This window comes from Ambystoma mexicanum, chromosome 5q, assembly GCF_040938575.1.
Source record: "Ambystoma mexicanum isolate Mex_15411 chromosome 5q, UKY_AmexF1_1, whole genome shotgun sequence".
In the NCBI taxonomy this organism is placed as follows: domain Eukaryota; kingdom Metazoa; phylum Chordata; class Amphibia; order Caudata; family Ambystomatidae; genus Ambystoma; species Ambystoma mexicanum.
The window spans coordinates 368,342,315-368,486,493 of NC_090933.1; positions in this window are offsets into that span (position 1 = coordinate 368,342,315).

Sequence of the window (144,179 nt, forward strand, 5' to 3'; positions counted from 1 at the left end):
TGCAGCCAACGAGGACCTCCCCGCGGTTGTCCAAAGTTACACCCGTAACTCCCCCTCCAGCCGAGGCTGAGAGGGAGGTACAACCCTGTGTGGTAGAATTAGACTCTGAAGAAGAGCTAATGGAAGGCCAGGAAATCTGGATCCTGTTGACCATCCTGAGCTGCAGTCTTTACTGGCAGAAGGTGGACCCAGCAGGGCAGACTTCAGTAAGGGACAGAGAGAATGTCCAACTCTGGAAGGTCTTCACCACCAGGCAGAAGCTCAGGCTGAAGGGCAAGAGCCTGGGAAATACAGGTTGCACTGGGAAGATGGCCTCTTCTACTGTGAACCGACCGAGTCTGCACCTGGAGACTACAAACGACTTGTAGTACCCCAAGAGAACAGACCACAGTTCTTGCAGTTAGCCCACGAGATTCCTTTGGCTGGTCACTTGAGTTTCAAGAAGACTAAGGAAAGGCTCTCTCTCTACTTCTATTGGCCAAAGATGGGGGCCGAAGTGGAAAAACACTGCAGGAGCTGCCACACCTGCCAGACCTCTGGTAAGGTGGGCTCCAAGAATGTGGCACCTTTAGTGTCTCTCCCAGTTGTGGGAGTCCCATTTGAGAGAGTAGGGATTGACATTGTTGGTCCCCTTGATCCTCCAACCTCCTCAGGCAACAGGTTTATACTTGTTGTAGTAGACCATGCTACTAGGTATCCTGAGGCAATTCCTATGAGGACTGTTACAGCTCCGGCTGTGGCTAAGGCCCTCCTTGGTATTTTTACTAGGGTCGGGTTTCCTAAGGAAGTAATCTCTGACAGGGGGTCAAACTTTAGGTCCCACTACATGAAAGCCATGTGGAAAACCTGAGGAGTAACTTACAAGTTCTCAACAGCTTACCAAACACAAACCAATGGGTTGGTAGAACGGTTCAACCGAACCATGAAGAGCTTGATAGGTGCTTTAGAGGAACCCCTTAAGCGTAAGTGGGACCTTCTACTGCCATGCCTTCTCTTTGCTTATAGGGATGTCCCTCAGGAGGGAGTAGGTTATTCTCCCTTCGAGCTTCTCTATGGTCATCCCGTCAGAGGTCCATTGGCCCTGATTAAAGAGGGGTTGGAGAGTGCTCCTTCCCCCAAGCCAGTCAGAGTGACTGACTACATGATAGGTCTCCGGAGGAGAATGTCGCACATGATGACGGAAGCAAGCGATAACTTGAAAGCTGGACAAGCATTGGTCAAGCACTGGCACGATCAAAAGGCTAACATGGTTGAGTTCGCTCAAGACCAGCTCGTTCTCGTTATGATCCCAACAAGGCAGAGGGCCTTGCAAGACAAATGGATGGGACCCTTCAGAGTTGTGGGTAAACTCGGGGAGGTCAACTATCTGGTGGACTTGGGCAATCCCAAGGAGGCTCCAACAGTCTTCCACACCAACCGACTCAAAGCGTATATCTCACAACCTGATGTAGGAGCGTTGCTTCTAGCATCATCCGAGTAAGAAGAAGAGAGTTAAGCTCTTCCGGATCTCCTCAGAGGCTTACCTTTGGACGAAAAAGTTGAAGGAGTAAATCTCTCTTCAAATCTGACACCCGAGCAACAAGAAGAGTGCAAGTCTATGTTAAATCAGTTTGCCTATCTGTTCTCGCGTTCACCAGGGTTGACCCCTTGGGGCCAGCATGACATACTCACTGGTGACTGTCTGCCAGTCAAAAGCAGAGGATACCGAATGTCAGAAAACGTACGGACCCACATCAAAGGTGAGGTCAGCAAGATGCTCGATCTTGGGGTAATAGAGCCCTCTACTAGTCCATGTTCTAGCCCAGTTGTGTTAGTACCAAAGGCCGGATCTAAAGAGCTTAGATTCTGCGTGGATTATAGAGCTCTTAATGCAGTCACCAAGACTGATGCCCACCCTTTGCCAAGAACAGATGAGTTGGTGGATAAACTTGGCGCCGCCAAGTTCCTCAGCACATTTGACTTGACGTCAGGCTATTGGCAAATAGCCCTGACAGACCATGCCAAGGAGAAAACTGCCTTTTCTACCCCCGTTGGCTTATGCCAGTTTAAGGTAATGCCTTTCGGATTGAAGAATGCACCTGCTACGTTTCAACGGATGGTAAACCAGGTTCTGAATGGGATGGAGGATTTCTGCATGGCATACTTGGATGACATCGCAGTGTTCAGCAATTCCTGGGAAGAACATGCAACCCACCTGAGAGATGTTTTGCATGCTCTTGGACGAGCCAATCTGACCATAAAGGCAAGTAAATGCCAAATTGGACAGAGTAAGGTAGTCTATCTTAGACATGAGGTTGGAGGTGGATAAATAAGGCCTTTGCTCAGTAAGATTGAAGCTGTGCAAAATTGGACAACACCTACTACTCAAACCCAAGTGAGAGCCTTCCTAGGCCTCACTGGGTACTACAGGAATTTCATAGAGAACAATGGGACCATAGCTTCTCCACTGAATGTCATCTCCTTGCCCAAATTTCCTAAAAAGGTTAGATGGAACGGGGAGTGCAATCATTCTTTTGAAAACGTGAAACAGGCTCTTTGCCAAGACCCAGTACTCAGAGCTCCTGATTACTGCCAACATTTCATTGTGCAGACAGAAGCTTCAAATGTAGGAATAGGTGCCGTACTCAGTCAACTGGATGGGAAAGGTAGGGAGCACCCCATTTGCTTCATCAGCTGCAAGCTGAAGGATCCTGAAACGAGGTGGGCAACAATCGAAAGAGAGTGCTTTGCTATCGTGTGGGCTCTGAAGAAGTTTAGGCCACACTTGTATGGTTCTACTTTTGTCATTCAGACGGACCACCAACCCTTGAGATGGTTAATACAAATGAAAGGGGAAAATCCGAAACTATTGAGATGGTCGATCTGCCTGCAAGGGTTTGATTTCACCATTGAGCACAGGTCAGGGTGTCACCACCAAAATGCTGATGGACTCTCTAGGATGTATTTCATCGACTAGAGGTATGAGATTCATCCAGGAGTGGATTAAATTGTCCTGTCCCTTAGTCTGGGGGGGGCGAGTGTTAGGGAGAATTCTCTGTTTAGGCTGAATTTCCTAACCTAGTGAGTCCCCCAGCAGCTTTGCTGGACTTCTGGAGTTTGTTTTTTCCATCCTGCCAAGAGTGAGACTCTTGGACATGAATGTGTGTAATTCCTTTGAATGTCAATGTGTTCTATGGGCTATGGGGTCTTTTACTCCATATGGTCTCATATGTTTTGCTATGTGTGTTACACCGCACCCTCCGTGCCGTAACACTGGGGCGTCCCAGCGGACCTCTATCATAGACTCCATACCCGGGGACTGACTACTGTCTTCCCGGGCATGTAAAGTCACCATTGGCTTTACTAGACCTAAATTTACTAACCGAACTAGTACAAACCATCCTATTGTGGATGTACTAGTAGGGGTAATTCGATTACTCCTAGGTCTGTTATTGAAGGGGGCACTGTCCCGTCCCCCCTTGTCGAGTTTGGGCTGGTGGCAGTGGAAACTACTTGTTATATTCGACCCCGAATATAACCCTATGGGATTCTTCCCATTGTTGGAGATTGATACTGTTTATCGTTGATCTCTAACATACCACCGGTTTACTTATCTTAAATAAGTCTATCGGATGGTATTTTCTGCCAGAACTCGGTTTTTTAAATGGCGTCTGTGTTCGTCTCTGTGACTCCTAAACCAAAGGCTGAGCCCTTTGTTCCACTTTTGGCGGGCTTCTGCACAGAGACCCTCCAAAGTGGTGCCATTCTGTCTGGGTTACCACAGGGGTGTGGGAGGGGGTTTAGGCACCCTGGACCGAGTTGCCTTGCCAACTCCGGTCGCACTCTGGTGTGATTGGCCCAAGTGGTGAGCCTCCCCGCTCACCACTTAGCGTGTTTTGATTGACAGCTAGGCTGAATGAATGGGGGTTTTCTGCATAAAAGCAGGGCTTTTGGGACTGGATCTTCAGAAGTCGTCACAGGACCTAAGAATCCGACGAGGGTAAAGCTGAGCCGATCTGCAATGACGACACCTCCGGTGGAGCCCTGCTGAACTGACTCACCTCTTCCCGACGACAGAGGAGATCTCCCTCCCGGAGAGTCTCTTCCCCTGACTGGTGGGAACAACCAGTCCCCTTTGCTTTTTCTTCGCCTCAGGACGCAGTGGTCGAATTGCCCGTGCAGAGCACCTCGGCAACCGGATAGCCACTACCCCTGTACCGGGACCAAAAGGTGGTGCCTTGTGACGGAGCACTCCGCGGCTGGTCTCTTCCCTGGTGGTGCAACGATCTTCAACTTTCCTTCGACGACGAAATCATCTCTTCTCTTGGCAAAGACCGGACGTGCATCCACCACCAGGAACAACTGCCCCCGCCGGAGCTGTCTCTCCACAATCAAGGTACTGTGTCCGCCTGGCTTCACTTGTTGCCGGATAGAGTGAGGTGTCTTAATCCTCGCCTCTCCATAGGGTCGCCTCCAAGCTTTCTCTAGTGTGTTGTTCTGAACTGGTCCGATCTTCCGATAACAATTTGCTACAAAGACTCGAACGCATTTCCACTAAGATACTTTTTTGGGACATATCGCCTTGCCTCTCTCCGAGTCGGCCTGGCCTCTGAACTTTATGATCTACAGTGGTTCTTGTCTTCTTGCCTTGCATTTGTCCGTAAAGTATTGGAACCGTATTGATTTCATAACCTGCCTATTTTTCTCTCCCGACCTAACGAATACTAGAGTGCCATCTAGATTAAAGCATACACCTCTGTCTGCAAATAAGTGATGCTGACAAACCTAGACTTGTCGAACTATTGTTAGGGGGATTGATCTTTTTCTACGTAGAGTAATTGCAATTGAAGTGTTTGCCGTATTAGTGCCAGAGTGTTTTCTATAGATGTGTCGTTATAAATAAATACCTTTATATCTTTACACCGAAGCCTTGTTCCGTGTTTGCTTGTTCTACTGTGTAGATTGGCCTATTTTGTATACTCCACATACTGCCTAACTCTTCTTGGGGGAAGTCTGACTGCTCAGCCACAGCTACCAAGTGAATCTGTGTGGTACAGACTGCTACCAAGTGGGTTTACCGCCAAACACCTGAAGTCCTAAATCTTTTGCAGTGGTCCCAGAAGGAACTGCACAGGTTTCCGCCTAACAGCTGGGAGAGTCAGAGCTGGGGTGGATGGAGCTGCAGCTGCCCCTGCAGCCTCCCCACCCTGCCTACTCGGGTCAGCAGATGACATAGCTGCCCCTGATCCACGTGGCCTGGTGACACCAACTTGCACCGCCACATGTGGCCTAGACTTTGCGACCTGGAAGTCAGCCTTGGAGTCACCCTCTGCCAGGTCAGGTGCCACAATGGGCCGGTCCAACAAGGGCTGAGCAGAGATGGTGTCAGCCACGTTTCCCTCAACTATGGGGGGGGTATGGGTGTCCCTGACTGGTCCTCCACACATGGGGGGCTAGGGGTTCCCTGCAAATCCTGGCCACGTCCCCTACCGCGCCCACGACGGCCACCTCTTGAGGCTCAGCCACCTTTGCCACCCTTACCGCTTGGTCTCCTCCCAACCATGGCACTGATGTTGTTGTGCATATGGGAGTTGCAGTAAACTATTGTCCTGGGCAATTGGGGGTCAAAGGGGTAGGGTACTAGATGGAATGCATACCCTAGTGCTCTAGCAAGGCTGTATGTGACCCCTGGGGAAAGATGATGGGTCACGCAACCCACAGGCACCCCAAAAACAGAAAATAACGTGCACGCAACCCCTCTTAGACCACGTGCATGGAAAAATGAACCAGCACTAAGCTGTGGCACCCAGAAACACAAAAATGAACGTACGCGTGTTACACGCAGCCTACAATGACCTCTGAAGGGGTACGCGACACACGGGGCAAGCACAGGTGGTAAATACGTGCGCGACTCACCATCTGCCTGGAAAATGAGCGTGAAAAATACACGCGTGTGGGCGTTGGCAACACCCCCACCAAAAGAAGAATTGTACACTGTCTGAGGAGACAGGACAAAAGAAGAAGTGAAAGCTGTTTGAGGAAACAGGCCCAACAGAAAATCAGAAAAAAGATGTCAGAGGTAACAGGGAGTACGAACTAGAAACGCTGTGAAGCAAATCGCGTGTGAACCGACAAGAAGTACAGAATTCACCCACTCGCTCGCCACGAAAAGCATGTACAAGGAAATGACGTCCTACACGCACCTTTTGAACCGGCCCACACGTCCAACGTCACTTCCGCGTATACGCGCTAAGGCCCTAACCTCCAATTGCACGAGCTGACAGTCGGACGTGAAGTTCTTGGAAGTGTAACATGCACCCGGGTTCAGGGAAATGCCGGACCGCGCACGTCACAGCCGCGCTTACGCGCTAAGGGCCTTTCATCCAATGAAATCGCATACGCGTGCTGATGCGCTTACGCGCTAAGGGCCTTTCCTCAAATTACATGCTGACGTGCTAGATTTTCACGTGCCAAATCACTCCGTATCAAGCTGGCCATGCGTACGCACACAGAAGACCACGCTCCTGCCCAGAAGGCCGAATTACTGCCCCCCAGACCCTCGAGCACGCTTCCACCTGCCATCTGCTGCTGCCTGATTGCCTGCTGCCCACGTGCCCTGCCATTTGCTGCCTGCACGTCAGCCCGGGGTGCTGTTGCTGTGACCACCCCTGCTGGAACCCAAGACTCCCGACTGCTATTCCATCACTCCACAGCCCAGCCCAAAGACCCAGTTGCCCACCCACACCTGCCTCTGGGGTTGCCATGTCGGGCAATACACCATCTGGCACCACTGGCAACCCCCAGCCAGAGAGGCAGAGGGCCACCAGCTTCACTGCCACAGAAGTTGGTGTCCTGGTGGAGCAAGTCCTGGGGCAGTATGATGCCCTCTTTGGAAGGTCGGCTGCCGACAAGGAAGGACGGACTCAGATCTGGACGGACATCGTGACTCCCATCAACGCGGAGGGGGTGGCAGTCCGCAACTTCCAACATGTCAAGAAGCGCTGGGAGGACTTGAGTTCCAGGACCCTCAACAGGGCCCGGCGCCTCTTGAAGGCAGCGGATGCTAAGGGGCGCCTTGGCCACCTGTCGGAACATCAGATGAGGGTCCTGGAACGCATACCCCCAGCGCTCCACGTCCAGGTCCTTCAGAGGCAGACCCATCTGGAGTCGAGCGGTAAGTGTACATGCATACTGATTGGAAGCTGTGCGTGTGGTGGTGTGCCAGTAGTGTGCAGGTTGTACATGTGATTTTGTAGGGCCATGTATGGATGTGTATGTACAGGGCTGTGAGGCTGACATATGCAAGTCCTTTCATGTGTGAGACACATGGATGGTATATGTGTGGGTAAGCATGCAGGCCAAATGCAGATGTGTGAGCACACATGTTTTGATTACTGTGTATGTAAGTTGGCATGGTTGTGGTGTCACACATGGATGTTGGTTCCAGCTGCATGTATCTGCACCATGTACATGTGCATGTGTGTGTATTTGTCATGGGTGCAACAGTGATGCAACATGGATGCATGTGAGACTGATATGTAGAAAACTGATTGCCAGATGTGACATGGATGCCAATCTCATCACTGCGACAGTTGGCAGAGGTGTACACATGCATGTAATTGTGGTGGCGTGTGTGCATGTCTAGTGCACTGCCTGTGTTTCATGTGATGTCTGGCTTACCTTTGGCTGCTCATGCTGTATGTATGTGTATGGATGGTGCTGGCGGTTGCAATATGGCTGTGGAATAGCTCATGTGTGTGAGTTGCAATGACATGTGTGTTGGGGATTGTGATGCCATGTCTGAAGTTTGACAATGCCACTCATGTACAACTGTCAGGTGTGTATGAGTCCATTGTACAGTGCCCTGAGGCCTGTCTCCTATCTCTCCCTGTCTGCAGCATCAACTGATGAAGAGGGAGGAGAAGGTGCTCTGGAGCACAGCGGCAGGGATCGCACCGCCAGCCGGAGACGCAAGGCCCGGCTCCCCTCTGAGGTTGTCATCTCGTCGGGGAGTGAGGAGTTCGGTGCCGCGTCCCAGGTCGCAGCTGCCGAGGGGAGGTCCAAGAGGCGGAGGTTGGAGTTGGACTCCTCGGCAGCCGAAGGGGCAGCTGAGACCCCACAGGGCCCAACGGAGGAAGATGGCACGGAGTCATCCAAGTTGGTGGGGGGATTGGTGGAGGAGGAGGCCGTGCAAGGGACAGAGACGGGGTCTGGAGGTGGGGATTCCACTGGTGCTAGTGGTGCAGTGCAGGGGCAGGGACAGGAGGCAGCACAGGCCGCCACAGAGGTGCCTGTGTGTAATCCTGTCCCCGATCCTGTGACTGCATCATCTTGCACCAGCAGGGATACCTACGTCCAGACCCGTTCTCAGGGAGGGGATTGGCTTACACCAACTGGCCTTCCTCTCCCTGCGGATGTGGCTATCCGGCACTGGGTTGAGGCTGTCCTGGGTGGGGTGGCGTTGCGTCAACAGGCCATGGGAGCTGACCTGCAGTCTTTTCATGAGGAGACTGCACATTTTCTCGCATGACTCGTTGACCGTGTTGACCCACTGGGACAGCTCACCATAGCCGGATTCCTCCGTTTTGTGGACCTTGTTCCGACCCCCTCCTCAACTGAACCCCCTATGTACCAGTTGTCCTCTGTGCCATCTTCCCACCCATGTGTCACCTGGGTGCCCTGTGGAGCTGCCTCTGACCCTGCGGCCAGGCTGGTGGAGGACACATCCCTGCCACAGTCGGGAGTCGGACGTCCAGCAGGGGTGGGCACCTTAACAACTGCACCCCAGCTGGAGGAGGATGTGCAGGCAGCAGGAGCCAGGGCACAGGCAGCGGCACAGCAGCAGCAGCAACAAGGTGGGAGTCATGATGGCTCGGGGCCTTCATCATCGGAGGGGCAGGCATCGGCCGGAGGGCAGGAGGACCCTGGACGGGAAGTGTCTTCCGTGTGGCAGCGGTTGGGCCATGCAATAGATGCGGAACAGCAGCGGGCGCAAGAGGCACGGCTCACGATGGTCAAGGCGGAGAACTCCATGCGTTGGGCCCTGAGATGGGCCGAGTGCCTCGAGGCCATTCGCAGGGACCTGGAGTTCCATATGTCATCGTCCCTGCGAACCCTCAGGGCCATGGAAGAGGACAGCCTCCGGGAGATTGAGCAGGAGTTCGATGATAGCCTGGACCAGAACATCAACATGTGAGTCGTTGGACTTGCCCACTGCCCTTGTAAATAGTTAGATAGTGTTACGTTTCCTTTGCTTTTTTCTTTATTTTGGTTGCGCTTGGACAATGCACCACCTTTCTGTATATAGTTTTTCATTAGGTAGTATTTTTGATAGGTTTCATTTCTTCAGTTGGGATCATGGACCCTGGATTGTTCTTCTGTATATAGTTCACTATTGGATTAATCTTTTTTATTATTTTATTTACCCATGGAGCAATGGTTTTCACTTTTGTTTTTCCCTTGGATTTGATTTTTTGAACTGTGACTTTGGACACCTTCCCTTTGGATTATGATTTGTTGTTTTTCATTATTTTACGGACATGCAGCTTTTCGTTTTTAATTGCCATTGTCGTTTGTTTGTTTTTAATTCCATTCATGTTGCTTTTAATACATTTATTTCTTAATACATCGATGTGTGGTATTATCTCATTGGTTTCATGCATGTCATGATATGGGTTTTCACATTCACTTGCACCCATTGTGTGTGTGTGACAGACATGTGTTCATTTACATACTTGCCATTGGGGTTGTATCATGAAATTGTCATTTCTATGTGGGTGGATGCAATACTTGGGTGGGTCTTTGGCATGTGGAGGCTGGCCATAAGGGCCAAGGATCTAGATTGTGATGACGTGTTGGCTGGGGGACATGTGTCGGGGCCTGCTGGCAGGTGCCCTGCACTGCTGGGGGGTGGGGGTGCTGGGGGACATGAGTGGGACATGAGTGGGGGCCTGCTGGCAGGTGCCCCACACTGCTGGGGGGTGGGGGTGCAAGGGGACATGAGTGGGGGCCTGCTGGCAGGTGCCCCACACTGCTGGGGGGTGGGGGTGCAAGGGGACATGAGTGGGGGCCTGCTGGCAGGTGCCCCACACTGCTGGGGGTGCAAGGGGACATTAGTGGGACATGAGTGGGGGCCTGCTGGCAGGTTGCCCACACTACTGGGGGGTGGGGGTGCAAGGGGACATGAGTGGGACATGAGTGGGGGCCTGCTGGCAGGTGCCCCACACTGCTGGGGGGTGGGGGTGCAAGGGGACATGAGTGGGGGCCTGCTGGCAGGTGCCCCACACTGCTGGGGGTGCAAGGGGACATTAGTGGGACATGAGTGGGGGCCTGCTGGCAGGTTGCCCACACTACTGGGGGGTGGGGGTGCAAGGGGACATGAGTGGGACATGAGTGGGGGCCTGCTGGCAGGTGCCCCACACTGCTGGGGGGTGGGGGTGCAAGGGGACATGAGTGGGGGCCTGCTGGCAGGTGACCTGCACTGCTGGGGGGTGGGGGTGCAAGGAGACATGAGTGGGACATGAGTGGGGGCTGGCTGGCAGGTGCCACACACTGCTGGGGGGTGGGGGTGCAGGGGACATGAGTGGGACATGAGTGGGGGCCTGCTGGCAGGTGCCCTGAACTGCTGGGGGGCGGGGGTGCTGGGGGACATGAGTGGGGGCCTGCTGGCAGGTGCCCCACACTGCTGGGGGGTGGGAGTGCAAGGGGACATGAGTGGTGGCCTGCTGGCAGGTGCCCCGCACTGCTGGGGGGTGGGGGTACAAGGGGACATGAGTGGGACATGAGTGGGGGCCTGCTGGCAGGTGCCCCAAACTGCTGGGGGGTGGGGGTGCAAGGGGACATGAGTGGGGGCCTGCTGGCAGGTGCCCCACACTGCTGGGGGGTGGGGGTGCAAGGGGACATGAGTGGGTCCTGCTGGCAGGTGCCCCGCACTGCTGGGGGCTGGGGGTGCAAGGGGACATGAGTGGGACATGAGTGGGGGCCTGCTGGCAGGTGCCCCACACTGCTGGGGGGTGGGGGTGCAAGGGGACATGAGTGGGACATGAGTGTGGGCCTGCTGGCAGGTGCCCCACACTGCTGGGGGGTGGGGGTGCAAAGGGACATGAGTGGGACAAGAGTGGGGGCCTGCTGGCAGGTGCCCCACACTGCTGGGGGGTGGGGGTGCAAGGGGACATGAGTGGGGGCCTGCTGGAAGGTGCCCTGCACTGCTGGGGGGTGGGGGTGCAAGGGGACATGAGTGGAACATGAGTGGGGGCCTGCTGGCAGGTGCCCCACACTGCTGGGGGGTGGGGGTGCAAGGGGACATGAGTAGGACATGAGTGGGGGCCTGCTGGCAGGTGCCCCACACTGCTGGGGGGTGGGGGTGTAAACGGACATGAGTGGGACTTGAATGGGTGCCTGCTGGCAGGTGCCCCACACTGCTGGGGGGTGGGGGTGCAAGGGGACATGAGTGGAGGCCTGCTGGCAGGTGCCGCGCACTGCTGGGGGGTGGGGGTGCAAGGGGACATGAGTGGGACATGAATGGGGGCCTGCTGGCAGGTGCCCCACACTGCTGGGGGGTGGAGGTGCAAGGGGACATGAGTGGGACATGAGTGGGGGCCTGCTGGCAGGTGCCCCACACTGCTGGGGGGGTGGGGGTTGTTAGGCGGAAACCTGTGCAGTTCCCTCTGGGACCACTGCAAAAGATTTAGGACTACAGGTGTTTGGCAGTAAACCCACTTGGTAGCAATCTGTACCACACAGATTCACTTGGTAGCTGTGGCTGAGCAGTCAGACCTCCCTCAAGAAGAGTTAGACAGTATGTGGAGTATACAAAATAGGGCAATTCTACACAGTAAGACAAGCAAACACGCAACAAGGCTTCGGTGTAAAGATATAAAGGTATTTATTTATAACGACACATTTATGTAAAACACTCTGGCACTAATGTGGCAAAACAACTTCAATCGCAATTACTATCAGAAAAAGATCAAACCCCCTAACAATAGTTCGACAAGTCTAGGTTCAACGGCATCACTTATTTGCAGACAGAGGTGTATGCTTTAACCTAGATGGCACTCTAGTATTCGTTAGGACGGGAGAGAAAAGGCGGGTTAAGAAATCAACTCGATACCAATACTTGTAAGAACAAAGGTGCAAGGCAAGAAGACGAGAACCACAGTAGATTCCAAAAGTTCAGAGGCCAGGCCCACTCGGAGAGAGGCAAGGCGATATGTCCCAAAAAGTATGTTCGTAGAAATGCGTTCGATTCTTTGTAGCAAATTGTTATGGCAGATTGGACCAGTTCAGAACAACACGTTAAAGAAAGCTTGGAGGCGACCCTATGGAGAGGCGAGGATTAAGACACCCCACTCTATCCGGCAACAAGGGAAGCCAGGCGGACACAGTACCTTGTATGTGGAGAGACAGTTCCGGCGGGGGCAGTTGTTCCTGGTGGTGGATGCACGTCCGGTCTTTGCCAAGAGAAGAGATGATCTCGTCGTCGAAGGAAAGTTGAAGATGGTTGCACCACCAGGGAAGAGACCAGCCGCGGAGTGCTCTGTCACAAGGCACCACCTTTTTTGGTCGCGGTACAGGGGTAGTGGCTATCCGGTTGCCGAGGTGCTCTGCACGGGCAATTCGACCACTGCGTCCTGGAGCGAAGAAAAAGCAAAATGGGTCTGGTTGTTCCCACCAGTCAGGGGAAGAGACTCTCCGGCAGGGAGATCTCCTCAGTCGTCGGGAAGTGGTGAGTCGGTTCAGCAGGGCTCCACCGGAGGTGTCGTCGTTGCAGGTCGTCTCAGCTTTACCCTCGTCGGATTCTTAGGTCCTGTGACGACTTCTGAAGATCCAATCCCAAAAGCCCCGCTTTTATGCAGAAAACACCCATTCATTCAGCCTAGCTGTCACTCAAAACATGCTAAGTGGTGAGCGGGGAGGCTCACCACTTGGGCCAATCACACCAGAGTGCGACCGGAGTTGGCAAGGCAACTCGGTCCAGGGTGCCTAAACCCCCTCCCACACCCCTGTGGTAACCCATACAGAATGGCACCACTTTGGAGGGCCTCTGTACAGAAGCCCGCCAAAAGTGGAACAAAGGGCTCAACCTTTGGTTTAGGAGTCACAGAGACGAACACAGTTGCCATTTTAAAAACCGAGTTCTGGCAGAAAATACCATCCGATAGACTTATTTAAGATAAGTAAACGGGTTATATGTTAGAGATTAATGAGGAAAAAGGTATCAATCTCCAACAATGGGAAGAATCCAATAGGGTTATATTCGGGGTCGAATATAACAAGTAGTTTCCACTGCCACCAGCCAAAACTCGACGAGGGGGGACGGGACAGTGCCCCCTCGAATAACAGACCCAGGAGTAATTGAATTACCCCTACTAGTACGTCCACAATAGGATGGTTTGTACTAGTTCTGTTAGTAACTTTAGGTCTAGTAAAGCCAATGGTGACTTTACATGCCTGGGGAGACAGTAGTCAGTCCCCGGGTATGGAGTCTATGATGGAGGTCCGCTAGGACGCCCCAGTGTTACGGCACGTAGGGTGCGTTGTAACACACATAGCAAAACATATGAGACCCTATGGAGTAAAAGACCCCATAGCCCATAGAACAGATTGACCTTCAAAGGAATTACACACATTCATGTCCAAGAGTGGGAGAAAAAGAGTCTCACTGTTGGCAGGATGGAAAAAAACAAACTCCAGAAATCCAGCAAAGCTGCTGGGGGACTCACTAGGTTAGGAAATTCAGCCTAAACAGAGAATTCTCCCTAACAGGGGTGCAAGGGGACATGAGTGGGACATGAGTGAGGGCCTGCTGGCAGGTGCCCCACACTGCTGGGGGGTGGGGGTGCAAGGGGACATGAGTGGGACATGAGTGGGGGCCTGCTGGCAGGTGCCCCACACTGCTGGGGGGCAGGGGTGCAAGGGGACATGAGTGGGGGCCTGCTGGCAGGTGCCCCACACTGCTGGGGGGTGGGGGTGCAAGGGGACATGAGTGGGGCCTGCTGGCAGGTGCACCACACTGCTGGCAGGTGGGGGTTCAAGGGGACATGAGTGGGACATGAGAGAGGGCCTGCTGGCAGGTGCCCCACACTGCTGGGGGGTGGGGGTGCAAGGGGACATGCGTGGGACATGAGTGGGGGCCTGCTGGCAGGTGCCCCACACTGCTGGGGGTGGGGGTGCAAGGGGACATGAGTGGGGGCCTGCTGGCAGGTGCCCCACACTGCTGGGGTGTGGGGGTCCAAGGGGACATGAGTGGGGGCCTGCTGGCAGGTGCCCCACACTGCTGGGGGATGGAGGTGCAAGGGGACATGAGTGGGACATGAGTGGGGGCCTGCTGGCAGGTGCCCCACACTGCTGGGGGGTGGGGGTGCAAGGGGACATGAGTGGGACATGAGTGGGGGCCTGCTGGCAGGTGCCCCACACTGCTGGGGGGTCGGGGTGCAGGTGGACATGAGTTGTTGATCAGTGGTGCAAGCGGACAAGTGGCTTGTCTGGGGTGCATGGCCATGGTGAATGGGCTGCCTGTGGGACATGACCAGTGGTGTGTGGTAGTCCCCTGTGGTGTGGTCTGCCTGCAGGGGCCGTGGAGGGTGTGGAGGGAACACCTGGGAGGATCCACACTGCCAATTCCCGTGTAGGACTCCCCGTGCACCCCCGAAATTCACGTACCCCGCTCTGACAGCTACATCGCGGGTGAAACTTCCCGCGAATACCAGTAATGCATGTACCCCACTCGCACATGGCCTATCGCGTGTGAAACTTCATGCGAATGCCTGAAATACACGTACCCCACTCGCACAGGGCCTATCGCGGGTGAAACTTCCCGCGAACACCAGTAATGCACGTACCCCACTCGCACATGGCCTATTGCGTGTTAAACTTCATGCGAACCCCTGAAATACACTTACCTCACTCGCACAGGGCCTATCGCGGTTTAAACTTCCTGCGAACACCAGTAATGCATGTACCCCACTCGCACATGGCCTATCGCGTGTGAAACTTCACGCGAACCCCTGAAATACACATACCCCACTCGCACAGGGCCTATCGCGGGTGGAACTTCCCGCGAACACCAGTAATGCATGTACCCCACTCGCACATGGCCTATCACGTGTGAAACTTCACGCGAACCCTTGAAATACACGTACCCCACTCGCACAGGGCCTATCGCGGGTGAAACTTCCCGCAAACACCAGTAATGCATGTACCACACTCGCACATGGCCTATCGCGTTTGAAACTTCACACGAACCCCTGAAATACACGTACCCCACTCGCACAGGGCCCATCGCGTGTGAAACTTCACGCGAAACCCAGGAATATTGCCCTGTGCGAGCGAGCGGGGTACAGGTATTCCTGGGGTTCGTGTGAAGTGTCACCCGCGATTTCAGCAGGGTACGTGTATTCCTGGGGTTTTTGTGAAGTTTCATGCACGATTTCAGCAGGGTGAGTGTATTACGGGGTTCGCGTGAAGTTTCACAGGCGAAAGGGCCCTGGTCGAGGGAGTATGTGAATTTCAGGGGTGCGCGGCAAGTTTTACATGCGAAAGGGCAACCCCCGTGCACAATACATCACAGACGCACCTACGCGCTAAGGGCCTCTGGTCCAATGATATCGCGTACGTGTTCTGACGCGCTTACGCGCTAAAGGCCTTTGGTCCAATGATATCGCGTACGTGTGCTGACGCGCTTACGCGCTAAGGGCCTTTCCTCGAATTACACGCTGACGTGCAAGATTTTCACGTGCCAAATCACTCCGCATCAGGCTGGCCACGCGTACACACACGGAAGACCACACTCCTGCCAAGAAGGCCATTTTCCTGCCCCCCAGAACCCCGAGCACGCTCCCACCAGCCACCTGCTGCTGCCTGTCTGCCTGCTGCCCACGTGCCCTGCTATTTGGTGCCTGCACGTCAGCCATCTGCAGGGGTCCAGTTGCTGTGTCCACCCCTGCTGGAACAGAAGACTCCCGACTGGGATTCCATCGCTCCACAGCCCAGCCACAGGACCCAGTTGCCCACCCACTCCTGCCTCTGGGGTTGCCATGTCGGGCACTAGACCATCTGGCACCACTGGCAACCAACCTATACAGGGAGGAAGCCCGGTATACAATTGATTAAGAAAGGTTAGCAATGTATACTTTGTCTATGTCCGGGAGGACAAAATTCCATATATATAAAGGGAGACAAGGCTATAGTGTAGATGCCAGAAATACAGAACAACAAAACTAAAGTGCTTCGAAAAAGGGAACCAGTCACAGTTAAAAGATAAGTATCAGGTTTTAATAGTAAATCATAGAGGTTAAAACAACCAATTAAAAGAAGTGGTCCAGAGTACAAAACTTAAGATATCCAATGAAAGACAAACAAGAACAGGAGTTACGTGACAAGCTTGGATAGCTAGTTAAAAACAATGTATCAAAAGAACACAAATCGGTACATATAAAATATATAATGTAGGACCCTACTTCAGTTAGGATCAATGTGTCATAAATTTAAATCTCTGGTTACAATACAGAGAGATATCTCGACATGTTTCTGTTCCTCAAGGCAAGTATGGAACATTCATCAGGAGGGAAACATTTTTTTTACAACATAACCAAGTTACAATTGGAGTGATACTGCTAACAGTGAAAATTTCATAGCATCTGTGAAATAAAAACAGAAAGACAAATAGTCAGCTCATGAGTAGCTAAATGCATTGATGAGTTCAAAATACATGAACAGAGGCATACAGAATGAGGGGACAAGTACCTCAAATGATGCCCGTTGGTGCTCTCTACTAAGAGTAGTAGGGGGTAGAAGACCACTAGGTCAGTCCTAGAAAAGATTAAAGTACCTATTAAGCGCCATTAGTAGCTTAAAAAGAAGCAGAGTTTGTGCTTACAACACAGCAGGTGGAGAGACCAAAGTGCAAACGTAATGCTATGCGCAGCAGAAGTCAAAAAGATTCTCTGGAAATACGAAAACACTGGGAGGTAAGTGTCAAATAGACAGCAGACATGCTAGTCAACCAGAACATAACTGAGGGTGTAGTGCAGTAAAGTCAAGATCAGGGAATTATTAAGCCCAAAGTGAAGGTGCAAGGGAATGCTAGGGATTACTGTGAGGAAACAGCACTGCATCGAACAGAAGGGGGAGAGTGTAACGGTCACTTAATATCCCCAACCAGATATTCACACCCACGGATGTGCCGCCGCAGTGACCGCTGTACACAGGCATACCTTGGGAATGCCAGGCCTGGAAAGGTTGTTGATCGAAGAGGCAAAAATCAAAGGAAATACTTCGTTCGGCACTAAATGAAAAAAATGAAAAAAATGTACAGAGCTATCATAATAGGTAGCTCTTTACCCTGCGAGCGCTTAAAAATGCGGCTTACCTAGTGCTGAACGTCCGCAGGAGGAAAAGTGCTCAGTGCTTCTCGGGAACGGCTCTGCGAGTGAATCTGCAAGCTCGCTGACGCCGATGCTAGCAGGTAGTCATAGTTACCCGGCAGTCCTACTACTATGTTTAGTGGAGATACAGCGAGTGCATGGCAAAACAAGGCGGCCATCTTAGAATGTAGAGTCTGTGCCTGGGGAACAGTGGCCCAAGGATGAACTGTGACAGGGGGGAGGAAGGGAGACTAATAAAAAGGGCCAGCCGGTCCACAATTAGACACATGGGTCCAGAGTAGTTCAAAGAAAGACCAGAGATCTAAAAAAGATCTAAAAAAAGAGTGTAAAGAGAGAGGTTCTCGACACCCCTAAAACTAGGTGGAGGGAGGCACCGGTAAAAAGCGTGGAGGTGGTCACTAGGGTAAAATAGAACAGACGCATGTGGGTGATTAGATGTTGTGCCACTCAATAGATTCATTGAGACCAATCACATCACTGTGCAGAGTATATATCATTTTTTGCTCCATCTTCAACAGTTTCTTTTCGCGTGCTGAAAAGTTAGTTCCTTTAAGGGCTAATAGTACAGTCCATTTAAAATCTTCATGGTTGTGCTTTTGAAGTTTGAAATGTTTCACCATGGGAGCATTTTCAGTTCTATTCTTCAGGCAGCTCCGATGTTCCATAATTCGGATTTTCACTTTGCGAGTGGTCTTGCCCACATAATGCAGTCCACATATGCAAGTGATCAGATACACCACAAACTCAGTGTTACAATTTGTCAAATTCTGTTGGGTCCAGAGCTTTGAAAGGCCAACATCAATAACTTTCGTTTTAGAAGTCAATTTGCAGCTACCACAAGAGCCACAGCGGTAATGCCCGGTGGCTTCAGGAAGGCCCCATAGTGTGGTTAGTCTAGGCTCAGGGATATTGAGACATTTAAGTTTACTGTTGCTAACTCTGTTGCCTATAGTGGTGCTCCTTTTATATGCAAAGATAGGCAATGGCATCGCTTGGGTTGTAGTTTTAAAGATTTTCCAATTTTTCTTGATGATGTTGGTAATTTCAAAACTCTGGTCAGTAAAGGTGTTAACACAGACAATGCGATCATCTTTAGGTTTAACCGGTTTAGGTTCAAGTAATGCTTCACGATTATTGTTAAAAGCCCTTTTCGCAGATTTTTTCACCAGTTTTTTAGGGTAGCCTCTCTGTCTAAGTTTTTTACTGAAAGTAATAGCCTCAGTCTTGTATGTTTCTTTATCTGAGCTATTCCTCTTGAGGCGTAAAAATTGTCCAAAAGGAAGGTTATCACGTAAATGTTTAATGTGGTGACTAGAGTAGTCCAAAAGGGAATTTTTGTCAGTCGATTTATGGTACGGTTTGATTTTGAGGACCCCATTGACACAATAAATGGTGAGGTCTAGAAAATTAGTAGATACGTTACTGGAAGTCATGGTGAACTGAAGGTGTGGGTTAAGACTATTTAGCCATGTGAAAAAATTGTTGGCCTCATCTACAGTGCCTGTCCACAGTACCAAAATGTCGTCAATGTAGCGACTCCAAAAAGTCTTAACATAAAGATTGGCTACACTCGGAGCCATGGTCACCCCCATGGCTGTTCCCTCGATTTGCTGGTAGAATTTGGCATTGAATTCGAAGTAGTTGCGTTTAAGTGCTAGTTCAACGCACCATAGAATGAACGAGGTGGGTACCGGATCGCTATCTTCGCGGGATAAAAGTATTTCTTCAATGGCGTCCAAAGAGGCTTGTTGAGGAATATTAGTGTAGAGTGAGACAATGTCTAAGCCCAATAACAGCTTTGCAGTGGGGTCAAAATCAAGGTTTTCATGGCTGTTGATGACATCTCTAGAATCTTTCAAATAGGATTGCATAGCTTGAACATATGCTTTCAAATAATGGTCAGCGAAAGTAGAAAGAGGTTCAAGGACAGAGTTGATCCCTGCCACAATAGGCCGTCCCGGAGGGTTGATGAGGGTTTTATGCACCTTCTGTAAGGTGTAGAACGTTGGGACACTCAGTTTTTTGTTGATAAGGAAGTCTGCTTCCTGTTTCGAAATCCATTCACGATCTTTAGCCTTGGAGACTTTGTCAGAGACGAGTAGTTGTAATTCAGGAGTGGGATCCTGTGTGAGATGGCGATAATAGTGAGTGTTGCATAGTTGTCTTTCGCATTCTTTGATATAATCGCTGCGATTGAGAATCATGATCCCCCACCTTTATCAGCCTTCTTGATGACAATAAGAGGATTTTTAGATAGAGAGTCAAGGGCTTTGAGTTCCACATTGGAAAGATTGTGGAAGGGTCTCTGATGTTTCTTTTCAAGGGCGGTAACTTCCGCAATCACTTTCTTTTCGAAAACTAGTGATTCTGGAGAAAAACTCTGAGGCGGAGGGTAAAAAGTAGAGGGATTGCGAAGTCCCGTACAGTTAGAAGGTCCTTCATAAGTACTCTCTGTTTCGAGAGAGAAAAATTCTTTCAGATGGTTTTTTCTCATCAATTTTTTTAATTCTGTTTGGAATTCAAAAGGATCATGTTGTTTGGTCATAACATATCCAAGTCCCTTATTAAGGACTTGTTGTTCCGTATCAGTGAGCGTGTAGTTAGATAAGTTGATCAAAAGCGATTCCCGCTTCGGGTTTGTTTTGATCCGTCTTCCCAAGTGTTTCTGTTCTGGGCCTGGTATAAAAAACGGCCCTGATTGATTCTACCTCCGTTACTTTGCCATCTTGTGGATTGAGTCTACCCCTTTTGTTAGTCACCTTGTTCCCCGAGGAAGTGCCTTCTCCTGCATCATCAGGGTCACTACTATCGTGATTTGTACTGTATGAGGTGTTGCAGAACCTGACTCATCTGTTGTATCTGGTAGGACCACTGGTTTGCAGGGTTTTGTTGACATAGTCGTCTTTAAAATACGGGAAAGCTTTCTCATGCGAAAAGCGTGCTAGATCTTTTTTCATATGTTGGATGCGTTCACTGGTATTAATAGTTTTGAATTCCTTCAGTTCTTTTTCAATCTCTTCTAGTCGTTTTTTATAGTTATCAAGTGGTAGCAATTTTTTTATATGTTCTTCGATTTTGAGTGATTCGATTTCGATTTTGGTGGATGTTTCTTTGGCGGTATCAATAATCAAAATTAGCCAATCACGGCCACAGTGATTCGCTATATAGCTCCATTGCACTCAAAACTTTTCATTATCAAGGAACAATCTGGGTTCGTTCCGGACGGTCAGTCCTTGGGGTAATGCTTTGTTCTTGAGATATTCGAGCATGATTGCTCCGTGGAGTTCAGTCCGCGTGAGTCTTTTTCTTAATAGTATAAGTTCATTCCATTCGTCTTTGTCTTGTGTGATATCCACAATATCGTCATGATTAAGGATTGAGATAGCTTTCATAAGGGCTGCTGCATAGTCATCGCTATAAGCTAAGGTTCTGTCTTCGGCCATTATAAAGATAATGATAGGAAAATAAGAAAATAAGAGTCTCAAAGGCTGCTGTGTTTAGGCGCAAAATACAACCCACTTGAAAAAGTTTCCTGTGACCAACAGCCACTGTGAACAACTTTTACAGGGAGGAAGCCCGGTATACAATTGACTAAGAAAGGTTAGCAATGTATTCTTTGTCTATGTCCGGGAGGACACATTTCCTTATATATAAAGGGAGACAAAACTATAGTGTAGATGCCAGAAATACAGAACAACAAAACTAAAGTGCTTCGAAAAAGGGAACCAGTCACAGTTAAAAGATAAGTATCAGGTTTTAATAGTACATCATAGAGGTTAAAACAACCAATTAAATGAAGTGGTCCAGAGTACAAAACTTAAGATATCCAATGAAAGACAAACAAGAACAGGAGTTACGTGACAAGCTTGGATAGCTAGTTAAAAACAATGTATCAAAAGAACACAAATCGGTACATATAAACATATAATGTAGCACCCTACTTCAGTTAGGATCAATGTGTCATACATTTAAATCTCTGGTTACAATACAGAGAGATATCTCGACATAATTTTGTTCCTCAAGGCAAGTATGGAACATTCATCAGGAGGGAAAACATTTTTTTACAACGTAACCAAGTTACAATTGGAGTGATACTACTAACGGTGAAAATTTCATAGCATCTGTGAAATAAAAACAGAAAGACAAATAGTCAGCTCATGAGTAGCTAAATGCATTGATGAGTTCAAAATACATGAACAGAGGCATACAGAATGACGGGACAAGTACCTCAAATGATGCTCGTGGGTGCTCTCTACTAAGAGTAGTAGGGGGTAGAAGACCACTAGGTCAGTCCTACAAAAGATAAAAGTACCTATTAAGCGCCATTAGTAGCTCAAAAAGAAGCAGAGTTTGTGCTTACAACACAGCAGGTGGAGAGACCAAAGTGCAAACGTAATGCTATGCGCAGCAGAAGTCAAAAAGATTCTCTGGAAATACGAAAACACTGGGAGGTAAGTGTCAAATAGACAGCAGACATGCTAGTCAACCAGAACCTAACTGAGGGTGTAGTGCAGTAAAGTCAAGATCAGGGAATTATTAAGCCCAAAGTGATGGTGCAAGGGAATGCTAGGGATCACTGTGAGGAAACAGCACCACATCGAACAGAAGGGGGAGAGTGTAACGGTCACTTAATATCCCCAACCAGATAGTCACACCCACAGATGTGCCGCCGCGGTGACCGCTGTACACTGGCAACCCCCAGCCAGAGAGGCAGAGGGCCACCAGCTTCACTGCCATCGAAGTTGGTGTCCTGGTGGAGCATGTCCTGGGGCATTATGATGCCCTCTTCGGAACATCACGCGCCAACAAGGAAGGACGGGAGAGGATCTGGTACGACGTAGTGGTTGCCATCAACGCGGAGGGGGTGGCCACCCAAAGCACGTCAAGAAGCGCTGGGAGGACTTCAGGTCCAGGACCCTCCACAAGGCCCGGCGCCTCGCGGAGGGGGGCCGGGCACGCCTGAGTGCCATCCAGATGAGGGTCCTGGAACGCGTAGGCCCAGCGCTCCATGCCCAGATCCTTGGGAGGCAGACCCGTCTGGAGTTGAGCAGTAAGTGGTCAAGCATTGCTGTGTGAGACAGTGCATGTTGCAGTGTGCTGGTAGTCTGATGCTTGCCTGTATGTGTGACATAGGCCGTGTATGGATATGTGTGTGTGCAGGGACATCATGGTCATGCATGTGAGACCAGTTATGTGTGAGCCACATGGTTGGTGCATGTGTTTTAAAGCAACATGGGTAGCTCTATGTGGAATGCACACATGCATGCATGGCTGTCTCTGTTCCTGGACATGGAGGGGGGTGAGGAATGGGTGCTGATGTCATGTACATGTATGGTGCACATGTGTGTGTGTGTGCCTGAGAAGTGTGTGTGTGACTTTGAAACGCCATGGATGCATGCGACTTTGAAGGCAACATCTTGGTTTACAGGGGCCCTTCTACATGGATGTTGATGTTGATTGCAGGCGCCCGGACTGTTTCTGCATGTGTGTTGTGTGCATTCACCCATGTGTTGTGGAATGACAGGATGGAAGTGACATTTGACAGTGCCACTCATGTGTTATTGCTTCCTGTCTAGGGTATTTTGTACTGTACCCTGATGCTTGTGTTCTATGTCTCCCTCTACGCAGTGTCAAGTGAAGAAGAGGGTGGAGACGGCGCTGTGGAGCCAAGCGGCGGGGATGCCTCCACTGGGCGGCGACGCAAGGCCCAGCCACCCTCCCAGGAATTACCATCATCCGGGAGGGAGGGGGCTGATGCTGCGTCTGCCACAACGGCTGTGGCGGAAGGGCCGGGTGAGCCCCCACAGGGGCTTCCAATGGCGGAAGACGGTGTGGAGACATCCAGGTTGGTGGTCTCCACAGAGGAGGAGGAGCCCGCTACTGAGCCGCACATGGGGCCTAGTGGGGGTAGTACCACTGGTGCAAGTGGTGCAGTCCAGGGTCAGGAGGCAGCACAGGTCACCGCGGAGGGGCCTGTGCATGTCGCTGTCCTTGACCCTGTGACTGCACCATCATGCACCAGCAGGGAGGACCCATCCCAGGCCTGTCCGCAGGTAGAGGAGAGTGCCATATCACCTGCCTCTCCACTACCTGCGGGCGAGGGGTCCCGCAACCATATGGGATCCGTCCTGGTGGGTGTCGCGTTGCGCACGCGTGTCATTCGTGATGACGTGCGTCCTTCCTGGGTGGAGAACGCACGCCATCACGAAGAGCAGCGTCGTTACGTGGCACTGCTGGGAGGGGCCCTGGTCGGAGGGTTCCTACATGTGATGCGCACTCTGGCGGACCTCTCCTCCTCTGTGGAGGCTGTGAGCCGGTCGTTCACCACATCGTCTTCCGGCCCAGATTCCACCATGGCCCCCTGCGCACCTGTCCTGACCAACACAGAGAGTTTGGTGGAGATCCCATCCCTGCCACAGTCGGGAGTTGGCGGTCCAGCAGGGGTGGACACCACAACTGGGGACCAGCAGATGGAGGATGTGCAGGCACCATTGGACAGGGCACATGGACAGCAGCAGCAGCAGCAGCAGGAGCAGGCTGTAGGTGTGAGCAATGATGGCTCGGGGCCATCAACATCGGAGGGGCAGGCATCGGCCGGAGGGCAGGAGGACCCTGGACGGGAAGTGTCTTCCGTATGGCAGCGGTTGGGCCATGTGATAGATGCGGAGCGGCAGCGGGCCGAAGAGGCACGGCTCACGATGGTCAGGGCGGAGAACTCCATGCGTAGGGCCCTGAGGCGGGCCGAGTGCCTCGAGGCCATTCGCAGGGACCTGGAGTTCCAGATGTCATCGTCTCTGCAAACCCTTGGGGCCATGGAAGAGGAACGCCTCCGGGACATCGAGCAGGAGTTCGATGATGACCTTGCCCAGAACATCAACGTGTGAGCCGTTGGACTTGCCCACTGCCCTTGTAAATAGTTATTTAATTAGTATTAGGTTTCCTTTGTTTTTTCCTTTATTTTGGAACTTTTGGACAATGGACCACATTTTTGTATATAGTTTTTTTATTAGGTAGGAGTTTTTGATAGGTTTCATTTCTTCAGTTGGGATCATGGACCCTGGATTGTTCATCTGTATATAGTTGACTGTTGGATTCTACTTTTTTGTTTGGATTTCCCCATGGAGCAATGGTTTTCACTTTTGTTTTTCCCTTGGATTTCATTTTTGGAACTGTGACTTTGGACACCTTTCCTTTGGATTATGATTTGTTGTTTATCATTATTTTACAGACATGCAGCTTTTCTTTTTTTAATTTCCATCGTCGTTTGTTTGATTTTAATTCCATTCATGTTGCTTTTAATACATTTTTTTCTTCAAACTTCTATGTGTGGTATTATCTCATTGGTTTCATGCATGTCATGATATGGGTTTTGAGATTCACTTGCACCCATTGTGTGTGTGTGAGGGACATGTGTTCATTTACATACTTTCCATTGAGGTTGTGTCATGTAATTGGCATTTCTATGTGGGTGGATGCAATACTTGGGTGGGTCTTTGGCATGTGGAGGCTGGCCATAAGGGCCAGGGATCTAGATTGTGATGACGTGCCGGCTGGGGGACATGTGTCAGGGCCTGCTGGCACTTGCCCCGCACTGCTGGGGGGTGGGGGTGCAGGAGACATGTGTCGGGGCCTGTTGGCAGGTGCCCTGCACTGTTGCGGGGTGGGGGTGCAAGGGGACATTAGTGGGACATGAGTGGGTGCCTGCTGGCAGGTGCCCCTCAGTGCTGGGGGGTGGGTGTCCAAGGGGACATGAGTGGGACATGAGTGGGGGCCTGCTGGCAGGTGTCCCACACTTCTGGGGGTGCAAGGGGACATGAGTGGGGGCCTGCTGGCAGGTGCTCTGCACTGCTGGGGGTGGGGGCGCAAGGGGACATTAGTGGGACATGAGTGGGGGCCTGCAGGCAGGTGCCCCTCAGTGCTGGGGGGTGGGGATGCAATGGGACATGAGTGGGGGCCTGCTGGCAGGTGCCCTGCACTGCTGGGGAGTGGGGGTGCAAGGGGACATGTGTGGGACATGAGTGGGGGCCTGCTGGCAGGTGCCCCACACTGCTGGGGGGTGGGGGTGCAAGGGGACATGAGTCTGGGCCTGCTGGCAGGTGCCCCTCAGTGCTGGGGGTGCAAGGGGACATGAGTGGGGGCCTGTTGGCAGGTGCCCCACACTCCTGGGGGGTGTGCAAGGGAACATTAGTGGGGGCCTGCTGGTAGGTGCCCCGCACTGCTGGGGGGTGGGGGTTCAGGGGGACATGAGTGGGACATGAGTGGTGGCCTGCTGGCACGTGCCCTGCACTGCTGGGGGGTGGTGCTGCAAGGGCACATGAGTGGTGGCCTGCTGCCAGGTGCCCCTGACTGCTGGGGGGTGTGTGTGCAAGGGGACATGAGTGGGGGCCTCCTGGCAGGTGACCCTCAGTGCTGGTGGGTGGGGGTGCAAGGGGACATGAGTGGTACATGAGTGGGGGCCTGCTGGCAGGTACCCTGCACTGCTGGGGGGTGTGTGTGCAAGGGGACATGAGTGGGGGCCTGCTGGCAGGTGACCCTCAGTGCTGGTGGGTGGGGGTGCAAGGGGACATGAGTGGGGGCCTGCTGGCAGGTGCCCTGCACTGCTGGGCGGTGGGGGTGCTGGGGGAGATGAGTGTGTGACTGCTGGCAGGTGCCCTGGACTGCTATGTGGTGGGGGTGCAAGGGGGTAATGCGTTGGTGATCACTAGTGCAAGGTGACATGTGGCTTGGCTGGGGCGGCATGTCCATGGTGGATGGGCTGCCTGCGGGACATGACCAGGGGTGCAGGGTAGTCCCCTGTGGTGTGGTCTGCCTGCAGGGGCCGTGGAGGGTGTAGACGGAACACCTGGGAGGACCCACACTGTCAATTCACGTGTAGGACTCCCCTGCACCCCGAAATACACGTACCCCACTCGCACAGGGCCCATCGCTTGTGAAACTTCCTGCGCACCCCAGTAATACACGCACCCTGCTGAAATCGACATGTTCAACTTCCCAGGCACCCCAGAAATACACGTACCCTGCTGTAATCGCATGTGGAACTTCCCACGCACCGCAGTAATACAGGTACCCTGCTGAAATCGCGTGTGAAACTTCCCTCCGCCCCAGAAATACACGTACCCTGCTGGAATCGCGTGTGGGACTTCCCACGCACCCCAGTAATACAGGTACCCTGCTGTGATCGCGTGTTACACTTCCCCACACCCCAGAAATACACATACCCTGCTGAATTTGCGTGTGGAACTTCCCGTGCACCCCAGTAATACACGTTCCCCGCTCGCCGTTTGCTGTTTGGCAGCCCTGTATACTGGTCCAGGGTTAGCGCAGCCCTTTGCGATGAATTGGGAATTTTGATGGCTTTTCCTTGCGCGAGGGCGTTCTTGGGGGCGTAACTGGCGCAGCTGCAGGGTCGCTGCGCCACTCTGCGCCACGGCTGGTTTTGGAGGCTGAAATCCATGAATACGCTGTGCGTGGATAATGATTTTAGCGCACGCGGCTGGCGCAGACATTCGCACGCGCACACTGTGCGCCAGCCGCGTGCGCCACTTTTGTGCGAAATTCTATGAATTACTATGTCTTTTTTTACCTGTATCCACTGGATTTGAAAATGACTTTCCCCCATAGACAGATCTGTTATATTCTGTGCAATATTACCCTCAAAGTGTTTCACCTCTTGTTATCTTGTAGGGCCCAGGCCAACCATGAGCAGTCGTAATCATTTTGTATAGGCCATTCCTTTCCTTAACAAATTGAACCAAGCAATTATTTATTTTGCTGAGTCGAAATTAACAGCTCCTGCACTTTTATGCCCCAATGCATCCAGCCTAATTTTCATTTCACTTTCCATGAGATTAAATCCTAATGGCTAATGGAGCCATACCTCTCACAGGTTTGTATCAGCTACTGCATTGGAACTAATATGCAGAATAACGCTATCTATAGAGTCAGTGTCTGGAAACTCGACCCTATCAATGTCCTTATTTGAGATAAGACGCAGATTAGGAGGTTTTGCAAATAGCTCTAAAACTTTGATCTGTTCAGCAAAAGGCAGATTTAATTTTTTAAAAGACACTCCACAAATATGTTATAACTGCAAAGCCAAAGTCATATTGTGATTGTCACTCCTCTTCCAGACATATTTTTTATTATCGTATTGATTACCATCACCATAAAATAAAAAAGTATATTTCCCAGTGCCTTTCAAGGTACTATAAGTAATGGATTCGCCATTCCTAGATTGTATAAAAACCCTGGGGTTCCGATTACCTTTCGGATAGGAACTCAACTTTTTGATGAGGTCCCACCTAACTAAAGGGCTATAGTTCTGCTCACAACACATATCTTCCAGGCCAGGTAATTTGGAACATGATGGTTTGAAATTTCCATTAGGGTTTTTCACTAGATTAATCACAGAGTCTGTTTGCACTGCCACAACCACTGCTATTTTGGTATTGAAATGACTGGGTGCCTCAAAACCTTTCCCAAGGGTGCCCAGCCCCATTGGTACCGACGAGACCCCAATTTAGTCAGAGGGCATAACTGCTCGGTTTGCATCGCCGTATGAACATACTATATACGAGTGCTAACTAAATCAAAAGTCCCGGAACCATTCCTAGAGTTATCTATTCCCCTCAACACAGATAGGGCTCCGGTTTTCACTAAGAGACTCGACTAATTAGTTGTTATCACCGAAGAAACCATTTCTCTAGAGTCTCATTGCCCAACAGCGTTGCAGCCATTATTCACTACCTCCGGGCCAGAACCATTCCTGGGCTATCTGTTCCTCTTAATACAGATGATACTTCAAGTTCCACTGGAAGGTTCAGCTGATCAGTTTGTACCGCCAAAGTGACCATTTTTTTAGAAACCTGTTGCCCGATGGCGACACCGTCCTTATCCATTGCCTCTGACTGCTGGGGCATTGGTTTAGCGAATGTCTGTTTTTCCAGAACATAAATGTTAAATCAATGGCTCAAAGACTGGGCCCTATTAGGTACATATTCCCGTTCAGAAGGCAAGTCATCTTCAGAAATGTTTTCTGTAGGTCCATTTAAGGTCACTTTTGGAGGATTTGAAGCCTTTTTGCTGGCATGCCTGAAAGCTTTGTGAATTGTAAGATTCCGCAGAGGGTCTTTTTTGGCACTTTTCGCTCTAACATTTTTTGGTTTCTTACCCAGCGAAGTAGAATGTAGTAGTATATGCTTTATTTTCCACAGGCTTTCCGGCCAACTCTTGTCCATTCTTTTCCCTGTGTTTCCTGGGGCATTATATTAGATGTAGGAGGTGCTACATTATTGTCTGCATTGCCTGTAATAATTTCAATTTCTTCTTGAATATTCAGTGGAGATGAATTATTGCTAATTCCAGACCCCCTTTGTACTTGACTAGCAGCATTTTGCAAAAAAGGACAACTTGTGAAAGCTCGGATTTGGAGGAGTTTTGGCCTCGGTGCAGCATAGCTCTTAAATCCACCTCCTTGGAGGCATTTTCCAATTTACGCAAAATAGAGTTTAGTAGCAAAGTGTGCGCCCTAGTTTCCACTTTAATTATGTTTTATAGCGAGATAAAAGTGGACAGTACATAATTCAAAGCGACCAAAGCAGCCTGCGCATTATTATTGCTTTCTGCACTAAGGATTTCGTCATGAGGCAGCGGTAGTTTGAGCTGCCCAAGCAGAGGCGTAGAGGTATATGATGCAAAAGAGTAGCTATCATTTCCAGCACTGTCTCTTAGAAAACATTGTAGGTGAATGCTCTGTTGTTTCAGGAACCAGAGAGACAAATGGGGTTTGATGATCCAACATTTTATTTAAGATCACAACATGGAAACGACCCCCAGCTGGGTAGTCACAATTTGCACATCCTACTTCCCAGCACAGTTCAAGAAATAACATTCTTACCAGAACCTTATGAAGTTGATGCTGTTCCAGGTTCCATGGAACTGGTACATTCCTTATAACTATGTACAATATGATGCAGTGTGCTATATACAATTACCAATGATGTCATGGTGGTATATCACTGATAAAACCTTATCCTAACACCTCCTCTCCTTATAATACTTAAACATAAAATGAAAAATTCATTGTGTGATATCACTACCTGATTTCTCTCTCATCAACATTCCTAAGTACAGCCACTCTCTCTTTATTCCAGATGCTACCACCTTTGACTAATACAGAGGAACCTAAATCCTTCGCAACCTGCTTAGGCTCTGAAAATACTAATGCTCCTTTACGTACTTTGGTGGGGATTTTGATTTTGATCCAATCACCTTCCTTAACTTTAAACTCCCTACAGCAATTCCTTAAATAATACCTCATCTTGGCTTTGGTACCAGATTCAGTGATTCTCTCTCTCACCTTTTCCAAATCCAGGGTCACACACCTAGAATTTCCCAAGCACCCCGGGTACATGAGAGCATTAGGTTTTCTCTCACGCAACACTTCAAAGGGAGACATTCCCATTACACTGTGAGGAGTTCATCTTTACTGGAAGGTTCTCTCCATCACTGTTCTTACCCAATAGCCACCCGTGGCAACTGCAATCCTAATAGCTTCCATGATGGTTCTGTTAAAGCATTCTACACATTCATTACTCTGTGGGTGGTATAACGAAGTGGTTGACTGTTCTATCCCATACCTTTTCAAGAAATCTCTAAATTCTCTAGACACAAGTTGTGACCCATTGTCAGACAGGCAATTCTTGGGAAATCTGGCCCTCCAAAATAAATGCTCAAGAATTTTGATTATGCTGTTGCTAGATATATCCTTTAAGACACACAATTCAGGCCATTTTGACAACAAGTCCATTACTACAAGTAAATAGTTGTCTCTACCGCCTCCAATGTTGAATGAACCCAATACGTCTAAGGCAATTTCGTCTCATGGGACTTTTGGACATTCTCTCACAACCATGGGCACTTTCTGGATTCTTAGCCCTTCATCACCTTCTACACATTCTATACAACTCATGACTTGTTCTTCAGTATCTTTGTCAACTCTCAGCCACCAAAATTCTGCCCTTATTAAACCTTTGGTTCTGGCAACACCCAAATGTCCAATATGTGCTACATCTATCACCGTGTCCTCATCTTTTGTGGAACTATCATCTGATGACCCCTGGACAAGTAATCCCCTTGAACCCACAGTTCATCCTTCACTTTGGCATAACCACACATGTCTCCATTGTATCCTTTTAATTTGTTAGCAATTACTAACAACATAATCTTTTGATATATCACATCTTCTGCACAAGCAGCATCCCACTCTTCCTTTTTCAATGCCTCATGAACTTGAAAAATGTCAGCTATATCCTCTGAACACTGATTGTAAGAACTAGTTTGGGCTTCCTTCTCCACTGACCTAGATAACGCATCTGCAGCCACATTCATATCTCCACTTACATGGAGCATCATAAATTGTAATCCTTGTAATGCTGTTACCCACTTCATGATGCGCCTTGAAACTCCCTCTAAACCACCTTTAGTAAAGATCCCAACTAGGGGTTTGTGATCAGTGCAAATTGTGAACTCTCTGCCTCATAAAAATCTCTTAAATTTCTGCACACCCCAAACACAAGCAAGTGCTTCCTTCTCAACAAGAGAGTGCCTACAATATGGTCCTTTCAATGATCTAGATGCAAATGCTACCGTGTGTAGTCCTATGTGATCCTCCTGCATGAGAACCACACCAATACCATAATCACTGGCATCCACACAAACATAAGTCTGTTTCCCTTCCTCAAAAATTGTCAGAATAGGTTCATTCACTATTGAAGACTTTATCTCTTCAAACTCCCTTCTACACTTCTCATTCCACTTAAATGCACACCCTTCCTGGTAAGTATCCTCATGTTACGTGACAGTATGGATAAACATTTAATGAATTTTCCATAAAATGATAGTACATCCCTTTTTGATTTGGGAGCCTCCATCCTCTTAATAGCTTCAATGGCTTTCTCTTTAGGCTTAACACCTTCTCCTGAAATTTAATGACCTAAGTATACTACTTTATTAGCCTTGAATGTGCATTTCTCCATCGCAACAGTGAGACCTGCTTCCTTCAAAATACTCAAAACTCTCTTGAGGCACTCATCATGTTTGGCATCATCACTTCCACACACCAACACATCGTCCTGATAACACATTACTCCATTCTCACCTCCCAGCAGTCTATACATGATGCTTTGAAAAACACTTGCGGCAGAGACTAGCCCAAATGGCATGCGTATACACCTAAACAAACCAATGGGGGTGATGAAAGCTGTACGATCTTTAGACTATGGGTGTACATCAACTTGGTGATATGCTGATTTAAGATCTATAATTGAAAAAACTTTGGATCCAGCCATCCCCACCAAAAAATCATCTATTCTAGGTAGAGGAAATGTGTCTGCCACCACCATGCTGTTTAAGTGTCTAAGGTCAATGCATAACCTCAAAGACCCATTGTATTTTTTGACTATTGCTATGGGACAAACCCATACTGAGGCATCTATCTTCTCAATCACTCCTTCCAACTCCATTTTCTTCAACTCTTTCTCTACATCTTCCTTAAGCGCCAAAGGAATGGTGCGGAGTTTTGCAATCTTAGGCACCGCACCCTTCCTCAGACTAATTTTATGCACCAATCCTTTTAGTCGCCCCAATTTTCTTTTCACCTGCATATTATCATTCTCTACACTCTTCACTGAAAGAACTTGTTCTGGATGAGCTGCCTCGAGTCTTATCTTTAATTCTGCTTGATCGCTCCATGAAAGTAACTCTCCACCTCTTTTTGCAAAATGCATAATTCCAATGGATTGTCTATCCTTGAACAGTTATTCATCTTCAAAACTCCCTATGATCCCTATAGGTATTTCTCCATATGCATTTGCTCTAACAGAATTTTCCCAAAGTGTGCAGCAATCAAATTTCTATTTCCACACATGTATACTAATCAAGGTATAATCTGCTCCACTGTCAATTAACATTGAGACAGGAACACTACAAATGAATACAATAGCGTAGGCTTTCTTCCTTTTCACTTTCCCATCAACAGCATTTACTGTGTACACCACTTCTCTTCCTGCCTCATTCATAAAATCATTATCATAGTCTGCAGTTGCCTTATGTCAGACCCATACCAGAATTAAAATATTTGCAACAACGTGCAAGATGTCCTCTCCTGCCACAATCATTACATATTATGTGTATTGCAAAACAATCTTTGTCCAATGCTAGATGTGAAAAACTCCCACATCTGTAGCATCTTCTTCCAGAAACCCCTTTTGACTCCCTGGAAAAACTAGTATCCTCGAAGGAGTTAAACTCCTTAGTCACACCCTTATGATCATTTGAGGGTACCCATTGATGCCCCCAACTTCTCCCAGTTGGCGGCACCTTGTTCTCATGTCGATCGTTAGACTTTGTTCCACCATAGTCTGATAGCCTTGCTGAACCATTTGTTCCTTGTTTTTGGTTAACCTTTGATATCTTTTGCACCACTCCCTCACTTTCACCATGTTTGGGTCTTTCACCAGGCACATCTGCCTGAAGCGTCTTGATACACTTATCAGTATGTTCAACAGTCTTTACTATCTCAATAGCCCTGTCTAAAGAAGGATTCCTTTCCTTCCATAATTCCTTCCTAATATTGTCGTTGGCACATTTGATCATCAACTGATCTCTGATGTGTTAATCCTGGCAATGACTGAATCTACACTACACTACCAGCCCCCTCAAAGCTGTGATAAAGTCTTCAATACTTTCACTATTTTTCTGGCCTCTCGTAGCAAATTTACATCTTTCTAGAATAATATTCTCCTCAATTTGATAGTGTTTATTTAGTTTTGCCAATGTCTTTTCGTATGGGCCTGCATCGGATATATCAGATGGTTCCGGAAGTTTCTTCAAGGCTTCCTGACCAGCAGGGCCTAAGCCGTGAAACAATAGGGCTTCCTTGCGTTCGTTAGAAAAATTGGCACCAAACACAGCAAGTGCATATTTACTAAACCCCTCCTTCCAATCTGCCCATCGAATTCATGGCTCACCCGGGGCTGTAAGAAAGAATATAGGAGCCGGCACATTTGCCATCTTGTTGAGTGTTCCTGACTTCCTTCACTTATTAAACACTATCTTGTTGATTTCCCTGTGCTTGTCAGTTAGTAACAAACGTATTACTCTTTTATTTCATTGTATTGCATTGGCTCACCAATGAAGAACTTTCCATGACAAACTTCAGGATTTACAGTGCAGTAAACTGATTCTCATAAAGATTCATGTGAGAAAAATGTGCTTATTTGTACACAGAGTTACTTCATCTGCATCCGATTCCTAGAGTTCAGCTACAGTGTTTTCTGAATACTGGCAATGTTTAAACTGATCGGAAAGATGCAGCCGATGCATACAATATGGCCGCCACGTTGCTGAGTCCTTTTTGTTTTTTTAAAGCGTGATGACGTGGAGTGCCACACTGGGTTTCCTCAAACATCCAATGTGGCCGCCACGTCGTTAGCTCCTTTTCTTTAAGGCGTGATTATGTGGCGTGCTAGACAAAGAGTTTCTTCACAATGATGCGTCGTGCAGCTTTGCATGCGCGTGAGGATGCGTTTCCTTGGAGACTGCTTTTCATGAGTAAACACCGCCCAAACTGTAATCTAAGCTATGCGCACAATGTCCCAATTGTAATTCAAATAAAAGATGCTGCTAACACTCACTGTAGAAACCAGAATGTTACATGAGTAGTAGCCGTGTCTTAACTCGCCAGTGTCTCCAAAAGCTCCAGGTCCGCTCATATGTCCTCCAACACTTCTAAAGCAGTCCCATCTGCTAATTGTTTTACATCTTGTGGTATTTCTTCCACAGGCGTCTCTCGCTCCTTGCTCTTTGAGCACACGCAGGCTCTGGTCGGCAGGTCTAGCATGATTACCTACCGAAGCCTGATGTTTGCTGGAGGTCATTTCCTCCAGATTCTTCCTTGTATCCTCGTCACCAATTGTTGTGTCAGGAACCAGAGAGACAAATGGGGTTTGATGATCCAATAGTTTATTTAAGATCACAACATGGAAACGACCCCCACCTGGGGAGTCACAAGTTACACATCCTACTTCTCAGCACAGTTCAAGATATAACATTCTTACCAGAACCTTATGAAGTTGATGTTGTTCCAGGTTCCATGGAACTGGTACATTCCGTATAACTATGTACTAGGCTGCATAGAAACCACCTTATTATTTTAGACTTCTGTGAACAAGCTAAATTTTGTCTCCCACACATAGATCCTGAAATATTCTACCACCAATTAACACAACATCACCTCCTTTTCAATTGTTGAGTCGTTTTTTTCACCCACTGATAATGCCTTGGACTCAAAGTCCAATGAGATTGGAGTCATTACTACCAAAGCTAATGCACCAGGATCAATCTGAGTTTATGAAGGGATGGAAAACTTAGAGTAATATTAGAAAATGATTGCACACCATCTCGAAAGCTGCAGAAGGTAAGGAGGACTCGGAGGTCCTATCACTGGACGCCGAGATAGCCTTCAACCGGGTTAATTGGCAATTTCTATTTAAAATCTTAGAAAAAATGGGCTGCAGTGTCAGAAAAAGTGGATTTTCAGAAGCGCTGTGGTGGGGAAAAAAACAATTCTGAGAGGATGGAAGACAGCAGAATCAGTGGATATAGCTTAATGGCTTGCGGAGATGCATAATTTGGCAGAGATTGAAAGAGTACTTTACCGCAGAGAGAAGAAAGCCCCATTGTTTGAAAAGATTTGGGGAACATTTCTTGCATTATACTGAACAATCTAATACAAATATCAATCTTGACCTTTGATGGGGGGGAATTTGATTTGATAGTATTACCTTTAAAAGATGTATTTAATATGTATTTAATATGTGTTTGTTTACTATGTGTTGCTTTGTATATAGTTAAAATAAAAATAAAATTTTCCACAAAAAAAAAAGCCCAATATGTGTTCTGTGTCTCCCGACTTCTGAGTTAATGTGGCCCTACTCCGTAATGGCATCAATTCTGATGTATGTTTTCACTTTCGATTAAATGGCTTTCGTCACGCCACTTCAACTATGATCCTTTTAACACCTTCAAACTCCACTTTTTGGATAGACAGGCAACACTCTGAAAGACCAAAGCTCGTATTTGTTCTTAGGTGCAGGTGCCTCTACAATTCCTTGAAGCAGATTCTTCTTTTATTTTATTTTATTTTGGGACATTGGGCCTCATTACGGGTCCGGCGGTAACCTTGCCGATAAAACCGGCAGGTAGCCGCCTGACCTGTAATGAATTACCGGCACCTGACTTCCCAGTGCCACCGGGCTATTCAGAGTCCAGTGGCCGGGAAGTCAGGTGCTGGCAATTTTGTTAGTCCAATAGGACTCCATGGGAATGGGGACACGGGAGTGCCAGCATTATTTGCAATGGTGCCAGTGCTCCCGTGAGAACTCTGCGAGTGGGGGTGGTGCCATCCGGCAGTTCTGACCCTGGCAGGCAGGACGGCACCCGCCCGCAGAGCTGTACTGTGCCGGTCCAGAAACAACAGTGCCGGTAGGCTTACCGGCACCGTTGTTTCCAGGCCGGCAAAGTTGTAATGAGGCCCATTGTATACCAGAGATACTACACTTTATTGGTTTTTATTTTGCAGTTATCCTGCTTAAGTTTGATTCCTGGTCTTTGCAACTTTTCCAGAACTTCTCTTAACACGTTGTCACATGTCTTCTCACCCTCCGCATATACGAAAATGTTGTCTGAAACACTGAGGCTGCACAAGACAATTCAAGCAGCATGCTGGTAAATTGATATGTTCCAAACAGAGTGTAAAATGCCATATGTTCCCATTGGTTGTTTATGTAACTGTACCTAGTGTTAGGTGTCTCCCATGTTCAATTTTGAGAAGATTCTCACCTCCTTTATCATTAGGATGAGTTCATTGATGTTGGGTAGTTGGTAACTATTTGTAACCACTGACTGGTCTAAGCTGCTCAGACCAATGCAAATTGTCAATGCTTTTGATTCAGGTTTTTTAATTAGGAATAGTGTGCTCAGCCATTCTGATGATTCCACTGGTTCCATGGTGCCTTCTCTTGTAATGTTCTTTAGTTGGTCTTACAATGCTCCTTTGGAGTAGCCAGGACTGGGTGAACTTTGAGTTTGACTGAGTTCAGCTCCAGGCCTCAATTGTATTTTTTGTGCATAGTCGCTGATGCAACCTAATGACTCCATTTTGCGTAATCATCCCAACCGAGCCTGGCCAGCCCATCTCAGAAGAGTGCACCTTTGTTCGGACTCTTCCCACTTTGAACTCTATCCAGCACATTGTATGCCCTACTAACTGGTTGTTGCACCTCCAAACACTTTCAGTTGTTCACATTGATGTTCAGCTTCCCTACCATCTCTTTATGTGTATCCACCAGCAGAACAGTCAGGTCAGATCCAAAATCAGCCTTTAATCTTGTTTATTTCTGATCTATTTTTATTACTTAATATGGTTTCTCTTTACTGCACCTTCCTTTGCTCAATGTCAATAATCAAGTTTGATCTTCCACTGAGGACCCGTCATGTGCCTTGTTGTTTCTTGCTTCTACCACTGATATCTTGATGTGTCTAGTTCTGCACACTTTGGTAAAATGTCCATTTGTTCTGCAGTTTCCTCATACCTTGCCTCCGGTGGGGCATTGCCTATAGTACAAACAAGAAGTGGAACTGCTACACCTGGTTGACTGCAAAAAGGTTGTATTATTTAGAACCTAGTTGGTTCAATCACTGATTTGTAAGAAGCTCAAAGTCGAATTATTCACTATTTTCTATGCCAGAAGAACACACATAGATCAGAAAAAGTTGTCTTATTTTACTTTTTTATTGTGTTGAAAAATAAACATAAATGATAAATGCAACATACTAGAACGTGAAACACATAACAGTTCATCAAATTGTAATAATTGGCATATCTTATATGCAAGAAATAAAATTAGTACTCAAAAAGAAGTCGGATGCATATTTTCACATCAACAACATCAGAAAACGTAACGAAAGATGAAAGCTTAATTGAGGTTGTGAGATAAAGTTAAAAAAAAGAAAAGGGAAATATAGTTAAAAGAAACCCCAAGAAATAGTCCATGTAGACCGAACGGTCTCAGGAAAAAAGAATGCATAAATACACAGGAGTTTTAAAGATTAATATTTCATCGAAAAAAGTCACTCAAATATTGGCTTGTTGATTTATGTAGGTAATCCAGAAATCAATCAATTATTGATGTTAGATTCGTATTGGTAGAAATATAAACCAGTTACCAATGAAATCAAGAAACAAATACGATGATTACATACACACTATAAATTCTGGTATTTCAACTGTTTTTCATTTCATGCCAAAATTGGTCACCAACAAAAGAGGAGATTGATGCTTGTGCATAAGGGTAAGGGCATTAATTTGATTTCATCATTAATGCAAGTGGATGAGTGGATTTCGTTATTGAGTCCTTTGCAGAAAAGTCTTTTTGCTCAAAATGGGGTCTGCCAACGCGATGGGGGACACAGACGTTGTTGCGGATAGCAGAGACTACGTCCAATAGATCGACGTATAGCCTGGTGTAGAAGCCACGTCTGTGCCCTCATAAAAATCGTGTTTCAGCGATGATGTGGATCAAAATCCTCATGGCCGCCTTCATCAGGGCATTATGTGAAAGACCCTGTAGGTGTGAAAGCAAATATTGGTCTATGCGGGTTTTCTGGCATTGATAGAACATAGAAAAAAGGTGAATAAATTGGCAGAAGCAACTTGAAAACTCATTTGTGGTAAGAAGGGGAAGCAGACTTACCACGAAAAAGTGTGATCCCCTTCTTCCTCACTGCTGGACCACACCAGACACCAGAATCATCGGCACCGTCCGGGTCATATGTTTGTTACTGGCAGCGATTTGACCAAGTCGCATAGGAAAAAGGGGGACTAGAACATGTCCTGTAAAGGGAGATGAACATATGTAAATAAGTATTGTCTGTTTTCAAGTGAAGTGGTGTAGTGCAACTCCGTTGGTAGGATCCGGGGCCTATTAGCAGTCACTGTTGTGAGACAGGACATATAGTACAAAATGAAGGAGTCATCTGCTCACCTGAATAGTTTGCCTTGCGTGTTCACTTGGTGGAAATCCGAAACAAGGTATCTGAAGCTTGTGGGAGCGGGAGTGAACGTTTTTTTGGGTACGCAGGAAAACTTGGTGGTTCACTGGGTTAGACTGTTCCCGTGTAATATGCACAGCTCAGTGTGCATTATATTTCTCAGCCACTATGTCATTCAGAGTCAGAGTGCCTACAGAGAATAATCAGGGGGAACAGAGAACCGATCAGACAGAGTAGGTAGAGAAAAAATATGACAAGTGTCATGTTTGTGAATGCGTAAAAATAAGGCACAAAGCTAGAAAGATTAAAACGGAAATCTTAGAATTGAAAAGGGTAAAGGTGTTTAAGTGCCTGTTTACGAGTAAGTCGAAGTGTGTGGTCAACCAGAAATCATCCGTTCCGAGTCGTACTCCAGACATCCACGGTCGACTAGGTGCGCGAAATGATCTGCGCTTTACCATGACTGATTCAGTGAATGAATCATGCGGTTGTCCCGTAGTTATGGTTACTGCGATGTTGGACGTGGGTGTTATCGTCAAATGGGCCAATCCCAGACATGTTTGGAAGTGGCTGAGGTGTGTCATGAAGTGAGCCAATCCTGGGTGTGTTTAAAAGTGGCCGATGGAGGTGTGTGAGAATGAACCAATAGAAAACCAGATAGGCAAAGAAATGGGAAACGATACAGAATGGCGTGGTGTTGTAGGCCGTGTATGGTCGTATACGAGTAAACAGGGGAGAGGGAGCAGAAAAATCACCCTGTGTAAGTTGGAACGCTGAGAGTGCAACAACTATGCATGCCCATGCAGCATAGTTGAGAGAGCCAATGCGAGCGCATACTGCAATGAGTGGATGAAGGTTTAACATGAGCAGGTGATGTGCACACTCCTACATTGCATCTGTGCAGACCCATTGTGTCAAAAGGGTGTCAAAATGTCACAAATCCATTTGGTTTTGTTCGGCGCACTAGTGCTGTTAATTCATGCAAGATGCTATCTATCATGTACCCTGTGAATCAGTGTTGAAATCCAATGTCCAAAAAAAGGAACTTAGTCAAAAGTAAAAAGACAGATCAGGGTTGCATTTGAGGAATAAACTGCTCATTCAACCCATGATCAAAGATGTCCATCCTGTGGATCCACCCACTTTCGAGGACCAAAAGTGGCCTTGTATGTTGGGGCCCACCCGGACTCTTTCCAAAACCCACCAACTTTGGGAGATGTCAAGTTCTTACACCTAATTCTCGAGCATTGTTCCGAAATGCAGATAACGCTCCGCATTGTTTGGTCAACATAGCATAGTCCACAGGGACACTTAATACAATAAACCGCTTGACTGGTTTTACAGTTAGAGTGGTGTTTCAGGGTCCAATTCTTTTGGCCAATTGGAAACGTCTGGATCTTTTTTGGTTAAATGGCACACTGAACAGGAGCCACACGGGTAGTGGCCAATAACACTACGTAAGTTCCAATGTCCTGTCCGTGGGGCATCTTTAACAAACAAGGAGTGAACTAGGTGTTCCTTTAAGTTGCGTTGTCTTTTAAACACAAAACTACTGGTTCATCTGTCATAAGTAGCCTGTCTTTTTAATGTGAAAGGTGTTGGGGCCATGTGTAATTACACATGTGACTCTCTCTGTTTCCTCTTGTTGTTGTGGATCATGTAGAGAGAGCAGAGTGTCACGGTTTGTAAATCTAGCTCTCTTTCTGGAGGTCTATATCAGTTTCTTTGGGTTTCCTTGTTGGCGTAATCTGTCGGCAAGATCAGTGGCATTGCTGTAGAAGTCGTCAAGAGGTGAGCAGTTTCTCTGTATTCTTAAAAAACTGTCCATAGGGTAAGTTTTCCTTGATGTGATTAGGGTGGTTGCTGGTAAAATGCAGCAGGGTGTTGCGATCTGTCGGTTTTCAGAAAAGGTTACACATAAATCTTCCCTCTTGGCAACTAATCTGGAGGTCCAGAAAGTGTATGGTTGAGTTGCTGCAGTCCATCGTGAATTGTATATCATTGCTGCAGGTGTTAAGCCAGGTAAAGAAAGAATTAAGCAAATCCTCATCTCCTACCTATATAAATATGACATTGTTGATGTAACAACGCCATTGTTTCACATTAGATAGCCAGGGATTGAGTTGACTGGAGATATATTTCTTTTCAAAGGAAGCCATGACCAAAATCGCTACACTCGGGGCAAATGTAGCCCCAAAGGCGGTTCCTTTAACTTGCAAATAGAATTGGTTGTTAAATGCAAAGACATTTTTACAGAGGCCCAAAGTCATTAGTTCTATAATAAATGATGGTGGGACCCTGGACTATAGATTAGTCTCGATCAGGTGTTCATAGACACAATCAATTGCCGCTGCTTGAGTAATAGACGGGTACAAGGATTTTATATCCATAGTAACCAAAAATTAAGAGGTGAGGTCAAAGGCAAGTTCCTCAAAAGTCTGAACAGGGTGTGTGGTATCCCTGAGATATGATTCTGTCTTGATGCTGATTGGCTTAAGAAAAAAGTAAACACATTTGCATATAGGTTCCAATAGGGAGCCGCAGCCGGAGACTATAGGCCTGCCTGGTGGAATTAGGGCATCCTTATGGATTTTAGGCAGGGAAAATAGGCATGGGGTTTGATCCTGAGACTTGGTTAGAAAAGAGGCTTCCTTGTCAGTGATCCAGTTTCTTTCCAATGCAAAGGCTACCATTTCTGAAATTTCCAATTTAATTTCTTTAGTAGGGTCTTTCTTAAGTGGTTGGTAACTGTCTCTATCATCTTGGAGGCTCATGACAATGTAAGTATACTGGTCATTTGTCATGATAACAATCCCGCCGCCTTTATCGGTAGGCTTTGTTGTCAAGTCCCGGTTTTCCGAAAGTTGTTTCACCGCATTTCAGAAGTAAGGTTCTGGTGCACTCTTGATTTCTTCTTGCTCATCTGCTTTATGTCATTCAGAACACACTGCTCAAAAGTGAGTAGATCATTTGGAATTTGACTATCCATAGGGTTGAATGAAGACTTCGGATGGACCCCCGGCGGAGCATTGCCTGTCAGTGGTCAGGTCTCTTGACCTGCCACACCTGCAGGTCTCTTGATCTGCCACATCTGCAGGTTTCTATCCTTTCTTCCTCACTTTCTTTGCTGTTGTTGTTGCTGTTGTTGTGCAAAGTCGTACCTTCTCTACTTATCGTGATTTAGAGTGCATGTATTACACTGCCAAGCGTGTTTGCCTCATTTGTTTGCGCCTTGTTGTCGCCTCTTCTCCCACTTTGTTAATCTGGGTGACCTTGTCCAGTATGAGTTCTTCCTCTAGATGAATTTATCCTGTACATTTTATTGTTTGAATATACTGTCAACATGTCTCTCATTATATACTTAGTTTTTTTACTTAATTCGCACAAAGCTGCCATTTCACGCATTGTAGTGGGGTGATCTTCCAACGCACCTTATATGGAGACCTGTGTAGGCGGGCACCCAATATACAACTTAACCCTTCACTTATAACTTGACCCACCTCTTACCTGTCTCCATATCCTGCTCTCCTGGGTTTGAGATCACTCTGGTGTACTTCGATAGGAAAAATCTAAGGGTTGGAAAGATCAAGAGGTTAGGGCAGGTAGGTTCCCCAAATACCCTAAGGAGAAAACACAAGGTTAGAGTAACTGGAGCATGAAAGGAGAGGCAGACAAAAGGATTGCTGGTGTATGGTTCTTTTTCGTTGTTAAACACTTTCTTATACACTTTCCTGTACACTAGCAGGGTTTTGTGAGGGTTTTTCTACAAAAGGGGCAGAGCCCAAGACATTATATACAGATTAAACTAAAACAAGAAGCTCAGTTACTAAAAAAACAAATAATATAAACAAAGTTTATACAGTGCACAGAATTAAAAACAATATTTAAAAAGAGCTTAGTTGTACCTGGCCAGGGCTGTCTCAACGTCCTTGCTGCTCTCTTGCTCTTCCTTCTTCCTGTGCTCGTTGATGGTGGCTCTTCTGGTAGTGGGCAGCAGGCAGCAGCAGCAGTGTGTGGGGGGTCCCAACGTCTTTATATGGGGTGGGCTGCTTATGTAGATGCAGCCCAGCACTCTGCGGCAGCATGGGGAGCCTTGCAACACTTCTCAACCTGGGCTACATCTGCCAGGTGTGGCCCAGGGAGTCCAGGTGGGCCACCTGACAGGGGATGGCTCCTTCACTTATATCAAGCCCAGAAGAGCTAAATGCACACTGGGCACGCCACTGCTATGGGGAGTGCCAGTTATTGACTGGGCCTGGGAATGTGAATACCTGGGGGGCAGCAGCAGCGATTAGGGACCCAGGAAGTGGTGGCTACAGGCACTGAGCGGAGTGCCAACCATGTCAACGGTTGTCTCAGGTGCTCTGCTCGGCCCAGCAATGGTATTTTTGTTCTTTTCTGAGTAAAGAGACCCTTGCGTGCACATGCATGAGGTTCCCTTATTCTAACATTCTCTTTAACTTCCTGATCCCTAGTGCGACTTTCGCGCTGGGAATCAGTTTTTCTTTTTCCATTTTTGGGAACCACGGCATGGCTTGCCGTGGTTCCCAAAAAAAACACAATTTTCCTTTTTTCACATTTTGGGATCCTTTCTTTTATCCCTGGACTGGGGGTTACACAATCTGTTCACTTAGTCATCTCGTCCTTCTGTGCTGTCTTGCTTTCTTACATAGAACCTTAGCCTGTGCAATACAACTTTTTTTTTTATTTGGAGACCCTTTTCACTATTCTCCTGATTGCTTCCGTTTGTACATTGTCATTGTCATCTGCACCTCCTGAGGTTTCTGGGTTCAATCCTGCAAATACACATTGCCCTTGTACACCCATGGCACTGAACAACATCGCTTTCTTCCTCCATGGAGAGTATTCCTCTCCACCTATGCCTTCTACATATGTAGTAAAGAGTGGCTCAGCTTGTGGCAGAGGTATTGCTGGCCTAACTGGCATTAGTAGAAAGGGTCGTAGAGGTGTTACTTCTTGCATTTTGTTTGGTAGTACTTCTGTTTTTGTGATGTAGAGGGTCCCACCTCATCATGAATTATGTTAAAGTGAGGTGCTCCAAATGAGGAACTCGATACAGGTACTATGCTGCATTGATGTGTATTTACATCCAACTCATGTATTAAATGATTAAGAGGTAATTACAATGTAGTAAATATATGATTGTTCTGCAGCCTGTTATAATCATGAGCCCCCTGCAAGTCAGCCAGGGACGTCATTTAGGGGTTGCCAGAGGTCGTAATTGCGACCTCTGAGGCCTCCCTTGCGACCTCTGTGGTTCCGCTTGCGACCTCTTAAACCATCCCCCCTTGTTTTTTTGTATTGCAAGTTCCTGGGTTGTGGCTAGCACCATGTGGCTCTTTACTTCTTGAGTGGCTGGCTTTCTTGTTCAGGCACCTTAAAAAATGAAGAAAAATAAGAACAGTATCTTTCAGGAATTCTATACAATAATTGCTAGACTCATTAAAGGTTTATTTCAGGCACACTTCAAGGGGTGAGTCACTGATTTAGTCTGTTATTAAACGCCTCAACTCAGCCTTTCATCCATCTGAGGTCGATAAATGATTGGGTGTATATTTTTTCTATATAATGCGCTTAAGCGTAAATGCTATATAATAACATATCATTATCATTTGGTCATGGACGCCTGCTTGCATTCACAGTAATTTCGTAATATGGGCCTATACATACTGATCTTAACGATACATATGGCGATCCATTCTTGTATGAAATGTACATCACATTATAGTGATATCGTAACCATATTTATCGTAGTGTACTATGTGACACCACTTCCTGTTTTGTCAACGGGTGAAAGATCGTGTTACATCGCTTCCCGCAATATCACTTCGGTGCAGGGTCAAATGTCATCACTTCCTGTGATGTCATCAGGGGGTCAAGGGTCGTGTGATGTCACTTCCACTACCCCTGGCATTTTGTTGAAATGACGTCCCTGAAGTCAGCTCTTGAGCGATGCCCTTGTATATCGATTTTCTTGTGAGAGCAGGCGGCCTGTCACGAAGAATACACACTCCATGGTGATGCAAGAGCTGGGGAGCCTGGAACACAATGCCAACACATTACCTACAACTACCTCCTAAACTATGATAAAACAAAAGCATACTGTTTTAAGGTCAAAGCCATGTCACAGACGGAATCAGAAATGCAGAGACAAGGATAATAGTTTTAAGAGGCTTTATTAATATTTTCAACTAAAATGGTTTGAGAAGCCTTGGACATTTGAAACTATGGTGATCCTTTGGCTTGCTCGATCTCTCCCTGGGCTCCCTCCAGCCTAACCCATATATCTCTAATCACTATAATGTGCCTGACATATTTTGATATATTCTACTGCAAGGTAACAGCTACTGTTTAAGGCTTGACTATTCTGGCAGGGAAAACTAAATGCTTTTTCCTCTATTTCCCTCTGGGGTCTTTCTAAGGGATACATCTGGTCTGTTTTTACTGTCTATTGACACCAGTCTCTCCCCTTTCTGTCTCTATTCCTCCCTCTGCAGCTATCTCCGCTCTGCCCCCTCTGGGATCTTCCTACCCTCCCCACTTCAGTCTCTGGTCTCTGTCTTCATTAATTTCCTCTTTTCTAGCTGCCTTTTCTCCTCTCCTGAATCTCTCTTCTCCTCTCTCTCTCTCTATCTCTCTATGCATCCAACACTCTCCTGCTCTTCTATGCCTCTGTGCCCTGATCTTATCACACTCTCTCTTCCTGTGTCTCCTAGCTAGCTTCACTCCACCCTCACCACTATTCCCAGCATTGCATTGCAATTTCTCACCATTTCTTACCATACACTCTCTCTGTCATTTCCACTCACTGGGGGTCATTACGAGTTAGAAGGTTACAAGCTATTAGCGGCATGGCTACCCCCTTACCAGGTACCGGGTCCGGGTTCCTTGAATGAGTAATTTCCAGGCCATTCCGACCTTGGAGGGCCCGGTAATTCCTCATTCAAAGAACCCATGCCCATTCGAGCCCCCATAGGGCTCAATGGGAATGGGGTGGGTGCTACCAACGGGCCCGTTAATAATGGGCCCATTGTTAGCACCCTGGTCTGCCTGCAGGACCCGCTAAGGATGCCTGGTTTTACCAGGCGGCCTTAGAGGGTCCCGTGAGAAGAACTCGTAATGAGGCAGTAAGGGGTTGACGGCTCTGGCACCTTTACCGGCGCTGTAAACCCCTTACTGCCTAGGTCGTAATGACCTCCACTCTCTCTCTAAATCCTTCTACAATGTTCTCCCCGTCACTGCATATCTATCACCTTCTGCACCCCCTCATCATACTATACTGAACAGGAACCACTCCCTTTCCTAATCACTGTACCTGCACACTATCAGAACACTTCCAGAGTCTGCTCAGTACTTAACTCCACTGTACACCCCAGGCCTGGCAGATGGATGAAAAAATACTGCATTAATCAGAGGATAAATGAGATGCCAATCAAGAAAGTATTGAAACATCCTTCACTTAATGGTAATAGATTGGATAAGCCAAAGACTTTAACAGCAATAGATGAACACATTGGGAGCACCTCGCTGCCCATTGATATACATTCACAAAGTGAAAAGGAGGCAAAGTTGTCAAATAACACGATTGAAGTGGTGAACCTTGTGGATCCAGAGGATGAGGTTAACAATGACACAAATGTAGCCAGGATTATAAGAGAGAACTTGGTGCCAAAAATGCCACAACTATCAAATGATTGTCCACAATTAAGAACATGTACCATCAAAGAAACCTGAATTGACCAAACCAAACCAAGTGGCAAACCTAGAGAAAAAGGATTCCTTAAGACGTGTGTCATATTTGAGGACAAAGCAAAGCCACTTGCACATGTACCCCAAACTAAAGCGATCCAGCCACAACAGCAAAAACAACTAAGAGGCCTCCACCTAGTCCTAGCTCTAAATCCAATAGCTCAAGGACCTTTGGTAGAAATGTAAGAACTCCACCTAAGGACAGATTAAGAGTGTCCCAATCAAGAGGAGCTTACAGAAAGGATCATGAGAAAGAGCCCGAATCACCATCAAGAACAGAGAATAAAGTGAAAGTCTCCCGTCATCAAGATGAAATAAGTAGCAGAACTTCTGGCGAGATCTCCCTACCTGAGGACACTTTGGCAGAGTAGGAAATCACTGCTCTGCTCAATGAAATCATGAGGAGGCCGTCTAGGTTGGGGAGGGAAACACTAAGATGATACATATTTTGTGATTTCCCACACCAAATGTTAATGAATCTCCAGTAAGTGTGCCTCAAGAGAAGTCTCACAATATCTACAGAGAAAAGGTCAAATACACCTTTTTAAAACTTGAAGAAAAAAGATGCACTACTGAGCAGAAATATAATCAAATTTTGAAAACGACAACGAAAGGCACATCCAAAATCCCCCCAAACCCTGATAAAGAACGAAATAAACTGCATCAGAATAGTGATCCAAACATTCTAATCTCGGTGGAGAGAATATTATGAACAAAGGATAACTTCCTTCTAAATCATAGAAATACCTCGCAGGCCCAAGATGTGGTTCATTACAGCAAATTACATCAACATCATTTAGTTTATGAACGAAGATCGAACGGACTGGATAATACTGCACTTAAATTCAGTTCTAATAAGAAGTGCCTTAATGGAAGCAGCTAATTTCTTTCTACCTCTGAGATTTGAAATAGTAGATTATGAGCCCAAGGGTAAGAGAGACTTGTGCACAAGAACCATGCAAATTGAGATTGGTTAGAATGCAAGAGATTCAACATTCGATAGTGATACGAAAGCTTACATTCAAGACCTGCGATCTTTGAACATGTAAGTGAATAGTCTCTCACCCCACCCAAGCGGGAATCCATATAGCAAAACAGGACAATGTAAGCCTAACAAAGATGACTGGGCATGGCTACCTGGATCACTGGTTAGACCATATAAACTTTAAAGCCGGAATGGAAGAGAGGTTCGGCTACTGAAAATTTGATGTTGCAATTTGTTAGGGAGAATTCTCATAAATGGCTAATTTACCTTACCTAATGAGTCCCTCAGCAGCTTTGCTGGATTTCTAGGATTTTTTTTTTTACCTGGTAAAAGTGCGAGCCTTTTTCTCACTCTTAGATGTGTTTTGCTGTGTGTGTTTTTACCATTTGTGTGATCTTGGGCTCTGGAGCCTCACCTACTCCATGATCATCATTTTTATGTGTGTTACACAGCACTTTCAGTGCAGTGACACAGGTTTGTCTTTTAGACTTCCCACTGACGCCATTTTTCTGGGACTTACTACTGTCTCCCAGAAACATGTAAAGTTGCCATTAACTTTATGTAGTCTCTTTAAATCACAGACTCAGTACAACCCATCTTACATGGAGTATTTGAACAGGTTAATTCCTATCCCTTTTTGTCTGTTCTTCTTGGAGCACTGTTTCGCTCCCTTTGCATCAAGACTAGGCTGGTGGCAGTAGTAACTACCCTAATTTTTCTACTGCTGTTATCTTATATAGCCATGGTGTGTTTTAAGCTATTATATTAGCCTTGAACATAAACCCGCTTGACCAAATACAATTTATTTTGGCTCCAGCTGGGTCTATTCGCCATTTCGTTTTTTGTTAAAGCCTTGCTTGTTTTTTTCGTGCTGTCTTTTTTCGGGCTTCTGCACAGAAGCCCTCCTTAAGGAGCCTGAAAGTCTGGGTAGGCAGGATGTGAGGGAGGGGTCTTACGGCCCCTGCCATGGGTTCCCTTGGTAACCCAAGTCGCACTCCTGTTTAATTGGCTGGGTGACTGTCCTTGTCAGGACAGCCACCCTGTTGTGTGATTGACAGCCAGGCTGTATGAATGGGGGAAAAGCAGGTCTCTGGGACTGGAAAGGCAGAGACGCCACTGGAATGAAAGCACCAATGAGGAGCTGATGGAAGGGGACCCCATACAATGACTGAACCGCCCGGTGAAGCCCTGCTGCAGATCTGAACCTTCAGAATCCAACGACAGAGAAGATCCTCCAGGAATCTTCTTCCCTTGAACTGGTAGGACCAACCAGTTTGCCCAAACTGCAAGCCAGGACCCCTTCTCTGGTCAAATTCGTTGTACAGAGCTACAGTGGGCTGGATAGCCAGGAAGGTCGGACCCTGCTTGGGTTTTAAGGAACGCACCTTTTATTTGTTGCTTTGCTCTGCTGCTGGATTCTTCCCTGGGTAGCGCAGGACCCTCCAGTCTTCCTACTTCTTGTCAGTCCAACAGTCGCTTCAGGAACCGTGATCCTGCAGGAACTACCAGGAACGTCTGCCTCAGCTACAGCTTCCTCTCCATTTTAAGGTACTGTGCAAATCCGGTTGTTCGTTTAGTTCAGACGCGGTGAAAGTGTTTGAAATCTTTCTCCAATCTGAGGGCTTGTCCTTCTCTTCTCTTTGAACTAACTTTTCTACCAACCAACCTTGTCTGGAATCCGTGGCACAAACTTTACCGTGAACTACCCTGAACCGTGTGATCTTGAGCAAAAGACTTTTGACCCATTGACTTCGGCCCTAAGCCTTTTCTACCTGATTCTATCACTGTTGTTCCTCTTGCTCAACTGCCCCGAGTACTTACCTGTTGGTGTGGTTCAATTTCTATTAACTTTGTCTTTACCTCCCTTTTAAATTGCTGGAGTGCCATTTTGCTGCCACTTCATTTTGTGAGCTTAACTTGTCTGGAATTTAAGGGAAGTGGTGTGGTGTATTAAGAGTGTGATTTTTAAACTGCTTATAATAGGGTAATGTTATACAACTGAAGAGTAAAATAAATGTATATTCTTTTACTTGAAAACCTTGAGTCAGTGTTTGCCTGAATCATAGTAATTGCTGTCCTTTGTGTAACTATTTGATACTGCTCACTTACTCTTGAAATAAGTCTGGCTGCTCAGCCATCGCTACCACTTTACTGTGTAGTGCAGGCTTGTACCAAAGGTGAATTTGTACTGTCACTTGTAGTCTTAATTGTGTATGGTGTTTCCAAAGGGTACTGCATATAATTCTGCCTAATACAATTCACGTGGCTTTATGCACCTTTTTAATGATAGTGCCCAAAATATATGGGAATACATGGCTCAGATCTAGCCCATACTGTGTAGGATATGATTGCTATCTAATTCCTGGAAAGGAAGGATAATCTGGCAGACCTTACTCTGGACTATTAACAATGGCAAAGAGAGGAGTGGGGTTCCATGTGAAACAAATTACAAACCCAAATCTCTTTGTACAGATTCAGAAAATCGAACAAAAGGTCAACAAGGACATGGAGGAAACAACATTTGCATTGTGTAACCTATACCACAATGCGATGATGTGTGAACAATACTTCATTGAGTCAGTTATGACCACTTTAGATGAGATACAGATGGAAAATAAAAACACCCTTCTTTTGGGGTCCTAAATATGAGATTTATAGATGCACAAGGCTACCCCATAAGTGTAAGGAACCTACATAAAAGAGCACAAGAATGACGAGAAGAAATGCAAGCTTGCAATCTATAGATGTTAAATACTCAAACTCAGGGAGACATCCCAGATTTTGCCTTTGTCTCTTTTAATCTAGCGTATTTAATCAAATCATATCCATGACTTTAGAGTCATTGATATGCCTACAAGCGATCATAACTTACTTGATATTGTATGTGGAAACATCATTAAGATCTGTACCAAAAAGTCAGATTCAGCCCTACAAATATCTAAGGGAAGAAACTAAAACCAGCTGTGGTAACAATAACGGAGGCCTTCGGAGAGTCCATCTTGGATAGTAGCAGGCGGTCAGAATATACATGGCTACTAGAAGATTACAAAGAAACATCCAGGACTCATGAGAAGCCAAACTTTTTCCCTAACCACATATACAATATAGCAGTAGTAGATGCCAAGAAAGATTTGAGGAATTTAAGCCAGAATAATTATCAACTAAAATACATGCTGATAAAAAAAAGAAAGCAGAAATAGAGAAACTTGCTGCTTGGAACTAGAGCCTGGAGAGAACAGCAGGACACAGAACATATGCTGACTATCGGTTTATAGTCATTTGGTCGAAAACAAAAATGTCGAAAGTCATAATGTCGAAAAAAAATGTAGAAAAAAAGTTAAATTTTTTTTTCAATAAGTTTTTTTTCGAAATGGGGGGGTTCCCCCCTCAACGCCCTTTTTTAAAATATATTTTACCCATTTTTTATACTTACCGAACCTAAAAAATACATATAAATAAAAAAATAATATATTCAACATTTTTTTTTCCACATTTTTGTCATTCAACTTTTTTATTCAACATTATGACTGCTCACCCTGACTAGCGTATGTAAAAAGACCACTCGCCAATTGTGGGAGCTCATCAATAATGATGGTAGATTGCATACTACCCTGCAAACGTCCAAGGTTCCAGAAACCGTTTGGATATCTCATTTCATGGCATTATTCACAGCGTCCCCTGAGCCAGAAGATGTACAAACGTTGAGTCCAATACCTACATGGTCATTTGAGTCTGAGATAGAGGAGATTCACAGATTTCTTAGTAAATTAAACTCTTGTGTGCACCAGGCCAAGATGGACTAATTAACAGCATTCTGAAAGAAGCAAACGGCCCATGGTCGGAGTTTATCATTCTCCTTTTCAAGTATATTATGAGAACTAAACGTATACCACAGTCCTGGAAGAGTGTGATTATAGTGCCTATATTTATAAAGGGTTATAGAGGAAATCTGCGAAACTATAGGCCTATTGCCCTCCATGACACAATAGCCAAAATAGTCACCTCCATTCTATCACAAGACTTAAACAAATGGGCAATCAAAGCTTGACCCTAGACAGACTGGCTATGTAAAGGGTGTAGGTACAATTTTGAATCTCCTCCTTGTGAATCTACTGAAACTCGAGGCAATTAAAAACCAGACAAGCTATTTCCTAGCTTTCATTGACTTCGAGCAAGCTTTCGACAGTATGAATAGAAAAAAAGCTATGGAAGAAACTGCATATATTGGGGTTGCCCGGATGAGTTACTAGAATCCATCATGGAACTCTACTGAGGAACATCAATGAAAGTGGGAAAGACTAAGGAAGATGATTTAACAGAGAACATCTGGATTTATGTAGGATTAAAAAAAGGCTGTCCCCCTAGACACCCTATTGTTTAATCTCTACTCTTCTGACTTATTTGAGTCCCAAGAGCACATAAATGATTTTCCTCCTAAAATCCAGAAGCAACCTATTCCCTGGATTCTGTATGCAGATGATCTGATCATAATCAATCTAACACCGATTGACCTACAACATAGATTGAATGAGCACAAAGCATTTATACACAAGCCAAATACAAGGGGAAATGTTAAGAAAATGTGTATTATGGAGCTAGACAGCCCACACAAACAAAGCTACTGGAAAAAAGGGTAGACTTCACGTGGAAATTGGGAACAGAGAAACTTGATCAGGTGACCTCGATTGTCTACCTAGGAGTCCTGATTAACCACAGCATAAATGAGAAATAGTGGTATGATACCCCGAGAGTCAAAACCAAAAGATTTACAAGTCACTGTGAAGCCTTACTGCATCGATATGGGAAATTCACTCTTAATCCGATGCTGACATTTTACAAACAAAAGGTGATGCCATGTGTAACCTACAGAGCCGAAGCACTCTTGAATCTATTGTGTCAAAAATGGAAAAGCCTAGAGGGACTATTCTGGAAACAGCTATTGAGATTTTCCAAAGGACTCCCCATTGCTTTGATTGGATACGAGCTAGAGTTACAATCGATGGAGTCTAGAGTCCTCTGCCAGACGCTAGCTCTCTTCCAAAAATGTATAACAGAGGATTATTTACCACCATTCGATATCCTGAGAACTACAAATGAAATTGAAGGAAACTAGCTATTCGAAGAGTGGAAAAGGAGATGCAAGACTACTCTATGGACCTTAAATGCCATGAATGAGATGCTGATATTAAACCCAGACCGAGTGAAAAAGAAGCTAAAAGAACAGGACTGGAAAAACATGCAGGAGACCACAGAGAAACACAGGTTAGCATTAAACAACACAGGTGAAAATAGAGCGCTTAAGTCATTAATTACTGCTCTACCTGACAGAAGTCCCCTCTAGGCACTCTAGGCACTACCGCAACCTCTTTCTGGGATTCTGCCTAAACATCCGCACGACAGGAGAAATATTACCAGTAACTGGGGCAAGTTGTAGATTCTGCAAAGACTATATGGAATCTACCTACCATCTAGTAGCTGCCTATAAAAAAGATGTATCGGGTTGCATCTAATGTTCAGGTGGAATACATCACAGCCTGTGAATGGTGGAATAGACTGGTGATTGGAGAGCACACATGAGATGCTAGCCTCAATGACGTTTTTAGAGGAAGCTCTAAGCAACTAATTGACAAAATGAACATATAATACAATTAATTAATATTCCAATCTAAAGAAAAGAGATGAAGGAAACCACACACTAAAGATAAGAATCGAATAAACCTACTCAAACCTGGTCCTGGAAAATAAGGCTGAAATCGAAGACATTGTGACTTGTGTTAACCGGAATGTGATTGAAGTATATTTAAAAGGTTGTGTAATAAACCATATAAATTAAAAAAAACAAATAAAAAAATAAAATAAAAGCCAAGGCACTTGAGGCGCTTCCCATGCTGTCTGGAGTGCATGTAACATGATCTGTTTGTAGTGTTCCGTAGAAAAGATAATATTGCTGCACATCCCAGACTTCCAAATGCTCTGTTCTTATTGTGAGTTCTTTTACATCACCTGCACACATTTCAAATGCATTGCAAAACAATGCTCGCCTTTTGCCTTTAAGCCCATACAGCTTGGAATATCGCTCAGACATCATGCCCCAAGCATGGCTAAATCCAAAAATGCACATCATCCCACGACCTCCTTGAGCTACAGAACAAGCCATGAAGGCATCTTAGTGTTCGTGGAAATGAGAGTGAAGAGCATATAAAACATAATGTAATACCTATTCGCTAAAATGTATTCACCCAGGATCTTCACTGGTTACTAGATACTAAACCATAAACATATATCTTCTTGAGAAGAGCTGGCTGCAGCAGGAGGTGGTCAGTAGACAACTTCCAGTCGATGATTCATAGATGGGTAGATGTTCTTCCTACGAAAAGTTCCCAAAAGTTCACATTTATCATTTCAGCTTTGATGCATTGAGCAAGTTCTATCTTATTTGTCATGATGAAATAGGAAGATAATCAAGATTAGGATTATCCAGATGTGAGGAAGTAGAACACAGGTGTAATCCCCTAGCCTATGTTTCCAAAGAAGTCCAATGTGCTTTTCAAAGGATTGAAGAAGAAAACTGTATTCATCAGCCAGTTTGTAAAGGATCCCAGGATGGAGCAGCTAATTGTTGGAGTGGAGTTTTCCAATAGGACTCGAATCTCTTTTGGCCAGTCTGGTATTCTTTCCAAGTTCAGTTAGCACTGGGGAATGACGGATGACGTTGCAGCATTTCATCACCTTTGAGGCAGTTATCAAGCTGGCAATCCCCACAGTCACACCACAGCATGACGCATTAAACAACATGATGTAGGATCCATTAGGTAATATAAAGCTCTGTTCGTAAAAAATGCCATTATAATCGCACTCAGCGTACATTTGGTGGAGATCGGATTCTGCTCACATGGACTGATCTTAGCAATGTGCTTGCATCGTTCATGAGATGTTCCTACACAAAGGGAGTACAGGTGAATTGTAGAGTCCTCATGCTTCTCACAGGCAGGTTCATAGGGCACTTTATAAATGGTTTGTATCCATTACTTGCCTATTCGGTGCAAAGTGCCCCAGGACTGCAGTTTCTCAAAGAACAGTTTTGCTTTTGCTGGCACGGTAAAGTTCAGGATCCCATGAAGTGTCCAGGATATAAGGTATTGGTCCCATGCCAATATTCCATAGACTATCTTTCTGAGAACACTATCTAGAGAGTAGGTGGACTTTGAAATGGCCTTTCTCTGCACCTGTTCTGTCAGTTGCTCTGGCCATGTGTTGGTAGTCCAGTCTGCAACACCTGTTAACAGTGTGTCCAGGATGCCTATGATCTTCAGAGGTTCAACAATTACTTGTTGTTAATCTTGTAATGTTTCCAAGTCCTCTTGGATGATATGCACCAAATCTACAACCACATCTCACAGCTTGTAGATTCCCTGTTGCAATGTCCTGAAGTTGTCCTCAGCAGCAAGAAGGGTCCTCTCCATGGACCACCCTGCCACTCTTTAGATCTCCTTGACATCTTCCGGTGTAGGAGATTTCCACTTTTTTCGCCTCTCTTTTGGCCAAAGCCTTGCCTAGCTTGCCTATCCTACCTAGGGTTGCTGACCAATCACCTGACTTTCCCCATGTGTCTATCTCGCCAATGACCTTGGGTAAAGGTTTGTGTCTTGCAATTAATTTACATGCTTTGCCTATGGACATGGCATAGGTTTGTGACATGTTAAATGAAACATAAACTGCATATTGACCTACCTCTGTGTCTCTTATTGCCATCAAGGGTCAAGCCTACTGGATTTACTGAGGCATTTGTAATATGTTCATATCTGTTTTCTCACATCACTTTGTTAAGCTGCTGTGATGACCTCCTCTTTGGCTTTCCAGTCTGGATACTTGAAGATTTGGTATGCAAAATGAGTGGAATTGAGGAATTACATTAAATGTGGATTTCCACATGCTAGATCTAGAGTTTCTGCTCCATATTATTGACAATGTTCACCCCCCACCATGTGGGATGTCTTAACCCACTTATGCTCTGCCCTGCGGCATCACTGTGTCCTTGTGGTGCGAGAATAATCAAAATGGCTGCAAAAGCCCTATGCACGCCAAAACCTATGAAAATTGCGCTTTAGAAAGCACAAAAAGATGGCTGCCAAATCTACAATGCATGTTGTCAGTGGTGGAATGGAGACCTCACTCCTGAAACATGTCATTGGGCTGCACAACCAGTAAAAAGGAGCCTGCATGAAAAGCAGTGCTTACTGAAAGGAATCCAGAATCTTGTTTTTAAATCTTTTCTTGGTTGCTGAAAATACAGAATGCTGGTCCAAAACACCCACAAACATCCAATCTTCTTGCTGAGTGTCACATTTTATTGAATTCAAGAAATCATTGTGAAATTGCAATATCCCCCAAAGCTTAATTGGTCATCAAATCACCCACAGCACAAGTTTTCCTGCCTGTGGGATCTGTCAAAATTTGGGTGCAGTACCAGCGGCCGTCTGAATGACCGTTGTCAAAAGCCTGCATTAAAACTGTAAACTTATACCATTAAATCTAATGTCTGTAATCTAAGTGACCTGTTATCAAGAGTAACCTAGGTTGTAACTATTTAAACTTCATGGTTTAGAGTCTAGAATATATTTGAAGTGCCTGAACTCTCTATCTCATCCCTACTATATTCCTTCTGTACTTGTAATGTTAAAACTATCTTTGCACTGATATATTTCAACTGAAGAAGGCAAGCTCCTTGGCAGGCAAAAACTTGATCCAGAGGCGTCCTGGTCAAGTGGCTGTGCTGCCGTGCAGTATTTGCTTCTTCATAGTCTGACCCTAGTGTAAAGAAATACTGTTTGTCTTTTAAAAGCGCATCCCTGTTTTCTCATTATTACACCTATCTCAGAAAAACGACCTCCACGAACACGTCCATAACTTCTTCAAATGTTATGCTAGAAACACAATTTAAACGTCTGCTTGTAGCTAACATCCTAAGCTTCCCATAGAACTAAAAATCCATATAGTTTTTCCGCAATCGCGATTACCACGCACAGAAAAGTTTGCCACAAATTTTCATTTTGGCAAAATATTACACGTGGAAAATAGCTTTTCATTGCACCTGACCTCAAATTTCAGTTTGCACATTGCTTATTTGTGTCAAATCATTGCTAGTGTTTGTCTGCAACTGTATAAAGCGGCTCCCATTAGAATGTAAACAATTTCAGTCATTTAGCCCATATGTAGTGTTTTACCCAATCCATTCTCAGGCAACTTTAAAAACCATTTTGACAGTTTGCCAATCAATTCGGTTTCTCTCTTGTGTTTGCTGGGGGGAAATTGGGATTGACCTTGTATTTGAATTCTGCATTCCTTAAACCTGTTCTCTCTCCTCCTATCTCTCTATATTGCATATTGGGGGGTTAAGGGGCATGCAGGGGGAAAAAGTAAGCACATTGCTATTTGATTTGAACCCACACCCACAAAAGTATTATTGCTGTGCTGCATTGTTTTTGCTCATTATTACTCCTTGTGATTAAAGGGACTGCTTAGTGTGACATCACCCCATTGTTGATTATTGTATCCACATTTAAAATAGTGTGATTATATTGTGAATATATAAATAAATATTTTAACTTTGCAAACCAGCCTGATTCCTGGTTCCGTGTGACCGGTGGGGGTTCCAAGAGAGGGGTGTGATATAAGTGGTACATCGTTCGGAATAAAATAACTTTTAGACACAAATAAATAAATAAGGATTTCAGTTGTGCATTACATGCTAGGCGCTGTCTTAGGTGAAGTGCCGGATTGAAATCACTTACAGATTGGGGGCTCATCACAAGATTTCTGAATTAGACATACCACTTGTGACAGTCTAATACAGGGTGCTAACTGACGGGGTACATAAACCCTGTTGGGCTACCACACTGTGCTACACTGTGAAAGCACCCTTCAATAGAAACGCTCTAAGCAGTTTGCCTGTTTTACAAAAATAAAATAACTCCTATAAGTCAGAAAGGAAATTCATATTTCCGGAATGACGACCACAATAGAAATTAATCTGGCAAAAGAACACCTACTACACAAATTATTTGTCAGGGGTGAATGGACAGAGCAGGATCAGAATGTTTGGTTGCAGGAAATTAAAGAACAAGCCACTCCCACCGGGTTAGATATATGGCAGGATCAGGCTCCATTACACATAGCACTTAGTGAATTGTACATGGCCCCTAAGGTAAAAGAAGAGCAAAGTAGAAATGCCAAAATAGCGGCATATCTATACCTCCATATTGGATCAATACAAAAAATATGCCGAAAACCTAGATCTGGCAAACAGGCAACTACAATCATTAGAAAAAACCCAAACTGATTTGGACTCTGCAGAGCAAAGGCTACAAAAGAGCCGGGAATCAGAAAATGAAACCAGACAGTATCTGATGAAAGTAAAAGGAGATCTGGATATCCCGCAGTAGGAGAAGGTAGAGCAGGATACCAAAGTACTGGCGCTGCAAAAAGAGTGTTAGGAAAGATTGGACTCTCTATTACAGAGCCAACAAAAGCTGGAGCAGCAAGTGAACTATAACAGAGCCTGAGCATGGCAGATGGTCACCCTGGAAAATCAGATTGACCAAGTAAAAGAAGAAAATAACAAATTAATTCTCAAAGACTTTGACTCCCAAACTGAATTTGATGAAGAGCGCCAGAAAGCTGGTGCACTCAAAAAACAAAGGGACGACCTGGCTGCACAGAGGGGTACTCTAATTCAGGAAAGGGACACCTTAAACCAGGAGATCAGTTACTTAAAAACCAAGATGGAAGAAAATCACCTGGCCCTTCAAGGACTCGGTGAGCTCCAAAAAGATTACGAAAAACTGTTATAGCACGCCAGGAGGATGGAAGATGCTCTGGCAAAGAATGACCAGGCCAGTAAGGGAACGACTCAGGAGGTAACCCTCCTGCAGCAGAAATTGGCCCAATACTCCAAAATTACACAGGAAGCACAGAGAGACAGCGAGGCTATGTGTGAGAAAAATGACAGGCTCCAGAGACAGGTAGCTATGCAGGAACAACTAATAGAGGCTAGTAAGGCCTTGATAGAAGAACAAAAGAGTCAGGTTCTTGCATATCAACAGGGAGTAGGGGCTGAGAGAGATGAGGTCCACTGGGAGAGGGAAACATCTGAGCATAACCCCAGGAACCCTGGTTCCAGAGACTTTCATCTCTTCAACTCCAGGGACTCTGCCACCCCCATGTCCACTGGCGCAATTGAGCCAAGGCCACGGGGATGGCAGACTTCAACCCAATGGGGAATATGGGGCTCATAGATCAGTGCCTCCCAGGAATGAATGGGCGGGCATCTGTGTATGGGTTCCCAAGTGCTAGGGCCATCTTTTCTGATCAGGGAGACTCCAATGAGGGGAGGATCAGAGAAATGGATCCTCAAAAATATAAATTACCCAGAGATCCGATGGTAAAATTTGGTGGGGAACTCCCTGAGAGTAGGCCCACTAAGGGCATCCTGAAAACCTCTTCCCAGCTAGGACAGTGGGGGGGGGGGGGTACTCAGCCAATCCTGGGAGCAAGGAAGAATCAGAAGACTCTTCTCAGCACCACAGGACTCAAGAAACTAGGCCCCCACATTCTGCCAGCCATTCCCAAGCTCTCCTAATCCGGGAGAGCCTAGAAGACCAGACAGGCACCTCTGGTAGCAGTGTCCCTGAGTCAGAGGATGAGTGGAACAGGGTCCCCCAAACTAAAAAAGCCATCAAGGCCAAGAGGGCCTTGCTCAAGGATCTCCTGAAACAAATAAAATCCATTAGGAGCACCATCACGCCCTATCATAAGAATGCAAAATATTCGGTTTGGGAGCACCGTGAGCTATTTGAACAAATGATGGAAACTTTCCATTTGAAGGACAGCCAAAGATGTATTCAATATGTAAAGTGGACATTTTCTCCCGAGTACTCCAGCCTCTTTGCGGGGCTGGAGGATCAGAATCATTCCAGATAGTCCACCTATAGGGCGGCCATCCTAAAACATGTTTCTATTCACAGGAACCCTCAGGAGGCTCGCAAGGCGGCCTATAACTTACAATGTGGGGAAGATCAAGCCCCACAAGAATTTGTTCCAGAGTTAAAACGTGCCTTTGCGCAGACCACTAGAAGAGTGCGCACTGACAGCAAAGAATGTGTAAACACTTTCTTTCATGCTCTCCCTAAGTATATCATGACCCAGCTAGTGAGGGACTTTCACGAGAAAAGATCACTAGACAGGGTCATTGAACAAGCTACGCACATTTATGAGGTGCAAAAGCCAGTGGAAAATAAATAAAAATAGTCCCAAAAACCCTATAACAACGAACACCCCTGCTGCTGCTTAAGTGGTGGAGGTGAAGGTTGCCCCCATTTTAGATTTGGAGATGGGGGCCTAAAAACCTGCCCGCACAGAATCAAAACAACCCCAAACCCAGAATGCCCTTGGGCCAATCACAAACAGGGAGCCAGGGAGGTAACCCCACCAATGGGACCCCTAACTCCCCTGACTACATCAGCCCACGCTACAAGGGTAATAGACCCATCCTGGGTTATGTGTGGACTCCTCCAGCCCAAGGCGAGGGCTCCATCCAGACAGCAGGAAACCCGGGGAACTTCCCTCCTCACTTCCCCCAGGAGGGCTGTAATCCCCCAAATACTGGACAAAATGTCCTTCCTAGGTACCCGCCAAACTATAACCCCCAAAACAATCCATCCTTCTTTCCTCACTTTCCTAAACCCAGACAGCCCAATCCGGGAGAGGGGAAGCCCAGGGTGGAGGGGTACCCAAACTTTCCTAACCTGGGGTATTTTGGGAGAAGGGATAGCTACCCTTCCCCGGATCAGCCCAGGGGAGACATGAGGACCCCGTACCAGCCAGAACGGGTGTCCCAACTAGAGCGCCAGGTCCAGAACATGGCACAGGATCTGGGTCGCATGCTGAGGCCTCAACAGAACCCTCAGATGAGCATGGCAGTGCAGAATGCCTCAAATCCAGGACCTGGTGCTCCAGCACAATGACGGGGGAAGAACCCCGACAACCCAACGGTTCACAGGGAGGAGGCACAAGGGGGTGTAAAGCCTTGGAGGAAGCCTCCTTCCCCAATTGTAAAAAGCCCCTGGAAACCCAGGAACTGGACCCAAAATCTCCTGCCCCTAAAAGTCTGCAACCCAAGGAGCAGAGACGGGGTAGGAGAAATAAAGATCCCAAAAAGACCCATTTTGAGGAGGAGGTACAAGTCTTCCAGTTTGAAGGAGAGGGATCCTCAGAGGATCCTGGGAAAAGGATCTTCTTCAGGGATAGGGGAACTCCTCCCAAAGAAAAATGGCTGCCAAAGGATCCAAATCCAGACTGGGTATATCTGGGGACTGAGTTAGCACCACCCATCATCAAACCCCAGAATCACCAGCATGAAAATCCCCTGGTTCAAACCCATCCTGGAGACTGCCTCCAAAAAGGGAGGGCAGCCCAGAATCAGAACCAGCGGAACCCAAAACCTCCCCCATATCTAGCTGTCACCTTTTTCTTTCAGATTCCCAAGACACCAAACAGAATCCTTCCAAAATCACCTTCCTGTCATTGTCCAAAAACAAGAAACTAACCCACCAGTTGTCCAAAAATGTACATATCTTTGCCCTCTTGAGGAGAAGGAGGGAAGATTCTATGCCCCGGTCCAAATACAGGGGCAATGTACAATTTTGGCACAGGTGGACACTGGACCACAAGCTACCCTTCTGTCAAAAAGGAACTTTGATCAACTGAATTCGGGAAGGGGCGAGAAATACCAAATTCCTCTCACCCCTCTTCCTGGACAACTTCAGAACTTCAACGGGAAGGAAATTCCCATCGAGGGGACTGCGGATTTGGACATTAAAATTGGGCGACACAAGGTGAAGCACCCGGTCATAGTTGTGACTCCAGAGGGCACCCCTTGTTTACTAGGGAATGACACCCTGTATAGGTTCTCTCCCCTCATAGATTGTGTAAACAACGTACTCTGGACCCAGACTAACCAACAAATAAAATTGAAACATACTGGGTAATTCATAGATTTCAGTGCAGAGGCGGCGCACGCGAGCAGCGCAGAGAGGTAGCGTGCGCCAGCCGTGTGCGCTAAACAGCATTCTGGCGCACTGCGTATTCATGGAATTTCAAAGCCATTTTGAGCGCTGGCGCAGAGAACATCCCGCAGCGACAGTTGCACCCCCAAGAACGCCCCTTGCGCAAGGATAAGGCATTGAAATGCCCAATGCAGTGCAAGGGGCCGCTCTAACCCTACACCAGTTCACAGGGCCGGTACAGTGTATTTGGGGGGTGCGTGGGAATTTTTACGCCAGATAGGCCTTGTGTGAGCGGGGTACGTGTATTCTGGGGTGCGCAGGAAGTTTTACACGCGATAGGCCTTGGCCAAGTGGGGTACGTGTATTTCGGGGTTGCGTGGGAAGTTGAACACGCGATAGGCCTTGTGTGAGCGGGGTACGTGTATTCTGGGGTGCGCAGGGAGTTTCACACACGATAGGCTGTGTACGAGTGGGGCATGTGTATTCTGGGGGTGCGCGGAAAGTCTTACACGCGATAGGCCTTGTGCGAGTGCGGTACATGTATTCTGGGGGTGCACAGGAAGTCTTACACGCGATAGGCCTTGTGTGAGCGGGGTACATGTATTCTGGGGGTGCGCAGGAAGTTTTACACGCGATAGGCCTTGTGCGAGTGAGGTCCGTGTATTCTGGGGGTGCACAGGAAGTTGTAACCGCAATAGGCCTTGGGCGAGCGGGGTACGTGTATTTTGGGGGTGTGTGGGGTGTTGCACACGCGATAGGCATTGTGCGAGTGGGATACTTGTATTTTGGGGGTGCTCGGGAAGTTGTACACGCGATAGGCCTTGGGCGAGCAGGGTACATGTATTTTGGGGGTGCGCGGGGTGTTGCACACGCGATAGGCCTTGTGTGAGCGGGGTAAGTGTATTCTGGGGGTGCACGGGAAGTCTTACACGCGATAGGCCTTGTGTGAGCGGGGTACGTGTATTCTGGGGGTGCGCAGGAAGTCTTACACGTGATAGGCCTTGTGCGAGTGGGGTACATGTATTTTGGGGGTGCACAGGAAGTTGTAACCGCAATAGGCCTTGGGCGAGCGGGGTACGTGTATTTTGGGGGTGTGCGGGGTGTTGCACACGCGATAGGCCTTGTGCGAGTGGGATACTTGTATTTTGGGGGTGCTCCGGAAGTTGTACACGCGATAGGCCTTGGGCGAGCAGGGTACATGTATTTTGGGGGTGCGTGGGGTGTTGCACACGCGATAGGCCTTGTGTGAGCGGGGTACGTGTATTTTGGGGGTACACGGGAAGTTGTACACACGATAGGCCTTGGGCGAACGGGGTACATGTCTTCTGAGGGGTGTGCGGGGAGTTTCACACGCGATTTCGCTGGGCAAGCAGGGTACGTGTATTCCTGGGGTGCCCCAACGCGAATTGGCAGGCAGCCCACAAAACAGGGGACTACCCTGCATCCCTGGCCATGCCCCGCAGGCAGCCCATCCACCCTGGCCATGCCCCCCAGCCAGCCCACATGTCACCATGCACAAGTGAGCACCGACACATGTCCCCCTGCACCTCCACCCACCCAGCACTGACAGGCACCTGCCAGCAGGCCCCGACTCATGTCCCCTTGCACCCTCATCCACCCAGCAGTGACAGGCACCTGCCAGCAGGCCCGACTCATGTCCCCCTGTACCCCCACCCACCCAGCAGTGACAGGCACCTGCCAGCAGGCTCCGACTCATGTCCCCCTGCACCTCCACCCACCCAGCAGTGACAGGCACCTGCCAGCAGGCCCCGACTCATGTACCCCCCAACACATCATCACGATCCAAAATCATGGTCCTTATGGCCACCCAAATCACACACCACGCCATCCCAGTCCAAACACACAAGTATTACATCCACCCCACATTGAAATCCCCATCACATGATACATCCCAAATGGCAAGTATGCACATCAACACATGTCCTTCACACACACACAATGGTGCAAGTGATTGAGAAAACACACATTGTGACATGCATAAAACCAAAGAGAGAATACCACACATTGAAGTATGAAATAAAAATGTATTAAACACAAAAGCAAGGGAATGAAATGAAACACACAATCATGGAAATAATAAAGAAAAAGCTGCATGTCTGAAATATAAAATGAAATGTGTGAAAGCAGAATCCAAATCAATCCAAAAGTACGTGGGTCCAAAGTGAAAAACTAAGACAAAACCATTGATCCGTGGAAAAAATAATAATAAAAAGAAGTGAAATCCAGTGTTGAACTATATACAAACTATATACAAAGTACAAATCCAGGGTCCATGAGCCCAACCATTGAAAGGAAACCTACAAAAAACCCTACCTAATGAACAACTATATACAAAAAGGTGGGGCATTGTCCAAGCACCCCAAAATAAATAAAAACAGAAAGGAAACCTAACTCTAATTAACTATATACAATGGTGGCGGGCAAGTCCTACGGCTCACTTGTTGATTTCCTGGGCCAGGGCATCATCATTCCACGTCCTGGAGGCGGGCTTGCTCCATGGCCCTGAGGTTTCGCAGGGATGTAGCCATGTCCACCTCCAACTCCCTGCGAATTGCCTCGAGGCACTCAGCCCGCCTCAGTGCCCTACACAGGGAGTTCTCCGCCCTGACCATAGTCAGCCGTGCCTCTTCCGCCTGCCGTCGCTCCGCATCTATTTGCTGGCCCAAATGCTGCTACACGGAAGACACTCCCAATCCAGGGTCCTCCTGCCCTCTGGCCGATGCCTGCCCCTCTGATGTTGATGGCCCCGAGCCATCATCGCTCCCACCTTGAGCCTGCTGCTGATGTGCCTGTGCCCTGCCTCTTTATGACTGCACATCCTCCTCCTGCTGGGGTGCAGTTGTTGGTGTGGCCACACCAGCTGGACTTCCGACTCCCGACTGTGGCAGGGATGTGTCCTCCACCAGCCTGGCTGCTGGGTCAGAGGCAACTCCACAGGATACCCAGGTGATACATGGGCCGGAAGATGGCACAGAGGATGACTGGCGCATAGGGGGTTCAGGTGAGGAGGGGGTCGGTAGAAGGTCTAGCACACGGAGGAATCCAGCACTGGTGACCCATCCTAGTAGGTCGACACGGTCAAAGAGGCATCCGAGATGACGTGCAGAGTCTTCGAGAAAACACTGCAGGTCATCTCGCATGCCCCGTTGACGCAACGCCATCCCAGCCAGGACAAGCTCAACACGATCCTGGATTGCCACGTCCGGAGGGAGAGGAAGGCCAGTTGTTGTGCGCTCATCCCCTCCCTGAGAACGGGTCTGGACGTAGGCATCCTTGCTGGTGCGGGATGATGCAGTCACAGGATCGGGGACAGGATTACAGACAGGCACCTCTGCGGCAGCCTCTGCTGCCTCCTGTCTCTGCCCCTGGACTGCACCACTAGCACAAGTGGAATCCCCCCTCCAGACACTGTGTGTGTCCCTTCCACAGCCTCCTCCTCAACCAAACCCCCCACCAACCTGGATGACTCCTTGCCATCTTCCTCTATTGGACCCTGTGGGGTCTCAGCTGCCCCTTCTGCTGCCAAGGAGTCCACCTCCGACCTCCGCCTCTTGGACCTACCCTCGGCAGCTGCGGCCACGGACGCGGCACCAGACTCCTCACTCCCTGACGGGATTACAACATGGGAGGGGAGCCGGGCCTTGCGTCTCCTGCTGGCGGTGCAATCCCTGCCAATTTGCTCCACAGCACCGTCCCCGCCCTCTTCATCAGTTGACGCTGCAGACAGGGAGAGATAGAACACAGGCATCAGGGCACTGTACAATGGTCTGATACACACATGACAGTTGTACATGAGTGGCAGTGTCAAACTTCAGTCATGGCATCACACTCCTCAACACACATGTCATTTCAACTCACACACATGAGCAAATCAACAGGAATGTTGCACCAGGCAGCACCATCCATACACAAACAACACCATGAGCAGCTGAAGGTGAGCCTGACGTCACATGCAACATGGGGAGTGCAGAACACATGCACACACGCCACCAGACATACATGCATCTGTACATCTCCACCACCTGCCGCAGTGATAACATCGCCATCCATGTCACATCTGGCAATCAGCCTCCTACATGTCAGTGTCACATGCATCCATGGTGTATCACAGTTGCACACTTGTCAAATACACACACATGCAAATGTACATAGTGCAGATACATTCAGGTGGAAGCAGCATCCATGTGTGACACCACAACCATGCCACAGTACATACACAGAAATTTAAAAATGTGTGCACCCACACCTGCATTTGGCCAGCATGCTTACCAAAACATACACCGTCGATGTGTCTCACACATGAGAGGACTCACATGCGGCAGGCTCATGTTCCTGTACATACACATCCATGCATGGCTCTACAAAGACATATGTGCACATTTACACTTACCGCTCCACTCCAGACGGGTCTGTCTATCAAGGACCTGGAGGTGGAGCGCTGGGCGTATACGTTCCAGGACCCTCATCTGGTTGTTGTTTAGGCGGAACCGGCACCCCTCAGCATCCGCTGCCTTCAAGAAGCACCGGGCCTTGTTGAGGGTCCTGGACCTGAAGTCCTCCTAGCACTTCCGGACATGTTGAATGTCGCAGATTGCCACCCCCTCCACATTGATGGCAGCCACGATGTCCATCCAGAACCTCTTCTGTCCTTCATTGTCAGCGTGCAAACTTCCAAAGAGGGCATCATACTGCCCCAGGGCTTGCTCCACCAGGATCCTAACTTCATTGGCACTGAAGCTGGTTGCCCTCTGCCTCTCTGGCTGGGGGTTGCCAGTGGTGCCAGATGGTGATGTGTCCAACATGGCAACCCCAGAGGCAGGTGTGGGTGGGCAACTAGGTCCTGGGGCTGGGCTGTGGAGCAATGGAATACCAGTCGGGAGTCTTCTGTTCCAGCAGGGGTGGTCACAGCAACTGGACCCCTACAGATGGCTGACGTGCAGGCACCAAACAGCAGGGCACATGGGCAGCAGGAAGGCAGGAAGCAGCAGATGGCAGGTGGGAGAATGCTCGGGGCTCTGGGGAGCAGGAAAATGGCCTTCTGGGCAGGAGCGTGGTCTTCCGTGTGTTGTTGCGTGGCCAGCTTGATACGGAGTGATTTGGTTCATGAAAAAACTGCACGTCTGTGTGTAATTCGAGGAAAGGCCCATAGCACGTAAGCGCGTCTGTGACGTGACGCGCAAGCGTGTTTCCCTCAACACGGGTGCATGTTAATTGTACACGTGCAAAAACTGCACGTCCGGGTGTCACTGCGTGTAATTGGAGGAAAGGCCCTTAGCGCGTATGCACGTAAGTGATGTTGCACGTGTGGGCTGGGTAAAAAGGTACGCGTAGGATGCCATTTTCTTGTACATGCTTGTTGTGGAGAGCGAGCGGGTGATTCTTGTACTCCTTGTTGGTTCACACGCGATTACTTCACAACAGTTCCAGTTCGTACTCCCTGTATACTCAGACAGCGTTCAATTCTTCTTTTTGCGGGGGTGTTGCCAACGTGTCTTTTTCACGTTCTTTTTCCAGGCAGACGGTGAGTAACGCACATATTTTTCATCTGTGGTTGCCCCCGTGTGTCGCGTACCCATTCAGAGGTCATTGTAGGCTGCGTGTACCATGCATATGCTTATTTTTGTGTTTCTGGGTGCCACATCATAGTGTGGGTTCTTTATTCCATGCACTTGGTCTACCAAGGGTCGCGTACATGTTAAATTTTGTTTTCGGGGTGCCTGTGCATTGTGTGACCCGTCATCATCCCCCAGGGATCACAGACAGCCTTGCTAGAGCACTAAGGTACGTCCTCCCAGGGCCACTGAGCATATCTATCGAAAACCCTACCCCTTTCACCTAAATTGCCCAGAACAATTGTTTACTGCAACTCTCATTCTCACAACAACATCAGTGCCATGGTTGGGAGGCAACCAAGCAGTAAGGGAGACAAAGGTGGCCGACCTCAAAGAGGTGGGCATGGTAGGGGACGTGGCCAGGATGTGCAGGGTGGCCCAAGAGGCCAGTGTGTGGAGGACTAATCAGGGACACCATGCCCCCCCCTCCAATGGGTCGGGGAGATGTAGCTGACACCATCCCAGCTCAGGCCTTGTTAACCCGGCCCATATTGTCAACCGAACTGGCACAGGATGACTCCCAGGCTGACTTCTGTGTAACCAAGTCGAAGCTATGTGTGGTGGTGAAAGTTGCTGTCACCAGGCCACGTGGATCAGGGACAGCAATGTCATCTGCTGCCCCAAGTAGCAAGGGTGAGGAGGCTGCAGGGGCAGCTGCAGCTCAATCCACCCCAGCTCCGAGTCTCCCAGCCGGGACCATGTTGGTCCAAGTCCATCACACCGAGGTTGGTCCTGCCAACATCACCGGGCAGCCAATGCCTGCAGTGAGACCTTTGGTCATTGTGCCTTTGGCTACTTCCAGTGCCCAGTCCATCTGCGCTTCTGCCCTACCAACCAGAGTGGTGTAAGCCACTCAGGGTCCGCACCACCTTCCAAGAGGAAGAAGGGTGCTGTTGCGGTACAGGCTGGGACCCCAGACACGGCTACCCACTCCAGCACGTCAAGGAAGCCTTGTTTCAATAATGCAGAACTAGATGCACTTGTGGGCTACGTGTCGGCCCATGGCCGCAAAATGGTGGTGACTGCACGGTGCAGGACTACGACTGCTCAATGTAGGGCCCACTGGCAGACCATCGCAGACCACATTAGTTCCATTGGATTTGTGAAGCGCACAGCTGATGATTGCTCTAAGCGGTGGAATGACCTGGAATGCAGAGCAAAGAACAAGCTGGCTTCCAATCATGCCTCTACTCTGGCGACTTGCAGTGGGTCTCCACCAGAGGAGGAACAACTCACTGAACATGAGTCTATCGCTAGAAAATTCATCACAGAGGATCAGATCCAAGGCGTGGGAGACCTACCAGATCTTGAAGCAATGTCTGGTGAGTGACCATGCACGTGTGTGCAATCCATGTGTATGTTGCTTGGGTGATGTGTTCTGATTGAGTGCCAGGTGAGGCTGTGTAGTCATGACTGCTATGGGTCACCCATGTGGTCCCTCCAACCATTCCACGGCCTTGGGTTTCCGTTTCACAGTTTCCCTTCTGACCGCAGTTGACAATTTGCACATGATTACTGCACTTGCCCTTCAACTGTCCTCTTGCCACAACATTGTTCATACTGTTTTCTTGTTCATTCTGCCTAATTGATGAAATAATTAGCATGTTTACCACACATTTTTGTGGCCTACCGCCTCAAATTTGACATACTTCAGTCATAGATTAGACCCCACAATGGCCCACATTTCTCAACTTATTATCGGAATGATTTGAACCATCAGGCTGATTGAGTAATGTGCACCTACATATGGCCTGCACACAATCATTTTGGGGCCCTGTTTGAATGTTGAACATGACAATTGTATTCTGTCATGTTGAAGTGAGCAACCATTGATGTATCGATGTGCCTGCCATCACTGCATCAGTGAACACTGGCTTTGTTGCAGCGTGTGGCACATGCGTGTTTTGTCACACTTTTATCCATGTTTAATTTCATGATGTCCATCTCACATGGATAGACGACAGTAGTGATTTGCTACCATCTGGGTGTCCATGTCAAATCTGCCATGGCTATGCTACGTGCCATCTGTGTGCTGGCATGTGTCATGTATGTGGATTGTCCATGCCACTCACAGGCGTATGTTTGATGTCAGTGCTATCCAGCATGCAGCACATGTGTTGGTTTTCCATCTTGGAGTCATCAGTGTCTGCTTTTTGCCTCCCCTTCCAACTCATTGACAGTGCATGCATGCCAGAGTTATTGTCATGTGTGACATATGTCATTTATGTACTGGATGTCTGCCTCGTAATGCCTATGTGTGTGTGCTATGGTGCTCATGCCTGTTTTCATTAGTTATCTTTCATGTATTTGCAGGTGATGAGGCACTTGATGCTGTTGAGGAGGAGGAGATGGCGCAGAGCCAGGAGTACTCACAGCCACAACCGGGCACCAGTGGAGGACGTGGGGTGGTGGTGGGTGAAAACCCAATCCTCCTACAGACCATACTGTCCACGGGTGTCTCTGGGTACACCTCCGAAGACCTCTATGAATCAGGTGCTGAATCGGACATTGAGACATATGTCCCGTCGCAGGTGAGTGTTTCTGGCAGGGATGCTGTTCTGTCCAACACACCTACACCGGGGGTAGACCCCTCTACGGGGATTTCAGTGTTGGAAAGTCTGCCTGTGGCGGTTACGGATGCAGGGTCACACTCCACAATATTTGCTCCTGTTCCTGGGCCAGCAGATCAAAGGAGGAATGCAGTCCTGTAGCCTCAGGCAGTGCCAGCACAGTAAGGTGCACATCACCTTGCCCCAAACAGGTGTGGTGCCCACCAACACGGTGGCCGTGCGCCACCAGGCAATACTGTGTGGGAGAACTCCATCTACACTATAGCAGCACAACAGGGGGCATCGTGTGAAATGATGGCTCAGGCAATGAATAGGGTGGCCACTTCCATTCTCCCCCCTGAAAGGCACATGGAGCTCCAGCAGCAGGCAACATAGTCCATTTGCCACTCACACAGGGAGGACATGTTGGCCTCCGACAGAGAGCGACGGGCTGGACTGGAGTCTCTGCGCACAGCCATATCTGTAGAGTCACAGGCCCACAGGGAAGCCCCAAGGTTGGAACAGAGCTCCCTCAGAGATACTCTGTGTGAACTTGAGGTGTCCCGGAGTACAAGGGCAGAACAGCAGCTGGAGCAGCTGACACGCACACTCTCAGCTGAGCTCCAGGCAACCGGTCAGGAGATCCGGGCATCATGGGAGGCCATGCAGGCAGAAATGCGTGCTACCCATGAGGTGCTGCATGGGGATCTCTGTACCATCATCCTGCAGAACCAAACCTTTCAGACCTGCATGCTTGCTGCCATGGAGGAGCATGCCAGGGCTTTGCGTGGTCTGCCTCCCATATCATGCCTACCTTCTAATGTACCAACAGAGGGTGATGACAGCAAGGGCAGTTCTCTCACTGCAGTGTAGCCGTACAGGACATGAGCCCATGGAGGGTTTTATTTTTTCTCAACATCCACACATGTGGGTGTTGGAGTGCACCCTGTAACTCATCCCTCCTGGTTGGCCTCTCCCCCCGGTCCACACATGGCCATTTTTGATTTTTCTTTTTTTAATATATTTTCTTTTACAGTGTGTTGCTTTGTGTGGCTCCCATAGGCATCCACTGTGTATTCCAGCTGGGCACTTGCAGGCTTGTCCAGTCTTTGGGTTAGAAACTTGGGTCCTGACACACACACCCCTTCTGCTTCCCCTTTCCATGGGCCCGCAAAGGGTTTGACCAAGTGATAGTAACTTACACAGTGACATTGGGCTCCCATAAATTGTGTGGACAGGCTGTAGTCAAAACTCTATATACATCCCTAGTGGCTATTGTTGTTGCAATCTCCACTGGATGGTGGATTTATGTATGGTTCTACATCCATGACTTTTTCCTTATATACATGTACCTTCTTCATGTCTTAACAAGCCTGTCTACTTTGCAGATGCAGTTCATGTTGTATGCACTACACTGAAACATTTTCCTACCATCAACACTCTGCAGTTGAAAGGGGTCGATGTGCTGCCTTAGTCAGGTTGTGACACTTGCACTTCTTTATTTTTTTATTCTCATATATTGCCACTGTTTCATCATGTACTGATGTTTTCTCTTGCTGGTAAGTATTTGTTCATGTGTGTTGTTTTTGTATTCATTATTGAGAGCAACTTGTCTGTGGCCTATTTCCATTTGGGACAGTGCACTTTGTGACACTTGTGTCATGTGTTGTGCATTCATTTGGTTGCTTTCACATTGCATGCCATGCCATGGTGTGTTGGGTAGGTGAGATGGGGAGGGGTTGGGTGACATGCCACTATTTTGATGTGGTATTTTTTGAAGGGGGTAGTCCTTCATGCTGCATGAATGTGTGCCTTTTTCTGACACAGCATTGGGCGTCTTTGAGTAGCTAGGGATGCACACAATGTAGCACTTCCAGGTGAACAATCTCAGGCTGGTATGGTTGCGACAGTTGACTGTCCCTTTTGTCATCATCATTGATTGTGAGCTGGTATGTGCCAGGCCTGTGTGCACTCCACAAGGGTGGGATTTTAAGTGAAGTAATTTGCCACAAGCTGGGTACGTGCTGCCTCACAATGTGCCCTTTCACCTCCCATGTGCAGTGGCCGTGCATGTGGTTGGGGATGTGGGGACACTACCATGTCCACCACCATGCCATGCCGGGTTGCAACGTTGTGCAGGACACATGCTGCCACTATGATCCTGCACACTACTGGGGGCGCATATAGCAGCTGCCCAGCAGACCAGTCAAGGGAGCGAAAGCGTGACTTGAGCACTCCGAATGTGCGCTCCACTATGCCCCGGGTTGCAATATGGGCTGTGTTGTATCTTACCTCGGGTGGTGTGGTGGGGTTCCGAATTGGCGTCATCATGTAGCTGCTCAGAGGGTAGGCACTGTCCCCTGGGGAGGTGATAATGGTTGTCATTAGTAGGGTTTTCACATTTCTCAGTCTCTGACATGCATGCATGTGCAGAGGCATTTATACTCACCAATTATCCATGTGTCACCATGCCGCCCAGCTTCCAGGTCCCGGTTTAGGGGTGACATTCTGAATATGAAACTATCATGGCTGGACCCTGGAGAGTTGGCATATACTGAGGTGATAATTCCCTTCGCATCACATACAACCTGCACGTTGATGGAATGCCAGTGCTTGTGTTTTCGATAGATATGCTCAGTGGCCCTGGGAGGACACAGAGCCGCATGGGTGCAATCAATGGCACCTAGCACTTTGGGGAAGTGTGCCACCCCGTAAAAGTCCTGGACAATAGCCTGCCTTTCTGCAGGTGTTCTGGGCATGTACATGTGCTGCGGACTGAGGGGCGTGCAGTCATGATGGCCAACACCTGGTGTAGGCAGCGTTACTTCGTGGCCTGTGACACCCCCTCCCACTATGGCACTTGTCCGCTGAAATGACCCAGTAGTCAAAAAGTGCAGTACATTGTGCACTTTTTCCAAGGGGCTCAATGCTTGGGAGCAAAGGGTGGGTGATGTGAGGTCATCCTCCCACTCCCGGACCAGTTCTAGGATTATGTGTGGCGGAAATCTTTACCTCCCATACACCTGGTCATCAGGCATCCCAAAAAGGCTGGTCCTGGGTAAATAAATGCGGGCCTGGCTATCTTACTCCTCCTGCGGTGTCCCACGACCACTGCTGCAAGGAATTGTATATTCATGGTAGCGTCTGAGCTTGTTTGTTGTTTGCACGCATTTTTATGCTATGCCTGCTTCCTGCTGGCGTACGTGTTTCCGGATTAGCATGTCTTTTTTGGCACATAGCTTTCCCCTGTTCGATTCCATGAATACGAGTTGTTAGCGTGGGTGCGGGCGTTGCGAGCATTTACCTCCTGTACTTCCCCCGTAACAACATTTATATGCGTTTGTTCCCCATTCCACGTGTTACGCCCCGTGTTACGCCCACTTTTGCTGTGTGCGCTACACAATGTGTGCTTTCCCTGTGTGCTTAGCGCACGCCGTTTAGTGGCGTGTGTGTCCGCGTGCGCCAACCACGGATTTGGCGCACATCCCAGGTTTTACTAGCGCAGCGCATTCCATGAATCGATGAACGGCTGCGTGCGCTGCGATTTTCACGCTAGCGCTCCCCTTTTCGGCACACATTTATTCCATGAATTACCCTGATAGTGTCAACCATGTTAGTTTAAATGGCACATGCCACATGGTTGAACAGAAATCTGACCAAATAGAATTTCACTTCCAGAATAATCAAATCCCAGACGTGACAGTAATTGCAGTAGGACAACAGACTGGTGATGGGGAGTCCTCTCTATTTCTGAAAATTAACCTTCCTACCAGTCTAAGGTGGGATTCCACACTGGAAGGAAACACTCTGAAATTCTTTACAAATTCACAATCAGAAAATCCCACTCTTATAGTCCAGAAAGATGAGAAATCGGCTCAAAGCTTGGCTGATATTCGGACAATTGGAGAGCAGTTGTTCATCCATATTCAGTTAAATGAGGGGAAGGGCTCTGTTCTCGCCCGAGTGTGCATGAACAACGGTGAGAGCTTCATCAGCGAGGCCATGTTCCGCAAACTCCCAAAAGATCCAGCCATTCCCAAATTTAAACTGATAGACAAATGGGAAATGGAACTGGAAACACCCAATTCCAAACATCTCCTGCCTAGCAGGTGTATGCTCAAAATTTCCATAGGGAACAAGAGCATAGTCCATAATAGTTGGGTCGTGCGAGATGTCCCTACTGCATTTTATTTAGGCAGTGACATTCTCAATCGTTTTGCCATTAGTGTGGACCTAATAAATTTCAAAGCCTGGTCCTGATTAGCGGGTAATCCCATTGAATTTGATGACCCAGAGAAAGCATTTAGGTCAGCTCAATTGCTGCCTTATGCAGTTGAAATTCAGATTGGAGAGGAAGTCACCATCCCAGAACGGACTCGACAATTCTAACTGGAAGTTAAAGTTAAAAGAGGACAGAAACTGAAAAACCCTGAAAAGCTATATTCATCTTAATGCTCATTTCCAACAGCAAGGGTTGGGGGTAAACCCAACACCACTAGTCAACATAGAACATGGCACCATTCCAATAGAGATGGATAACAGTGACTTAAAGAGTATCATTCTGGCTGCAGGCACCATTATTGGAATGGTGGTTGATGACCAACATTTTTCCATAGATTTAGGCAATGAACTGTTAGGACCCATCCCCAAGGAATATTTTGACAGTGATAGCGACGATGCCGCAACACCAGACAGGATCTTCACCCGACATGGGAGGAATTTCAGGGTGTACACTTCCTGCCCTTATGGTAAGGAAGATGTGACCTGTGACTTCAGGAGGGATGAGGTGATATTTCAAGTCCACGAGGACTGCCTTCCCCACCTGAAGCCACCAGTCCAAATCAGCACTTTGACCAGGGACTTCTCCACCCAGCTGGAGGAGGACGCTCAGAGAGCAAAACCAGAAGTCTTACCAGGCTTCAGGCAGATGGTTGAAGAGAGAGTCAACATAGCTGATGCCTGTGAGACTCTGGAGCAAAAGCAAACATTGAAACAGGTTTTCCTAGATTTTCAAGATCTCTTTGCAGTGGACTCATATGACTGTGGTCGCACCAACATCCACACAACAACAATTCCCACGGACCCTGGCATGACTCCAGCGTTTGTGAAGCAATATCGCTTGCCTCTCGCATCAATGGAGTCCCTTACTGAAAAAATTAAGAACCTTGAGTCTCGGGCGATAATTCGTCCAGTCCACACTACCTTCAATAATCCGGTGCTGGGGATTCTGAAACCAAACGGCCAGTGGTGACTCTGTGCTGACCTTAGGGAGCTCAACAAATGGGTCCATACTTCCCGATGGCCTCTTCCCTACATTGACCAAGGGTGGGCCCAGATCCAAGGGTCACAGGTATTCACTGCAATAGACCTGTCCAATGGGTACTGGACTGTACCTGTCAGTAGGGAGGACCAATACAAGCTGGCCTTTACCTTCAGGGGGCAGCAGTACACATGGACCCGGACTCCCTTCGGATACATCAAGTCCGGCAATGCATTTAACATTTTTATACACAAGGCCATGCCCGACCTCGGTGAGAGGGGTTACCTGGCCTATGTAGATGATGTTTTAGTCAAAAGTTCAACTGTGGAGAAACACATAGCGGAGATCCATTATGTTCTGAAACAGTTGAGGGCTGCAGGAGCAAAACTCTCCTTTCAAAAGGAACAGTGGTGCAAAACCCGTGTCAATTTCTTGGGGCATGATATTACTCCTCAGGGTCTCTGTCCCCAGGAAAAGAAAGTGGAAGCACTCCAGAAATTAAAAGACCCCACAACTCTGCAGGAACTAAGGAGCCTCCTTGGACTAACTAACTACAGCAGAAAGTTCATTGAGGATTACGCAGACATCACAAGATCCCTGATCCATCTTTTGAAGGGGGGGTCAAGTGGGAGTGGGGTACAGAACAAGCCGAAGCAGTAAGACAACTCAAAGGAAGCCTCTCACAAGCGCCTTGCCTAGCTTACCGTGTCAAAAACAAGGAGTTCTTCTTGGAGACAGGGTTCTCAAATACATGCTTGACTGCAGTATTATATCAAAACAATGACAAGGTCAATAAAGTAATCTCCTATGCGAGTAAAACTTTATCCTCTGTGGAGGAAAAATTCAATGATTGTGAGAAGACACTCCTGGCAACGGTGTGGGCATTGAAGAATTACCACCCGTTTATCCAGGGGAAACACATCAAAGTGGACTCCACACCAGCCTCTGCAATATCTCCAAAGTGACAGAATCCTGGCCGGAAATGTGATCACTGATTCGGATTATGTACGGAACGGATTCGTGGAGCACCTGGTTAACTGGACAACCAGAGGCATGCTATGTGCTAATAACAAACCATTGAAACATGGGAAATTAATTCAAAATATTGATGATCTGGTCACCTTGGATGGGATGACCATCTACTGGAAAAAGATCAAGGGTCATTCTAAAGTAGAGGGACCAGACAAAACTGGAAATGACCTAGCTGATCAGCGTGCCAAAACTGGAGCCATCCAAGGGGATCCACTTTAGATCGAGTCCCTGTTGGGGGAAATCCAGGTCACTGCTATCACTAGGTCCCAGACAAATGCTCACAATGAACTCTCAACTGCACAATGGAGTAAGGAGACCCCAGATGCTGATTTGATTACGGCTCAAAAAGGGGATCCAATAATTGGTCAGTTTTATCAACACATTGTGGACCCTGAGAACTTTCCCCTGACGGATACCGATTACATAGGGAAAGAGGACCTCGGAGTGTTGATGAAATGTCCAAAGATTTTCAGAATCCAAGACCGTTTGTTGGTAAGGAGATCCCTAGCTGGCCATGACCAGTGGGTGGTCTCCACCTCATTCCGAAGCCTGATGCTAAGTCACGCCCATGATGCGGCAACAGCCAGTCATCGGGGGTTTCATACGACACTTGAAATCTTGAGAGAGGTCGCATGCTGGCCACACATGGGGCAGGACCTCGACCAATACTTGAAGTGGTGTCCTGTGTGTGCACAATTTCAGCCAACATCCCTCACACACTGTGCACCTCTCCAAAAGAGGGGGATGACACTGCCTTGGTCAGATTTACAAGTCGATTTTATCGGGCCCGTGATTCGCTCCTCTAGTGGGAACAAGTACATGTTGGCTGTGACATGCTTGTTCACTAAATGTGTGGAATGTCTCCCGGCCCCAAATTGCAAGCCAGAAACAGCAACTGCCCTGATGATCAACCAAATTTTCTCGCGTTTTGGACTACCCCAAAGTATTGAGTCAGACCGAGGTAGCCACTTCACTAGCAAAGTGATTACAAAGATGTGGGAGATACTTGGGGTCAAAAGGAAACTACACATTGCCTACCGGAAAGCCTCTAGTGGTGGAGTTGAGAGATACAACAAGACAATTGTGAGCATATATTAAAAGTTTGTGGCAGATTCTGGGCCAAGTTGGGACATTCGATTACCTCTTGTCCTGATGGCCATCAGATCTACCCCTTCTTTGCAACAAAAATGTCAGCGTTTGAGTTGATTACTCAAAGAAATATGGTGCTTCCCCAGCGTCTGCTCTAAAGAACCGAAGAGCAGACCTTGATAAATGCCTCCACAACTCATGAGTATGTTGAGAATCTGAGAAAACACCTTCAGCATGCTTTTGCCTATGCTCAGCAGAATCTAGAAAGGTCTGCAGACAGTATGAAGACCCACTATGACCTGAAGACAACTAGAAAAGAATACCAAGTAGGATACCGTGTCTACTTGTACAATTTTCAAAGGAACCAGGCCAAACAGCGCAAATTTCTTCCTAGCTGGCGGGGTCCTTTTGAAATTGTAGACAGAATCTAACCAGTCGCCTACAAAATCTGTATCCCCAAAGGCAGTTTGGCAGAAGGGGAAGATAAGTGGGTCCACATCAACCAGCTGACGCGTTGCCATCCTAGGCATACTCTGCAGCAACTAGAGGATTCATCTGGAAACCCAGAGGGGGACATTCCCGCTCCCTAGAAAATTCTGACTGTAAAAATCTATTCCATCTGTTATAATTACATTTATATATCAAATGTATGTGGCTGCCCCACTACATGCATAGTGGTGTTAAATGTCCACAAATATGCTCTGTTTTGTCATCATAGGACTGAAACCATGGATCCTAAGCACCAAGGAGGACCACTCGGGGACCGGAAGGGAAGACCCAAGGAGCCCGGGGTATCGCTCCATACTCTAATTCGGAACCGGCGAGGAGAACCTGTCGATCCAGCACTGATGGGAGAGCCAGACAAATTTTCCACTTGGACCAAAAAGAAAAAAACATCCCAATCTCCCGATTTCCCCTTGATGGGCAGTCAAAAGTCAAGACGCGAGGGGGGCTTTGTCGGATGTCTTAACCCACTCACGCTCTGCACTGCGGCATCACTGTGTCCTGGTGGTGCCAGAATGATCAAAATGGCCGCAAAAGCCCTATGCGCGTCAAAACCTATGAAAATTGCACTCTACAAAGCACAAAGGATGGCTGCCAAATCTACAATGCATTTTGTCAGTGGTGGAACGGAGACCTCACTCCTGAAACATGTCATTGGGCTGCACAACTAGTAAAAAGGAGCCTGCATGAAAAGCAGTGCTTACTGAAAGGAATCCGGAATCTTGTTTTTAAAACTTTTCTTGGTTGCTGAAAATACAGAATGCTAGTCCGAAACAACCACAAACATCCAATCATCTTGCGGAGTGTCACATTTTACTGAATTCAAGAAATCATTGTGAAATTGCAATATCCTGGAAAGCTACACCCACAGCCCAAGTTTGCCTGCCTTTGGGATCTGTCAAAATCTGGGTGCAGTACAAGCGGCCGCCTGAATGACCGTTTTCGTAAGCCTGCATTTAAACTCTAAACTTGTACCATTAGGATCTAATGTCTGACATCTAAGTGACCTGTTATCAAGAGTAACCTAGGTTGTAACGATTTAAACTTCTTGGTTTAGAGTCTGGAATCAGTGTTCTAGCTGCTTGTTTGAAAATTGCAAGTTTATTTTAAACAAAGAAAAATGTAACAAAATGACATTTAGATTAAGCCTGATTCCAAGCCAAAACCATAGAACCAGGGCCAGGCTCCTCCCTTATGATCTCTAGACCAGGAATTCACACCCTTGTTTTGATTAACAGGGGAGGGGAACTTGGGCTGCTGTGGAAAGAGCACAATGGACTTCCCCCGAGGCAAGGAGAGGCTAATCAGGAAGGATCGTAAATGGCCTTTGCCAGAAGGAAGGGGCGGAGATTGCTCCTGAGCTGCAAGAAGGAGAAGGAGGCGGGGACAGACAGCCTTTTGTTGATTCACAATGGACAAAAGGCATATTGCTAAAAAGACTGATCATTTACTGTGTACAATTGTAAAAAATATGGAAACCCCGGACTTCTGAACCTAATTTTTGGCTGCACATTTTAAGAGGAGCCAGAACTCTGTGCTATAATCTGGGAAGTAACTATGAAAATGATGGTTTTACAGCAAATGTATTTATGTCAAAAGCATGAAACTTCACACGCTGATGCCCAGATACAATGCGCACAGTCGTACACATTTTTGGATAAACTAGATATTGTGTTCCGGCCAAAAGGGCAGAATTCTGTCAAAAGCCGACACAAGATCCTACAATGACGGGGCTTGGAAGAGCATTTGCTCCACAAAATATGTGATCTGGATATGTTATTGTGATAAAGTTTGTAAAATGGTAAATATGTATTATACTAAAAGTAGATTTCATGTTCAAAAGCCAAGGGGAGGAGTCTCTGACTCATAAACTCACACCATCATGGTGACACCCTGTTTTCTCCTCCAATCAAGGGAGAGGGGAGATTCTAACCTATAGTCAGCCTAGGGGGCACGCTTAGGATAATCCGGCATACACACCCCTTTATCAAATGCATAAATAGAGAAAGCTGAGGACTTAGAAACACACACAGGGTCACCCAATACCCCGATCCTGACGAAGCACCCTGAAGGAGATCCATCAATATTCCTTGCTCCAGACTCCAGAAACTTTGCAAGCAGAAAGGCCCATTCCATTAGTTGAACCATTTTCAACTAGGCCTTGAATTTCCAGAACAAGAATCCCACCACCAAAGGGGAACATCAAAGAAAACAGCCGGGCTGTGCTGTAACTGCTTGCCTGTCAAATCATTATCTGCAGAACCAGGGCAGATTAAACGCAATCCTGTGTCCTGCTGTGCCAATCCTGTCCATTCCTGTCGTGCGGTGACCAGAGCGCCTTGCTGATTGCAGACCCAGTCCTGTCGTGCGGTGTGCCCAGCAGCCTGTCCCAGTCCGGTGTGCCCAGCAGTCTGATCCCTGACCAGAATTCCTGACGGTTCTGTTCAAATACATATAGTGAGTATCCAGAGTATAGAACTGTGTCACTAGCCTATGTACTGTGCATAGCAATCCCTATCCAAATCCATTCTATTTTGTCTTCAGAACTGCATGGTTAGAAATATATTTGAATTGCCTGAACTCTCTATCTCATCCCTACTATCTTCCTTCTGTACTAGTAGTGTTAAACCTATCTTTGCGCTGATATATTTCATCTGAAGAAGGCAAGCTCCTTGGCAGGCAAAAACTTGATCCAGAGGCGTCCTGGTCAAGTGGCTGTTATCCCATGTAGTATTTGCTTCTTTATAGTCTGACCCTATTGTAAAGAAATACTGTTTGTCTTTTAAAAGCACATCCCAGTTTTCTCATTGTTGCACCTATCTCAGAAAATCGACCTCCACGAAAACGTCCATAACTTCTTCAAATTTTATGCTAGAAACAAAATTTAAATGTCTGCATGTAGCTAACATCCTAAGCTTTCCAAGGAACCAGACCCAAATTGGCCGTGAAGTTTCATTCCGGCAAAATATTACATGTGTAAAATAGCTTTTCATTGCACCTGACCTAAAATTTCCGTTTGCACATTTATTATTGGTGTCAAATCATTGCTAGTATTTGTCTGCAACCATATAAAGCGGCTCCCATTAGAATTTAAACAATTTCAGTTATTTAGCCCATATTTAGTGTTTTACCCAATCCATTCTCAGACAACTTCAAAAACCATTTTGACAGTTTGCCAATCAATTCTGTTTCTCTCTTGTGTTTGCTGGGGGGAAATTGGGATTAACCTTGTATTTGAATTCTGCATTCCTGAAACCTGTTCTCTCTCCTCCTATCTCTCTACATTGCATATTGGGGGATTGAGGGGCGTGCAGGGGGAAAGAGTAACCACATTTCTATTTGATTTGAATCTGTTAGGAAAGATTCCATATCTGAATATAATCTTCCCTCCTGTGTCAACCCCCAAACATTTTGCTGCTGTTTTACACCCTGATCTAACCTTTGCCAGAGAAGCGCAGGCCTCAGCCGCACTCCTCTGGGCTTTCGCTCACTTCTTAAGGGGAAACTGACATGCCCTTAAGACAGTCAGTACTGGGAGACTGCGTTTCCCTTAGTCCTTTCCTCATGTTGCAGCTTTTGTGCAACATGTAACAAGAGTGCAATGTAATTTACTTTACCGCACCCTTGGGTCTCTATTCATTCCAAAGGCCCTAGAAACACTTGCTGGACTTATTATGAACTGTGCAGGTGTGTCACGGACAGGACTGGTGGCAGCTATCGTTTATCTTATGTTTTGAACCCTTTTTTGCCATGTTATCCACGCTTACCGCGTTTGGCATGAATAGGTGGCCTGGCTCCAAAATGGCCATGCCAAAAGGTTCTTTGTCCTGTCCTTTGGCCATCTTGCCCCTTAACCTTCCCCAGGTCGAGCCGACCCGGGTCAGTCCTTATTTGGTCATGCACTTTCCTGCGAAACCCAAAGCTTTTGCGGGCTTCTGCATGCCTTGTGTGTGTGCCTCCAGGATGTGGGCTGGGATGTCTGTTCCCAATACACATCCTGGGTGCCAAAGAGTCTGGAGTGTCCTGAATGACTGGGACCACCGTGGTCCGTGATTGGTCCACGTATGGAGTGAGTGTTTGTGAGCAGATCTCCCATTGGGTCCACTCCGTTTTTGCGCGAAGGAAACTTTGGATAAGAGGAGGCCAAAAACACCAGTACCATGTCGATCTCCTGAGTTCACACGAACAAAGGATAAGGAGCCAAGCATCCTGCAACAAGAAGCCGAGTCGAGGAACCGCTGGTGACCCGCTGGAAGGTTTGGCACCCTGAGCCCGCTGTCGTCCTGCGAGACCCCTCTGCATATGATCATCCTAGAAGATCTGCGAAGGCGCTTCGGCCCATTGGAATTATTCATCAAACCCTGCAAGTAAGCCTCTTCGGAAGTGCCCCTGGGCCAACCAGTGGGCTGACCAGCTTACGCAGGACGTTTGCTCTGTCATCGCCATGGTTTTGAGGAAGCCCTCGAAACTTGGTATACTGCTTGCTCTGTGTCCACGGCACCCTCACACCAAATTTCATACACTTGGCATTCCCAGGTCTGAAGTGAGACGAGTGCGCCCGGACCGGAGTAAACGCGGTTACCGTGTTGCACTGCTGTGACAACGACCTGTGCAAGTTCGCTGCACTTGTGACCCTCTTGACCCTGAAGCCTGCTACCGCGGAAACTACATGGTGTTGAGACGTCCTGATTGTCGCATGCGAACCTGCCAGTGAAGTGGACTGAACTGGCGAAGTCTGGGTCTGCCTGCGTCCGGAACCGGTGAGTAGTCCATACCCCAATCAGTGGCCCCTAGTGCAGGAGCCCATTTCTTTCCTACCGCTGTTGTGAAATAGCGACTCTATCCCGCACTCTCAACCTGCCTCGGCCCGCAAGTGGAGGTCCGGCTTGAATAGTGGGGACTTGTTCTTCATCGACCGCATCCACCTTCCTGAGCTGCTGGTGACCCTTGAAGAGACCCTATTTTGTCCAGTGGCACAAGCGTGTGCATGTACTATTGAGCATAAGGCTCCTCTCTTCGTAGGGCTTGGACTGCCTCTTAGTTAGGTGTATTCTTGATGTGGAACTGGGTCTAAAGATTACTTGCACTGCCTGTTTTCCTCCCCATCTAGGTGGTCTACATATTTCATGATTCTTAATCCATTAGACCCCCCTGGTCTTGTATATATATCGTGTTGATTGTGATATGTTGGTTTACTTCAGTATTATTGTGACTCTTTGCTATGGTCTATGTTACAAAGGCCTTGTAACAAATGTGTCTATATTTTTAATATAACACCTGTCTGGAGTAAATTGTAAGTGTCCTTGCTTTGTGTGCTCATTGAGATCTTTCAGTCACCCTCACCCCTCTTGAGACTTAGTCTTGACCACCTGCCATAGCTACCCTGATTGGTCTGGCTTGTCCAGAGGTTACCCTGTTCCAAGAAACTAGGTTGGCCTTCTGAACCTCTGCTCCTCTAGGTCAGAGTTCAGAAATCCATCTTAACAGTACCCACACCCACAAAAGTATTATTGCTGTGCTGCATTGTTTTTGCTCATTGTTACTCCCTGTGGTTAAAGAGACTGCTCAGTGTGACATCACCCATTGGTGATTATTGTATCCCCATTAAAAATATTGTGATTATAGTGTGAATATATAAATAAATAGTTTAACTTTGCAAACCAGTCTGATTCCTGGTTCCGTGTGACCGGGTGGGGGTGTTCCAAGAGAGGGGCGTGATATAAGTGGTACATCGTTCAGAATAAAATAACTTTCAGACACAAATAAATAAGGATTTCAGTTGTGCATTACACGCTAGGCATTGACTTAGGTGAAGTGCCGGATTGAAATCACTTACAGTCACCATGGCATGTTAAAATTGACCAACCTTTGCCATGTTTTCTCTGCCATAGTGGCATAGAAATAATGATCACATACTTCAAAATGTGCAGACCACCCATACTGGCCAATTGCAGGTGGTGGGGGAAATATATAGTGGTTCAGCTCTACAAAGTCTCCCTTTATCGAGAGGCGTAGCACTTAAGGGAATTGTTCCTTAAATTCTGGTGGTGAGTTCAGAAGTGGAACAGGACAGTGCTCCCAACTGGTATGCCCTGGCCAACATGCTGACCTTTGATTGTAAAAAAGAAATATGTTAAATTATTTCACAAAACCTACTGGTCGGCCATGCAATCTGAGTTTTCTAGGCCATCTTCAGGATCTAACAGTGCTCCTTGAGCAAAGGCCTCTATCTTGGCCCTCAACATTTTCTTAATGTATGTCTGTGACATGCATTTTAGGAGACACTATCCTAGTTTCTTCTTTCACTGATAGTGTATGTACCTGAAGATGCGTACTTGCACCACTGTAGGTTTTATACTAGCCTGTCTAGAATTGCCCTAACTCTAGTGAGAATATGCTTGTTTGTGTGGAGAATCTTCACACATTAGCGGCCCACACCTTCTTCTTGTGCATTGGGTGTAGGGCATGTGCTACATCTAAAGTTGAAATGTTCAACTGTCTTCTGATCCTTGGGATCTCCATTGGGATTAAAAAATGTCCCATGGTGAATAGGATAAAAAAGGTTAGAAGAATTATCCACAGCGAAGTATAGAACATGACTACTGCTCCAACACAAAGTTTACAGTTCTTAGTGCACTTTGGACCGTCAAAAATCCTTCGGATAGACTTTGTGCTTGGCTCTACATCCAGCCTTGTTTCTGGCTCTTATGTTCCGGGAAGAATAGACATATTCTCATTGATTTCTGAGGTTTCTGGGGTTATTTTTAATGTCATACACTCTTCTATTCTTGCCTGCTCATCAGGTTGTTCAAGATAGAGATTCTCCTCCCTTGGGAACAGGGCATAACCATCAGGAGCTGGCTTAAAGTGGTCAAAAGACACTTGACGTGTACCTTTCTTAGGAGACAGTCCTGGGGGGTGGCTGTCTTTTAGCCAATGAGTTCCAGTATCTTCACCGGAGATCTGCAGCATGGTCCAGTGCTTCTTTGTCATGGATCTTCTCCAGGACATAGTCGCCAGACTTCAAGGTGCTCTGCAATTTGACTTGATGCTGCGGTGCTTCATCACCATGGATGAGGTCCCTCAGGAGATTTATGAGAAGCAGCTGGTCTGGTCTGGTGAGGGACCTACGGGGATTATATAAATCAGGCATATACATGGGAGCGCCAAACAGCAACTCATAAGGAGTTTTACCATCACATCGAGAAAGGCGAGGTAAGTTATTTATGCTACACTGTATAATAGGTACATGATTCACCCAATTACCTTCAGAAGAGAGGATGAATTTAGTCAAGGCTTGCTTTACTATGCAATTGGCTCTCTCTACAACTCCATTTGCTTGTGGGCAAAACAAATTAGAGAAGTGCAGTGTACAAACCCAGCTTGACAGGGCTACTCGTAATGCTTTACCTGAAAAGTCTGGCCCGGTATCCAGTTATAATGTCGAATAAAAATGGTTGAATACAAAAATGTAAAAAGAAATAATACCGTAAAAAAAAATTCAATTTGTTTTTTTTTATTTGTATGTTTTTTTTGCTTTAGCTAGTAAAAATAAACAGGAGGTTGGGGGGGGAACCCCCGATTACATTTTTTTTTAAAAACATTCAAACATTTTTTTTTCTGCATTCTTTTTTTCGACATTTTTGCATTCGACATATTCACTATAAACCGTCTGGCCCATTTTCAGCTTGTAGCAATCTCGGTTCTGTCATAGCTACTAAGGACAGCAAAAGGTTTATGACCACCTTACAATCGGATTTCTTCAGGGGAATTAGGAGGGCCTCCCTTTGACCTAGGTATAGTGACTATTACTGTATTTTCTTTTACAGTGTAGGCATATGTGGTGGGGACCCTCGACAGGACTATACATGCTTTAATGTCTTCATCTATGTATGTGTTAATGATGCTGCCATTTTTTATACAACCCACTGTCTTGCAAACTCATAGGCAAGCACATTGCCAGCACTTTGTACATCATCTTTTCTGTGTGCTTTTGTATGCATAACCCAGATGAGAGGACTATCCTTTTTGATGTCCCATACTTTTTGCCAAAGTAGTTTTGACAATATTGGTTTGTCTTTATAATCTCTGAATGAGTTGGCTTCCCACCATTGAAGGTCAAAATTATAATCTTGTACCACATTGGGGGGCCATAACAAGTTGGACAGAGCGGTAAAAATGCAGCAGCAATGCTATTACTGCCACATTACAGCTCTGCCAAACTATGAGTTGGGCGGAAAGTTTGAGATTTGCCTCCAGCTTCAAGCTGGAGGTAAATCTGCACAGTTTCCGCCCATTTTCTGAGCTGTTACTGCTGTGGTAATAGCAGTGAAAATTCCCCATTGGGTCCAATGGACCCAATATGAAAGGGGACTTACTGCCTCACTGCAACTTAGGATCCAGGACTAATAGTGCTGTCCCGAGTTGCACTAACGCTATTTGTGTTGGGAGGTCCCACCCACTTGTGATGAGGCCCATAGTCTGAATCAGAAAAAAATTATATGGGCTTATGTGGTTCCATTTTTTGCAGTGCAAGGAAGCCTTGTAACTCACCAACCTGAGCTGATATACCCCTACATGTTTTGTTAGGGTATCCCGGAATTCCCATTTGTTTTTTATTTATGTATTGTTTATTTTTGCATTTGTATAGCATGCTAATCCCTTTGGCATCAAGGTGTTCTCACATAACCAGTTACTTGCAGAGAAAGAACACTAATAAAAGGAAGTTACAAGATCGTGCAAAGAAAGAACATGCAAAAGGAGGCATTCATTAAGCCAGTGTTCTGGCAAATAGCAGTCTTTTTAGGGATTTCCTGAAGGACCAGTAGGACTGTTCTGAGTGCAGGTTTGTGGGGAGAAGGTTCCATTCATTGGCTGCAATGGTTAGGAAGCTTGAGCCTCCTGCTTTAGCCCGTTTAAATTTAGTCTGGTATAGACGGTGGGCCCAGGCCAATCTCGCAAATCTGGAGGAGTTTGCTTTAGTTATCTTCTGGGCTACGCAGGGGGTTGCCTCTTGTGAAGACACTGGTGAGTGATTGAGAGTACCTTGAATAGGAATGGCTCTTGAATAGGCAGCCAATGGGCCCTTTTACAGCAGTACAGACAGCAGAATACTTAGAACAAGTCCCTCTTTATGGAACAGCACTTCAATCACAGTATATGACATTTGCAAACATCCAAAGTGGCATGTCTGGTACTGCTGCATCTGCTTCTGGCTTTAAAGACCATTTCCGTTCATACATTTGTAGTAGTTCTGGTTTATAATGATATATATATATGATTTATATCTTGTGCTATCTGCATTGCATTTATTGTGGTTGTCCTATAAATAGCAACTTTTACCATTATTAAAGTCTCAATGTGATGGTGGTGGGAATGCCCTCGGAGACTGAAGTCCAGAGAGTTGGTGGTCATGGAGTGGGATTAGAATCTGTTTGTGCATTTGTCCAAATAAGACTCAGCTGGGCTGGCCAGGCTCTGGTAGAAAGCATGTTTATAGGTGCTGAGAAGAGTACGGAGATAGTATGAGTGCTAGAGACTCAGTATATGTCCAGTGTTCCCGAATTTGCTGTAAGTCTTTGCTGCATATTGATTTCAGAAGTGTTGAGGTGTAGTTTGGTGTATGTTAGTAGAACAATTATGTGACCAGCAACACTGAATTTGTCATAGTTGTTGCTGTATTTTGATGTGTGCGGGCGGCCATACATTTGACCAGTGTCCACTGGAGTTCTGCGTTATACGTACCTAGCAGTTCGGGTGGAGATTTATTGTATGTGAACCCGAACAGGTAGCAACAGTATATGCTTCACAAATTCCAACTACAGGAAAACAGGCTATACTTCCAGGCTCTTCCATGTGGAGAGTATGGTGAATCTTCCCTACATATAGTGTGTATACTAAATCTTCACAATTATTACCTTTACAATGGGAGGCAACCCTATAGTACATCCAAGTCTGATACCCGACTATCTCTCAAGTACTTCCAGTGTGATTCTGGACTAGTTCTTGAGTGCCTTCATGGATTAGTGCACAAGAAACCCCCACCTGGCCTTTTGGCATGAGACATGGCCATGGCACAAAATACCTCCCATGACACTGCCCTGCTATGCATCCCAATATATCTGAGTGCCATGGTGCTTTTGTTCTATATCAACCACTTTGTTTTGTGCCAATTTGCTTGATTTACCGTACATGCCAGGTGCAGTGACTAATCAATCCTGTGACATTGCAGAGTGTGAAAAAGGAGATTAATGCCTGTGTTTCCAGCTGGTGGTGGTTGTGGGAACCAAGGTTATGAAAGGGTGTGAGGTCGGGGCCACCGCAATAACGTCCAACGCCGTCATGCGCTGCGAGGGTCGGGCTGCCGCAAAATGACCTGATCTGCCTGGTGGTGAATGTTTGGGACGGATTTTGCAAATAGCCAGGTTTTGAGGACTTTTTTTAAGGAAAGGTGGTCCTTGGTGCAGTGGCTTTGCAGCAGAAGAGTGTTGCAGATAGTGGGAGCTAGGATAGAGAAGACCAACCCGCCACCTCTAGTGGAGTGGTAAGGGGGAATATCGAAGAGGAGGGATGAGAATGATCAGAAGTTTCTGGGGGGTTGGCAGTGGATGATTACTTTCTGAAGGAACTCTGGTCCTGTATTATGGAGGGCTTGGTGTGTGATGCACAAGGTGTTGAAGGTTGCTTTTAGGCTCATAGGGAGCTAGTGTAGTACTCTGGGTGCGGGGTGATATGTTCCCTCGGGACGAGTGCAAGGAGTAGTCTGACTGCTTAGTTTTCAATTCGTTGGCATTTCCTGAGCTGGCATGCTGGGATGCAGAGATGAAGGGAATTTGGGTTGTCTGGGCATGAGGTTGCAAAAGAGGGCAATCTAATAATGAGTTGGTGGGACATGGGAATGCTTATGTTCTAACCACAATTATGGAACGGCCCAATTTTAGTTTAACAGTGGTTTAAGGGACATAATATTAAACAATGTGAACACAAAAGCAGGGATTAGGTAGCATACAAGGCTATCCAAACACAAGCATGAACCTCCACCATGAAAGACACCAGGTGCTACAGAAAATATTCAAGGCACCAAAAGGTATTTCTAGTAAACTTAACACTATGATGAACTATATATACTGTGCTTAGTAAGGAGGAAATAATAAGACCCATGACAGAATTTAATTTAAACTTACAGTAAAGATGCAATACAACGAGCGTGGCATATACAAGATTTATGACCATGGTTATGAATGCAGTTTAGAAAGAAGAACTAGATCTCCTGCACTGGAAGGCAGCATCAAAGCATATATGCAAATTTGTTCCATGAAGGTAATATTCCTCATTTTGGAACCTCTAAATCTCATACATCAGTTGGATCAGATATTAGAGAATATACTTTGCCAGTAAAAGGAATTGAAATTAATAAATGTTCTCTCTTCAGGATCATTTGTGGAAAATAAACCGCACTGACGGATGAGATCTGTGCTTTTATGTATTTCTTATGAGACCAGTTGTATTACTGAAAAGCAACCGTTTTCAATTCCATCACAAATTTGAGATTCATTTTGGTATTTCTCTTCTTGGACATGGATTGAAGCCATTTATTCAAGCACCTGTGTGCTTTTATGGCACATAAATTGAACAAAATCACCAGATAAAAGTTCCAGACACAGAAGAGAAGACAGGGTGACAGTCAAGCATTGTAACAGTTAAGCCTCAACCTGCTGTGAATTTGAAGAACATGCTGCATAGCATACAGTAAAGAAAAAACAGGTGTACAATTGCAACACAATGAAAAGTTATTACAAATGAGGAAAGGAATGACAGAAGAAAAAGACACCCAAAAGGTATATCTACAAAAAAGGACAAGTTGCCAAGTGTTGGGTTACATTTTCATTTTTACGCCATGAGGCCCCCACCACTTTTTGCTGGACCCATGGATTGTTTTTCTGTTCCTGACTGAGTGGGAATCATTTTCCCCACTCACCCTTTCTTTTACTCTTTTTTTGGTTCTGCTTTTTATGAGGTTCCATACTTTACTTTTTGAATTCTACTTTCCTATAATTTTTTGGGCATCTGCATTTCCTATTGCACAACACATCAATCTCTGTGCAGTATTGCTGGGGTGCCCCTTGGGCTCCCCTTTTTATTCAGGCTCCATTGTACCCATCTGTAGTGTGGGGCCTTTGCATTTACAATAGTAGAATGTATAGCTGCTTCTAATTGCTCTAATAGTTTGTTTATGCACATCGTCTTGTTTGCAGCTAATGTGCATTCCTTCTGCACTATTATCTGAACAGCAGACAGAATCTTCTCCTCTGAAGCAAAATTCTGCTTTGGAATTGCATAAATATGTGAGTGGCAGGCTATGGGTTTCATTTCTCCATGTTTACACACTACATATGTAAAAGCTTTTGGACCAGGAAACAGTGTCACTTCTAAGTCCGTATCTATGATCCTGTCCTGAAGAGGAGTACTTTGAGTCAGCTGTTTGTAGACGTGGTGCAAAATGCATGCATGCTCTCCCTTTTTGTCTGCTGGACGTATAATGCCCGAATTAAAAAGGCCAAGTATAGCCTGTAACTACTTATGCATTTGTGGGCTTTGCATGTGTGCACATTTCCCTATGAATTGTGGTGCAAGTCCCACTCCCTTATCAGATAATGAAAACCCCAGAAATATGATGTCTCTATGGGCTATTTTAGATTTCTTAAAATTGAAAATGTAGCCTGCAGCTGCTAGTGTCCTTATGATTAAGCCCACCTTCTCTAAGTGTTCATTTAAGTCATTATCAGTGCAGTATATCTCTACATATGTCCAGCATGTCTGTATCCCTTCTAAGAGGGATTGAATTGTACTAGAGAATAGCCAAGGACTGTTGTTGTACCCATGTGGAAGCCTCGTGAAGCAAAACAATTTTCCCCTAAATGTTATTGCTGTGTATGTATAGCTCTCTGGATCCAAAGGCTGTACAAAAAATCTATTTACCAAATCCAATACAGTTTTATATTTGCATCTACATATGTTACTCAGAAGACCGAAACTATGCATGTTCTGAATGACCTTTGTGCGTGTAGTTGCTTTTAAAACCCAAAAGTCAATTACCAGTCGGTATGAACCATCATGTTTGGACAGTGGAAGTAGTGCTGTGTTGTATGGTCTGGCACATATTAGAATTCTTTGGTCTAATAACCCCTTTTGTCTAATACCTGATCCACTAATACCTTCAAATGTGGCATAGCCTGAGCTTTGATGGGATAATATCTCTGGGGTTTGGTGTTGCAAACACTGGCATTTTATGTGGCAGGCAATCTAACTTATGTCCCACATGATTCTTGAATAACTGTTCTACACCTAAAACAGTCCATGTGGTGGCATAGGTATTCATTAGCTGTTCGTTAACTTGGTCTGAAAAAGCTGGTTTAATCACTTTTTCCCCCTCGGGGCTTTCCCTAACATACAGCCTGGGTCATTCGTGTTCTGCTAAAAGGCCATTTTTGTTATATGCAATGTTCCCCTTCAAGATGTTTGGTAACTATGTAGACTTTATTTGTATCAATCACTTATCCTGTGGGAGTAATAATGTCTACCTTTTGATCAGTAGGAATATGTTGTAAAAGCTTCTTGTGTCTTTCTTTAAATATGGACACTGGTGTACCAGAATCCAATTGCATTATTAGCCAATCACTGGATCTTTAGTCAATGGTATTATCCTGTGCATATGTTTTAGATTTGGAGTGTTTGCTATTTTCCACTCTTAAGCTGCAGTTTGCTTTATTTCTCCTTTCCTCTCCTCCCTCCTAGTGGGCTTCTGCTAACCCTTGGGTGCCAAGCCCTGTTTCTTCTCTTTCTGTGACGGAGAAGTAGGATAGTCTTCATCTCTATATCTTTGTGGTTGCCTAAGATGTGCCATATTTCTTAAATGAAAGGTACTTTTCTCACCACGTCTGCCCTTGTAGGATCTTCTACCCCAAGCAGCTTCGTGCCTGTGGCCTGTACTGTCTCTTTCTACAGATACTGTTCTGCTATGAAAGGTCTCTTTATTCTTTGACAGGGGTCATACTGGAAGCCTGTGTTCTTCCTTTTCTGCCCCTAGCTTAGAAGGTGTTTCTGCTTGAATCCGGTCTTATACCAGTGGTGCTAATAGGTGGTGCCCTTTTAGAGTGCTTACTCTCACCCAATTCCTTCGATGTCTTTTCCCTGGGGCTTCTACCCAGGTGATCTTTAGCTTGGCACCTGCAGGTAGCTGTCACAATTTGACCAAACAAGAGTTTCCTTTCCTGCACCCCATCTACCATGAGATAAGTGCCCCCAGATATTGCCAGACCTAAACTCAATGCTGCTTCTGCTCCTTGGGAGTTCAGTATTTCTCCTAGAATTGATTAATGCTGTCCCTATTAACCAACTATGCAATTTTAAAACAGATGTCACAGTGTTCTTTAGGTGGACTAAAACCAGTTGGCCTTATGATTGATAAAGCCCTCTGCCTTTGCCGAGGAGCGACTTGAGGTAGGCTGCCTCTAGCTGACTAAACTTAGAGGAATACTATCTAAGGATCTCCTCCTGTCTTCTGGGGCAGGTGCCCAATAAGGCTTTGAGGATCTGGAGGGCAAGTGTTCCTTCCTCCCTTGCTATTACTGGTCTGGTGCTACTGGGGCAGCTCCTTAAGCTCTATGCGCCAGAGCTTGAGAGTGGACATTGTAAAAATGTCTAATCAAGAGTTCATAGTCTTCCGTAATATAGGGTCATTTACCTTCTTATCTGCGTGGAACCTACTGATGTGTTCTAAGATTAACGTCTCTGATGCAAATGGGCCATGTCTAGCCTGGTAGTTGGATATGTCAATCCCCTTTTAAATGAGTTCTGATGGTCTACCTGCTGCGAAGCTAACTCAGGATACCTAAAGGGTGTGTAGTGCATGTGGTATAGATCACTTATGATGTGTACGGTTTCAAACATATCCCCTGGCTTGATGCCCAGTGTCTTCATATATGTAAACAGGTTTTCCCCTGGCAATCTTCTAGTCAAAGCCGCTACCCCTGTAAAGTTGATGTTGACATCTCTAATACCCCTTTTCTGTAACCACCTAGTTACTGCATGGCGACAATTTACAGGAATAGGGACATCAACATGTGGGTTAGCCATTCTAGTATTTCTTAGCTAGAAAACTGTTAAGAGTACTTGCTTAAAAAGACACCATGCTCTTCACTAGAGTGTGCTTTAAGATCTAGCCCCTCTTCAGTAGCTAAGTAGGAAGAATATTTTAGGGTGTAAGATTGTATAAGCATTGGAGCAAAGGGAGGAAAAAGCATATACATATCACTGTGCTTCAATAAAGAGGGTAGGCAACAGCCCCCTGCAGTGAACAGCTAATCTGTTTCATCCACATAGTATTGGTTTGCTAATGTCACATTATATTTTATTGATGGTCCACTGCCCATGCCTTCCAGTAACGCCTTGTGCGTGTATTAAAGACACGCACCATGTATAACACATCAATACACAATATATTCAAATATATGCACCACACATAATGCTCAAATTCAAATACTTCTGACCAGAATATCAGTATTGAACACTCAATGAATGTTCTTGCACTCTCTTGTATAGTGTAAATATTGACATTATAATATAGAAACATTGCTACCATTACAGTCACTACACATAACATACTTAATATGCAAAATATTATACATTATACATGAATAAACAGCTATTGTTGTATTAATGACTTGCCTTTATGTCTACTTAAGATCAATCAATCAATCAGAAGCATAATAGCCACATCAAAGTAACTGTCTACCTTATAAGATCTCGCTAAGCAACCTCATAGAATGATCTGCCCTCTGAATACCTCTCCTGTTTCCCAGTGTGATATTAAAGATGTGTAAAATAATGTCTCATACTCACTACTACATAGAAGGTAGAATGTAGAGAGAATGGAAGAGGGGGTGGGATGCCTGGAACCCTGTAGTCTTCATAATCCAGAAAAAAATGTAGGAATATTGAATCTCAGAGCCACCTATCAGAATCACCATTGACAGCAAAAAGCAGCAAAAATCGGTCACAATGCTTTAAAAAAGGTTTCAGTCTCAATCGGCGTTCACCATCGTGTTAGAAATAGTCAATTATGAAAAGGTGGTGAGCTGTGTGTCCTAGACAGCATACAGCTCCAATAAAAAATTGTATTTCTTCCTAAAAGAGTAATTTTGAGGCTCATATGCCAACATATCCAATTCAGTGGCACCACAAATCAGACCAGGAAAAAGGAGGGACTGCACCCTCTCTCTTCGTAGGAAAAAGTGGCTTCAGTGCAGTGATTCACTATGAGAGGTCCTCCCAGCCTTTGTTTGTCTGCCTCCTGTCTTCTTCCAGCACGTCAGAACAGCCTACACCCTTTCCCTGAAGCCAACCTTTTTATATAGTCTGCGCCCACTTTCAGCAAGGGTGAGATACTGCTTAGCTCACTAGCGTTAGGAGCAGGGCACAGCAAGAGCACATCACTGTTTAGATCATGTGCCCATTTTCAGGAGCTTACATTTAATGCAAGGCCAACAGCAAATTGCTGAGACCTTTCACCCAGTTATGGGCTGCTCTCTTATCGCATTATGGCCATTTCTCTTGTGTCAGACTCTGCCGGAAATGTTGTAGTTCTGTGTAGTTTGTTAGTAATTGTCATTATTAGCTAACCCATTTATCTTTGTTTATCATTATAACCAAGGCACTTGGATAGCTTCCCAGACTGTCTGGTGTAAATCCCATAAATTTGTTTTATGCAATCTGTCTGCAGTATTCCCTATCAAAGATAACATTGCTACACATCCCAGAATTCCAACGTAATTCTCTGTTCTTAATTGTGCAATCTTTTACATCACCTGCATTCAATTCAAAACAATGCTCACCTTTTTCCTTTAGGACCACACAGCTTGGACTCTCACTCAGACATCATGTCCTAAGCATGGCTAAAACCAAAAATACACATCATGATGTTTCTCTCACTGTTTATGAAGGTTTCTCTTCAGTCTCCACTCTTGTTTGTCCAACACCACTCACCTTTACTTCCTCCTGCATCTTCCTCCACTGTCCATCTTATGTCTCACACACCTTCTACTACCAGCCTCCAACCTCTGATGTTATAACTCTCTCCTGCACACTGGTACTCACTAATCCACACTACTACTCCATCTTCCACACTACTACTTGCTCCTCCACATTACTATTATCACTTCACCCCACCATCTACTCAGTCTCTCCTCTTTCACTCTCACAAACTCTCCTCCACACTCCAGTCCACCATCCTTTTTCCTGCAGGTCTCCCGGTCTTCCACCTCCTCCTCTGATCTCACCTGTACAACCTTCAACTTACTTCTTCCTGGTATCCGTCTTATCCTCTCCCTCATCCTTCTATTGGTTTTCAAGCCCTGGCCAATTTCTTCCTGTCTTCCCTGCCTGGGAGGTGTTACAAACAGGATAATTAGAAATATCGGGTAAGCCCTTCACCTTTTCTCTGTGTGTAGCTGCCTTGAAGAAGCAATGGAGGCCTGTTATGCAAAGTGTCAAAGTTGTGTTAGCAGACGTTGGCCTGGTTTTCCCCAAAGCAAGTAACATTTTGTTGAGCAGTTGGCAGTTCATTTTGAGCCTTTTAAAGTTTGGGGAGGCTGCATTGGATCCCCTGATGTACACACTGGTGCCTGGGAGCAGTGTCTGGCTCATGGAAAATCTGCTTATGATCTCTGGTCCTTCTGTCATGGGTGCCTTCTCTCCATCTGACCTCTTTACTACTGATGGCTGTATGCAGGTTGGTGGGGTGCTGATTGGTTGTAGTGCTGAGGGTGGCCACTCTGCACTGGTGCTGCATTCTTGTGACTAAAGATGAGAATGAGAACATTTTACAGTAGTTTCTTCTAGAGGTATCGGGTGAAGCAAACTGGTACTGCTTATATATGAGCAGGCACTTGGGGAGCGGGCAGAAAGTGTGGCCCTCTCAACTGCCACCATCCCCCACTGGGCCCTGGATTCAACATGATAAGAATATCACTGCAGGCTTAGATGGGTTTCAATCCCCTTGTGACAAGGTCAGATTACTGACTGTTCACCTATACCTTGTTGACTACTTGTGGGCAATGTACCCTACCATTTCAAACATTTAGGGCTCAATACATTTGTATTGGGTTGTGCTTTCCCTGCCTCTGTGATATGCTTTTACATCTCCTTATTTAGTACTTGGGAGTGCACTGTACAGCATTAAGGTGACTCTTTTCTCATTTTCAATTTCATTGCTCTTTTGAAGATCAATGTCTTGCCCTCTCAGCCATTCAGCAATGCCATATAGTATAAGCATTTCTGTTACAATACATTGCAGTATATATAACAAACAACACTAATACCTGTTTTCCCCATTTATTCTACAAGAATTCATAGCTAATATCTTTATTTTTCGATGTACAATGCCCAGCAATATTGTCTATCAAACCCTTTACGTGCCCCTCTATCAAAATAAGGTGCAATGGCACTTGTGATTTCAGTGGCACAATTCAAACTAATTCCGTTTGGTGATGTCCTGATTCTACAACTCTGACAGCACAGTCTGAACTGTTGGCATAACAGAACTGCCGATTTGTCGCCTTTCTCTTATCTGTAGAGCCGATTTGGGGACTGCAAGGGATGGAACGGTGTACTCGAGCTGCCTGTACGTAGACTTGGCTTTGGTAAGACTATGGTAGAGTTCTGTACATTAGTAATGTCCTGTGACTGTGAATAGTGATGTTTATTAATGGCAAAAAAACGTCCTGGGTGCAAAGGTCTGTGTAGGGCAGTCAGACATTGACTTGATATGATATGATATGATACAGCATTTATAATGCGCCTATACACAAGTGTCTCAAGGCACGACGAGGCAAAGGAAGGGAACAGTGGGAAGACAGACAACGATCCTACTAGGCCAGGTGTCATTCATATTGCGCAAGTGCGCTTACTGTAGGATGTGTGCACACAGACCTCCCTTCCGTTGCTCTAGCTACTCTAACATGGCCTTTTGAAGAGGACTGTTGTAACTATCCTTGGCACAGCAGCTCTTGTATTTGTGAGTACTTTGTTCTTACTTGTGACGTATCAAGTGATCCGTCACTCCTTTCCCAGGGAAAGTCTCTCTTCATGTGACCAGGGAAAGTCAGAAGCTACCTGATCCTGTCCCTGGCGGAGGCTATCTGAGGGAGGACCACATGAGGGGATACAACCCTCATGGGAGTGGGATAGACTTGCTAGTCATTGTAAGATGTTAAGTGCTGACATTCATATATGGAACATGTGAACTAGATGAGAGAGTCACCCCTCCCTATGCTGGAAAGCTAGCTGCAGACGGTAGCGAAGAAACTGGTGAGGACGGTATCCAAGAAAGTCAGGCAGAAGAGTATTCGCTGCGCTGCCATTATGAGCAGCAGGTGCTGCTGAATGAAAGAAAAGACCAGACGGGACCGAGAAGCCGACGAGACGTGCACCAGGCAACAGATGGACAGTGGAGGAAACGGTGAGACATGAGGGATGCTGAAGCTTCCAGAGAGGACTGGTAAGCCCAGAGAAGGAGAGTGGGATCCAAGGGCGCTTCAGGGCAGATGCCGTGTGCAGTTAGTAAAGAGCAAAAATCCACACAAGTGGGCTGGGACATTCAACACAGTTGGAGAAGGGTTGGTGGTTCGATATATGAACAATATCATTACCTGGATACAGCAATGAGTGCGAACCTGGGATTTGCACTCAAATATTGACAGGATTCAAAAAGTCATGACAGCAGAGTAAACCCGGCACTCAGCTAGTATGGGATTTGCACACAAGTGAAAAGACAAGTTTGCCCTGGCAGGAGAGTAAACCAGGCGTACAGCTAGTCTGGGACCCGCACCCAAGTAGCGAAATAAAGCCCTGGCAGGAGGGTAAACTAGGAATTGCAGACACTGAGCAGAGACCCCTAGGAAGTGCTGAGAAAACAGGGAAATTAGCCCACCCCACCCCACTCACCTCTAATTTTTGAATTGTGGACCAAAAGGATCAGAGGTTCAGAGAAAGAACTGTAAAGTGTTTTGTAAATGGAGAAAAGTCAGGAGAAGAGCCAACCCCTTTGGGATTGTGGAATATATGTGAAGTAACAATTGGAATAACCAGAAAGAGTCTAGTGAAAGGGAAGACCCTTTGATAGTGGAACTTATTCAATTTATTTCTTTTCTGCAACTTAGAGACTTTATATTTGAAACTTCGGAAGGATGCTGCAGGTGTCAGCCAAGAGACATTCCTCATTTCACCTTATATTGAGTTTAGTGTGGGAAGGCCACTTTAGGATTTTAGATACAGGCCAGAGAACACTTTTTGCTTTAGACATCCTGACACAGACATTCCTTAGTTTTGCTGAGGCAGGGAAACCCGTCGTAAAGTCAAGCATAGGTAGAATTTCCACAACCCCTCTTTTTCCTTTGATAATAAAAAGAATGATAATGATAATGTAAGAATTTTTTTCAAAAGTTTGTACAAACTAAATGAAAAAAAAAAAATTAAAAAAAAGTCTTTATTCAATACAATACTTGTTCATGTGTCTGCGTCTTACTCTTGATCGCTCACATAGCACATTTGTGTCTACACAGCTATTTATCAACAAGTATCCCCATTTGGTGCCTACATGACGACTGAGAGAAGAGTTGCATGACTTGTAGCTGCAGACATTCGCATACACACAAACCTGTGCCAGTGGCTTCTCATGGATTTTGCCTTTTCAGCCCCACTTAAAGATTAGGTTCAGTGACCAAAAGGCATCTAACTTGGAGCTACGTTTGCATATTGATTTCTCTACATTTTAAACCTGGTGTCTTATGGTCTGTGACCACATTCATTCCAATGAACACCGTTTCAAACAGAAGACTGGGAATTTGGTGACCAGCTGCTGTTTATATCACGCCAATATGAAAGTTATTTAAAGTGTTTTGCTTACTTCACTTGTGCAGCTGTGCTCATAATCTAAACACAGTGACCAAGGGTCTTGTGACCTGGAACCGTGTTTTTAAAGAGCAAATAGACTCATACTGTCTAATTCTTCCAGTTTGGATTTGTTTAAAGCCCAAATATTGAGTAAATGGAACATATTATCTTCCGCTACATTTCTTAAAGGAAAAACACTCATTCTTTCTCTGCATCTGTGTCTGATCACCACATTTGTCACCATGTTAGTGGGCTTTTTTTTCAACAGTTGTCTTCATACGAAATGCATCTTTATTTCTCTAATGTAACACGTACTAGCTTCAAATTGTGTTGTGAGTACACTGGCTGTTGTGAATCAAGGTTAATGTGAGGTTCTATAACTTTAATTGGTTGAATTATGATAGTTTTATGTGCTATATTTTATTATTTTGATTAAGTGCTGCTGTACTTGAAATTTTGAATTCTTTTATTTGGTTAGATTTCATAAATCCCATAATATCTACCTAGACTTTTAGTATTACACTTCTGGTAATGTCTAAACGGAAAGCCAAATTGTCCTTGTTCCCCCGTTCATTGCCAAACAGTCCTTGTCCCACCTTCATTTATTTAAGGAATCCTCAACAAGAACCCCTCCAATTACTGATGTTAATCTGCTCGCGTGTGGGACGAACTCTTTACTGATTTAGACCAACCCAATAAATTGTTTTCTGGTTTAGTCACAGATAATGGGCCTCATTACATGTTGTGCGGTAACCATGGCGCTATTAGCGCCATGGTTGCCGCCGGTATTTTAACGTGTCCGCCTTGGTGGATGGCGGAATTACCGGCCTACTCCAAGGTGAGCGGGGCCGGTAATTCCCCATTGACCAAGGCCCTTCCCCATTCCCATGTTTGCCCCCATAGGGCATAATGGGAATGGGGAAGGTGCTAATTACGGTACCGCAAATTGCGGTACCGTAATTAGCACCGAGGTCCCTTTGCGGGTCCCTACTTTAATGGCTGGTAAAACCAGCCGTTAAGGTCGGGTCCCGCAAAGGGAACTCGTAGTAAGGCGGTAAGGGTTTACCGGTACCGGTGCCCTTACCGGTACCGGTAAACCCTTACTGCCTACCGTGTAATGAGGCCCAATGTCTCTCGAAACACGACCTGTTATGCTTCTGAATCTGGTATTAGGCTGGCTCCAGAAGACTTCACAAAGATACTGAAATCCAACCATGAACATCACAAGGAGATGAAGGATCTTTGGCTGTTTTAAAATTCCTATAGCCCCTTGCTTGAAGGTTTCTAATTATTTTAAATACCAATATGACTGCAAAATGTGCCTAACGTTGAGTCAGATCTTATTAGGGAGTTAGTTCTCCTTGGCCAAACATTTGTCATACAGCTTGCAAGTGCTGAGGCAGTCATGCTTGTCAGAGACGGATAGTAGGAAAAATACAGGTATGTACTGACTCAGGTCAAGACCCTTCAAAAATCCACGAAGATACTTCATCATAATATTAGAATAAACAGGACAGAACAGAACAAACTGGACGAGCGTTTTTCTAGCCTCACAATATAAAATGCACTCTCAACCCCTATTAACACCTTTTCCCTCTTAAAGGAGATGTAGGGCATTCAATCGGGACAGCCTCAAGTGAGCTCTATGTCATTCATTTGTGACCCTAGGTGAATATGTTGTAGCACCCCCTTTGCATAATCTGTCTCTTAATACTGTCACAGATGCTCTAATGAACATACCAACTGTGAACGACAGTTCAAGGGTTTTTATTAGAGTAAGTGAAAAGAGGCATGCTAAGGGCTGTCCCTCTCTCTATGTCTCTCATCTAATGCATGCTGTTCCATCCCTTGCCAAGGCGTCCCACAACCACAGCATGGTCTCTTGAGATCGGTAACCTCTACTGTTCAACATTCTACTTGTCTACTCTTGATGGCCTAAGGGCAGATGGCCATTCTAGCTATCTCATTCTGGGAACAATCTAGGTGGTCCCTATCCTAGATTACCCAGTGCAACTCAATATAAGAATAGGGCCTTTCAGACACTCAGACCACAGCTGGCCCATCCCTTTTATGCACATTTACCCCTCACTCTGATGTTCTACTTCTCTGTTCCCTTTCTTTTACTCTCCTTCCACTCTCCTTTGTCTTTCCCTATCTTTTGTTCTTCTCCAATCCCTCAGATGCTCTTGCCCCTTCTCTCTTTCTTTCTTCTCCTGTTTTCTCTCTATCACCACCCTTACCTCCCCACACCACAACTACATTCCCTTCTCCACTCTACTAACACTCTCCCATCACCACTCTAACTCTTCTTTCCCCTCTCCATACAACTTCTACTTTCTCCTCTCCACTCCACTACTAATCTCCCTTCTCTACTCTACTACAACCCTCCCCTCTACACTTTACGTCTCCTTTCCCCTCTCCACACCACTTCTTCTTTCTCTGCTCCACTCATCTACTAATCTCCCTTCTCCAATCTAATAATACTCCCCTCGCCCACACCACAATTACATTCCCCTCTACACTCTACTACCACTCTCCCCTCGCCACTCTACCTCTCCTTTCCTCTCCCCACGCCACTTCTACTTTCTCCTCTCCACTACACTACTAATCTCCCATCTACACTCTAATAATACTACACTCCCCTCTACACTCAACTACTAACCTTCCCTCTTCACTGTACTACTTCTGTCCCCTCTCCAATATACTGCTACTCACCACTCTCCACACCGCAACTACTCTGCACTCCACGGACACCTTCTCCTTCCAACTCGCCGTCCAATCTGCGATTTCACAGTCAATGTCGTAGTTCCTGTGAGGTATGGCCAGAGCTTTTAGTATGCTGCAGCAGGGGCAGCCCTCTGTGGGCCTGTCACATGTAAGAGAAATGTATTTGTGGGTCTTAAAAACAGCTCTGAGATTACTGGAATGACGCGTCAACTGCTCCACATACTCATTGAGCTGCTGTTCTTGCTCTTACACTGGTCCAGGTTGAGTAGCATGGTTTGCTGTGCCGATTACTCTGTGGCACATCAGCTCCCTGCTGTCTCTCTCTCTCCCTCTGTGAAGTTTCTTGCTCGCTCTTCCACTGCTTGGCATACTGGATGTTGAAGTCCTAACACAAGGTTCAGGCAGAGTCAGGCAAATACCGACAACCGCATACCCCTGACTGCACTCCCTTCCCCACTGGGATAGAAGGTGGAGCACAAGAGCACACACTGAGCAAGGCTGAATGCACAAGGAAGTAGCTATTCCAGGACGGCAGTTCAAACAGAGGAGAAAGGAGTAGGACCTGAAAGGATGTCAAGGAGGGAGTTACGGTTGCACTTTTCAACCCCGACCTATGAAGCCTCAGACAAAAGAAGCATAAGACTGGGAATCACAGCTGGCGAATGGTGTGATGGATGTCAGAGGTACATGGAACACTCCCACACTGATAGCCGGGGTGGTGAGACGCGGTTGCCATCATGGTACAGTCCTTGACTCCTTGACTCTAGAGACAAAAGAAACGCCAACGAGTTCAGCACAGCCGGTGAATTGGAAGAACCTGATAGTGGGACGTACTCTGGTAGACTCCAGGTTGCAGTGGCAACATTAAGAAAATTAAGAGATAGAGGTCTTTGTGAATGAACTTGGTACCAGAGATGTAGTGATCCAGCACCACATTGCTGCTCATTAGAAGATCTCTGGCTGGTAACCCTCTCTTGAACAAGCAAAGTACAATTAGTTTACTACAATTAGTGGTACAGGATGTATTGGGAGTTGTTTCTCTAGATATTGGTTTGGTAAATGTATTGTACTTTTCCTGAAAAGTGTACACTCTGTCTTCGTTGTAGTCTCGATCATCTCTGTTAAATTGTCTCAGTTTTCTTAGTTTAATATTATCTTGATATTCTTTGAGAATTTCGTAAATTTTCAAAAAGTTTTTCTCCTTAGTGACTTCAAGGGCCTTTGCCTTCTTAATTTCTTTCTGAAAAAGTTCAATTTGTTCTGTGGTTCTTTTGTGTTCCCTTTCTGCGTGTTCAATAATCATTTGTAGCATTTGTTTGGAACAGTGGTTCAGATTGCTTTCCCAATTGTCTGCTAGGTCCTTGTCCTCATCCTTATTGAAATCTGGAAAAATCAAAATGCGTAGTCCCCTTGGGATTTGATCTTTAGTTAGGTAATTCTTAAGAGAAATTTGCACCAGCTCTTGCGAACTATGTAATGGGAATGTTCGAAGATCTATTTATCTATCCATTTACAACCTTCAAGAACAAAGTAGTGAAATGGACTCGATATATAGATGATGTACTACTAATTTGGAGTGGAACTAAACATGAACTTGACACCTTTCTGAATCAGGTTAACAACAATACCTATGGTATTGAATTCTCTGGAGGTTCTAGTGATTCAGAAATACATTTCTTGGACCTCACAATTTCCACATCAGAGGACAAACTTATAACCAAAACCTACAGAAAACCAACTGAAGTGAATTCAACCCTTTTCGCTACCAGTTGCCACTACAAACCGGTCATCAAAAACATCCCCAAAGGAGAATTTATACATGCAAAAAGAAACTGTACAGAAACATCATCATTTGAATCTGAATGTGAACTCCTATCAAACAGATTTCTTGCCAGGGGGTACCCCAGAAACACAATTGCTACAGCAAGAACCAAAGCCAAATCAATCAATAGACAAGCCACACTGACTCACAAAGTTAAACAATCCAAGCAGGGTGATTTGGTTCAATTTGTCACCACCTACTGTGAAAATACTAAATTGATAAGGAAAGTACTTAAAAAGAACTGGTATCTCCTCAAATTGGACCCTCACATAGCAAAAAACATTAAAGATCAACCAACTTTGATCTTTAAAAGAGCCAAAACTTTAAAAATGACCCTCAGTCCCTCTTTACTACCAGATAATGGAGAGAGACGAATGATAACCTGGCTACAACAACCATAAACTGGGTTCAGAAAATGCAGATCTTGTATTATGTGTAAGCATGCCTTACGCGAAATAACCATATTCACAGATAACAATGGGACCAAAACAACAATCAAAGAACAAATCAACTGCCGCTCCAAATACGTCGTCTACACAATTCAATGTATTTGTCAACTCATTTACATTGGAAGTACAATACGCAAATTAAGAATACGTATAAGAGAACACATCTCAGCAATGAGAAGCCAGGACAGCATGCTACCTCTGTCACAACATTGGCAAACCCACCATCAGATGGATGGATAATAAAGAGACATTAAGTTTATTGGTCTACAAATAATACAGATGAACAAACGAGGTGGTAACCACGAACTACACCTTAGAAGAGCAGAAGCCAGACAAATTTGGTGTTATCTAACAGTCGAATTTGGATTGAATTCTGATAACAAAATGGTTCATTTTTTATAATGCAATGGATATATTGGTATTAATTCTGTATGTAACTCACACATGATACATGGTATGTAATATGAATTTTCTCTCTTCCACAATCTTGATCAAAGGTGAAATGGGTTCTCTCATGTAACAAGTCAACATTTAGAATGAACCAGCTAGGTAAATGGCCAGCACTTTTTTCAGAACAGGCAGAACTCCAATAACCACAATGCCTTGCATCTACTTCCATTCTTAAACCTTGTCAAGGATATTTTTCAAAGGTTAAATGGGTTCTCTAGTGTAATGGTGTAACAATCAGAATGCACCAGATAGGTAAAGTGCCAGTGCACTATTTTCAGAACAGGCAGAACTACAACAACCACAATGCCTTGCATCTACTTCCATTCACCAACCATGTAACAGGTTATTTTTCAAGGAACATACATTTATCTTGAGCTGCCTAAAGAGGCTTTACTTTATTTTACGTGCACTTTATAAACTAGTGGAGTTTTAATTTTTAGAAATTATCTGTCAATTTGAATAGCACATCAATTTGCACAGGCGAAGGACCAGATTTTTTCCTCTGATTCCTGAACCAAGTTACGCTCATACTCGCATTACTACCGCAAGTTGGGCTTTTTATCTGTAAATACAATCAGCCCTATGTCTTTTAAGCCAAAAACATTGCCACCGCAGTAGACACTGTGGAAGGACTAACTTTTGTAAACCAAACTCTCCTTTTTCTACACTGCTAGGCGTTTCGAACGCGAACCATTTGGCAAGCTGCAGACACATCCGCATGAGGTAAGCAGAACTAGCACACCCACCCGGATACGGGGACTCATATTTTTCTGTCCTAGCATATTGCTAGCACATGCTGCATAACGTGCGTGTGCGAAGGCACTCACGACAAATATTCGATCCAAACACATCTTTTGAATGCTGTTTATACAAAGAGATCGCTCGGAAACTTTTAGTGATTTATGTGTAACAAAGAAATAGATTAGTCTGCTTTCTCAAATAAATATATATAAGACTCAGAGAAGGCTTAACTATTAGCAAATTAGAGGAAATGTATCTTTCTGCACATGAATGAGTACTTTAAAGCAAACACTTGTACATATGGGTTTTTCTTCCATATACAGGTGGGATTGAGCCCATGACTTACCATTAGCCTGCATTATGCTTTCATTCACGGAACTGAGCAAGGGTAAGAGACCAACTTAATGAAATACCACTTACATTTTCATACCTTTTAACTATCTATATATGTCAAGTCAGCTCATCTCTCACGCATCCCATTCCTTTTAGTTTACTCTCATTGATACTCCTGTTATTGTCTCCGGATCCACTCATTTCACCCTATCTCCCCCCTAAACTTGGTCTAGGCACGGGCTAAAAATATTGGGTACACCCCAAAACCATGCATTGTTGAATTTTGAACACTTTGTATCACTTCAGTGTCTGTGTTATGGTGATCTATGCAACAGTTTAACAAGAGATTTACTATGCTCTATGTTTTTTGTTTTTTAATTTTCTTTTGTTCATGTCATGCTAATATTCTGCCTGGTTTTGAGAAAGGCAAGTCAATTTTGCTGAAACACGTGTCATCCACTAAAGGCTACAGAAATGTTCAAATAAAGCAATCTCAAATACTTCTCAAGAGTTTTCGTTTTTATGAGTATCCTCATTTCTGTCCATGAGTAACATGATATTATATGTGGTGCACTAAAAGTGTAAGCTCACCTTATCATTGATAACTTGAACAACGGAGTTGAGGGTCTCTTCGTCTCCGTAGACGCTTACAATGGTGCGACTAACAATAAATACCCAGTTCCTACAATCAAGACCTCTCACGTTCTTAGAAACAAACACATAATTAGGACGCGAGGTACTACCACAAAAGGTGTCAACCAAAAAGTCCCTCAACATTAGTCAATGAAAGCCACATTGGTTGTCCCCAGTGTCTGGCCATACACACTGGCCAAATACTGTTGTACAGTACCATGGAATCAAGTATTGAACCTTGGAGCCTGGCACTACAAGGTGTGATGGTCAAGTTTGTGTTGCTTAGAATCTGCACATTCAGGGACTGTTGTTGTTTATTATTTCTGTAGACCTGCTCCGTCTCATAGGGTCTGTGCAGCAATGGCACTTGTATGCAGTCCAGGGCTCCTATAATGTTTGTAAATTGTACAACGCCATAAAAGCATGCTTTAATTGCATGCATTCATTTGGGGGTTGTGGGTAGTGCAGTGTGTGTTGCTGCATGCCATAGTCAGGAACACATCACCTACATGAGGATGAGTGAGAAGGTTGGCTGGGCCATGCCAACTGTGTGTAGGAATGTACTAGTTCCTGTGAAATGGAGGAGAGCCGCCAGCTTTCATGTAAGCGGTATATCTGTGTCTAGATTCATTTGACTTAGATGATGGTAGGCTTGTCCAAACAATAGGTTTGCAGGTTTTGTTAGTTAGTGCCTATGTGAACAATCAGACTCTGGGTATTGGTGGCCTGCACTCTACTGTCCTGTCTTGAATGGTCCACTGTCCCATGATTGCTTCATTCCTCCGGCTCTCAACCAGTAGGCCCAGCTCCCCAGGGTCAGTGGAAGGGCACCAGCAGTTTGCCCGATGGTGTGTGCTGCGTGAGGATTGGTTGGACCTTTTCTGTCCTTTTCCCCTGAATGACATTCACCTGGGTTTCTTTTTCCTCACCTGACTGCCATTACCACCTCAGTTTTCCTGGAGATCATTTTTTTAGAGTGTTTTATGCAGTGATAGAAGTGTACCAAAAAAGTAGCAGAACTGTGGCTCTGGTGGGGCACAGAGTAGGAAGGAAGGGAGCAATGTGCAACACACATTTTTCAAGGGTTGCAGTCATGCTGGTTGACAGCCAATTGAGTTGAAACGGACTTCAGTGTCGCTGAAATTGGTATCCGGTGGTAAAATGGAGAAGTGTGCTTTAACTTCACAAAGAACAGTTCCGGAATGGTAAACATGGTTGCAAAATGTAGTGGAGCTGCTAACAGCAAAACATAAAAGTAGTGGAACACCAATCCCGATGGTCCATGATCACTTCGACCACTGGTTTTATGTGTTATTTTACCAAATATCCCAAGATGGAATCCTCTGGTGTTTACTGCAGCCATTAATTTCTGGGGCTTTGCCTCCAGTTTTCCCCAGTGTTAAACCATGTGGTGCATGTGGTGTGCCACATTTACCACATGGGTCAACATCGGCTGCTTCATGTCTTGTGTTTGCAAATGTGGTGTGCAACTCCATATTGTGCACAGTGGCAAAACATCCAGCATTCAAAATACCAGTTGCTTTACCACTACTGCCAGTCTTGTAATGAAGCCCTTAGGGTGTTCAGTCTCATTCACCTTTTTAAAATGATGACTGCTTGTACATTGGGATCCACCAGCACAAGTAATTCCTGATAGAGTGTATGCCCTGCCCATTGCATAAGGACACTAAACACTTTCCACAACACTTACCAAAGCATCATCATAATTATTGTTGTGTGGAGAGCTGAATTCCTTGTCATCCAGTATGTGTGTGTGCGTGTGCAGTCGCTCACGTGCACATGTGTCTGTGTGTGTAGCTTGCATTAGTGTGATGTTGTATGTCTTATGTGTGACCCTTGATTTTAAACTGTGCAGTTCAGGAAATTCTATTTTTTAGGTAATCTGTAGAAAGGGATGGAAATAGTACCGTGGATTAAGTGCTTGCTGCTTGCAACCAGCATGCCATCAAAATGAAGCATCCCCGTTTTACCTTACAGGTTTCGATAAAATTACTTTTATGTTTTGTGTTTCATTTACAATTTGTTTTGGTGCTTTGCTTATTTAGTTTATTAAACACAATTAGTTCTGTTCTTTTCATGAAAGAATACAATGTACAAATCTCAATTTACTGGTGTGCAGCTAAATATAGGGTGGCAGGAGATGTGGTCTACTAGAGAAAGTGAACCCGGACAACGGCGCATGAATGCCACCTTCGCCATTTGACACACATGTGCGATCCTGGGCAAATCACTTTACCTCAGAGGGCTTTATTTACACTTCATTCTCAAACTGAGATCACCTTGAAGTGATTCAGGGATTCAGGTCAGTTTGCATTGTGAACAAGGAAACAAGCAGAATCATGTATCTTGCTCACCGGGCTTAAGCTAGCATAAGATGCCAGTGCTTGAGTGGCTGAGACTGCTCTTGGCATATTATCACAGCAGTTTGACATGTGCTGTGATCTCATGCATATACATATGATGAGTATACATGGCAAATGAAGCAGAAGGAGCGCCATCTACTGAGCAAATGAGAATCCTCCTAGCATACTATAACAGTACCTGGCATGTGAGCCAGGATTCAGCACATTATGGCTATCTGTGGCATGTGGGGCATTAGCAGATATAAAATGGCAGTACCTGGCCCTCAAGCCTTCACTGGCATAAGAAAGCTGAGCTTATGGCCTATAGTGGTTCTGCTGACTATGCCCACAGCACATAATGGCTGCTCCATAGTTGATATAAGGCTGAGAATAACATAAGTGTTGATACCTTGTATTTTGCTCATTAAAATAATAAGGTGCAATGGTAGGAGATATGAGCTTTTAGAATTCTGCATCAGATTATGGTCTGACCATTATCTGATGATGAGCTCTGTGGGACTTTGAAACCTAACGCCTTCTCGCCACCTTGGCATATCTTTTTAATTAAAACAATGATAGGTATACAAACTTGTGAGTGTTTTTAAAACTGGACTAAAACAGCGTCAAACCTTTCTTTGCTGAAAATGTTAACAATCTTTTGTCTGCTGCAGTGTTATTTGTTGTTTTATTAATCATGCACTTGGTGTAGTTTTATTTTACTTTCCTCATTTCACTTCCTGTGATGTCACAAGGGCCAAAAGTCATATGAAATCACATACTGTAATGGCACCAGGTACGTTATGTCCTGTCTGCTACCCCTGGTATTTTGGTAAATTGACCTTCCTGGTATTAATGCTGCAAACACCGCCAAATACCCAACGAGGCCATTTATTGAAACCACATCGTGGCTGTGCACGGGGATCTGTCAATCATAAGAATTACATCTGTCTCTGCACTGTGGACCTCTGGGCAATTATGGATGTCTAACTTACTCAAGTGGTTTAGTTTTGAAGAGGGTATGTAGGAATAATACAAAGATGTATATTGTTTTATCTTGTGCCTCCCATGAGCTGCAGTTGTCTGCAAATTGCACATAGAAGTTGATATTTCCTCTACATAGATGTGTTCTGCACATTCCTTTTGCCACATTTGCTTTTAGGCCATTGCCTGCGAGAGAACCATGTGTCTTCAGTGTTTAATAGTGATATGATAAGCCTGGCTTCTAGTTCAATTTGGGCTTCATGATTATTTATCTCATGCTATAAGATATCTTCCCTTACTCCAAACAATCACTGCTGAGTCAACATACATCACAGAGCCAGTGTTGAGGGATGCCTCCACCCACCAGGATTCCTGTGGCCCCAACACGTATAATGGTCTGGGCTATTGATGGTGCCAGTTACAATGCTTGCCATTAAAGAGGCAGATATTGAACCGATAGGACTTGAAGGCTTTATTACCACTAATGACTGCTTGAGCCAAACCAATGCTAATACAAGGTGTAAAAAAAAGTACACTCTGTCGAAACCTTTGATTCATCTTTTGAATAACAGGAGTTTATGAAACAAGACAATTTAAATAACTGCTTGATACATGGTGTATTTTGTGAATGTGCCTGGACTGTCGCTCGCAAGGGCTGTAGTAAAGTTGTTGCACTCTTACAGTATCTAATTGCCTGCAACCTGAAGAAGAGGTTAATGGCGCTACATGTACCACAACACGTGTGCATGCTTCTGCTCACGCTAGTAGCTGATACCACAGCTATTGCCACATATGCACTATGATTACCAACAGCCTGCCATTCAACAAACCAACAGGACCCAAGTGAGAAGTCTGTGTTGATGCATTGCCCAAGTTGGCCACTTTGTGAAGGTAGACTAATATTCCCAGTTTCTCTTTTTGCATGTCTGCCAGATTTCAGCGTGGACTGTTAGCGGGTAGATGCTGCCTGTTCTTTGGAGGTGTTGAGGATAAGAAGGCTGCCATGTGTGTGGTGCAGATTTACCGTTGTATTGTGAGTTGTGCCAGCATCAATGTTGAGCAAGTGCGAGTAGCCACAGGAGGAGAGGCAGCCCCTGCCAATCAATAACCTTTTGTTGTGCTGTTTCCTTTAGGGCTATATCTAAATGTCTAAATGTCAAATACATTTGTATTACATTTTTTATATTTCATTTTTTTTATTTGATTGCTGTTTGTCATTTCCCTCAAGATATGCACCGTATAACTGGTTCGCAACAGCACCTTGATGCATCCGGGCTTAGGCGCTCTACAAATGGAAATAAATAAATAAAATAAACATAAATCGCACCACAGAGAAACTTAACTGCATCAAGGCACGTGCTTCAATGACTATCCACAGAGATTAGCAGAACAAAAAAGTTTGGAAGGATTCACAAAATGTAAAATAGTCTTTCTCCGAACGCTTAGAAAGGGGAAGTGAATTCCAAAGAGACTTCACGTTGCATTTAGGGAGATAGCTGAGCTCCTTACTAGTTGAATGCAGAGTGTGGGCTGGCACGTACTGCTGGATCTTAAGTTCCAGATAAACGAGAGCCAGCCCCTGTAAATATTTAAAAACAAGGCAAAGCCCCATTAAGACAAATTCTATTTTTTTTCTTTTTTTTCTTTGCCTCAAAATTGCATAAACATTTTTTTTTAGCAAAACAGGATTTAAAAAGAGAAAAATCCACATCACTTACCCACTGAAAAAAATACAAATAAACCAAATAAACGATACAGTTAGAATTTTCTTGACAGTCTTTTTCATCTTCAGCAGGACCTCCAACAAGAATTTTATCACTGCTAGAACATGAGATGTTTTATGCCCTGACATCAAACGTGACCACCATACTTTCTCCTCTATCAAAATAAAGTCAGAAAAAAAAGAGCGGAAATGTTTGGGGCGCTGGTCTTTCAAGGCGTGACATTGAGCTATCAAGTGGAAGAGAGACTCATCACAGGATCCCGACTGTAACAACACAAATTGTCATCCGCCTGGCCTCTGATTGCTGTAATTTCGTTAGTTGGATGTAGGTTCAATCTTGTGCGCAGATAAGAATCCCTGGCCCTTTGGTCAGGAAAAAGTTTCAGATAAGCACAGGGCGTATTTCGGCTGTAACTTTCAGTAGGAAAATCTGCCACTAGCTTATAACCTCTAGCCTGGCCTAGAATTTTGATCCAGTCATGCTCCTGGCCTTTCCTCTTTACTCTCTCAAGATCAGACAGTAGTTGTTCCAAACAACTCCCAATTTCATCCAATAAGGTTAGGGATGCGTCAGACCATTTCACCAACATTCAATTTGAGCCCGTCTGCAACTCTCTGTAGACCAAAATCCATGACTGCAGGCTGAGGCTGCTTGTGACACTTTCTGAACAAGGCCAAACTATTCCAGCTGACTGTCTTTTTCAGAGAGTTGAGGCCCAACTCTCTCAGAATCAAAACCACTGGTGTACAGAGGGGAAGACTCAGTACTTTCTTCAAGAACCCCCCTTCAAGGTGGTTCCAGAGATGATCTGGGAGATTGACCAGAGCTTCCGCCCCGTATGTCAGGGTTGCTACTTCTTTGGCCTTGTAGTACTTCAATACCAGAATTAGCGAAAAGCATCCATACTTCCTGTTTACGGCTGATGCTTGGCTCGAGAGCAGTTTCATTCTGGTTTGAAGGTGAGCAGACTTTGGGGCTTCTATAGAAGAGTTACTCAGCTACACTCCTAGGTACTTAAAGGACCGTACCTCGTTTATTTTTTCTCTGTCAATAAACCAGGTATGACGGTTTAAGCCCTTCCTGCTGAGACCAAATGTCAAGATTTTAGTCTTCCCCCTGTTGATATCCAGGTCGTTATTGCTGATATAACGGTGCAAGGTGCCAAGTTGTCTTTGGAGACCAACTGGGGTTTGGTCGATCAGCATGACATCATCAGCGTAAAGGAGGAGTGGTAACTGAACTCCCCCAACCTTCGGGGGAAATGCCCTCATGTCCACAAAGGCTTCTGGAAGGACCACCAGGAAAAAATTAAAGAGCCCCAGGGCCAAGGGGCAACCCTGCTTTACTCCACGAAAAGTTCTTATTTCATCTGAGAGTAAGCCGGCTTTGATGAGCCTCACTCGCAAAGATGTATTGGTATGCAAAGCTCTGATGGGGGTGTGAATGGGCGTTGGGCAATTCTTCAAAATTAGATTTGACCATAGTTTGCCCCGATTAATCTGGTCGAATACCTGTACTAGGTCCACAAACGCCATGTAGATCTTGGCGGGGCTCAAACTGCCCTTTAAAAGTTGGAGGTGAAGAATATTGATAGAAGTACCTAAGCCCTTCACGAAACCAGTTTGAAAAATGTCAAAGGACCCCGATTCTCTACACCATCCAGTGAACTGCTCCAGCAAGATTGAGCTAAAGAGCTTGCCAATCACATCAAGCAAGGAAATCGGCCGAAGGTTTGTGGGCTTGCTCCAGTCCCCCTTTTTATGAATAGGAACAACTATTGTTTTCATCCATGAAGGCGGCAGAAGATGAGACAAGGCTATTTGCCCGAACAGACATGCAATAAATGCAGCCCATTCCTCTGGAAACTCCTTCAACATTAGATTTGACAAGCCTTCAGGCCCTGGAGCTCTGGAATTTTTCGGCTTCATTATACTTCGGGAGATGCCAACTGGGCAGGTAGATGTAACCCACGAATCCATGTCTTTATCACTATCGAGCGAGATAGCAGTCTCGTCAGCTGCAGTATATATTTTGCCAAAATATTAGGCCCAGGTGTTTTCCCCTTTATTTGGTCTGCTTTCAAAGCGACAAGACAAATTCTATAACAAATTAGTAACCAGTGGAGAGATTGGCGAGTAGATGTTGAAAGAGAGAATTCTTTGCATTTAAAACGGGGATTTGCGTGCCACTCTGCCCACAAATCCCTCTTTGAAGAATGGGGATCTGCGGGCAGAATGGCACGGATATCCCTGTTTTACATGCAAATAATTCCATGAATCAGGGCCTACAGATCAATCTGGGTGCCGCATTTTTTCTGCAACTGAGCGAGGTGAAATTCAGGAATTCCAAGATATGGTGAGTTAGAGTAATCCAACTTGGAGTTTATGAAAGCGCCAAAAAGACTTATATGGTGATTGCTGTCCATGGGCCGGATTACAGAAAGTTTGCACTGGTTCAAGTGCAAAGTTTGCATGGTATTAGCACTAGGGCAAAGTTTGGCCTATTTTTTAAAACACTGGGACACATTAAAAAAACCATTGCACCTCGACAAGTGCAGTTTGGCATATTAAAAGCACCCGGGCAAATATTGCCCTAGTGCTAAAAAGATACATTTTTGATGCATTTTTGCATCGGGGCAAAGTTTGCCCTACTGCTAATACCATTCCTTATTATCACTAGGGCAAACTTTGCCCTGATGCAAAAATGCAAACAATTTTGCAAAAACATTTGCAGAAATGCCTGCAAAATGCAAACATGTTAGCAAAAAGTTTTGCAAATTATTTTGCAAAAACTTTGCAAATTTTTGAATAAATGCTAAAATGCACAGTCTTCCTTGACTATATTTGCTGCAGCTAATGTGAAACCTCACCTGAGTGACATAATCAAAGAAGACAGACATCATTTCATTGATTTGTATGATGTATATAATAGGAGAATGAACTGTGAATGGAGTAGGAAACTCCCTGGCTGGAAGCAGAGCATGTGCTATTCAGAGGCGAGCCCCTGGAGCACTGACGACCTGTAGGGGTGGAGCCACGCCGAGCCGCCAAGACAGCAGTGACATGCCAAGCAAAAAACCTGCTAGCTGGAGGGTGGAAGGTGGGTACCTTGACTGAGCAAGCCACTCGGTCAAGGGAAAGGAGACGACGGAAAGCCAAACGTCCTCATAGGTGGCATGACCACTGAAGGGCAGTGGTGGGCCTGCCGCCCAGCAGCCAATGGTGAGACCTGAAAGAAGAGAGGAGCGCAAGGTCCTGAGCTCCTGGGGACAATTGCCTTTCCTGCCACGAGATGTACAGGTGTGGAAAAAGACGCTGTCGACGTGTGGAGGCGAACAAGGCATATTACTGCGGGTTTCCAGAAGGAGCAAAACCGAAGCAAGTACTAAAGGCAAAGTGAATGTGATGGGCTCCCAGCCCCACTAACCCAGAGAGAAGGGGATATGAACAATGTGATGCAAGGCTGGAATGGCCGCCAAATATACGAAAGGTCATGCAAATGTAATCGGCACCCGTTACCCCACTACTCTAGAAAAAAAGAATATGAACACTGTAATGCAAGTCTATAATGTCACCCAAAAGTATGTGAAGTGAAGAAAATGAGAAGGCACAGAGCTCCGATAAATGAGCGTGGAAAAGATGCAGACATGGTGTATCCAAGCTGAACAACTGTTAAGAGTACCAAGGAAGCACAGACACAGGGCCTATGTTGAAAAAGAGTGAAGGGAAGGTGAATACTCTGTAACCCTGAACACAAATTTTATGCAACCACAGGAAACTGCATTCCCCATATATTATAGGTTATATAGTGCCTACAGACCCAAGGAGGAGCACTTGAGCACACCCAGATTCTAATCTCTCCTTCGGCACTTATATGTCATTTCAATTTGTATCCTTTCTTCTTTTTTCCTACCTTAGGAGTTGCGCACAATATTAAACATCGGCACCCGCTACGTCCCACAAGAGATCGGGCAGGTGCCGTCAGCCTCTCAGAGACACTACCCCCTTGAGTCTCCGCTCAGGAGCAGCACCTCGCTGCAGACGCATGCGTAGTTCAATATTTTCCACAGAGCTCCACCGGTAACTGCATACCACACACAGCACTAATTTACCAGTGGAGCTGTTCCACGCCGCATCATCAAGGTCCAGCTTCCTTGTGTCCCGCATCTCGTGATGGTAAGATCTGGGCTGTTTTATATTTATTTATATTTTTGGCCCTCGACCCTGTGTTCTGTGTTCATAGGAACACAACATGAATAAACAGTCCTGACATTTTTCTGCTTCCCCCCCTTTTTACTCTCCCTTTTTTAGACAATTAACTGAATGTATCTACCTTCATACGGCACCACCACCAGTGGGGAGCTAGAAGATTCAATCCTCTGCCATCACTTACCTCATTCCAGGACACTGAGGTACATCATTACTATTTCCTTGGAGTTAGAGCCTTTGTTCCCCTTTTTCCCGACTTTTTTCACGACAAATTCTTCTGCACTATTGTGTTACTTTATTACATTTTTAGTGCCGCAATTCGAAAGCTGGTTGACAATAGAGCTGCAGCTGTTCATCTATAATGGGCTCCCCTCCCTCCTATTTCAAATTACAAAGCCAGTGAGGCAATTGCACTTGTTACTACAATTGTTAAGGTCAGTACCAGAATGGAACTGTGTTTTCTATTAACTAAGCTTTTAACTCATTGTTTTAAGTCTGTGTACATAATGTCGTGACACTCAAGCAGTTAGTGACACATATTAGCACAATCGTATGTATCATTCCCTTTTTTTTGCTTTTTGCAGGGGACGCTGCGCCTTGGCTCCAGAAGAAAACTCTTGACATCACAAGCCGAAACGTCTAAGAACCTTAGTGCAACCCTTTGGTGCTCTTGGGTTTCACCCCATTCGGGGCTTGATTTAATTTCCAGACGTCGACTCTTTACAACGTCGCCCTCTAGCCTGGCTCTAAATAAGACTGTTTGGTGAAGAAATAGACCTCTCCAAGGTCTTATCTCCTAGATGTTATATGTTGAAAACATTTTCCACCTAAGGAAGACATGAAACAACACAACATCTTTTCCCCCTCTTTTTAGATAAGGACCTTCTAAATGACAAATTTGCATGAAGCAATGCCTTTGGTTATTTTTGAAAAATCCCAGTTCACATGTGAAAATAATTAACATTGTGGTGAATATATTGGTATCTGTACGATTCCCAAATTATGACATAAACTGTATTGGCATGAAGTAATGCCTTAGTTCAGTTCCGATACTCGTACTACCATGAAGTAAATGTTTTTTGTTTGTTTGTTTTACCCTGTTGGGATCACACAACTTGTTAATGCCTCTAATTATGACATAACCTGTATTGTACCCTGTGTACTTGAGTTGTGTCTTTACTTACATTATTCACATTGTATATGTTTTAACACATGAATATATTTTCAAAAAAAGTGGGTCAGCAATCAGTAATAAACTGACTTACACCAACTAACTACATTGAATTCTCAACTGCAGTTTTTGTACACAGCTAGGCTACACATGACAGTAAATGGTATGCTGCCAGCCAGCCTTATATGAAAATACAATTGCATCTGAATAATGTGCAAATGAATAGTAAACCTATAGGCAGGACTCTTCTTTTTTGTATACAGCATTCCCCATCTGAGCAGAAGTCATAAGCTAAGTTTGTACTGAGAAATAAGACACTGAACCACAGAGCTATCAGAATTTGGGACGTCCTAATGTTACGAAGGTGGGAAAGGACGAAGTGTAATTTCAAGGCATCCTGGAGGGATTGGAACATTTTAAAAACCACAAACCTTTTCTTTATCAAACGGAGAGGGAAATCCAGATCGACGATACTTGTGAATTTTCCAAAATGATTTGATACTGTAGCTGTGAAGAAAGTCTGCAAGAACTGTGAGTCTGAGAACAAGTCCATCCTGAGGCTTTTCTACAATCCTCACTTTTCTTTTAGTTACATATTTTTCTAACGTTGTAATTCCAGTTAGGCACTTAGGATTCGGACAGAAGACTTTTTTATGGACTTCACTGCACACTTAGTTTTACTTTTGTTAGGTGGAGAACTTCCCGCATAGCAATAGGGCAAGTTAGGAGTTTTCTTTTAATTTAAGTACAACTCTTTTTGAACGTGTCACTAAATTATGTGACTCGGTCTTCTGGTTCACCACAATGTATATCTTTGCAGATAGGTTTTCAAAAGAGAAAAACACGCAAACTTGTTTTATACAAGCTCTTCTAGGCACCCAACCTAGAGAAGGCAAGTTTGCCATCCATGTATAGAACCTTTGCTGCTGTGAAGAATTAGGACACATTTAACTTTTTCATATTTTCCTATGCCCCTTGAGTTATTTTTCAGTACACAAACAGTGAGTCATGATGTAATTCTGCAATAACTTTCTGATATGTGAAAAAAAAAACAATAGAAGTGTTAGTGCAAACAAAAATCTCAGGAGAACATGATTATTGATCCACGATGTATATGTTTTTCTGTTTGCAAGTAAAGAAAATAATTGATATTGAAATAATGAAAATCTCAACATCTTTGTTTGGAAACTTGTGGTAAACTTGCAAAGGTTTGGGGAAAGATGCAAAACTTGCACTCATGTATACTTTTGTCAATTGGGTTGATTTTATCTTCTGTACCAATGTACAATGCACAGCTAAAATATGTGCTTTTGGAAAACAAGCTTTTGTTTGCGAATTTGTCCTCAAATTTCAACAAATTTCATTTGAATAGCTCCTCTGTCCAATCCTCAAAATCCCTCAAGTAGTCTTACAGCCCTGCAAAAATAATGCATGGGGATACGATGTGATGTCATTGGTTGTCATGCGGTTACTGATGGAAGTGGACGTCATGTCTATGAACATATTGGCAAGTGTCTTCTCATATAAGGAGTTCCGCGATGCTTAACACCGGTGAGCACAGATTGGGATCCGGTACTGAATAGTATGGCAAAATGTTGCTTAATGACTCAAAGTACAGATATGTTATTACATACATTGGTAATATGTCATGATTTGCTTTGTGGAAGACATTGTCAATATTTTGAAACATTGATGTGAGTGGGAGTGACAAATTATGCACTGAACAATTTTTCTCACTCTTGTCAACATGACATCCAAAAGAAAGTAGGACTCTCCTGCGGCTTTATGGGTTTGACGTTTATACATGTGAGATCCCAGTCACAGAATAGTGTATCTCAAAACCATGGGCAAAAACTCATAGAGGAACATAAATAGGGAATAAAGGAGGTAGTAGGAAACAAAGGAAAGTCGATGTTTAAAGATCATTACATATAATTCAAACATAACCACAGGCATGCAGAGATTCATGAAATCCACAGACTGAAAGCAGGAGGCGCATGGTGGCCATCTTCGATTGGACTTCCACGATACAAAGGAATACTAGTGTGAGGATTTGCCTTTTGGCAAGGGTATAGAAGGCCTGGCTTTTTTGATGTGCATTAATTAATAAAATGATGAGGGGAATTCAATCTTTGAAAGGGTAATCTGCCAATCAGACTTTCCTTCCATGAGCTCTTTGCCAATAGCATAGTGTACGCTTGTGCCCGGCCGCATCAGTAGCCTGATCTACAGAGTCTGCTCTTCAGTGGCTCAGAGAAGGTTCAGGGGACACAAGTTCCCATCTGTCAGCTACAGGGACAACCAAGTCCCTGCAGTGTAGGGGTGGCATTTAAGGCATGAACCCCTGTGCCAAAATCCTATAATTATGAGCTACTGTCCTAGGGCAGAGAAATCTTTAAATATAAGCCATATCAGAGTTATGATACGGTGGATGGTATTCTCATAATTATTACAGCCACTGCAGATTGATATTACACATGTGTCAGCCCTGTGAGCCCAGCTCAGCTGTAAAGGGACCCTCATCAGGGGTTGAGCAGAGCGGTACAAATGTGGTGTTAATGCTATTACCTCTGCATTACAGCTCCTCCCAATCCCGAGTTTGGGGGAGAGTCGGAACACTCACCTCCAACTCTGAGCTGGGGTAAATGCGCCAACTTTCCACCCATTTTCTGTGCAATTGCTGTGGTGCAGTTAGCACCACAGTAATTGTGCCAACAATGCCCAATAGAGTCCTATGGATTCAAAATAAATGGGGATATACCACAGTTCTGCAACTTGTGATCCAGTGCTAATAGCACTGGACCAAGTTATGGTAATGCTTATTGCATTGGGCTGTATCCCAGTGGATTTACCGCCAGGATACCGCCAACTTATAATGATCCCCACTCTCCCCAAACAGGGCTATCTCTGCTACTACTATAAAAACTAGCCCTGGAGAGTGTCACACTTCCATTCATTTCTGAGGACTGGCAACCCCTCTTCAGAGAGACAGCCACTCCAGAAGAAGATGGACTGGGAACATGGGTCAGAGGAGCACACTCGTTCACACAGGAGTAGCCTCATGCGGTGCTCCTTTGATTCTATTCAAAGGGAAGGAAGCAGGTTTACAGGGTAATTCATAGAATTTCGCAGAAAAGTGTCGCAAGCGGCTGGCGCAGAGTGTCCGCGTGCGATTGTCTGCGCCAGGCACGTGCGCTAAAACCGATTTCCGCGCACAGCGTATTCATGGATTTTAGGCTCCCAAACCAGCCGTGGCGCAGAGAATCGCAGCGACCCTGCAGCAGCGCCAGTAACGCCCCCAAGAACGCCCTCGCGCAAGGAAAAGCCATCAAAATCGCTAAATCATCGCAAAGGGCTGCGCTAACCCTGGACCAGTTCACTGGGCTGGCAAACAGCAAACGCGAAGCGGGGAACGTGTATTTCAGGGGTGCGCGGGAAGTTCCACACGCGTTTGGCCCCGTGCAAGCAGGGTACGTGTATTCCATGGGTGCGCGGGAAGTTCCACACGCGATTTCAGCAGGGTACGTGTATTCCAGGGGTGCGCGGGAAGTTCCACACGCGATTTCTGCAGGGTACGTGTATTTCAGGGGTGCGCGGGAAGTTCCACACGCGATTGGGCCAGTGCAAGCAGGGTATGTGTATTCCATGGGTGCGCGGGAAGTACCACACGCGATTTCAGCAGGGTACGTGTATTCCAGGGGTGCACGGGAAGTTCCACACACGATTCCAGCAGGGTACGTGTATTTCAGGGGTGCACGGGAAGTTCCACACGCGATTGGCCCAGTGCGATCAGGGTACGTGTATTCCATGGGTGCGCGGGAAGTTAAACACATGATTTCAGCAGGGTACGTGTATTCCAGGGGTGCGCGGGAAGTTCCACACGCGATTTCAGCAGGGTACGTGTATTTCAGGGGTGCGCGGGAAGTTCCACACGCAATTTCAGCAGGGTACGTGTATTTCAGGGGTTCTGGGGAGTACTACGCGTGAATTGGCCGTGTGGGTCCTCCCAGGTGTACGCTCCACAACCTCAACGGCCCCTGCAGGCAGCCCACACCACGGGGGACTACCCTGCACCCCTGCTCATGTCCCGCAGGCAGCCCATCCACCATGGGCATGCCCCCCAGCCAACCCACATGTCACCTTGCACTACTGATCAACAATGCATGTCTCCCACCACCCCCACCCCCCAGCAGTGCAGGGGCAGCCTCCACCAGGCCCCCACTCATGTCTCCCACCACCCCCACCCCCCAGCCACCAGGGGCACCCTCCACCAGGCCCCCACCCATGTCCCCTATCACCCCCACCCCCCAGCAGTGCAGGGGCACCCTCCACCAGGCCCCCACTCATGTCTCCCACCACCCCCACCCCCCAGCAGTGCAGGGACACCCTCCACCAGGCCCCCACTCATGTCTCCCACCACCCCCACCCCCCAGCAGTGCAGGGGCACCCTCCACCAGGCCCCCACCCATGTCTCCCACCACCCCCACCCCCCAGCCACCAGGGGCACCCTCCACCAGGCCCCCAATCATGTCTCCCACCACCCCCACCCCCCGCAGTGCAGGGGCACCCTCCACCAGGCCCCCACTCATGTCTCCCACCACCCCCACCCCCCAGCAGTGCAGGGGCACCCTCCACCAGGCCCCCACTCATGTCTCCCACCACCCCCACCCCCCAGCAGTGCAGGGGCACTCTCCACCAGGCCCCCACTCATGTCTCCCACCACCCCCACCCCCCAGCAGTGCAGGGGCGCCCTCCACCAGGCCCCCACTCATGTCTCCCACCACCCCCACCCCCCAGCAGTGCAGGGGCACCCTCCACCAGGCCCCCACTCATGTCTCCCACCACCTCCACCCCCCAGCAGTGCAGGGGCACCCTCCACCAGGCCCCCACTCATGTCTCCCACCACCCCCACCCCCCAGCAGTGCAGGGGCACCCTCCACCAGGCCCCCACTCATGTCTCCCACCACCCCCACCCCCCAGCAGTGCAGGGGCACCCTCCACCAGGCCCCCACCCATGTCTCCCACCACCCCCACCCCCCAGCCACCAGGGGCACCCTCCACCAGGCCCCCAATCATGTCTCCCACCACCCCCACCCCCCGCAGTGCAGGGGCACCCTCCACCAGGCCCCGACTCATGTCTCCCACCACCCCCACCCCCCAGCAGTGCAGGGGCACCCTCCACCAGGCCCCCACTCATGTCTCCCACCACCCCCACCCCCCAGCAGTGCAGGGGCACCCTCCACCAGGCCCCCACTCATGTCTCCCACCACCCCCACCCCCCAGCAGTGCAGGGGCACCCTCCACCAGGCCCCCACTCATGTCTCCCACCACCCCCACTCCCCAGCAGTGCAGGGGCACCCTCCACCAGGCCCCCACTCATGTCTCCCACCACCCCCACCCCCCAGCCACCAGGAGCACCCTCCACCAGGCCCCCACTCATGTCTCCCATCACCCCCACCCCCCAGCAGTGCAGGGGCACCCTCCACCAGGCCCCCACTCATGTCTCCCACCACCCCCACCCCCCAGCAGTGCAGGGGCACCCTCCACCAGGCCCCCACTCATGTCTCCCACCACCCCCACCCCCCAGCAGTGCAGGGGCACCCTCCACCAGGCCCCCACTCATGTCTCCCACCACCCCCACCCCCCAGCAGTGCAGGGGCACCCTCCACCAGGCCCCCACTCATGTCTCCCACCACCCCACCACCCAGCCACCAGGGGCACCCTCCACCAGGCCCCCACTCATGTCTCCCACCACCCCCACCTCCCAGCCACCAGGGGCAGCCTCCACCAGGCCCCCACTCATGTCTCCCACCACCCCCACCCCCCAGCCACCAGGGGCACCCTCCACCAGGCCCCCACCCATGTCTCCCACCACCCCCACCCCCCAGCAGTGCAGGGGCAGCCTCCACCAGGCCCCCACTCATGTCTCCCACCACCCCCACCCCCCAGCCACCAGGGGCACCCTCCACCAGGCCCCCACCCATGTCCCCTATCACCCCCACCCCCCAGCAGTGCAGGGGCACCCTCCACCAGGCCCCCACTCATGTCTCCCACCACCCCCACCCCCCAGGCAGTGCAGGGGCACCCTCCACCAGGCCCCCACTCATGTCTCCCACCATCCCCACCCCCCAGCAGTGCAGGGGCAGCCTCCACCAGGCCCCCACTCATGTCTCCCACCACCCCCACCCCCCAGCAGTGCAGGGGCACCCTCCACCAGGCCCCCACTCATGTCTCCCACCACCCCCACCACCCAGCCACCAGGGGCACCCTCCACCAGGCCCCCACTCATGTCTCCCACCACCCCCACCTCCCAGCCACCAGGGGCAGCCTCCACCAGGCCCCCACTCATGTCTCCCACCACCCCCACCCCCCAGCCACCAGGGGCACCCTCCACCAGGCCCCCACCCATGTCTCCCACCACCCCCACCCCCCAGCAGTGCAGGGGCAGCCTCCACCAGGCCCCCACTCATGTCTCCCACCACCCCCACCCCCCAGCCACCAGGGGCACCCTCCACCAGGCCCCCACCCATGTCCCCTATCACCCCCACCCCCCAGCAGTGCAGGGGCACCCTCCACCAGGCCCCCACTCATGTCTCCCACCACCCCCACCCCCCAGGCAGTGCAGGGGCACCCTCCACCAGGCCCCCACTCATGTCTCCCACCATCCCCACCCCCCAGCAGTGCAGGGGCAGCCTCCACCAGGCCCCCACTCATGTCTCCCACCACCCCCACCCCCCAGCAGTGCAGGGGCACCCTCCACCAGGCCCCCACCCATGTCTCCCACCACCGCCACCCCCCAGCAGTGCAGGGGCACCCTCCACCAGGCCCCCACTCATGTCTCCCACCACCCCCACCCCCCAGCAGTGCAGGGGCACCCTCCACCAGGCCCCCACTCATGTCTCCCACCACCCCCACCCCCCAGCATCCAGGGGCACCCTCCACCAGGCCCACACTCATGTCTCCCACCACCCCCACCCCCCAGCCACCAGGGGCACCCTCCACCAGGCCCCCACTCATGTCCCCCTGCACCCCCACCCCCCAGCCACCATGGGCAGCCTCCACCAGGTCCTCACAATCCCCAATCATGTGCGTTATGGTCAGCCTCCACAGCCAAAACGCCCTACCAAGTAACCCATTCACCCACATGGAAATGGAAATTACATGTTACACCCCCAATGTTCATAAAGCTAATGAACCCATGTCCGTCACACACAATGGTTGCAATTGAATGGGAAAACACCAAACATGACATGCATGAAACCAATGAGATGATACCACACAGTGAAGTATGAAAACAAAATTGTATTAAAAAAATAAGAATGCAAAAGAAATGAAACAAACTACAATGGCAATGAAAAAAAGATAAGCTGCATGTCCGTTTAAAAAAATAAAAACACCAAATCCTAATCCAAAAAAATGTTGTCCAAAGTCAAATGAAAAATAAAATCAATCCAATGAAGAACTATGTACAAAACTTCCAAGGGTCCATGAGCCCAACTGAACAAAGGAAACCTACAAAAAACCCTAATAAAAATGCAACTATATACAAAAAGTGGAGCAGTGTTCGTCGACTCCAAATCATAAGAACAAACAAAGGAAACCTAAAACTAAAGAACTATATACAAAGGCGGCGGGCAAGTCCAGCGGCTCACTCCGTGGTGTTCCGGGCCAGGGCATCATCGAACTCCTGTTCGATGTCCCGGAGGCGGTCCTGTTCCATGGCCCCGAGGGTCCGCAGGGACGACGCCGTGTCCTCCTCCAACCCCCTGCGGATTGCCTCGAGGCACTTGGCCCGCCTCAGGGCCCTCCGCATGGAGTTCTCCGCCCTGACCATTGTGAGCCGCGCCTCTTCCGCCCGCCGCCGCTCCGCATCTATGGCGTGGCCCAACCGCTGCCACACGGAAGACACTCTCTGTCCTGGGTCCTCCTGCCCTCCGGCCGATGCCTGCCCCTCCGATGTCGAAGGCCCCGAGCCTTCATGGCTCCCACCATGTTGCTGCTGCTGCTCTGCCTCTGCCCGTGCACTGCCTCCTGCTGCCTGCACCTTCTCCGCCGGCTGGGGTGCAGTCGTAGATGTGGCCACCCCTGCTGGACGTCCGACTCCCGACTGTGGCAGGGATGCCTCCTCCACCAGCCTGGCCGCACCGTCAGAGGCAGCTCCACAGGGCACCCAGGTGACTGATGGGTGGGAAGATGGCACAGAGGACGACTGGCGCGTAGGGGGTCCAGTTGAGGAGGGGGTCGGAGCAAGCCCCATCAGACGGAGGAATCTGGCCTGGGTGACCTGTCCCAGCAGGCCGACGTGGTCAACGAGCCATTCGAGATGACGTGCAGTCTCTCCATGAAAAGACTGCAGGTCACCTCGCATGGCCCGTTGACGCAACGCCACACCAGCCAGGACAGGCTCAACCCGGACCTGGATAGCCACGTCCGCAGGCAGAGGAAGGCCAGTTGACGTCAGCTCATCCCCTGCCTGAAAACGGGTCTGGACGTAGGCATCCCTGCTGGTGCAAGATGATGCAGGGACAGGATCGGGGACAGGATTGCACACAGGCACCTCCGCGGCGGCCTGTGCTGCCTCCTGTCCCTGGTCCTGCACTGCACCACTAGCAACATTGGGATCCCCACCTCCAGACTCCGTCTCTGGTGCTTGCACGGCCTCCTCCTCCACCAAACCCCCCACCAACCTGGATGACTCCATGCCATCTTCCCCTGTTGGGCCCTGTGGGGTCCCAGCTGCCCCTTCTGCTGCCGAGGAGTCCAACTCCAACCTCTGCCTCTTGGACCTCCCCCCGGCAGCTGTGGCCTGGGACGCGGCACCGGACTCCTCACTCCCGACGAGATGACAACACGTGAGGGGAGCCAGGCCTTGCGTCTCCGGCTGGTGGTGGGATCCCCGCCGCTGTGCTCCACAGCACCTTCTCCGCCCTCTTCATCAGTTGACGCTGCAGACAGGGAGAAACAAAACACAGGCATCAGGGCACTGTACAATGGACACATACACACATGACAGTTGCACATGAGTGGCATTGGCAAACCTCAGACATGTCATCACAATCCCCAACACACATGTCATTACAACTCGCACACATGAGCCATACCACAGCCATATCGCAACTGCCACCACCATCCCTACACATACAACAGCATGAGCAGCCAAAGGTGAGCCCGACATCACATGCAACACAGGAAATGCACCACACATGTACACACACCACCACACTTGCATGCATGTGTACACCTCTGCCAAGTGTCGCACTGTTCAGACGGGCATCCATGTCACATCTGCCAATCAGGCTTCCACATACCGCTGTCACATGCATCCATGTTGCATCACTGTTGCACCCTTGTCAAATACACACACATGCACATGTACACAGTGCTGATACATGCAGCCGAAAACAACATACATGTCTACTTACATACACATTCATCCAAACATGTGTGCCCACACAACTGCATTTGGCATGCAAGCCTACACACACAAGCACCATCCATGTCTCACACATTACAGCCCTCGCATGTGTCAGCCCCACGGCCCTGTACACCCCCACCCATACTCGACCCCATACAAACAGATGTGCAACCTGCACACTACCGAATAATCACCACAGGCACTGCTCACAATCAGGATGCATGTACACTCACCGCTCGACTCCAGACGGGTCTGCTTCTCTAGGACCTGGACGTGGAGCGCTGGGGATATGCGTTCCAGGACCCTCATCTGTTCTTCCGACAAGTGGCCTCGGCGCCCCTTGGCATCCGCTGCCTTCAAGAGGTGCCGGGCCTTGTTCAGGGTCCTGGACCTGAAGTCCTCCCAGCGTTTCCTGACATGTTGTAAATCGCGGACTGCCACCCCCTCCGCGTTGATGGCAGTCACGATGTCAGTCCAGATCCGAGTCCGTCCTTCCTTGTCGGCGCGGGAACTTCCGAAGAGGGCATCATACTGCCCCAGGACTTGCTCCACCAGGACACCAACTTCGGTGGCACTGAAGCTGGTGCCCCTTTGCCTCTCTGGCCGTGGGTTGTCAGTGGTCACAGATGGTGTTTGCCCCGACATGACAACCCCAGAGGCAGGAGTGGGTGGGCAACTGGGTCCTGGGGCTGGGCTGTGGAGCGATGGAATCCCAGTCGGGAGTCTTCGGTTCCAGCAGGGGTGGTCACAGCAACAGCAGCCCTGGCTGATGTGCAGGCAGCAAATGGCAGTGCACGTGGGCAGCAGGCAGTCAGGCAGCAGCAGATGGCAGGTGGGAGCATGCTCGGGGCTCTGGGGGGCAGTAGTTCGGCCTTCTGGGCAGGAGCGTGGTCTTCCGTGTGCATACGCGTGGCCAGCTCGATACGCAGTGATTTGGCACGTGAAAAATCTGCACGTCAGCGTGTAATTCGAGGAAAGGCCCTTAGCGCGTAAGCGCGTCTGCACGCATACGCATTTTCATTGGACAGAAGGCCCCTCAAGCGCAAGCGCCCCTGTGACGTGACGCGTACAGACGTGCATGCGCATTTCAGCGCGCGTGAAAAACTGCACGTCCGCGTGTAATACGAGGAAAGGGCCATGCGTGTATGCACGGCAGCACGCATATGCGATGTCATTGGACCAAAGGCCCTTAGCGCGTAAACGCGTCGCCAGGGTATGCGCGTCTATGAAGTCACGTGCACGTTGAATTGGGCACACGTTTGAAAATGTTGCATGTTAAAAAAATGAAAGACACGTCCGAGTGTCAAAGCGTGTAATTGGTGGGAATGGGCCTAGCGCGTACACGTGGCAGTGACAAAGCGTGTAATTGGTGGAAATGGCCCTACACGCAGAAGTGACAAAGCGTGTAATTGGTGGAAATGGCCCTACACGCAGAAGTGACAAAGCGTGTAATTGGTGGAAATGGCCCTAGCGCGTACACGCCGCGTAAGTGACGCTGAACGTGTGGGCCTGTATAAAAAGTACGTGTAGAACATCATTTCCTTGTACGTGTTTTTCGTGGAGAGCGAGTGGGTGAATTCTGTACTTCTTGTCATTTCACACGCGATTTACTTCACAGCGTTTCAAGTTCGGATTCCCTGTTACCTCTGACAGCTTTTTCTCTTTTTTCTCTTTTACTGGTTTACCTGGGCCTGTTCCCTCAAACAGTGTTCCCTTCTACTGTTGTCCTGTCTCCTCAGACAGCGTACAAATCTTCTTTTGGCGGGGGTGTTGCCAACCAAACGCGCTCCTTTTTCATGCTCTTTTACCTGGCAGACGGTGAGGCACGCACGTATCTAACATCTGTGCTTGCCCCGTGTGTAGCCTACCCCTTCAGAGGTCATTCTAGGCTGCGTGTGACACGCATACGTTCATTCTTGTGTTACTGGGTGCCACAGCGTAGTGCAGGTTTTTCTTTCTGCACACGTGGTCTAGGAGGGGTTGCGTGCACGTCATCTCCCTTTTTTGGGGCTCCTGTGCGTAGCGTGACCCGTCATCTTTCCCCAGGGGTTACATTCAGCCTTGCTAGAGCACTAGGGTACAATTACCATCTGGTACCCAACCCCTTTGACCCCCAATTGCCCAGGACAAAAGTTTACTGCCACTCCCATACGCACATTAACATCAGTGCCATGGCTGGGAGGCGAGGATTACGTAAGGGTGGCAAAGGTGGAAGAGCCACAAGTGGTGGCCGTGGTGGATCCGGTAGGGGACGTGGTCGTTACTTGCAGGGTGAGCCTGTCCCCCCATGTGTGGAGGACTAGTCAAGGGCACCCATAATCACCCCCCTCCCGTTGAGGCTGATGTGGCTGACACCATCCATGCTCAGCCCTTGTTGGACCAGCCCATTGTGCCACCAGACCTGGCTGACTCCATGGCTGACTTCCAGGTCAGCAGGCCTATGACACGTGCGCTGGTGCACCTTGATGTCATCATGCCACGTGCATCTGGGGCAGCAAGGTCATCTGCTGCCCCAAGTAGGCAGGGCGGAGAGGCTGCAGGGGCAGCTGCGGCTCCATCCACCCCAGCACTCACACACCCAGCCAGGACAGTGTCGGTCCTAGTCCATCCTGCTGACATTCCCCCTGACACCATTACACTTGAGCCAATGCCTGCACCAACTCCCATGCTGAGTGTGCAATCCCACACTCCTGATACAGAGTCCACCAGGGCTCCTGCCCCTAGTGTCCAGAGCGGCGCAGGACACTCAGGATCACCACCACCTTCCAAGCGGAAGAGGAAGAGTGCTCGTCCGGCGCAGGCTGATGCCCCAGACACGGCTACACAGTCCGGCCCGTCGAGGAAGCCCAGCTTCACGGATGCCGAACTGAATGCACTTGTCGAGTATGTGTCCGCACATGATAACGAGATGGTCATTGTTGCAGGATCCAAGACCACACCTGCACAACGCCAGGCACACTGGCAGACCGTTGCGGACATCGTAAGTGCCCTTGGAATCGTGAGGCGCACAGCCAATGATTGCTATAAGCGCTGGAATGACCTAAAGCGCAGGGCAAAGAGTAAGCTGGCCTCAAGTCATGCCGCAACTCTAGTGACTGGAGGTGGGTCTCCAGTAGTAGACATGGAACTCACTCCACATGAGTCAGTCGCTGGGACCTACGTCACGGAGGAACAGATCCAAGGCGTGGGAGATCTGCCTGATTACGAGGCATTGTCCGGTGAGTGCACATGCATGTGTGTGTCATGCATGTGCATGGTGTGTGTGTGAGGGCTTCTGTTTGTGTGCCAGGTGAGAGTGTGTGCGCCTGAGTCGTATGGGTCAGCCATGTGCTTCATGCAATACATCCTGCGCAGCTGCATTTGGCCATAGCAGTATCCCTTCTGCCAACAGTAGACATCTAGCCCAACTGCACGCCAGTTGCCCTTGAAGTGTCACCTTGCCACAACATTGTTGCTTATTTTTCACTGTTCATTCAGTCAGATTGTTTGCATTCCACCACTTTTACTAGGCATTTCGCAGTCCTCTAGTCACATGTCTGACATGGCTATGGTAAAGTGGAGTGACTTTGTTACCTGGATATCATTTGTTCACACATGTCCCTGTGCAATTGGACCATTTTGGACTGGCAGCGCCAGGTGAAAAATCTGACCTGTTTGAATTAGAAAAGCTATTACATGCGGGAACTGGACTGAATGAATAGGTGCTGCCCTCCTCTCCATCTTCACTCAATAGCAATGGTACATGCCATCTGTGTGATGGCATGTGTGTTTCACCTGGCAATCACAGGCCAATGTGTGATGCCACTGCCAGGCAGCATGCAGAAAATGTGTTCATCTTCCATCTTGGTGTCATCAATGTGTGCCATTTGCCTCCCCTTCATACGCAGTGAGGGTGCATGCATGGGAGGGTTTTAGTCATGTGGGACATGTGTCAATCAAGTACTGGTTCTCTTGCTTCTCAGCCCTCATTGTGTGCCATGGTGCTAATGCCTGTTTCCATTTCTTTGTTTTTATGTCTTTGCAGGGGAAGACGCACCTGATACTGCTGGGGTTGTGGAGATGGTGCAGACCCAGGAGGGGTCCGAGGGCCGACCAACCACCAGTGAGGGACGTGGTGTGGTGGTGGGTGAGAACCCACAAGTGCTGCAGGTCGTGCTCTCAAGGGGTGTCTCTGGATGCACCTCCCCCGAGCTGTACACAGGTGTTGATTCGGATGATGAGACCTATGTGCCGTCGCAGGTGAGTGTTCCAGGGAGGGATTCTGTTCTGTCCCACCCACCTGCACAAGGGTCAGAACCCTCAATGGGGATGTCAGTGTTGGCAGCTACGCCTTTGGTGGTTACGGATGCAGGGTCACACTCCGCGACATCTGATCCTGTTCCTGGGCCAGCAGATCAGAGGGGGAATGCAGTCCTGCAGCCTCAGGCAGTGCCGGCACAGCAAGGCGCAGTTCGCCTTGCCCCAGACAGGTGTGGTGCCCGCCGACGTGGTGGCCGTACGCCACCTGGCAATACCGCATGGGAGCAATCCATTTACGGTATGGCAACCCAACAGGCAGCATCATCCGAGATGATGGCTCAGGCCATGGATAGGGTGGCCACTTCCATTGTCCCCCTGAAAGGCTGATGGAGCGACTACAGCAGGCAACCGACTCCATCTGCCAGTCACACAGGGAGGACATGTTGGCGTCCAACAGGGACAGGCGGGCGGCACTGGCGACTCTGCAGGAGGCCATCTCCATAGAGTCCCAGGGCCACAGGGAAGCCCTGAGGCAGGAGCTCCTTCACCTCAGGACGACTCTTGTTGAGCTTGAGGCTTCAACACACCAAAGGACAGAACAGCAGCTGGAGCGTCTCACCCGTACGCTCTCAGCTGAGATGCAGGCAACGAGGGCGGAGGTCCGGGCATCCCGTGAGTTGTTGCATGGGGACCTCTGCACACTCATCCTCCAGAACGAGACCTACCACACCCGCATGCTTGCAGCCATGGAGGAGCAGACTAGGGCCTTGCGTGGGCTGCCTCCCATAGTGCAACCACCTCCGGATGCAGCTGCACAGGGTGATAATAGCGACAGCAGTGATACTCCCACAATAGGGTAGCCGTATGGGCCATGAGCCCATGGAGGTGTTTTTTTTCCCAGGATCCACACAGGTGGGTTTTGGTGTGCACCCTGTCCTCGGACCTCCTGGGTGGCCTCCCCAACCCCCCCGGGCCCATCAATGGCCATTTTTTATTTATTTTTATTTTTATTTTTATTTTTATTTTTATTTTTATTTTTAATTATTTTTTTCCCAATTTTTTGGGACAATTTGTTGCCTTCCGTGGTTCCTGTGGGCATACGCTGCATTGTGGCTGGGCACATGCAGGCTTGTCATGTATTTGGTTCAGATGCTTGGGTTTGAGTCACACACACCCCTCCTGCTTCCCGTTTCCATGGGCTTGCAAAGGGTGTGCCCAAGTGACATTGACGTACATGCTGACATTAGACTCCCACTACATGTGTGGGTAGTCTAGTCAATACTGTGTATACATTCCTAGTGCATATTGCTGTTGTGTTGTACACTGCATGTTGCATTGATATGTGACTCATCATCTGTGTCTACCTCCCAATTTGCAGGTCCCTTCCTCATGTCTACACAAGGCCCTCTAGTTTGGAGATGGGGTCCATGTTGGCAGCAGTGCACCTACAACTCTACATGGCGCCAACACTGCACAGTTGGTAGTGGTGGGAGTGCAGGCATTTCCAGGTGGTGAGACTACTAATTTATTACATTTGTGATGTCATGTTAATGATAGTACCTGCTCAAGTTTGTTGTTGGTCCTGCATTACTGTGAGCATTTCAGGTGTTGCAAGTTTCAATTAGGGACACTGTACATTGTGACACTAGTGTCATGTTGTGGGGATTACTTTGTTTACCTGCGAATAGCATGACATGGCACGGTGTGTCGTGTGGCGGTGCTGGGGATGGGTTGGCTGACATGGCACTGTCCTCTTGTTGCATTTTGCAAGTGGGTATTCATTTTAGCTGCTTGAATGTGTTTCTTCACAAAACTGCATTGGTGGTGTCTGTGTGGGTAGGGATGCACACATTGTAACACTTCCAGGTGAACAATCTCAGGCTGATATGGTTTTCACGGTTGATTCTCCAGACATTCAGGATCAGTGTCAGGTTGAGTCATCATTGATTGTCAGATGGAATGTGCCAGGGCAGTGTGCACTCCACAGGGGTGTGATTTCTATGTGAAGTAATTAGCCACTAGCTGTGTACGGGCTGCCTCCCCCCGTGCCCTTTCCCCTCCCATGCGCAGCGGCTGTGCATGTGGTTGGGGATGTGGGGCCACCACCATGTCCACGGCCAGGCCCCGGCGTGTTGCAACGTTGTGCAGGACACATGCTGCCACTATGATCCTGCACACTACTGGGGGAGCGTACAACAGCTGCCCGCCAGAACGGTCAAGGGAGCGAAAGCGTGACTTTAGCACTCCGAATGTGCGCTCCACTATGCCCCGGGTTGTAATGTGGGCTGTGTTATATCTTACCTGGGGTGGCGTGGTGGGGTTCCGAATTGGCGTCATCATGTGGGGGCTGAGAGGGTAGGCACTGTCCCCTGTGGAGGTGGTGATTGGTATCATTGGTGGGGTTGTGACCTTGCTCAGTATCTGACATGCATGCATGTGCAGTGGCATTCATACTCACCAAGCAGCCATGTATCGCCATGCCGCCCAGCTTCTAGGTTCCGGCTTAGGGTGGACATTCGGTAAATGAAGCTGTCGTGGGTGGACCCGGGATAGTTGGCATATACTGAGGTGATGATTCCCTTGGCATTACATACTATCTGCACGTTGATGGAATGCCAGTGCTTGCGGTTCCTATAGATGTGCTCTGATGCCCTGGGGGACGTAGAGCCACATGGGTGCAGTCGATGGCACCCAGCACTTTGGGGAATCGTGCCACACCGTAAAAATCCAGGGCGGCAGCATGCCTTTCTGCAGGTGTTCTGGGCAGGTATATGTGCCTGCGGACTGATGGGCGTGCAGTGATGATGTTCAAGACCTGGTGTAGGCAGCGTGACTGGGTGGCCTGTGATACCCCACACACTATGGCACTTGTCCGCTGAAATGATCCAGTGGCTAAGAAGTGCAGTACATTGAGGACCTTCTCCAGGGGGCTGAGTGCTTGGGAGCACAGGGTGGGTGATGTGAGGTCATCCTCCCACTCACTCACAAGGTCCAGTATTATGTGTGGTGGAAACCTGTACCTCCCATACACCTGGTCATCAGGCATCCCGAAACGGCTGGTTCTGGGTGTGAATATTCTGGCCCTGACTATCCTCCTCCTCCTCCTCCTTTGGTAGCCCACGCCCACTGCTGCTAGGAACGGTATGTTCATCCTGGGTCTGAGCTTGTTATTTTGTTAGCGCGCAAATTTATGCGTTGCGCGTGTTGTAGGCGAGCGTGTGACCCGCGCACCCCTGAAATCCAGTACCCAGTCCAATAGCGTGTGGAAATTCCCGCGCACCCCGGGATACAGGTGCGGTGACGTACTTGAGTGTGTAAGTGCCCGCGCACCCCTGATATACACGTAGATAGGCCAATCGCGTGTACGCGCACTTTTGTCCAATTACACGCGATGACACTCTGACGTGCTGTCCAATTACACGCGATGACACTCTGACGTGCATTCTTTCCACGTGTGCTCTGTCATCACGTGCTGTGTGGGAAACACCCGTGCGGGTCACGTCACAGACGCGCTTACGCGCTGAGGGCCTTTGGTCCAATAGAATCACGTATGCGTGCTGACGCGCTTACGCGCTAAGGGCCTTTCCTCGAATTTCACGCTGACGTGCAGGATTTTCACGTGCCAAATCACTCCGTATCAAGCTGGCCACGCGAAAACACACGGAAGACCACGCTCCTGCCCAGAAGGCCGAATTACTGCCCCCCAGTGCCCGAGCAGCCTCCCACGTGCCATCTGCTGCTGCCTGCCTGCCTGCTGCCACCGTGCCCTGCCATTTGGTGCCTGCACATCAGCCATCTGCAGGGGTCCAGTTGCTGTGTCCACCCCTGCTGGAACTGAAGACTCCCGACTGGGATTACATCGCTCCACAGCCCAGCCCCAGGACCCAGTTGCCCACCCACACCTGCCTCTGGGGTTGCCATGTCGGGCACTTCCACATCTGGCACCAATGGCAACCCCAGGCCAGAGGGGCAGAGGGGCACCAGCTTCACTGCCACCGAAGTTGGTGTCCTGGTGGAGCATGTCCTGGGGCAGTATGATGCCCTCTTTGGATCGTCCCGCGCCAGCAAGGAAGGATGGGAGAGGATCTGGGCCGACTGTGTGGTTGCCATCAACGCGGAGGGGGTGGCAACCAGCGACGTCCAGAAGATCAAGAAGCGCTGGGAGGACTTGAGGTCCAGGACCCTCGTGAAGGCCCGGCGCCTCGTGGAGGGGGGCCGGAGCCGCATGAGTTCCATCCAGATGAGGGTCCTGGAACGCGTACGCCCAGCGCTCCACGCCCAGATCCTTGAGAGGGAGACCTGTCTGGAGTGGAGCGGTAAGTGTCCAAGCATTGCTGTGTGAGACAGGGCATGTTGCGGTGTGCTGGTTCTCTGATACTTGCCTGCATGTGTGACATAGGCCATGTATGCATGTATGTGTGCAGGGACATCATGGTAATGCATGTGCGACCAGTGATGTGTGAACCAGATGGTTGTTGCATGTGTTTAAATGCCACATGGGGAGCCCTATGCAGATTTTAGACATGAGAGCATGCCAGTCTCTGTTCCTGGACATGGGTGGGGGTGAGGGATGGGTGCTGATGGCAGGTACATATATGGTAGCCATGTCTGTGTGCCTGACCTGCGTGTCTGTGACTTGTGCATGCCATGGATGCATGACACATGTGTGTGACAATGCACAGATTCACTGATGCAGCCTAGTTACCCTTGTATCCGCTGTGTTTGGGGTGTATGGGGCCAGATGGATGTAACTGAGTGAAGTGTGTGCATGTGATAGGCATGACCCATGATGCATGTGAGTTCCATATCATTGTATGTTTCAAGAGTCCATTGGACATGTATGGAAATGTCCATGGCATGCACCATGCCTGTTACTGTGTGTGTTTTGTCTGGACTGACCCATGTGTTGTGGAGGGACATCATGGAAGTGTACTTTGACAGTGGTACTCATCTGCTATTGCTTCCTGTCTAGGGGACCATTGTACAGTACCCTGATGCTTGTGTTCTTTGTCTCCCTCTACGCAGCGGCTAGTGAAGAAGAGGGCGGAGATGGCGCTGTGGAGCAAGGCGGCGGGGATGCCCCCACGGCTGCAGCGGAAGGGGTGGGTGAGCCCCCACAGGGGCCTGCTACGGTGGAAGACGGTGAGGAGCCATCCAGGTTGGTGGTTTCCACAGAGGAGGAGGAGGCCGCCACAGGGGCACACATGGGGCCTGGTGGGGGCATCCCTTCTGGTGCAAGTGGTGCAGTCCAGGGCCACGGGCAGGAGGCATCACAGGTCACCGTGGAGGGGCCTGTGCATGTCGCTGTCCCTGACCCTGTGAGTGCACCACCATGCACCAGCAGGGTTGCCCCGTCCCAGGCCCGTCCGCAGGTAGAGGGGATGTCCATGTCACCTGACTCCCCGCCACCTGCGGACGAGGGGACCCGTGTCCGTATGGAGAAGGTCCTGATTGGGGTTGCGATGCGCGCGGGTGCAATTCGTGATGACGTGCGTGCTTCCCGGGAGGAGCACGCACATCATCATGAAGAGCACCGTGCCGACGTGGCCCAATTGGGATCTTCCATGTTCGGGGGTTTCCTGCATGTGTCGGCCAATCTGGCGGCCCTCTCCTCCTCTGTGGAGGCTATACGCCAGTCGTTCTCCTTGCCGTCCTCTGGCCCAGATGCCACCAGGGCCCCCTGTGGACCTGCCCTGACCTATGCAGCCAGCTCGGTGGGGATCCCATCCCTGCCACAGTCGGGAGTCGGAGGTCAAGCAGGGGTGGACACCACAGCAACTGTACCCCAGCAGATGGAGGATGTGCCGGCATCATCAGGCAGGGCACGTGCACGACGGCGTCGGTGGATTCCATCAGCCTGGATGCCGTCTTGCTGGCAGAGGCAGTTGCGTCGGAGGCAGCAGCAGAGTCAACGTGGGAGGCATCATGGCTCGGGGCCATCAACATCGGAGGGGCAGGCATCGGCCGGAGGGCAGGAGGACCCAGGACAGGAAGTGTCTTCCGTGTGGCTGCGGTTGGGCCAGCAGATAGGTGCGGAGTGGCGGCGGGCGGAGAAGGAGCGGCTCACGATGGTCAGGGCAGAGGAGGGCCCTGAGGCGGGCCGAGTGCCTCGAGGCAATCGGCAGGGGGTTGAAGGAGCAGATGGCGTCGTCCCTGCGGACCCTCGGGGCCATGGAACAGGACCGCCTCCGGGACATAGACGAGGAGTTTGATGATGCCCTGGCCCGGAACACTACGGAGTGAGCCGCTCGACTTGCCCGCCGCCTTTGTATATAGTTCTTTAGTTTTAGGTTTCATTTGTTTATTCTTATGATTTAGAGTCGATGGACACAGCTCCACTTTTTGTATATAGTTGCATTTTTGTTAGGGTTTTTTGTAGGTTTCCTTTGTTCAGTTGGGCTCATGGACCCTTGGATATTTTGTACATAGTTCTTCATTGGATTGTTTTATTTTTTAATTTTATTTTTTCTTCTCCATGGAGCAATGGTGTTTGGATTTTATTTTTTTTCTGTCGGATTGATTTCATTTTTAATGTGACTTTGAAGTACATTTTTTTTGGATTTGGTGTTTTTCATTTTTTGGGACGGACATGCACCTTTTCTTTTTTTCATTGGCATTGTAGTTTGTTTCATTTCATTTGCATTCATATTTTTTTAATACATTTTTGTTTTCATACTTCACTGTGTGGTATCATCTCATTGGTTTCATGCATGTCATGTTGGGTGTTTTCAAATTCATTTGCAACCATTGTGTGTGACAGACATGGGTTCATTTGCTTTATGTACGTTGGGGGTGTAACATGTAATTTTCATTTCCATGTGGGTGAATGGGTTACTTGGTAGGGCCTTTTGGCTGTGGAGGCTGACCATTACGCACATGGTTGGTGATTGTGAGGACCTGGGTGCAGGGGGACATGAGTGGGGGCCTGGTGGAGGCTGCCCATGGTGGCTGGGGGGTGGGGGTGGGTGGGAGACATGAGTGGGGGCCTGGTGGAGGCTGCCCATGGTGGCTGGGGGGTGGGGGTGGGTGGGAGACATGAGTGGGGGCCTGGTGGGGGCTGCCCCTGGTGGCTGGGGGGTGGGGGTGGTGGGAGACATGAGTGGGGACCTGGTGGAGGCTGCCCATGGTGGCTGGGGGGTGGGGGTGGGTGGGAGACATGAGTGGGGGCCTGGTGGGGGCTGCCCCTGGTGGCTGGGGGGTGGGGGTGGTGGGAGTCATGAGGGGGGGCCTGGTGGGGGTCGCCCATGGAGGCTGGGGGGTGGGGGTGGGTGGGAGACATGAGTGGGGGCCTGGTGGGGGCTGCCCCTGGTGGCTGGGGGGTGGGGGTGGTGGGAGACATGAGTGGGGGCCTGGTGGAGGCTGCCCATGGTGGCTGGGGGGTGGGGGTGGGTGAGTGACATGAGTAGGGGCCTGGTGGGGGCTGCCCATGGTGGCTGGGGGGTGGGGGTGGGTGGGAGACATGAGTGGGGGCCTGGTGGGGGCTGCCCCTGGTGGCTGGGGGGTGGGGGTGGTGGTAGACATGAGTGGGGGCCTGGTGGAGGCTGCCCCTGGTGGCTGGGGGGTGGGGGTGATAGGGGACATGAGTGGGGGCCTGGTGGGGGCTGCCCCTGGTGGCTGGGGGGTGGGGGTGGTGGTAGACATGAGTGGGGGCCTGGTGGAGGGTGCCCCTGGTGGCTGGGGGGTGGGGGTGATAGGGGACATGAGTGGGGGCCTGGTGGGGGCTGCCCATGGTGGCTGGGGGGTGGGGGTGGGTGGGAGACATGAGTGGGGGCCTGGTGGGGGCTGCCCCTGGTGGCTGGGGGGTGGGGGTGGTGGTAGACATGAGTGGGGGCCTGGTGGAGGCTGCCCCTGCACTGCTGGGGGGTGGGGGTGGTGGGAGACATGAGTGGGGGCCTGGTGGAGGGTGCCCCTGGTGGCTGGGGGGTGCGGGTGGTGGTAGACATGAGTGGGGGTCTGGTGGAGGCTGCCCCTGCACTGCTGGGGGGTGGGGGTGGTGGGAGACATGAGTGGGGGCCTGGTGGAGGGTGCCCCTGCACTGCTGGGGGGTGGGGGTGGTGGGAGACATGAGTGGGGACCTGGTGGAGGCTGCCCCTGGTGGCAGGGGGGTGGGGGTGATAGGGGCCATGAGTGGGGGCCTGGTGGAGGGTGCCCCTGGATGCTGGGGGGTGGGGGTGCAGGGGGACATGAGTGGGGGCCTGGTGGAGGCTGCCCCTGGTGGCGGGGGGGTGGGGGTGATAGGGGCCATGAGTGGGGGCCTGGTGGAGGGTGCCCCTGCACTGCTGGGGGGTGGGGGTGATAGGGGACATGAGTGGGGGCCTGGTGGAGGCTGCCCCTGCACTGCTGGGGGGTGGGGGTGGTGGGAGACATGAGTGGGGGCCTGGTGGAGGGTGTCCCTGGTGGCTGGGGGGTGGGGGTGGTGGGAGACATGAGTGGGGGCCTGGTGGAGGGTGCCCCTGGTGGCTGGGGGGTGGGGGTGGTGGGAGACATGAGTGGGGGCCTGTTGGAGGCTGCCCCGGGACACTGCTGGGGGGTGGGGGTGGTGGGAGACATGAGTGGGGGCCTGGTGGAGGGTGCCCCTGGTGGCTGGGGGGTGGGGGTGATAGGGGACATGAGTGGGGGCCTGGTGGGGGCTGCCCATGGTCGCTGGGGGGTGGGGGTGGGTGGGAGACATGAGTGGGGGCCTGGTGGGGGCTGCCCATGGTGGCTGGGGGGTGGGGGTGGTGTTAGACATGAGTGGGGGCCTGGTGGAGGGTGCCCCTGGTGGCTGGGGGGTGGGGGTGATAGGGGACATGAGTGGGGGCCTGGTGGGGGCTGCCCATGGTGGCTGGGGGTGGGGGTGGGTGGGAGACATGAGTGGGGGCCTGGTGGGGGCTGCCCCTGGTGGCTGGGGGGTGGGGGTGGTGGTAGACATGAGTGGGGGCCTGGTGGAGGCTGCCCCTGCACTGCTGGGGGGTGGGGGTGGTGGGAGACATGGGTGGGGGCCTGGTGGAGGGTGCCCCTGGTGGCTGGGGGGTGGGGTGGTGGTAGACATGAGTGGGGGCCTGGTGGAGGCTGCCCCTGCACTGCTGGGGGGTGGGGGTGGTGGGAGACATGAGTGGGGACCTGGTGGAGGGTGCCCCTGCACTGCTGGGGGGTGGGAGTGGTGGGAGACATGAGTGGGGGCCTGGTGGAGGCTGCCCCTGGTGGCGGGGGGTGGGGTGCAGGGGGACATGAGTGGGGGCCTGGTGGAGGGTGCCCCTGGATGCTGGGGGGTGGGGGTGCAGGGGGACATGAGTGGGGGCCTGGTGGAGGCTGCCCCTGGTGGCGGGGGGGTGGGGGTGATAGGGGCCATGAGTGGGGGCCTGGTGGAGGGTGCCCCTGGATGCTGGGGGGTGGGGTGCAGGGGGACATGAGTGGGGGCCTGGTGGAGGGTGCCCCTGCACTGCTGGGGGGTGGGGGTGATAGGGGACATGAGTGGGGGCCTGGTGGGGGCTGCCCATGGTGGCTGGGGGGTGGGGGTGGGTGGGAGCATGAGTGGGGGCCTGGTGGGGGCTGCCCATGGTGGCTGGGGGGTGGGGGTTGTGGGAGACATGGGTGGGGGCCTGGTGGAGGCTGCCCCTGGTGGCGGGGGGGTGGGGGTGATAGGGGACATGAGTGGGGGCCTGGCGGAGGGTGCCGCTGGATGCTGGGGGGTGGGGGTGCAGGGGGACATGAGTGGGGCCTGGTGGAGGGTGCCCCTGCACTGCTGGGGGGTGGGGGTGATAGGGGACATGAGTGGGGGCCTGGTGGGGGCTGCCCATGGTGGCTGGGGGGTGGGGGTGGGTGGGAGACATGAGTGGGGGCCTGGTGGAGGCTGCCCATGGTGGCTGGGGGGTGGGGGTGGGTGGGAGACATGAGTGGGGGCTGCCCATGGTGGCTGGGGGGTGGGGGTGGTGGGAGACATGAGTGGGGGCCTGGTGGAGGGTGCCCCTGGATGCTGGGGGGTGGGGGTGCTGGGTGACATGAGCAGGTGTGCAGGGTAGTCCCCTGTGGTGTGTGCTGCCTGCAGGGGCTGTGGAGGGTGTACAGGGAATACCTGGGAGCACACAGCCAAATCGCGTGTAGAATTTCCCGCGCACAACTGTAATCCACGTACCCTGACAAATCGCGTGTGGAACTTCCCGCGCACCCCTGAAATCCACTTTCCCGGCCAAATCGCGTGTGGGACTTCCCGCGCACCCCTGAAATCCACGTACACGGCCAAATCGCGTGTGGAACTTCCCGCGCACCCCTGAAATCCACGTACCCTGACAAATCATGTGTGGAACTTCGCACGCACCCCTGAAATCCACGTGCCCGGCCAAATCGCGTGTTGTACTTCCCGCGCACTCCTGAAATCCACGTACACGGCCAAATCGCGTGTGGAACTTCCCGCGCACCACTGAAATCCACGTACCCTGACAAATCGCGTGTGGAACTTCCCGCGCACCCCTGAAATCCACGTACCCGGCCAAATCGCGTGTGGAACTTCCCGTGCACCCCTGGAATCCACATACACGGCCAAATCGCGTGTGGAACTTTCCGCGCACCCCTGTAATCCACGTACCCTGACAAATCGCGTGTAGAACTTCCCGCAAACCCCTGGAATTCACATGCCCTGCCAATTCGCGTGTGAGACTTCCCGCGCACCCCGGTATACACGCACACGTATTTTTTGTCAGCGGGTGTCCGTGTTTGTGGGTACCCCTTTGCACGTCATTTGTCCTGGAGGGCCACAGTATGGGACATTCATCATGGCAGTATATAGGTGCTATTTTTTGCCGCACCTTTTGGCGCACATTTCTTACAGGCGCAGAGACGCTACCGCCTGCTTTCTTGTGGCGGTCGTGTTTGTGCCTGTGCGCTGGTTTGAGCGTGCGCTTTTTTGCCCTATTCTATTCCATGAATACGTGTTGTAGGCGAGCGTGTGGGCGTTCCGCGCACTTGTACCCTGTACTTCCCCCGTGACGCCCACATTTTGGCAAGTTGTTCCCCATTCCGAGTGTTACGCCCCGTGTTCCGCCTACTTTTGTTGCGTGCGCCGCGCTATGTGCGATTTTCGCTGTGGCAGTTACGCAGTTAGATGGCCTGTGCGCTAACGTGCGCCGCGCACTTTATTATCGCACATCCGATGGTTTTCTCGCGCACGGCCTTCCATGAATCGATGTGCGCTGCTTTTCGTGTGATTTTCGCACTTGCACTGCGATTTTCGCTATTCCACTGCGATTTGCACGTTTTTGGCCACTTGCGCCGCGCTAATTATTCCATGATTCGGCCTGTTAGTGTATACATAGGGAGCTCTTGACAACTGGTGGAAGGTTACACCATCTTGTTTCTTTCTGCATCTATCTTTCCTTCCTGTCCACTCCCCATTTCCTGTAGCAAAAAGCACTTGGGTGTGATGTCAGAAGACAGGGCCCACTGGTTTGAAGACCAGAGATTGGACAACTAAAGCAGGCTAGCTTCAATACAATCACCTGGAGGCTTTACATTTAAAAGAACGGGTATCTCAATACTTCGTAGATTCACTTTGGGACAACAACCTAAGAAGAATTTCATTTGGACCTCTGTTGGGAATTTCATTTTGTCCTCTTTGGGGAGAGTTGACTTTCCAGAGCCCTCCACCAGTGAGGTGAAGACTGAGTTTCGAAAGCAGAGGTGTGCTCTCTGCCCTACCCTACCCAAGGGCATATTGTAGGTGAACCTGCTTCTGGAGCAAGACTGCATATCTGCCAGTCACACTGCTGCCAATACCTTAACTTGGCGAAGGACCCCTGATGGTGTATACCACTCTCCCTTGCTGGGAATCAGAGAACAGGGGCTGAACTTGTCCCTGAGAGGCCAGAATGGGAATCACAGCATCCAGAGAGCCAGGAAAGCCAAGTGTCCTGTGTTCCTCACCTCGAACCAGTCAAACTGTCGTTGAACCGGGATCAGCGGATCCCGAATCAGCAGGACCCTCCAGTTCTGCCTTTGTCACTCACCAAGCTCTCTGAAGTCAAACTGCTCGTTCAAACATATTCGCCAACACACGCGTTGGACCGTATAGGGTTTCACACCTGAAGACTTCCCTGTTGGTAGTTATCACACATATCAATCTCAGGTAAATTATTTAAAGTCATTTACATTTATACCAAAATGTGTAAATCCTAACTAACTTGCACCCCTACCAACTAAACTAAACCCTCATGTATTTTCTACCCCTAGATTGTGCGTGGTGGTCCGCTTACCTAGGGTAAGGGATTGGAAAAGAAGCTTGCCCTGTCACTTGTCTACACAATTACTAAAAATAGTTTATGAGGCACATGTCGAACATAACTGGACCATGCGTCGTCTGCTTTGCAAATGAAATGCCTCCTCCACCTCCACCTGAACGGAGCAAGAACCTTTCCACATTTTTTTTCTACTAACATAAATTACGTTAAAATACACAAAATATATTTACACTCTGAAAATGGCCTCCTTTACGCACATTACCCTGTGTACATGGGCTTTCCCAATAGTTTATTTTATAATTCACTTTTAAGGCCACTTGTGCTGGCCCATAGATCAGCAGCACAAAATTTGTACCACAATATCAAAAAACATATACATACATAAAACAGTACATGGTACCACATCATAGTCCAGCAACACATTTAAAAATCGACGCAATAAAGTGCAAGGTGCAATTTATTATGGTGTCCCCGCATTTGAAAAGATAAACGCAATGTGCAAATGAATCCCATACGCAGTATATATCCCCTAATCACTTTGGTCTCAGTGACACATACATAAACCTAACATGTGTCAAAGACATCAGAATAACAGAAACATGTGTGAAAATACATGAACACAAACCACAGTCTGCTAGGTGAGACAATTGTATATATCTTGCATTCATTTAGATGAGCTCTTATAAGGTTCGTGTATCATTTTCCCTGTTCCTAGTTTCATCAACTCTCCAATGCATATTTGAAAGTGTTTTTATCAGGATCTATCGCACATACCTAGAAATAAAACGACATAACTTGATGTCAATTGATCACGGACGCAATGACAGCAATAATTTAGTCAAAATGTTCCTAAAAAGGAAAACACACTTAATAATTTGCATTTCATGAGTGTGCCTGTGTCGTGTTGTCATCTAATCACTCGAACTGACCTGGCAAACAGAAATAGAAGGGGCATTACTCCTCTCCCTTCTTTTCATGAATGCACCTGATCAAAACATGTAAGCATAGATAGCTCACTGTGTATCCAGTCTTGTCACAAATAGCTCCAAAATAACGCAATTTCTGCTCTCGGATGTTCTGGGAAAATTCTCTGTGACTCAGGGAAACAACCAAAACATAAACCACTAATGAAAGGGGTCCCCTTAAGCAGAAAATGTACGTCTAATTTTCTGTGTAAGGACATACCTAAAACATGGCACTTATAACCTCGAAGTGGTTCACGAAATCATCCTCAGTTTCTATTCCGTACCGCTCCAAGCGCCCACGTCCATAGCTTTATAATGGTGACATAATCACTCCTTATTTCCTGTCGTCCTGGCCGCTCTAAACTTCCCAATTGAAACCTAAAATGATGCGGGCTCAACATCAGAATGTTTTCTTATGTTGAATCACGTGTCATCCTATTATGTCACCATTACAAAGCTATGGGCGCAGGCGATTGGAGCACTATGGAATAGAAGGATGATTTTGTGTACTTGGTAGAAGTAGATTGGAATATTAGATTCAAGGCTTTCCACTGTCTGATAGAAGCTGAGGAGTTCTCTATTGACCTATTTAAAGAGGAATCAGGGATCTTGACCTGCAACACTTGAAAGTGGCCATTAACCTGAGCAAGGCATTCATCTTTAGTGTTGATAATTGACCCATCCATTATGAGGTCATTCTGCTCCAGCAAGTGAGGTCAGCTTTATTTAACACCCATGCCAGTGGAAATGTTACCAGGGAGAGCTCCCGTAGTGGCCTAGTTAGATAAATCCCTAGATATTTTACGTTTTTTTTTCATTTTTATTTTTGCATTTATTGCATATGGTTAAACAACAAACAAAATACATATAAACATATATAAATACCCAAATCAAGCGTTTTCGTACTACAAGTGTGTACATATTGCACGTGCCTTATCACAAAATACACAATTAAGATAGTAAATAATTATAAATAATACTAAGTCAACAACCCGCTAAAAAGGAGATTTAGTCCAAATGTACCAGTGCAATTTGGCATAATGCTTCTTTCCGTACATGAAAAGCCGCTGCTGTTATGGCAATCCTCTCTGCTCCATATATTAAGCTCCAAAATTGCTCTTCCCATATGGAGCAAATGTTATGCACAAAACTGCTATAGCGTTTAGTATAACAAGTCTTCAAAATATGACATTGACTGAGAAGATGGTGACCAGTCTCGAGCTTCAAATTACACAGCCGACAAGATATTTCTTGATGCGCCAATTTATTCCAACAACCCTTGTGCTCACGGGTAGGAAGTATATTGAGACGCAGATAGATTATAAATCTGCAAATATTCATTCTGCTGTCGAATCTCTAATGGAAGAGATTGTATCCTCTCATGCCGCTCTTCAGTGAAAGCCCGTAAGCAAAAGCACATTATTGTGTAGATTTA